Source organism: Lontra canadensis, unplaced genomic scaffold, assembly GCF_010015895.1.
Source record: "Lontra canadensis isolate GAN:19392208 unplaced genomic scaffold, GSC_riverotter_1.0 scaffold25, whole genome shotgun sequence".
Taxonomy (NCBI): Eukaryota; Metazoa; Chordata; class Mammalia; order Carnivora; family Mustelidae; genus Lontra; species Lontra canadensis.
Window position 1 is genome coordinate 8,240,404 of NW_022631019.1, and position 120,408 is coordinate 8,360,811.

At 53.8% G+C, this 120,408-nt stretch overlaps 6 protein-coding genes and 1 pseudogene across 17 annotated transcripts; 3 read left to right on the forward strand and 4 right to left on the reverse strand.

Moving 5' to 3' along the window:
- Window positions 1-1,125: 1,125 nt before the first annotated feature.
- On the forward strand, window positions 1,126-13,435 carry AGTRAP (angiotensin II receptor associated protein). Of its 4 annotated transcripts, none has more exons than XM_032863411.1 (6): window positions 1,126-1,241; window positions 7,994-8,028; window positions 10,252-10,357; window positions 10,481-10,604; window positions 11,094-11,268; window positions 12,670-12,812. In XM_032863411.1, exons 1-6 carry the CDS (start codon window positions 1,215-1,217, stop codon window positions 12,698-12,700), a joined length of 498 nt encoding a protein of 165 aa, XP_032719302.1. In that variant the 5' UTR covers window positions 1,126-1,214; the 3' UTR covers window positions 12,701-12,812. The 4 variants fall into 4 exon arrangements, with proteins under 4 accessions (XP_032719302.1, XP_032719304.1, XP_032719303.1 ...); XM_032863413.1 differs by having other exon boundaries at window positions 11,094-11,289; window positions 12,670-12,781; XM_032863412.1 differs by lacking the exon at window positions 10,481-10,604 and having other exon boundaries at window positions 11,094-11,289; window positions 12,670-13,435.
- Window positions 13,436-22,056: 8,621 nt separating this feature from the next.
- On the forward strand, window positions 22,057-40,776 carry CUNH1orf167 (chromosome unknown C1orf167 homolog). Its single transcript, XM_032863416.1, has 16 exons — window positions 22,057-22,109; window positions 26,021-26,152; window positions 27,152-27,882; window positions 28,097-28,366; window positions 28,542-28,585; window positions 29,024-29,231; window positions 29,903-30,039; window positions 31,199-31,293; window positions 31,727-31,907; window positions 33,657-33,832; window positions 34,375-34,561; window positions 36,126-36,312; window positions 36,423-36,577; window positions 37,300-37,508; window positions 38,398-38,542; window positions 40,323-40,776. Exons 2-16 carry the CDS (start codon window positions 26,083-26,085, stop codon window positions 40,774-40,776), a joined length of 3,249 nt encoding a protein of 1,082 aa, XP_032719307.1. The 5' UTR covers window positions 22,057-22,109; window positions 26,021-26,082.
- A 4,371-nt stretch (window positions 40,777-45,147) lies between these two features.
- Window positions 45,148-59,079, reverse strand: MTHFR (methylenetetrahydrofolate reductase). Of its 6 annotated transcripts, none has more exons than XM_032863418.1 (12): window positions 59,022-59,079; window positions 56,148-56,393; window positions 54,103-54,341; window positions 53,207-53,317; window positions 50,559-50,752; window positions 49,604-49,854; window positions 49,176-49,310; window positions 48,786-48,966; window positions 48,359-48,541; window positions 47,292-47,393; window positions 46,265-46,384; window positions 45,148-45,941 (listed from the first exon to the last, which is right to left on the reverse strand). In XM_032863418.1, exons 2-12 carry the CDS (start codon window positions 56,378-56,380, stop codon window positions 45,726-45,728), a joined length of 1,965 nt encoding a protein of 654 aa, XP_032719309.1. In that variant the 5' UTR covers window positions 56,381-56,393; window positions 59,022-59,079; the 3' UTR covers window positions 45,148-45,725. The 6 variants fall into 6 exon arrangements, with proteins under 6 accessions (XP_032719309.1, XP_032719308.1, XP_032719310.1 ...); XM_032863417.1 differs by lacking the exon at window positions 59,022-59,079 and adding an exon at window positions 56,667-56,810; XM_032863419.1 differs by lacking the exon at window positions 59,022-59,079 and adding an exon at window positions 56,696-56,746.
- A 76-nt stretch (window positions 59,080-59,155) lies between these two features.
- On the forward strand, window positions 59,156-91,709 carry CLCN6 (chloride voltage-gated channel 6). 4 transcript variants are annotated; one of them, XR_004383333.1, is made up of 24 exons: window positions 59,159-59,478; window positions 60,306-60,365; window positions 64,729-64,794; window positions 65,124-65,189; window positions 67,720-67,786; window positions 70,819-70,925; window positions 71,493-71,619; window positions 72,256-72,323; window positions 73,499-73,557; window positions 74,382-74,514; window positions 75,101-75,214; window positions 75,534-75,700; window positions 76,252-76,378; window positions 78,886-79,012; window positions 79,302-79,455; window positions 79,560-79,719; window positions 79,812-79,918; window positions 80,889-81,075; window positions 81,927-82,084; window positions 82,321-82,480; window positions 84,245-84,352; window positions 84,458-84,583; window positions 86,815-87,088; window positions 91,693-91,709. XR_004383333.1 is itself a non-coding variant. In XM_032863424.1 (23 exons), exons 1-23 carry the CDS (start codon window positions 59,392-59,394, stop codon window positions 86,893-86,895), a joined length of 2,616 nt encoding a protein of 871 aa, XP_032719315.1. In that variant the 5' UTR covers window positions 59,159-59,391; the 3' UTR covers window positions 86,896-87,423. The 4 variants fall into 4 exon arrangements, 2 of the variants coding, with proteins under 2 accessions (XP_032719315.1, XP_032719316.1); XM_032863424.1 differs by lacking the exon at window positions 91,693-91,709 and having other exon boundaries at window positions 86,815-87,423; XM_032863425.1 differs by lacking the exon at window positions 91,693-91,709 and having other exon boundaries at window positions 59,162-59,478; window positions 82,324-82,480; window positions 86,815-87,423.
- Window positions 91,710-92,039: 330 nt separating this feature from the next.
- Window positions 92,040-93,574, reverse strand: NPPA (natriuretic peptide A). Its single transcript, XM_032863426.1, has 3 exons — window positions 93,281-93,574; window positions 92,853-93,179; window positions 92,040-92,098 (listed from the first exon to the last, which is right to left on the reverse strand). Exons 1-3 carry the CDS (start codon window positions 93,398-93,400, stop codon window positions 92,087-92,089), a joined length of 459 nt encoding a protein of 152 aa, XP_032719317.1. The 5' UTR covers window positions 93,401-93,574; the 3' UTR covers window positions 92,040-92,086.
- An 8,825-nt stretch (window positions 93,575-102,399) lies between these two features.
- NPPB (natriuretic peptide B) lies at window positions 102,400-103,980 on the reverse strand. Its single transcript, XM_032864050.1, has 3 exons — window positions 103,715-103,980; window positions 103,223-103,478; window positions 102,400-102,661 (listed from the first exon to the last, which is right to left on the reverse strand). The coding sequence occupies exons 1-3, from the start codon at window positions 103,829-103,831 to the stop codon at window positions 102,645-102,647; spliced, it is 390 nt and encodes a 129-aa protein (XP_032719941.1). The 5' UTR covers window positions 103,832-103,980; the 3' UTR covers window positions 102,400-102,644.
- A 795-nt stretch (window positions 103,981-104,775) lies between these two features.
- On the reverse strand, window positions 104,776-119,998 carry LOC116871339 (annotated as a pseudogene).
- Window positions 119,999-120,408: the final 410 nt, after the last annotated feature.

The following is a 120,408-nucleotide window of genomic DNA, read 5'->3' on the forward strand; positions in this document are numbered from 1 at the left end:
TATGTGTCTGTTTTAAGACAGCCTTTTCTTTCCTCCATTCTTCCCATTTACAATTGAGGGGTAGACAGTGTTTAGATAAAATCTGTGTGTTCTGCAGTTTCCTTCCTTCTGGAGACAAGTGTGTCCTATAGTTTTCCTGCTAGTTTTCCAGCTAGATTTTCCTAACGTTTCTGGTATACAGACTCCAGCAGACTCCATCATATCAATAATGACCTTCTGTATGGGTAATAACAATAGCTCGTGCATACTGCTCATTTACTACGTGGCAGATGCTGTTCTGGGCACTTGACCTTGACAAAGACACTACTATCCTTGACCAAATTTGCTTTAGGTTCCTCTGAGCCCTCTTCTAAACTAGGCCTGGCCTTCTCTGTTCAGCCTGTCCTTGCTGGGATTGCAGGATCCGGTTTTAGCAAGAATCCTACTGAGTCAGTTGAGCGAGGAGCCCCCCCACCCTTGATATCTGGTCACCCTCCATATCTGATCAAGTTCCCCATTCCCCATCTTTGGTGTCTAAGTCCTGGGCTGCTTCTAGCAAGAATCCTGCTGTTTAGCAAGAATCTCCCTACCCTTTACATCTCCTCTCGGTATTTTCCACCCATGGATCCCTTCCCTCCGTCTGCGCCTGTGCTGTCTGTCCCGGAAAGCGAGTTTCCGCACTCTCCCCCTACTGCAATACCCCTCTGGCGACAGTCCTGAATAAACTCTCCCTTACCCGCTCCAGCAAGTGTCCGAATAATTTTTTCATCAACGACATGAATGAGTTCATCTAACCTCACAAGGATCCTAAGAGGTAGACGTACAGTCAACGTCTCCACTTAGAAGCGAGGACGGAGGAAGGCGAGAGGATGCCCTCCAGGGTGAGCCTTCAGCTGTTGGCACCTGGACGTCCCCCCGAGTTCTTCGGCTGCGGGTGGTCCCATCAGTCCATCTGTGGGGATACTAACCAAGCAAGATATCGCGCCCTCGGCGACACAGAACCCCATACTCCCCATTAGCCTGCCGAACTGCGTGGGAGGCAGCGAGCGCGAGAAACCCCGAGGAGGGCGCTAGCGGCGGGACGCCGTCTCCTAGCAACCGGGTCTGGGATCACGTGACCTGCCTCACGTGGCCGGGCGGGGCGGGGCGGGGCGGGGCCCGGCAAGTTTGTTTCCCGAGTTCGGAGCCCAGGAGCCCCCGCGGTTGCCGCGCAGGTGCCCTCCGTCGGGGTCAGGATGGAGCTCCCTGCGGTGAACCTGAAGGTGGAGACGGGCAGGGCGCGGTGCGGGCAGGGCGGGTCCCCCAAAGTGTGCGGCTGGGGCGGGAGGACGTTTGATTTTTTCAAGAAGGATTTCAGAAGAGAGAGGATCGACAGCTCGGGGCAGGAGGGGGTGGTAGGGGGACAGCGAGAGACGTGGACCCCGGGGGGGAAGGAGGTGGGCAGACCGGCCGTTGCAGGGAGAGGGATCCAGGGAAAGGCCCGCGGGAAGACGGAGGGCGAGCTGGAGGCGGTGGAGGAGTTTAAGGGCCGCCGGTTCCCCTTTCCGGCCTCGGCGCCTCCGGCCGCTTGCCCGGGGAGCCCGAGGATCGCTTCGGCCTGCGCGCCCAGAATTCCCCTGGAGAGAGGGAGGGAGGGAGCCGCGGGGTGGGGGCGGGTCCTGAGAGCCCGGGGCGCGGGGGGAGGGTCCCGGCGGCGGACACCTGCCCGTCGCCGAAGGAGGGGCTGGACGGTCCACCTGCACGTCCAGCGCCGCCGCGCTGCTTCGTCGGCTTCATCAACTTAAGAAAAGCCGAAACGCCCAGACCAGTGGTTTCCAAAGCGCTTAAATCCAGCGTCCTAACTTCGTAAGAAACAGGAACTCCAATAGAAGTTACCGACGCAGAAAACCCCAACTTTGTGCCTTTAGGGAGACACTGCGAAGCTTCCTGGGCTGTCTTCATTTCCTGTGGCATGTCCTCAGCTCCTGGGTGCCAGCGGCTTCTTCATTTTGTCCCCGCCCCCGGCGGGCTCTGCTTCTGGCCTGTGCAGGCCCCAGAGGGGCTGGGGCCTTTAGCTTTGGTCAGGAAGGTGTGAACGTCGGCCCAAACCTGCCATTTGGGGTCACAGTGCTGTCCCCTTGAGACTGTATCCAAAAACGCCCTTTTACTCTCAGTGACAAAGCAATTAGCACACGTGGTACCCAGCACCGAAGGCCTGTGAGGGACAGAGGAGCACAAAAGTACACGTGATCCACGTCTGGGTTACTAGGACTTCATGGGGCAGATTTCCCTTATCCTCATTTCCCTCCCAGAGGCTTCCAGCCAGTTTGATTTATAGGAGGAAACCGAGGTTTGTTCCTATCAGCATTCCCTGTGTTCCAGGCAGTGTCTGCAGTCAGTGCCCCCTGCCTTTTCTCTGATGAGAGTTTTGCCTAAAATCATTCCTAAGAGAGCATCAGGCGAGGGTCAGAGCTGCGGGAATGGAGAGGGCAGGGAGCCCTGGTTCCTGGAGCATCTGTGGTGTGCCAGGCAGTTCATTTGGTCACAGCCAGCTTCTGAGAAAGCTGATATTGTCACCTTTTTTACTCCTGAGCAAACTTCGGCTGGGGCAGATAAGTAATTTGCCAAAGTCCCACAGGGATTAAGTGGCACAGTCCAGCTTTGAACCCCCTGGGGTCAGACTTCAAAGCCTTGCCCTTTCCTGGCCACCAGTTAGGGCTGGCTTTGGCTTTGATGGTTTCCATCCACTGGGAGGGCTTAGTCTGTTCAGGACTTTTTTGGTTTTTCGGGGTTTGTTTGTTTGTTTGTTTTGAGCAACTTTATGGGCCTACAGTCCAAGCACGCCCACAGGTATGAGCTGTGCTGGCGTTCTCTGCCCCAAAGTGAAATGGGGGTCCCTTCCCTTGGCTTAGGAAGCAGGACCCTGTGTTTCCAAAGGTTTTAGCTGCTACCAATCAGAGATAAGTCAGTGCTGGGAGGCCCTGAAGGGCCAAGGTTGCCAGGAACATAAAGGACATCCTGTTGAATTTGAATTTCAGATCAACAGTGGATAATTTTTCAGCATAAGTCTATCCTAGGCAATATTTGGATCATACTAACAAAAGGCTTATTAACCAAAATTCAAAACGAACTGGGCGTTTTGTATTTTTGTTGTTGTTAAATCTGGCCACCCTAGGGAGGGCGGCTGTCGACTCCTTGCTTGTAGGTGCTTAAGTGGGATGTTGGGAGATCAGGGCTGCCTGGGAGCTGGGAGAGCGCACCCTGTGGACCTGCCTTCCCTCATTTCATATTCCATGGTATTTGGTTGAATCCTGCTCATGCCCAGCCCTGCCAGAGCGGTCAGTCATGCCAGTGGTCAGAAACAGCTGCCCCAGACCCTTCACACAAAGGGCCGTAACTGAGTCCCATCTGGGAGAAATGACATTGTGACAAGCTTAGAAAGGAGCAGACTTGGGCTCAGAAGGTCTTGTGAAAAAAGGCCAAGGGAGGAGGGCCCAGGGAGCAGTGTAGCATTTGGTTAAGGACTCAGCAAGCCAACTTCCTAATGGTGGCAATGAGAATGGCCACGCACTGAGGGCTGACTACCCGGCGGGCACTGTGTTGTGTGTTTCGCATGCCTCTCCACCTCCCTGTACCACTAGATCCACAGAACAGCCCCGTGACACTGGCGTGATGGTCCCTACTTCATAAAAGTGCAAACGGCAGTTCCGAGAGGTCAGGTGACTTGCCCAAGATCACACAGCGTCCACGGTCATGGAGCCCCGACTCCCTGGGACCAGATCTGCATATCTGACTTCGTTGCCCACTGCCTGACTTTGCCTCCCTGGCATGGCGTTCCTGACTTCGGTCTCAGCTTCAGCTATCCTTGGGGACCTTTCTACCTCATGTAATGGGCTGTGTTTACACAGGACTAAGAGAACTGGATTCCCCATATTGATCTATCGACCTTAGGTCTGTCTACCGCCTGTCTAAGAAGTCTCCTCCTGCCCCATTCGCCCCGGGCCCTTCAGTAGCAAACAAAGGGTCTGAGTCCTGGTCCCCACGTCCCCTTGGCTTCTCCTTAGCCTTCCCTTCTGGTTAAACCTCATTTCCATCCTCCCTTCCCTTACTCTTCGAGATCCTGATGGCGAAGCATAGTCATGACCGTTTACTAGCTGTGTGACCTTGAGCAGGTCTCCTAACTTCTCTGAGGATCCTTTCCTCACTGTACAAAGAAGATAAAAATAAACCCTACCTTCTAGGGTGATAAGAGGAGGATCCTGTGGTCCCGGAGCTGGTGGGGCAGTACATTTTTAGTAGCAGAAAAAGTCAGACCAGATAGAGCGATTGGGACACTTGGCTCTGGGCTCTCTTTCTGTAAGCGTCACGGTGTGGGCCGATTGCTTAATCTCCCGCTGCCTCAGTATCTTCATCAGTAACAGAACATGACTGCTCCCCCCACACACATGGTGGCCAAGTGTTCAGGGCAGTGCAGACACATGGCAGGCAGGTCCGGGCTGGTACCAGGAGTTGTGTTGTTAACGCTGTTAACACAGGATACCTGTTCCATGCAGGTACTTACGGTCATTACGTGGTCTTTACGTGGATTCACTCAGTGACTGTGAGACGCCTGTCTCTGTGGTTGAGGGATAGCAGGTGGGAGCGGGGGAAGGAAGGGATTGCCTCCATTCAGAGACCAAACCTGGGGCACAGACACAAAGGGACGTGACCCCTGGACCAGAACCCAGGCCTCCACTCCAGCACCTACAACTCCCGGCTGCCTTGGCTCATCCGCCCTCTCCTTCCCCGTCTTCTGGGGAAGAGCTAGGCAGCCCCCGGGTGCCAAGCACTATATGAAGAGTCCAGGAGCTTCAGTCTGTCTTTGCTCTGGCCCAGCCGGGAAGGACTGCCCAGTCACATTCTCAGAGGCCAGTGCCTCCCTCCCCCAGTCTCTCAGGCAGTACCTGAGAATCCCTGCTGTCCCCTTGGTTACCAGAAACGTCCCCAGCAGCGGGCAGACAGTCCTTTGTGCTGAGATGAGTCACTGTTCCCTCCTGTGTTGGGAAGAGCTGGGCCCATTTGGCTCGGTTGCTGGTTGGAGCACTCCTGGACAGCAGGCCTCAGGAGGCCTGGGTGGCTGTGCCCTCCCATTACAAAGATGGGGAAACTGAGGAAGAGGAGACTTTGTTTTCTGGGGCTTTCTATTCCCATGGGGCTTAAGAGATGTGATCAAAAGCTGCTAAGTTTCTTAACTATAAAACAAAAGTGATGGCACACGGAGGGGACACAGTATGTCCTTAGGGATCCTCTGTATTTCCAGGTTGTGCTCTTCCCAAAACAGGTGGCTGAATTTGGACTTCGGGCAGGCGCTCACTGCATGTTACAGGTCTCTCTGGCTCTTGGCTAAATCTTTGTCTCGCAGGTGACACAGAGCCCTTTCCCCACAGGCTTGCCTGCGTATCGGCTGGTTTCCGGGTCTCAGCTTTTCACCTCCCCTTCGTCAAGCAGGGCTCTGCAGGGCCAAGAAGCACCCAAGTGTTAAAGACCCGTTGTGTGTGTGGTCTGGGTGTGAGAACCAGAGCACCTGAAAATGAAGACGGTTTCTGGAACAGAAGCCAACAGCGGGCAAGGCTCAGGTGTTGATTTTCAGAAGGAAGGTGTTCATGTGAGCTGCCTCCCCTGTGCTCCCTTCCTCTGTGTCTTCTCTTATTCTGAAAGCCGGACACCAGGACCACTGCGGCTGGTCACATGCTATGGTCTTTGGGGCAGGGTTTCTCCCCTCTGTGGGCAGGGTTTCCTGTGAAGACAGAGGGGGTAGTGGTTGGCTCTTGAGATAAAGATCAGAATTCTTCCCACAACCCCCAGGCGTGGTCCTGCCCACCCCCAGCTTCCTGTCTGTCTTCCACTGTCTTCCATCCAGCTACATTGGCTTCTTTTCCATTTCCAAAATGTTCCATGCCGGGTGAAATGTTTGAGAAACTTAACACCATTTCATCCTGTCTCTTGAGCCTCTGGGAAAAGAAACCCACGGCCGACTAAGCCTCCTCTCCATCAGTTTCCCCATCTTTGTAATGGGAGGAGCACACCCGCCCAGCCCCAGGGAGGCCTAGTGGTCAGGCAGTACCAGGGTCACAGTCAGGTTTGAGCTGTGGCTCTGCCACGGGGCAGCTGTGTGACCGTGCGCAAGTCACTCGCCCCGAGCCTCCCAGTTCCTCAGCTGTAAGTGGTGCCTCCGTGGGCTGTGAGGGTTAAGCGCGTCTGCGTACAGAACACAGCGTGATGGCCACATTTAGGAAGCGTCCAGAGCAAACAGAGGTAGCCGGTCACGGAGCTGCCTTCTAGAGCCAGCCTTCTGTGGTGTAGACATGGCTCATCAGAGGCCCAGCCCCTCTGCAAGGTTAGGAGCCCTAAGGTCCTTGCAGAGCTCTTCTCCCAGCCTAACGCCTTGCTTTCGGGCCACGGTGTCTTTGGGTTCGCTGGCACGGGGCCTGGGGGTGATGGTGGGACGTCCCGGCCCCCTGCTCTGATTTGAGCTCCCCGCCACGTGCAGAAAACATCCTCGTTTGTCACAAGCTCCCCTCCGCTGAAAGCCCAGTGTCCCCCCGCCCTGTGAAGGTTGGGAGCAGTGGAGTCAGACTTACACTTGAACTCGAGTTTCACCGCATACCATCGGTGGAATCTGGATCAGCTTAATTTTCCTTGGAGTCTAGTTTTCCCGTGTGTGAAATGGAAACGATCATGGTGTCTGTTCCAGAGGCTCTTGCGAGGCCCGAAGAAGGGGGCGTGAGGCGTTTGGCGCACAGCAAGTGTACGATAAGTAGTACCTCTTCTCGGAGGGCTTTCCCCTCCACAGCCAGAGTTTTTTCCTACAGGTGCGAGCCGCACTTCTGCCCTTTCACGGGTCCGGAAGCCTGGGCTGTTCACTGCACGCCCTTGCTGTGTCTGCCCTCACTTCCAGGCTGGTACACTGCTCCCGCCCCGGGCTCTTGGCAGCCCCCCCCCGCCCAGCTTAATGCCCTCAGTCCCTTGAGTAACTCCTTCAAGGTCCCTCGTCTACCACTGGGATCCCATGGAAGCTCCTGACGGGGGACTTCTGGTCCCCTGCCGGTTCGGGCCCACTCCCTCCTCCTCTTTTGGGCTCTGGGTCCTGCCTCCCCATTGATCTTCCTACGTACCCTCTCTGGAACACCTTGCTCTCCTCCCTTTGGCCTGGCTGGTCCCTGCCTGTCCCTGAGTACAGAGCCGCCTCCCGGTTTCGGGAGCTCCAGCAAACAGCTGCCCTCCCTTCCCCAGAGCATCTGCTCCCTCCTTCTTCATCTGCTTTCCAAGAAGGACCCTTTTGATTACCAGGAGTCGAGACAAGTTCCTAGCAAAGGGGGCTGTGATTTTAAGGACGTATGGGACAATGAAAGGGGTTGTGGAATGGTGCAGAAATCTAGAAAAAAGCCAGAGGGATTTTTTTTTTTCTTAAACCCTACCAAGTTCCTTGCTTGTAGAAAAGCCTTCCATAGCTTCCCTCCGTGCACTTAGGATGAAATCCACACTCCTTGCTGAGGCCCTCAAGGCCCGCCTCTCCCCCTGGTCTCCCGCTCCCCTCCCCCTGCTTTTCCCCTTTTGCCTCTGGTGCTCCCTTGGTGCACGGGGCAGACAACGCCTGTGCCCCATACCATATACCAGCCCCGGTGTGCCAAGAAACCAGCCTCTTGTGAGTCCCACGCCGCCCCTCCCCCTCAGCCATTTCCAGTCCAGGTATATCCTCTGATGCCAGAGCTGATTGTGAAACAGGAGGGGGTGTGGGTGTCTGCTGCCCCAAGGGAGTAGGGCAGAGCCACATGGCGGCTCCCCCAGGCCTGACATGCGCTCTTCCTCCTTCACGCCTGCTTTGCTCACTGTTGCTGGTATTCTCTTGTTTTTGTTTTGTTTTGTTTTAACAGACATTTGTAAAGCCCTGTTAGGTGCTAGACAGGGACTTCCTGTGTTTTCTGCCTCCGGAAGCTCTCCCCACCTCTCCCCAGATGGTGGTGTCACTCCTCATTCTTTTCCTTCCTTCCCGCAGATGATCCTGCTGGTTCACTGGCTGCTGACGACCTGGTGAGTGACTTTGCAGGTTTCCACTCCTGTGTCCTCCTGTCTCCCGGGATCCGGGTCCACATCCCCCAGGCTCCCGTCCACGTGTCTCCCTGCCAGTTCCAGAACTAAATAACAGCTTTGTCAAGAATGTCATCAGCAAGCTCCCCAGGTCCCAAGAATGTCTGAGGGGCAGGCAGTTTCCAGAGGCCTGTGCCATCGCCGCCCCCCCCAACAGAAGCTTCAAGTCTTCATCCTAGGGGAGGTGGCTGGCCCAGGACAGTCCAGACATGCTCCTCCAGACATGCTCAGGCCCTTTTGGGGGCTTGGCGTGACTCTGGTGCCTCCCCCAAGGCCTTTGTATCTGGAAGGTATGAGGCGCTAAAGCCAGGGGGCCAGTCTCACATAGCCTGCTGGACTCCCCAAGGCAGCCAGGGGTGTTTGCCAGCTAGAGCTCTGTGTGTCTTTGACCTTGGGTCCGTCAGTTAGACTCCCTGAGTCATTTTGTCACCTGTAAAATGAGAGCATGACTGACCTTCCTGTTTACCCTGTGAGGTCATTGGATGCTGAAAGCCCCATTTTAAAAACTGTAATAACCACTAACATTTCTTGAGGGTGTCCAGGAGCCGGCTCAGCAAGTAGATACTTCATGACCCTAGACCCGGGGTGGGGTCACTTGCTTAGGGGTGGGCCGCAGTCTTACATCACACTCCTGCCCAGAGATGGCAGACTCGGGATTCAGATGGACCTGGCAAGGTCCTGGGTGAGCCCTGGTCCATCTTAGGTTTCCATCTGTAAAATGGGTATAAGGATGGCACAGCCCTCAGGGGCCGTGTGGGAGAAGTAGGTTGTGTTCATCCGACCCCAGGGCCCTGTGACAGAGGGAGGCTCAAGCATTACGGACTGATCTCATGATTGCTGTGTGTTTCACCTGCTGAGCTGCGGGGCCGTTGCCCTGCGGAAGCAGGACTGGAGACCACTGGCTTCCGTGTGCCTGTTGCCGACCTCACTGTACGCTGCACGTGTAAAATGGCTGGGAATAAAGCAGACAGTGAAGGTCATGGCTAATGACTTGGGAAAGCAAGGTCCGAGTAGAGACTTCTCAGTCATACCCCCGAAGATTCTGAGTTGTGATCTGGGCACCCCCCGCCCCCGCCCTGCACTAGCTTCTTTAAAACCAGAAAACCAAAAGGGCAAGTGACCTATTCAACGACTACCAAGCCCAGTCATGTTCTACACTTCACAGCTTTGCCTACGCTCTCTGTAGGGTTCTCTTCAGGGTCATGTAAGTTAATGAGGCGCCCCGCTGCGTGCCGGGAGCCCCCAGGACTGCTGTGGGTGAGGGCGCGCACTCTGGAGCCAGGCTGTCTGAATTCAAATGCCACCCCCACCCCTTAGAAGCTGTGTGGCCTGGGGCAAGTTACTTGATCTCTCCGTGCCTTAATTGCCTCATCTTTAAAATGGGGATAATAATCATGCCTCCTTTCTAGAGTTGTTAACATAAATGCACATAAGTGAGTTCATTTAAAGCAAGAACCGTGCGGGACATTTTTAGGGGCTCTGTGTTAACTAATATTTTCAGTGGGTTGACGAACCAAGAAGTAAACCAATCAGATGGTAGTTGGTAACGATGCCCTAAAAAATAAAATAGGAAGTCACAAGCTGGTATTTAAAACTAGGCGGTCGGGGAAAGAGTCTCAGCGTCCACGTGGGGGCTGAGACTAACACGGCAGGGCTATGTGCAGGGAAGAGGACGCTGTGCGGGAAGTGGCTGGAGGTATAAGGGGGTGACGACTACATCACGGGCCGCGGCCCACAGGGCTCCTCAGGCCACGGGAAGAGTGTATTTTGTTTCAAGTGGGAAGGAAAACTGGGGGAGACTCTCAGCCGAGGAGTGACGTCCCCAGATTTACATGACTCCTGGCTGTTTGGAGAAGGGCCTGGATGGGCAGGAGTGGAAGTAAGGAGGCCCGCGGGGAGAGGCTGCGGTGACAAATCCTGGCCGGAGAGGATGGGGTTTTGGAGCCAGAGGGATGTGGCCAGATTGGGGATCCACTTGGGAAATACAGGCAATGGGCTTTGCTGACGTTTCCAGGACCCAGCCGGGGAGGAGGAGAGCAAGTACTCTGTGGCCTCCTCACAGAGGGCCCGGGACTCAGGAGCCGGAAAGAGGGGGCCTGCGGGAGGGGAAGGGGTGGGCCCCTGTGGGGCAGTCACCTGACATGACCTGGGTGCTCCTTCCCACAGGGGCTGCATCACGTTCTCGGGCCCTTACCCCTGGGCCAACTTCACCATCTTGGCGGTGGGCGTGTGGGCCGTGGCTCAGCGGGACTCCGTCGATGCCATAAGTCTGGTGAGTCGGGGGGAGCAGGGTGGTCTGTGGCCCCCACTCTTGCCCCCTCACCCAACCCAGCCCTATCTCTTCCTTGTAAGCAAGGGGCCCCCCGACCTTGCTCCCTGTTTTCCATTTCTTAAGCCTTGTGAAGAAGCCGTCCCCAGCTACCAGCCCAGGTGTGTCCTCTCTAGCCTGGCCCGTTTCTTGGCCTGCGTGGCTCCGAGAACCCTGAGTCTGCTAGTTGCCTTCCCCGAAGGAAACACGGGTGGGTCCCCCCAGGCGCCCCAGCTTGGCTCCTTCTCGAGGGCACTGGAGCATGTCCCCGGTAACCTGCCTCTAGGGCCCTATTAGTGGGGGGGGCTGGTGGGAGCCCCATGGAGAGGGAGCTCCTCTACCTCGTGAGGTCGGAGTGGACACAGCCCCGAGGGGCAGCGAGAGCTCCCACACGGGCCTGTCGGGATGACTGAAAAGGGGGCTCCCATGGTGCAGATGGATTGAGTGAACTCTAAGGGACCTTCCATTTCGAAGGCTCTAGAACCAAGTTTGGTGCCCCACGTCACGGGGGGAGTGGTGACAGGCTGGGTCCGGACCTGGGTCCTGCCAGCTAGCCAGCCGATCTGTTTTCCAGCAAGACCTAAGGACGCAGGCGGGCAGGGACGGAGCTTCCATCTGGCTTACATGGTAGGGCAGCCGTGAGCAAGGACAGAGCATCGGGGAGGGCATAAACCCTAATGGCACGTGGTCACCCTTGCAGTTTCTCGGCGGCTTGGCAGCCACCATCTTCCTGGACATCGTCCACATCAGCGTCGTCTACCGGCAGGCCGGCTTCACGGACACACAGCGCTTCGGTGCCGGCATGGCCATCCTCAGCCTGCTCCTCAAGCCCTTGTCTTGCTGCTTCGTCTACCACATGTACCGGGAGCGCGGGGGTGAGCTCCCGCTCTGTACTGGTGAGGCCACCACCTCCGGCTGGCTCCCTGACTGACCTCTCACCGGCCAGGGTGTTGGCAGCGCCGTCTCCCACATCTCCCCTGTCTCTGTCTTGCCTGACACGCAGCCCAAGTGAGCTGACCTTGCCCTGGGGAACAAGGGCTCAAGGCACGGGGGCAGTGGGGGCGGGGCCTGGTGCCGACCCCAAAAACCAGGCTGGAAGGGATAAAAGCTCCGGTCTCTGCTGCATGAGCCCAGTGCTCCTGTCCCCGCCTGCTGTGAGCTTTCCCAGGCATCCAACTGAGGGCAGAATTGGCAGCAGAACCAGAACCCCGTCTCAACCCCAGCGCTGAGTGCCGATGCAGCTGGGTGTGCCTCAGTCCCACCGGTGGCTCTGGGCGGCCTGCAGCCCGATACCTGTCAGCATTCCCGCGGCTGGCTCCTCCTCAGCACCTGCCAGCTGCAGGCCTAGAGCCTGCCCTCCTGCCGTGTGGGGTCTGGGTGGCCAACAGAGAAGGGCTGCTGGCATGCACCATGGAGCCTCGGCCGAAGCTGGCCCTGAATTTGCCCTGCTCACGTCCTGGTCACCTCAGCCTGGCCCACCGCAGACCCTCCCACACCCCCTGCTCATGGTGGCTGGGCCGTTTTCCTGTTCTCTCTCACGTACTGCTCATCTCCTTTCTCTCAGAGAGGTGGGGAGAGAGTGGGGGGTGGTCTTCCACTGTTCCCTCCCAAGAAAAGCGGCCCAGAGGGGCCCATGACCCACAGAGGGGAGCATCTGGGCCAGGGCAAGAGGGGCCTGCCGCCTCCCTGGGACTGATCTCCGCCCTGGCCTGCCCTGGGGTTAGGGGGGCCCAGTAACGTTTCTCCCATTAGGCAGATGAGGGAGCTGGCACCTAGAGCCCTCGCCCCTACCTTGCACCCCCAGCTCAGGGCTCTGCAAACGGCCAGCTCTGGGCCCTCTGGATCCAGTAACACGGTGTCCACTGTGCCCGGGAGAGGAGGCTGTGAGCCCAGGACTGGGCGTCCTTCTGCTCAGATGAGTGCTGCTCCGAGAAGGCCCCAGCGTGATGGCCAGGAGCACTGGCCTTGGGTTTATGCTGCCTTGGCTTGAATTTCCGTGTCCTCTGCTTCAAGCGCCGTACTGGGGGCAAGTCAGTTCAACTCTTTGACCCTCAGTTTCTCCATCTGTAAAGTGGGGCCGCCCAGTACCTGCTCTGGGGGGTTATGGGAGGATTGGCTGAACACCTGCTAAAAGCTGGGGGAGCTGCTGCCACCATCACTGTCGTTCCTGGCAGCAGTGGGAGGGTGGTGAATCTTGGTTTGGACTCACAGTAGACCGTCGTGAGCCTTCACCCTTCGTTTTTTTCCTTCCCCCCTTGTTCCCCCCCCACCCCCAGGTTTCCTTGGACTGTCACAGGAGCGCAGTGACTACCAGACGATTGACTCACCAGAGGCTCCCACAGACCCCTTTGTAGGCTCAGACGGCAGGGGTCACTCCCCGCAAGGGTACTGAAGCCAGTCTGCTTTGGCCCCAGCTCAGGGGCCAGTGGAGCAGACCCCAGAGATGGCCCAGGATGCATCGCCCTCCTCGTGCCTCAGATGGCATTCCAGAGCTGTCCCTGACCTCCACGCCCCTTTCCTGGACTGTGTTCTCCTGTTCCCCATCACCCCAGGCAAGTGCCCTGAGTGGCCAGGAGCCCCGTGCACACCTTTCCCAGACTCCCTGAGGCCTCCGCTCCCTTCGAAGTACCCCACTGGTCTGAGGCTGGCAACCATGGTCTTTTTCCTCACGTCTGTTAGCAGCTCTGTGCAGCCCTGTCCAGCCATACCTGAGCCAGGCCTTGCCCACAGTTGGTTGACCTTGCCCACAGAAGCTCTGAGAGCTTTGGGTCATGGTCAGCCCCCAGAGCAGTCCAGCATGGAAGTGAGGTCCCTGTGCTTCTCATGCCTAGTAACTTGGTGCTTGGGGACCTTGGGGCTGGAGGTAGGAGACATCTGCAGCCCGGAGAACCCCCATGGCCGCCAACTGCCCTTCCCATGGCCATGGCATTCAGGTCTGGGGAATCCGTAGCTGGGGTGTTTTGAGCCATGGTTAATCTCCCAGCTGTGCTGGGGCCTGGACCTGCCATTCCTGGGAAGATTTCTCCTTTGAACCAGCGGGGAAGCTGGCTGGGCTTAGCTGCCGGGCCTGCTGTGGCTGGAGGAAACACATGCTGGTGACCCAGCTTTGGCCTAACCTCGGTCCCAGCAGCAGAGGGCGCTGTTCGGTGCAGCCAGTGGGCATCCGTGTCTCTGAGTCTGATGACTTGGGTATGGGTTTGCCTCCCTCTCAGCCACTTTCTGGCTGTGTGCCTTTGAGCGACTTAACGTCTCTGACCTCAGTGTCTTCTGGAAAAGAACCAGTGCCAGCCCTGGGGGTGATGATGTGAACCGAGTGTGTAGTGCCTGGCCCTGCAGCTCCCCAAGCCACAGTGAAGCTGGCGGGTGGCTCCGTGATCCTGTGACAATGTGGGGTCAGTAGGCAAGGGGCGACCTCTTCCTGGCAGACCCCGTGTCTTGGTTTCAGGGCCGACTGGGACCAACACCCATCCAGAAGCCCCAGGTGCCCCATGGCCAGGGTCCTAATCTACATCAACTGGACCGAGTGTTGACCTCTGGCTCTCCCAGGCCATTCCGGCTTGTCTCCGGTACAGAGAGATCAAGGCCTAGTGCACAACCCCACCACCCTCCTATATCCATCCATGCCCTGGGGCTCGGTACCTGTTACCGCTGCATGAGGGCTGCAAGGCTCAACTCTGGTGCCTGCTCTCAGGGAATAGACTTATTAGGAGTCCTCAGTCAGGAGGCAAGAGCTCCAGAAGAGACCCCTGGGAAGGGACCCGTGCTCTGGACCAGAGTGGCTGCAGCTGCAGGAAAGTCGGAAACAGCTCCACCATCAGAAGGGGACAAATAGATAATCTGTGGCACATTCATTGTATGGCTGTGGTTTGGCAGTTTGTGGGAATAAACCAGACCCTCTTTCTGTGGACATGAGTCGCCCTGTTGTGAGCAAAACAGATTCCAGGATGGCATCAGCAACGCGAGAGTGTTGGCCTGAATTTAAAACCTCCAAGCAATACCATATTTCGTTCACGAGTGTGTATGGAGTGGAATAGAGAAGTGTGGACTAGACGGAAGAATCCTTCAAGTTCGTGGTTGAGGCAGCCTTGGGTAGGGGAGAAGTGTGGCGTTTGGGGTATGGGACTAAAAACCCCAGTTCTGGTTCTCTTGTTCAGACCGGGTCCTGGCACACGGCAGGTTGTGCTGTGCCTTCCCCTGGGTGTATGTGGTCAGTATGTCAGTTTCCAAAGGGAATAGAAAGGGGGGGCAGTGGGGGCACAGCTAATAGAGCCTGTGTCAAGCGGAGGGGAGGGTATGTTCAGGGAGTCCGGTTCTTCATAGTCCCAGATCCTCAAGTCCAACCAGATCTTTATGGGGTTCGAGGAAGGCCCCTGTCTTAGGTAGGGGTCCCCAGAAGCAGACACTGAACGCAGTGTCTGGCTTGGTGCAAAGCAAGGGGGCCCAGGCTTTCTGGTCATTTGCCAAGGGCTGCCCTATAGTTGGGGACAGTGACTTGACTTAATCTTCTAGGCTCTTCTGGCTCCCTCGCCATGCAGGACAAATGGTCCCAGGAGCTGGAGGGCAGTCCTGCAAGAAGAGTGCCATCAGAGACACAGGGACAGTGAGGGCCACCGGTGGGATGTCTTTCCAAACAGCTGGTCTCATAACTGTCATCCTAACATTCATTCAACAAGCAACCAAGAGCCTATGGGAGCTAGAGTCTTCCAGCTGCTGGGGATACCAGAATTGGGGGGGGGGGGTGGATTCAATATGGCATGAGAGGATCCAGGCAAGGGAACAGCTCACAGGAAGGCTTGAGCAAGTTTGTGGCTGCCCAGCCTGTTTCTGGGCACAGTCGGGAGGCTGGAGTGGCTAGAGCCAAGGGAGGGAAGAAGGAATGAGGTCAGAAAGGCAACAGGGACCAGGTAGCAAAGGGCTAGTAGGTCATTTTGAGGACTTCGGCTGTTCTGAGTGAGATGGGGTTCGCTGCAGGGCTTTGGGCAGAATGGGACACAATCTGACTCACACTCTAAAAGGACCAAATGCTTGGGCTGGGAGGCAGAGATGCGGATGGTGACAAGTGGCCGTGTTGAGCTGAACAGTGGGCACCGATTGTCCCTTGCAGGGAAGGACATCAGGTGGTTCTGCCCACTGTCAGAGCAATCGGAAGCACCAAGGAAAGCCGCGCACTGGTCCAGGCACCGGCTGGACCACGCTTTACTCACCAGATCAGCCTCAGGGGGTGAGGGGGTCGCATCGGTCCCCTAAGGCTGGCAGTAACTGACACAGGGCAGTGGGCTCACTCTTCACCTCTCTCCTGCCACAGGGGAAGGACACTCCCCTTCCTCCGGAGGACAGACATAGCCGTGGGCAGGAGAGGTGCCATGAGACACCCATGTGTAATCAGAACAAAAGAACAAACCTGGCCTTTTGGGATGATATTCCCACACGAGGTGACAAGGTCAGCACAGGCTGTCATGGGCTCTTTATCTCCTGGTAAGGAAGTGTTCCAGCCTCAAGGCTCATTGGTACCCAGCCAGTGGGTTTGAAAGGCATTTGCCCACCAGGGCTGCTCTTGAAGATGTTCTGAAGGCAAGGTGCCGGATTACCCATGGATAGGACGGAAGAGAAAAACAAGAATGCACCATTGCAAGGTTTAGGGCCTGAGCAGCCTGGGGCTCAATCTGCCACTGACTGAGAGGGTGGGCGGCAGAAGGCCAAGTTCAAGGAAAGGCCAGATGAGCCACACTGAGAAAATGGGGCTTCTCACCATTGGCTTCTCACTGTGAGGCCAGCTTTTGTAGACACTTGGAAGTACTCTGTATTTTAGTCTAGAGCGTCTGCCGTTCTGGAAACTGTCGGCCACAGGAAGGAAATTTCTCATGCCTCTGGTCTCCTGTCGGTGAGGGCTGAAGTCACTTGGCTAGTTTCCAAATCTTGTATTTCTTGTTTTCACAAAGCTGAGCCTCCCAGTTGAGGGAGCCAGAGGCAAGCCCTTGTCCTGGGAGAGGTCACTGTCTTCTGGTGGCCAAAACTGGGCCAGAGCCATCCGTACCTGCAGGAGCCCCCACCTTAGGCCCATCCTATGAGTCAGTCCCCAGGATAGCCTCGAAATCCCAACTCTCCCAGCCTCCCTCCAGAATGGCCCTAGAGCCAGCAAGCCTTGATCAAATCCCTACTGCAACCCGGGACTGGCTGGGTAAGAGACATGACAGTGTCTTAACCTCACTGTGACTCAGTTTTCTCATCTGGAAAGTGGGGGTACTCACAGTGCCTGACTCAAGGATTAGCCTGACCATGTGTAACGTCAGTGTTTCTCATTCCCTGTTTACCAGGTTAATTATTCAGAGAGAGAGGGAGGGGGTGGCGAGTGTAGGGGAAGAAAGAATTTTCCTCAACCCTCTTAGGGTCCCTGGCTGGGTCTGAAAATTAAACGGACAAAGCTAACAGGAGAAAAAAGCATGTATGTTTTCTCAAACTTGTACATGTATACGAGAACCTTCACAAGAGAAGGAAGGCCTGAGAAAGTGATGAGACCAGGGAGCTTTTATAACTTTCACACAAAAAAACAATAAATGTGCGAAATATTGACAAGACAGGGGTGCTGGGGTGGCTTAGTTAGTTAGGCGTCTGCCTTCCACTCAGGTCATGATATCAGGGTCCTGGGATCAAGCCCCACATCAGGCACTTTGCTCCGTGGGGAGCCTGCTTCTCCCTCTGCTACTCCCCCCTGCTTGTGCTTGCTCTCTCTCTCTCTCTCTCTCTGTCAAATAAATAAAATCTAAAAAATAATAATAATAATAATAATAATAAAGGAATTGACAAGACAAAGGGTCTGGCCTTGGGTAGTGAATGGTGAAGAAATAATCAGGAAGATAAGGGTTAAATTAACAAGGTTTGTTTATACAGAATTCTTGGCTATAAATTCCCTGTCTCTGGTGATAAGAATCATCTTCTTTTTATGGACATTGGGGAGGGTATGTGCTATGGTGAGTGCTGTGAAGTGTGTAAACCTGGCAATTCACAGATCTGTACCCCTGGGGATAAAAATATATTATATGTTTATAAAAAATAAAATTAAAAAAAAAAGAATCATCTTCTTTCCTCCTGGTACAGGGAGAACACCTTTCACATAGGAGATTCAGGACCTATTTCAGGAAAGGACGGGGTAGGGTCAGAGTGACTTTCCTGCTTCTGCCATTTTTTTCAAACGCTGAGGTTAAGATGTTCGGTATGTCACAATGCCAGAATTTGAGGGGAGCATGTCCTGAGCCCCATCACCAGTCTGACCATCTGTTCGTGTATTCATTTGTTATCAATTCTATCATAACTTACTAAGTGCTTTCTACAAGTTTTGAAAAAAGTGGCCAGGAAGTAAAACAGGGGTTGTCTTCACTGGCCACTGCAGAACCCGGAGGGCCCAGTTCCCCAGGTAGTCGAGAGCTTGTGTTCATACCTATGAATCTAAAGGCTATTGACAGATTCAACAGGTTACACTGTTAGGGTACGGAGTCGACCACCCCTCAATTAGACAGAGAACACTCTCGATAATGCAAGTCACACAGCGAGGTTTATTTCCAGCTCGCTGGGGTCCAAGTATCCGCCCGGCACAGCGGGTTTCAACAAGGACCCCGAGCACTCAAAGCCAAGGGTTTATATAGCATTTTCAAGGCACTTCTTCATGGCTACATACATCTCTTGCGCCCCACTTTGACAGTTTAACTTTGTTTAACCTTTTTGCCACCCCGGTGTCACCCTGGCGGTTAAGTGAGATTTAGAAGAACTTTCATCTTAACTACATTTCCTCTGCTTCAGCCTCCCACAGTTTTGTGGTGGGGAGGGCGACCTTTGGCCTCGAGGCACTGATCCATTTGTCTCTGGAAATTGGGCCATTGAAGAGATGGCCTTTTTGTTGTAAATCACCAGGACATTTGCAAACCAAGGGAGATTCCTGTCTTGCAGGATTGTGATCTCTGCAAGTTAACTATTTGTTTTTCTTTAACATTTGGTCCCTGTGGCGCCACCACCTAACCGCCCTGGTGGTATATGATTAAGTTGTTTTTTCAGGTTTTAGCTACTTTCTCTTGTCTCAAGTCACGTACGCCCTGTGGGCTGGTTAGGGACGCTCAGTAAAATGGCTTCCCGGCCTTCAGGATGGCCATTCTTACGCTAACCCACTCTTACAGTGCAAGGCGCTGGCTTTTGCTTTGCCAAGATGGCTGTACTTATGTCAGGGCTAGGCTCGAGGTGGGTACAGTCTTGTTTTTCTTGGCCTTCACGCCTGGAGCTGGTTTCTGGGACTTGTTTTTAAGTCCCTTGGGGGAAGGGGAGCAGGAACAGTTTAAGGGTTAAACAACAAAGTTATTGTTTAACTTCAATGGAAGCCTCTGGCTAAAATAGAAATATAAAAGAGGTCCTTACAACACAAAACATTATCATAGCGAAGATCTACACACAGATTCACAGACTTCAACTTGAGCTTAGAGCTCCCGTAGCCCAGCAGTTTGAGACGTTTTTCCTTCCAAACCCTTGGTTCAAAAGAAATCTTAGCCAGGGTATAAAACAGAGCGGGTCTGACAGAGCCCCGCAGTGCTACCACCACGCTGAGACCGGGGCCCCAGGGCACAATATGAAAGCTCTTCTCCTACATCCACCTTATTCCGCAGCTTGGGACACAGGCCCCCAAAGAGGAGATGTGGCCAAGGGCACGTGGAGACTTCTTGATTTTAGGGCCGGGACGTGACAATGCGGAGACTGGGGTTTCGGGCAGAATTTAAAAGGAAAGCAACACAACTTCTACAAATGAACAGCTAGAGACTCTATGGTTGGGTTAATTCATAGAATAGATATAGCAGAAGAGAGAATCTGTAGCCTTGAAGATATATTTGAAGGAATTACTCAGAATGGAGCAAAAAGCACAAAAGAGAGGTTGAGAAACAAGGGATAGCATGAGAAGTTCTGACATAACTCTGTGGGAGTTCTGAAGGAGACCCTGGGAGAGAGGCAATGTTCAAAGGAATAATGGCAGGGAATTTTCCCAAATTAGAAACAGATATAGAAACAGGGATACCCACAAATATAGAAACAGGGATACCCAGGTGGCTCAGTCGGTTAAGCGTCAGCCTTCGACTCAGGTCATGATCCTGGGGCCCTAGGATCGAGTCCCCCATTGGGCTCCTTACTCAGCAGGGAGTCTGCTTCTCCCTCTGCCACTTCCCCTGTTTGTGTTCTCTCTCACTCTCTGACAAATAAGTAAATAAATAAAATCTTAAAAAACAAAACAGATATAGAACGAATGGTGCAGAACACCAGAGATGAACACTAGGATCCCCAAAGTGGGGGCTCCTGTCTGGCTCAGTCAGTAGAGCATGCCACTCTCAGTCTCAAGGTCTGGAGTTCAAGCCCCATGTTGGACAGTAGAGATTACTTTAAAAAGCTAATTTAAAAATAAAAATTAAAAAATTCCCAAAGCAAGCTGGTAGAAAAGATGTTGTCCTAAAAGAAATGACAATTAACACTGGCTACTGATGTCTCACCAGCAACAAAAGGAGCCAGAAAACAGGGCAATGATATCTTCAAAGTTGTGTAAAAGACAACCGTCAACCCACAATTGTGTACAATGAGTTACTTTCAGGAATGAAGGAAATAGGGGCACCTGGGTGGCCCGGTCCTTAAGCATCTGCCTTTGGCTCAGGTCAGGATCCCCACATCTGACTGACTCCTCACTGAGTGGGGAGTCTGCTTCTCCCTTTCCTTCTCCCCCTGCTTGTGTTCCCTTCCTTGCTGTGTCTCTCTGACAGATAAGTAAATAAAATCTTTAAACAAACAAAAAAAGAAGGAATGAAGAAAACAAAAGCCTATTCAGAGAAATGACAACAGATTTTATCACCAACAGACCTTTAATACAGAAACATCTAAAGAACCTTCTTGTGGAAGGAGGACATTTTTCCATAAAGAAAATCTGATATACACAAAGGGAACAGTAAACGTATGGTTTAGTGTTCAAAACAATGCTGGTACATTTCAGGAGGGGTGGGCCAGGCACAAAGTATTACAGAGTCCCCTTCTGTCTGGAAGGCGGGTAAACACTGCATTAACTTTAGACTTTGCCGATTTAATGTCTTGGAGAACCACTGAAAGAATAGAAATAGAATGGGTCATTTCCAAGACAGTGTTGGGTGTGGGGTGGACATGGGGGTTGGCAAGGGAGAGAGACTTGATCAACTTTTTTGTTGTTGTTATTTGATCACTTCTTAAAAAGCCAAGAAAAGAGAAAAAAGAAACATGAATTTGGACCATTGGCAAACACAAAAATAAGATGGGTTTTATATATCCACGTCATGATCATACCTTTGTCAATGATTTTCTAGAATCTTCCAGCCCTATTGTGTTTATAAAAGACACATGTAAAATAGACACAGGAAGGCTGAGAGTACAAGAGTGAAAAAAGTTAAACCATGCAGGGGCACCTGGCTGACTTGGTCAGTGGAGCTCCTGATTCTCGATTTCTGCAGCCTGAGTTCGAGCCCCACACTGAGGGTGGAGTTTTCTTAAAAATAATCTTAAGGGACGCCTGGGTGGCCCAGTTGGTTGGGTCGCTGCCTTCGGCTCAGGTCGTGATCCCAGCGTCCTGGAATCCAGTCCCTCATCGGGCTCTTTGCTCGGCGGGGAGCCTGCTTCCTCCTCTCTCTCTGCCTGCCTCTCTGACTACTTGTGTTCTCCACCACCACCACCCCCCCGACAAATAAATTAATTAATTAAAATAAAATCTTAAAAATTAAAAAAAATAAATCTTTAAAAAAAAAAAAAAACGCCAAACCGGCTAAGGGAGCTGGTGTAACTAAATTGTTATCTGACCAACTTGCCTTTAAGGCATCAACTCTTTGAGCACCAAGATCTAAATAACAAAAGGTTCAATCCACCAGATTTAGGAGGTGATGTTAGCTATGCAGATTCAGGGAGGAAGTAATAATTACCCCCTCCTTCAAGAATTGCTTTTGACTTTTAAAAAAAGTTCTTTGGCATTGATTTGTTAAAGGTTCACAACAACCAGTGAGATAGCAGAGGAAGTGTTACAGCCTCCCCTTTGCAGATGAAAAGCCCGAGGGTCAGAGAGGTTAGGGTCTTGCTAAGGCACACAGCAGCAGAAAGGCTGGCGATCACAGGTCTTCTGACCCCAGGTCAATTGCTCCTTCCTCTCCCGGTTTGCAAAGGGAAAAGCGTACAGTCTGGACAGAGGGTGGAAAGGCTTGGCAGGGATCCATGGGGAACAGCGTGGGCAAAGGCTTGGCAGGTGCGAACAGCCTAGAGGGCACTGTGACTGGGCCCAGCACGCCCCACGGGAGGGGGTTTCAGGGGGAGCCGACAGCCAGCCGCGTCGCCTATCCTGCACGTGCAAGAAGCTTGCACAAGGCCACGTGCCTCGCAACTGGAGGCGCGCCAGGACCGGGGCCCTCGCGGAGGACGCGCGCTCGGGTGGATGCCCCGCCCGCGCCCTGCAGCCCACGCGGCGGCCCCCGGTGGCCGCCCTCCCGACTCCTGGAGCCACCGCGTGCCCCTCCAGGCTCCGCGAGCGCTGGGTGGCGCGTTCTCTGCCGTCCCCCCAACCCCACCCGCCTGGGTCGTTAGTTAGCCCTCGCCGGAGGAACCCTCCAAGTTCAAGCCCGACGGGGAGGAGGAGGACAGACGCCGGAGGACGGGCCCAGGAGGCCAGGAAAAGTGACCTCCGGTTCTTTGGGTAGAAGAAGAAGGGAGGCTCTGATGTCCTCCATTGGGCAGGGATGGGGGGGCGTGTCCAGGGGGCGGACAGAGATGGGAGAGGTGAGGAGCACATGGATGGACAGACGCTCCCGGGCACCGGGTGGGGACTCCAACCTGAGGGTTGAGCTGTCTCTAGACTTTTTTGGAAAGCGTTGGCGGGGGTTGGGGGGAGGGGACGGTGTCCTGGTTCTGAGCATGCGCTGTGGCGTTAGTCCCCCTTCCACCCCTGGCCCCTCTGCAGCCTCTGACCCGCTGCGGCCGTGGGCTAGACCCATAGCCCCTTTAAGCTCCAGCTTCCCCATCTCTAGAACAAGCAACCTAATGCCTAGGGCTACGGTGTCGATTTGACAGGGTGTGCGCTAAAGGCTGCATGCCCTTTGCCATGGGCCCCGCGCTCATTTTGCATAGTGTAGAAGCCCCTTTATGGGCCAGGTATGAGTCCAGCTGCAGCAAATACTGAAGGGGAAGAAAAGATAGTGGCTCACAGCTCCCTGGAGGGAGGGGAGCAAACTCTACTTTCTTTTCTCTGTTAGGTGGTGGCAAGTCATGGAGAAAAGTCATGCAGGGTAAAGAAAGGACAGAGTGGGGATGCTGTGATCTGATGTGGGGTTCGGGATCTAACAGTCAAGAAAGAATTCTTGAGAAGTTTTCAGTGTAGAAAAGGTTTTCTTAAAGCAGGGGGACAGGACTCATGGGCAGAAAATGCTGCACCAGGATTGTGAGGAGTCACTGGTTCTAGACTTTTAAGTCTGGGGAGGAAGGGGTGGGGGTAGAGATCATGTGAGTTCCTCAGGAATTTTTGTGTGCTGAGAGCAGGGTCTACAGGACCTTGGAGGTCTGGCTGTTGTCAAGATAAGGCTGGTTTTTGTATCTAGTAAAACATCAACGTGAGGGCAACCATGAGTTCCTTGAGGAAGGTCACGCTCTGCCTGTCTCTGGAATTCAGCAATGGCTGTGGGCTGTAAGGAGATGTAACTTAAGCTACATTTCTCTGGCTTTTGTTGACCTCATCAGGGACCCACTACAGTCAGGGGAGAATGGTCAGGGAAGGGCTCACTGCCATGGTTAAGGCTGGCCTTGAAGGGGAGAGGGAGAAAGTTCCAGGCAGAGGGAACAGCAGGTGCAAAGGCCCTGAGGCAGGGACACACACACAGCATTTTTGAAGAACAGCAAGGAGGCTAGTGTGTTTGGAGCAGAGAGAGCAAGAGGGACAAGGGGTGAGGTCAGTAAGTTAATGAGGGAGGGGCCGATAATGCGAGACAGGGGGTCAGCAAACGTTCTTAAAGGCCAGAGAATAAATGGTTTAGGCTTTTTTTTTTAAGATTTTATTTAATTATTTGATAGACAAAGATCACAAGTAGACAGAGAGGCAGGCATGTGGGGGGGAAGCAGGCTCCCCGCTGAGCAGAGAGCCTGATGCGGGGCTTGACCCCAGGACCCTGAGATCATGACCTGAGTGGAAGGCAGAGGCTTTAACCCACTGAGCCACCCAGGCGCCCCACTGGTTTCGGCTTTGATGACCATAAGGTCTCTGTTGCAACTACTCTGCCATCATATCAAGAAAGCAGATGAGCCATAAATCACTAGAGGTAGCTGGGTTCTGAGAGAACTTGACTTACATAAGAGACAGGCTCCCTGGTATTGGACCTTGAGGGCACAAGCTCAGAAGAGGAGGAACCAAAAGAGGTGAGTGGGAAGGAGGCGGCAGGCAGGAGGGAGGGAAGGAAACTCAATCAAAATCCAAACTCTGCACACTGAATAAAACCAAGCAGAAAGACTTGAGTCATGGCAAGGTTCTCTCCCTGGGAGCCAGGAAACTCAAGGCTACAGAAGCATTGAGTTCCGACTGCGCACAGAGTAAGGGGGTTTTATGGGATAAATGCAGAAGTTATTTGGTTTTTAGAACTGATTGATCTGGAGCTAATGGTCTTTCTTACTTGGATTCAAGGGACTCCAAGGGAATAAGGAAGTCCAGAGAGAGCACGAACAGACTTTGGTGGTCAGGAATTGGCTGGTGTCCTTGGCTGATATGTGAGAAGGACTGTAATTCCTGGAAGGTTAGGTTAAGTGTCCTTTATGCACCTGCGTTGGCCATCTCCATTCATCTCCATTTTAGTTTGGTTCCACACCTGAGAAGAGGGCATCCTGGAGTCAGGGAGGCCAGGGGTCCCACGGGGACGAGTGAATGAGCCCCATACTCTGCGGCTTCTGCCTCCAGAAGGCCCAGGGCTGCGGGCTGGCCAGGGGCGTGGCATCTCGGGGATCAGCTGGAAGAAAGCAGCTTTGGGCAGGTGGGGGTTGGGGAAGCCGATGGCAGGGAGGGCAGAAGAGGTGGAGATGGGAGAGGAATTGGGATTTGGGTGTGGTGAGAGTGGGAGAGGTGACCTGGAACCTGGAGGCTCAAGAAGGATGATGGGGGATGGTTTTCCGTTGTTTCGCGTTTTTTTAAAGTTAGAAGAAGTACTCAGAGCAATGATTAAGTCCTTAAGTGCTTGTAGGAATGATTCAGTATAAAAGGGGGAAGCTTTGGTGGGGGTTGGTTTTGGAGCAAGGACACCGAAGCCAGTGTCCCACTGCCCAAGCTCGCCCCCCCAGTTCAGGCCTGAGTCTGCTGTGGGACTCTGGGGGTCATGGGTGCTTTTCCTGATTCACAGAAGGGCACCTGGGAGGCCAGTGGTGGCCCTGGGCGCTGTCCTTGAGGAGGCAAGACGGGATGGCCCTTGGAGGGCAGGGGAGGGTCAGGCTGGGAATGGGACCACACAGGATGGGGGAAGAACTAGGAGGCTATGGCCCGGAAGCTGGCTGGCAAAGGAACACAAAGAATTTCTCTTCCGATCACCCTATTTTCTGACTGCAGCAGAAAGCAAGGGCTGCTGGAAGGGGTGGGGGCGAAGAAGTGGTGGCAGGGATTTGAGGACAGAGGAGAAAGTGTGACTTGGCATCTGGGCAGGAGGAGGGGGGGACTAGGGTGTGAGTCTCCCACAACCTTGCCCTGACTTGGGATGGAAGGTGGTCATTTGGAGTGAGGTGGTCCATGCAGCAGTAGGTGAAAAGTACTGATGAGTGTTGAGCAGAGAGAGGAGGGGTGTGGGGCCAGGGGGAGGGTATACCAAGGGTGCTTATACGCCGCGTGGTTAAACCTTGGAAGGAGGGGTGAGACAGCAAAGCAGCAAGGGATTGTCAGAGGTCGGCAGGGCCAGAGGATAGGGTCTGATGGGGAAAAGACCACTGTATCGGGTGCTAGAGTGTGGGGGTGGGCTCTGGAGCCGAAATTATGGAGTGGGTGCAATTATTTAGGGTGACCGAGTCTGGGGGCCCCATGGGAGCAGGTGGTTGAGATGGGACAAAGGGCAAGATGGTGGGAAAGGAGAGATCGAGGACTCTGCACACCAGGAGTAGGAGGTGTCGGCCGTGTGGATGGTGAGATTGCCAAGAACCGTGGTGTGTGTTGGAGACTGCAACAGTGAGCCAGAGCTGAAACTTTCAAGGAACGAGGGGACAGGGCCTGGACTGGTTTCAGCACCTGCCTGGAGCTTCGGACTAGAGTGTTCTGGAGAGAGGAGAAGGTGGGAAGCGGCAGCAGGAAGCAAAGAGGGCCCCCTCTCCCGGCCCAGTGGTCTGAGAGAGCCCACACCTGAGAGGGCTGCCTGGGAAGCAGGGGCCACAGAGAGAGAGGTCTGTGGTCAGCGTTAGAAGGAGCAGGTGCTGGAGGACAGGAGACATTTTCAAAGGAAAGAGGGTGGTTTGGTCTGACCAGGACAGCTGGGGTTGGGCCCCAGGGCAACCAGGGGTACTGGTGAAGGGTGAGGTGTGGACCAGGGCTGGGCTGTGGCCTGGCGAGGACCGGGCATCCTGTCCTTGCCCTTCAGAACCCATCTCATCAAACAGGTCAGACCGCTGGCTGTGGTGTGGACCAAGGACGCTGTCGCCTTGGCTTTGCCGTGGAGCCTATGGAGCTGAGACCTGATGCTAGCCACAAAGAGAATGTGCCCCCCAGGCCTGCGGTGCCCCTGAGGCCAGGCAAGATGCTTAATGGGTCTGGGCTGGGTGTGGCAGGAGCAGCTATTGGCCCACAGCTCCCTTCCCATCAGGCCAGCCTGGGGCCTCCCTAATTCCAGCTGGACCGGGACAGCAGGGCCAGGACAAAGTCTTCCCAGCCTGGGGCTGAGCGGACCAGGAGTGGGCTTGGCTGGGACCCCTGGCTGGGAAGGGATCCACCTCCCAACTCCCAGGGCAGTCTGTGCTGGGGTAGTGGCTCAGGCTCTTGGGGCTTCAAGAAGGCGACAGAGCTGGTCCAGCCAAGGACAGAAGCTGACCCCGAGCAAATTCAGATTCTGATTCACATGCCACTTTCTCCAAGTTCTAGCTGTGTGACCCTGGGGCGAGTGGTATGACTCAGGTCTAAAGACCCTGAGCTTTAGTTCCTGTCCTCAAATGTGCAAGTCTTCTGGCCCACTCCGGATGCTGGGTCCTCCCAGGCAGCCCCCAGGAAGCCTAGTCTCCCACTGTGCAATGGCCTTGGGGACCGGGGAGACTATGCCCCACCCCGAGTCCCCCAGAGCCGCTCCCTCGCAGCTGTTGGATGTGTTGTTGGGTCTTGTTCTAACCCGCGGGGCTGTCCCCCATCACCTCTTCCCAAGCCAGAAATCAGTCATCCTCTACTCTTCTCTTCCCTTCACGTGCTCCCTCCCACCCCCGTTCGGAGCCTCCACAGCAGATCAGAATCTGTCTCCAAATTCCCTCCTCCATCCCTGCCACCCCTGATCCCAGCCCTGTCATCTCTCACCTGGGATGCCCTCAACAGCCTCATTCCTGTCCCCCCGCTTCCCTCTCCCTTCCTCCCTGCCTGGACCCCAGCCCTGCTCCCTGCAGCCAGGCACCGAGTCAGACCACCCCTTGGTCCACTGGGGGAGTCCTGAGCCCCCCACCTGGGGCCCTGTCTCTGACCAGCACCCCCAACCCACCCGAGCCCTGACCACCAGCTCCTCCCCAGGGCACAACTGTCTCTCTTCTCTTTAGAGCAGCGGAGATTCCTGAAGAGCCCAAGTGTCGGCCTGGGCAGCGGCCATGGCCGGTGGGTGCGCGCGAGCCAGGCCCAGAGGGGAGGGCCTGTCATCACCCCCTCCCCAGGCGCCGTGCTGTGCCAGGAGCCTTGCCGAGTCCAGACCAACCTGGCTGGACAACCGAGCCCCGACCTGAGCCCCGTCCTGAAGGGCACAGCTGGCCAGCTGATGAACGCAAGCTTGCAACAGCAGAGTAACCTGCAGCCCCCCGCCGGCACGCCCCAGGGGAGGGCCAGAGAGTTCGCCATCCAGCAGAGTAACCTGAGCATGAGGGGGACCAGCTCGGCTCAGGGCAGAAGTCCCATCAGCCACCGCCTCTGGCCCCACCTGACACCTCAGGGAAGGCCTCGCCCTCAAGGATCACTGGCTTGCCCATGGTCCAGCCTGAGACAGTCCCAGCTGCTGGCCACAGACATCCCCGGCCCAGATGTCCAGCCTGATGCAGGCTTTGGTCCTTTCAGTGGGCACACACGGCCAGGCTCCAGACCCTGGTGTGGCCTGGGGAGCTGGCCCTCTGGGCTCAGAGGGAAACCCCTCACCCTGGAAGACCTGACCGTCCCTGTCCAGAGCCAGGCTCGGACCCCATCCCAAACGGCCATCCGCCAGCTGCTGGCCTCCGTGCGATACCTGGAGCGTGCAGTCAACCGTCTCAGGTGCCAGGTGTGCCAGGAACCCAGCAATGGCCAGGTACTCCCTGCCCACCCCCCGTCCAGCCAACCTGTGCCTGCTTCCTGGGATGGGAGGGAGGAACACCTACCTACCAGGTCTCAGGGAAACTGTGCATTTCCCAGAGACACAGAGGACCCAGGCTGCCCTCTCAGACTCTCAGGCAAGCAGGAAGCCTGTGTCCCTAGAGACCACGCTGGGGATCCTGACTGGGGATTTCCTTGACCCTAAACAGGGCGACCTTCAGGCCAAGCCCCTGAGGCAAGGAGAGAACTTCTCCCTGGGTCCGACATACAGCAGCGGGCAGAGGGGAGTGCCCCGGCTCCCTCGAGGTACGGGCAGCAAGGAGGCCGGACTCTGCTCTTCGGCTGGCTCTGGGGCTGCCTGGGGTGTTTCACCCAGGCGGGAAAGAGGAGAGTTGACTCCACAGGAGCAGGTCCGCAAGGAGGAAGAGAGCGTGGCTTCCTGCCCACAGGACACAGCCCCAGCAAGGATCATCGTGCAGGTGGAGGCCAGAGGAGGCTGGGCATGGGAACTGGGGGACCCCCGGAGGGCTTCTCCCGGAAACTCTCATGGCCAGCTCTCTGCCACTACCCTGTTGGGCAGGCAGGCTTGGCAGAGCGTGTCCTGTCCTGCTCGCTCCTCAGCCTGAGAACTGTCATGTCTTTTGGCTTTCCAAGAAAAAAGCCCGAAACATGCTGAGCCTGGAATCCGAGACAGCCCGGTGAGGCCATGGGATGGGGGTGGGGGCTGGCCACCCTCCTGGGAGACCTACTCCCCCATTTGCCTGGGCCAGGGGAGACGAGCCTCTGATGGAGGTCAGGCCCTGGCGGCAGGTCCTCGCGGGACTTCCAGGGAGGGGACTCCCTTCCCACCGCCCCTGCTGGGGAACGCAAGGGCCCTCCCTGGCCCCAGGGACAGGGACATGGGGACTGCTGTTGCTGCTGCTGGGAGTCTGTAACCACTAAGGCTGCCTGGCACTCTTGGCCATCCAGGAGGCACTCTGCGGCTCTGGGAGCTTTCCTGGCCGGGACTTCCTGGGCTGGCCACCAACAGAGGGTGTTGTTCCAGCCCGCAGCTGGTCTTCCTGCCGCAGCATGGGACATCAGGGCTGGGCAGGTGCCCCGGCCCACCCCCCTGATCAGCCCCGGTCCGGCCCTAGCCGGCAGTGGCTCTCCAGATGTTTCAGAACGTGGTGGCACCTGGTGCAGAAACGCCGGGCAGAGGCTGCAGCGGTGGCCCTGGGCCACCAGCAGCTGCTGCGCAGAGGCCTGTGGACGCTTCGCCAGGCTCCGCGGCTCCTGGAGGCCCAGCTGGAGGTGGCGTGGCGGCGACACACACAGGCCCTGCTGGCCCAGAGCTTCCAGAAGGTCAGGGGCCTCCGGGTTGGGCCATGGGGCGGTGATGAAAGGCTCATATGTCGGGGGAGGGCGTTCCCCTGGGCACCTGTTCTGCATCTCCTGAGTGATCTTCGGGAGAGCAGGTGGAGGGCCACACAGACACCTGCACCAGCTCTGCTTGAGATCACATCCTGCCTCCACTACTTTCTTGGTTCCACAGTTTCTTGCTGTGTGACTTTGGTCAGGTTGCTTAACCTCTCTGTGCCTTAGTTTCTTTCGCTTCAAAAGGGGATGATAATAATAGTACCTACCTCTCAGGGATGTTGTGAGGTTAAATTAATACAGAGAAAGGACTTAGAACCCTACTTAGCACATAGCAAGTGCTCCGCCTTATGGGTGGTTGCTGTCTTTTACTACTGGTTAGCTAGCCAGGACTGGCAAGACACGTCTGTGTTCTTCCCTCCTTGGGAAAGGGGGTGCTCTGGGAGGGCCCAGCTCCCGATGTTGCCTCTCAAGGAAAGCACTGCGTCTTGGGCTCTTTCTCTGCATTCATTCATTTATTCCCAAAGGGGCCGGGCAGTTTACAGGTTAAGACCGAAGGCTCTGTGGTTGGACATTTCTGTCCCCACACCCCATCCAGGTGCCTCCTCTTGGGGTTTGAGGCTGCCGCTGACATCCTTCTTTCCCTCTCTCTTCCCCAGTGGAGAAACCGGACTCTACAGCAGAAGCAGGGGCAGCCCCACATCCAGACTGGGCCAGGACCCCCACCCTCTGGGGCAGGACAAGGCCAGGGCCCCCCAGGAAGGGAGCTAGTGGCAGACCCCATCAGGAGAAGCAGGTAGTCCTGGACAACCCTGTGGCGCATTGGTCAGTGTGGCCTGGGCAGTTTGGGTGGCCTCCCCTTCCCCGATTCCTGCCTCAGTGCCCAACCCCCTCCCGGTTCCCCCCACAAGAGAATGAGGATGAAGTGGACAAAGATTTGTACAATAGTACGTCCACAGCCGCATTATTCACACCTGCCTCTTATTGGCGTTATTTCTGATCGTAACAGTCACACGTGCTTGATTCGAAAAAACACCCCAGATAGTTATCCGAACCTTTCACCGCCCTTCCCCACGTATCCCCCTTCCCAGAAGCAGTTTCCTGGTATTTGCATGGGATTTTTAGTGACGAGGATAAATGGTTGTGCTATGTTAGATGGGGGGAAAGGCTAAAAAATGATGTGTAAGGTATTTTTCGTGCACATGAAACGATACAGAAGGAAAAACAGTGAAATGTCATACAATTACTGAGCACCACCTAACCGCGCACTTAGAGATGGTTAAGACGGTAAGTTTCATGTATTGTGTATTTTACCACCGCTCAAAGTGAGAATCAATAAATATTTCATCCAAAAAACATGCTGAAATAACAGATAGTGCTTAGTGAAATTCAAATTGGCCATTTCCTCTCCATTCCCTCGTCGTCCACTACAGCAAAGTAAGGGTTTTATTCCTCCTTGTAAAGGAAACAAACGTATTTAAAGTAATTATTCAAATGCCATTTGTTTGAATACATGTTTGCGGTAAGAATTCAAACAGGATTGAAGGGGCACCTGGGTGACTCAGTGGGTCAAGGCCTCTGCCTTTGGCTCAGGTCATGATCCCCGGGTCCTGGGATCGAGCCCTGCATCGGGCTCCCCGCTCATCGAGGAGCCTGCTTCTCCCTCTCCCTCTGCCTGCTGCTCCCCCGACTTGTGCTCGCTCTCTGTCAAATAAATTTTAAAAATCTTAAAAAAAAAAAAAAAAAAAAAGAATGAAACAAAGGCAGAAATCTCCCCCCAAGTTGCTTCCATAATCAGGGATGACATGGAGAGAACGGGGTCGGGGAGGGGCAGCTCATCGCACCTGTGCACATGCCGTGGTGGGTGGCGGCCAGGTGGCCAGGCTGGGACTGCGAGCTCTCCTTCAGCCCAACCCGGGTCATCGCTTCCTCTCTCTGGGCAACTTTACTTGCAGTCCAGGGAGTCTGAGGGAGGAGGCAGGAGCCTGGCCGAGACCAGCTGGAGGCGATGGGGTAGAGCAGATGTTGCAGGTCTTACAACAACTGGCTGGTGAGCTGTGGGCCCCCACAGGCCCCAGGAAAACAGGGGAGAGGGAGCAGGGCTGGCCCCGAGCACCCACACTGGGCAGGGCTGCGGCTCCCGCACGAATGAATGTTTACTGAGCATCTCCTGGGACAGCTTCCCAGACACGATCTCATTTGAGCGTCCAGGGACCTGGGCAAGGCTTTGTGCCCAGTGTACGGTTGGGGAAAGTGAGGCACAGAGAAGTTAAGTGACCAGCTCAAGGGCACACAGTATGAGAGGTGCACATCCTGTATTCGTGTCCCGATGCTAATTCAGGTCCTGCAGAAGCTTGAGTGTTCGAACCGGAGGGTCCCTCAGACATCACTCACTCACGGGGAAAACGGACGCCCAGAGACGGGGAACAACAGAGCCTCCTCCTGTCCTGATCCTCCCTACCCTCTCTCTTCTCGCTCTTCAGTCTTCTTCTTGTGGTTCCATCTGAAGGAATGGGCCTGGCAGGAGAGGGGGGTCCAGAGAGAGGCCTCCCAGGTCTCACTGAGGACTCAGAGGAGGGGTAGGCCGCCCCTAGCCCCGTGCTCTCCTGTGACACCCAGGGGAGCCTCTCTGGACCCTGAGCAGTGGAGAGCCTGGCTCTGCAGGTAGGGAGGAGCAGAAGAAGGTGGGAGTGGGGACCCCCTTCCTTGAGGCAGAGGGGTTTGGTCCTCAGCAGAGCTCGGTGCCCGCCGCCCCCCAGCCCCCCTCCAGGAAGCATGGCCATCACAGTGGGTGCGCCCTAAGTTAAAGTGTTGTGAGGGGAAGGAACACAGTCCCGTAAGAGGGTTTTTCCTGTGTTAATTTTTTACAATGCGACATTTACATCTTACACGAAAATAAAGAAAATAGATACTAACCCCCAGTGTGCCCATCACCCAGCTTCAAGAAAATCACCTCCTGGGGACGCCCAGGTGGGGCAGTGGGTTGAGTGTCTGGCTCTTGGTTTCAGCTCAGGTCACCATCTCAGGGTCCTGGAATCAGGCTCTGTGTTGGGCTCAGTGTGGAGTCCCCAGGAGCTTCTCTCTCTCCCCCTCCCTCTGCCCCTCCTGCTCATGCTCTCTTTCTCTTTAAAAAATAAACCAATAAAATATTTTAAAAAGAGAAGGAAAAAGAAAATCACCTCCTGAAAACCCTGTTTCATCCATACCCCAACTGCTCCCCTTACGTTATTTTAAAGCCCCCCCATCATACCGTTTCACCCATAAATACTTCTGTAGCGTCTCTAAAAGATAGGAAGTCTTTTCAATGACATAACGCCCGTGCCATGATCACGCTTAAAAGTGAACATTAATTGCTTAATGCCAAAAAACATCTGGTCAGACTTTACATTTCCCACTGTTTTACAGGTGCACATTCTGTTAGAGCTTGTTTGAACCGGGATCCAAATAAAGTCCTTATGTTAAAGTTGGTGGATAAGCCGTTAAGGTCTTTTTGACCTCTGATGTCCCTTCTAGTCTTTTGGGTTTTTGTTTTTCTTTGCAATTTATCTGTGGAGGAAACCAGGCTGCTAGTTGAGTAGAGTTTCCCTGGGTCTGATTCCTGCTGACTGCATTCCCCCGTGTAGATTTTTCTCTCTTTTTTAAAGATTTTATTTTTATTTATTTGAGAGAGAGAGGGAAGGAGGGAGAGCACAGAGGGAGAGGGAGGAGCAGGCTCCCAGCTGAGCAGAGAGCCCCACGTGTGGCCCTGGGATCACGACCAGAGCCCAAGGCAGATGTTTCACCCACTGAGCCACCTAGGTGCCCCCCGCCCCCACCAGTGCCGTTTCCTAAGAGAACTTTGAGCTTGACCACAGTTTCACGAAGATGTGAGGGTGAATGCTTGGCCCATTGAGGGAGAGTCGGCAGGAGAGCACTGGGCAAGGGAATGGCGCAGGCAAAGTCCCGTGATAGGGGAGTGTGGGAAACTCAAAGGACACCTTGGTAGCCCAAGGTGGGGAGCCTGGGGGACAGGGGAAGGTTGAAGGTAATGATGGAAAGGCATGCGGGGGCCAGATCACGCATGGCCTTGTAGGTGGTGTTGAGGAGCTGACATTCTGTCCTAAGCGCAAGGCAGGGGGGCAGGGGTGGGTGGCGCTGGAGGTTTTCAGCAGAGGAGTAAGATGACGGCATTTGAACTTGGGAAAAGATCATTCTGGCCACGGAGCCACCACTGCCTGGAGGGGCCCCGAGTGGATACGAGAGGCCAGACAGGAGGCTGCTGAGGCCATCCGGGCACCGAGGGGTAAGGGCGTGGTGGCCTGAACAGGTTCAGAGTGTGAAGGGGCTTGTCCCCGGCCTCAGCAGTGGCACAGGGCAGGTGGCTGTAGCTGCCGTCATTACTACTAGTACCAGCACCTTCTCTTGGCTCCCCAGGTGCTTTGGGGCCTGGCAGAAGTTCATGCTAAGAGCCGCCCTGTACCGGGACCGCCTGGCCCGCCGCCGGGCAGGGACCCTGAGGTTATGTCTGCAACAGTGGATGTGGATGAAACAGCTCCGGGCCTCAGATGGAGCAAAGGTGACCCAGCTGTCCCTCTGCCGCCAGAAGGCCAGTGAGCGAGTGAGGGGCAGGCCGAGGGGTTCCCTTTCCCTCCCACCCCAGCAAACATTGTCACCTAAGCTCCTTCTGTGGTGGGCCCCATGGGAACTGATGGCTTCTCGTGATGGGGGATGGTGGTACCCGGAGCATTCTGGGGAGTGCAGTCTGACGGCCCAAGAGGGTCCAGGAGGGGTCCCCAGAGCGGGCAGGCCTTGGCTGGGCCCCATCCTCACTCCAGGTCATAAGCTGCTCTAGGCAAGAGACTTTGTTCCATCTTCCGCTAGGAGGGGATGTGGTCGCTGCTCTCAGAAGTTCCTGATCTGGGAGATAATTCACAGCCCTTGTTTCCCTCCCCCAGAATCTGATAGGGGAAGATGGGATCTCCGAGGTGTCTTGCAGGGGAGGATTTGGAGGCAGTGGGTGGGGGCAGTGCCTGGGAGGGGAGTTCCTAAGGAGGGGTGAGGTGGGCTGAGGCTGCCACAGGTTCCACCAAGGGCTTTGGGTGGAAGGAGGTCACTGGGGATGCGGCTGATTCATCCTTTGATGGCTCCTTAGGGAACACGGCCCTCTGCAGCTCTGCGCCCGGAGGGGCCACAGCCCAGGGCCTGGGGGTTATGGCTCAGGCCCAGGGGCTGCCCCCGGAGCAACGGGGGGGCTCCCTGCAGGAAGCCTGCAAGAGATTGGCCCTGCACCGGGTGCTGCTGCTCTGGAGGACACGGCTGTCCCAGCACCAGAGGGCTGAGTAGGTGTCTGCAAGCCTGTGACCCAGGGTTGAGGGGGTATGTGAGTGGAGCTGAGCCCTGGGAAGTGCCCTCTGGGGGATGGGCCAGGTCCTGCTCTTCCCCAGGTCTTGCAGAGGGCACCCCCCGCCCCCGGGCCCAGCACGCTGCGGTACTGGTGCAGGGCTCGGGGAGGTGGCCCAGGGGCCTGGAGACAGTGACTGAGCAGAGAGCGAGCTGTGGGAGCCATGGGTTGGCCGGGGACACAAACGCTTGTCAACACAAGAGCTTGCAAACACAGGAGCTTGCTTGCTCTTCTCCAGGATGGGTGGGAGCCCCCTGGTGGCAGGAACCGTGCCTGCATTGCCGTGGTCTGGCAGGTGGGAGGCATGGTCCCGTGCCCCAGTCGGCCTCATTATAAAGCTAGAGAAACTGAGGCTCAGATGGCCAAGCAGCTTGCTTGAAATCACACTACGAGTTAGGAGCAACTCTCTTGGTCGCTGTTGCTTTTCTACAAGTGCTGGGACCCAGACTCCAGACTGGTGGCTGCGGGGGAGCGGGTGATGGGGGTCAGGAGGGGCCTGCTGCCCTGGTGGAATGTCAAGCAGAATGTAAGCCAGTGGTTGCAGGGATAAGTTGAAAGCCCCATAGTGGGATGCCTGGGTGGCTCAGTCAGTTAAGTGTTTGCCTTCGGCTCAGGGCATGATCCCGGTGTCCTGAGATCAAGCCCCAGGTCAGGCTTCCTGCTCACTGGGGAGCCTGCTTCTCCCTCTGCCCCTCCCCCCACTCATGCTCTCTCTCTCTCTCTCAAATAAAGAAAATCTTAAAAAAGACAAAGCCACATGCCAAGTATCCATCGTCCCACACCCACTTGGTCCACTTGGACCCTCTGTCTCTTTGAATGAAGCCCCTAGAATTCCCAGGGAAGTCAGTTCACCGTGATCCCTTAGAATGTAGCTCTCCCTCCTGTAGTCCATCCTCTAGCCTTTGGTCACCAGGGAACAGTCAGTATCTCCTTCCGACATAGCTGGGGCTGTCCTGTGCTCTAAAATAAGCTTTTGGATTCCCCCATCTTCTGCTATTTGGAGTTTGGGGAAATGGCCTTCCACCAGGCCTCAGTTTCCCTATCTACATAACTGAGCAGAGGCAGAAATACTGATGTGGCCATACGAGTGGTCCCCTGAGTCCGGGGTCCTTGGGTCTGGGGCCCAGCTCCGTGTCCCATCAGGAGTGTGGCAAGGATCTCGAGCTGACACAGGTGTAGAAAGCAGTGGCCTCAGCCTTAGATGCTCGTGAGAGTCACTCTGGAGCCCTGGAAAGGTCAGGAAGCCCAGGCCGCAGCTGGACTGCCAAGTCAGAATCTCCGGGGGGTGGGACCCCAATGGGCATGAGTACGTCTTGGAGCCCCCCACGTAGTCCCCTATGTGGCTGGCTTGCAAGGTGATGCTCTAGCCTGGAGTTTGGCATGGGTGGCCCCTTCCAGATCAGCTCTGGCAGAGACCCGGCTGGGGGCAGCCCCTGCTTGGCAGTCCCATCAGCCTGGGGGTGAGGCTGGGGCCCCGGGGATTCACTTGCCCCTTCCTGTAGCTCCTTCCTCCAGGGCATGAGGCGGCAGGTGATTCGGCATATCCTGAGGGGGTGGCATTTGAAGGTGTGGGGTCCAAGCACCCCGTCAGACAGTGCCAGGACCACCTTGGCCCCGGAGCTCCTGGGCAGCATCCCGGGAGGGGAGCCACTGCTGGACGGCAGCCCACCCCGAAGCTCACTAGAGAAGGTGAGGGGCAGAGGGTGGGAATGGTCTGGGGTGGGTGGGGGGCAGGTGGGAGGAGACAGTGGAGACAGGGCAGGGCCCGAGGATCCAAGACTCCCTTCCTCCTTCCCCAGGCTTCCAGGACCCCCGCCCCCTTGGAGACCCTCCCACTGAGGCTTCTGTGGGCATCTGGGCAACAGCAGAGGGCACAGTGCCTTCTGCCCTGGCAGATGCGGGCTCAGCACTCCCGGGGTGCAGCGAGGTGGCACCGGTGTACTCTTCAGAGGCGGTAGGGATCCCTCCCCATGGTGGGTGAGCCACGCCGCCCACCGCTCTGTGGACATCCTGTTCCCAGTCCCCTTCCCATTACTCCTTGACCCTTGACTCCCATTCCTCCTACGTCCCTTTGGGGTCTGCCTCCCAGAGGGCTCCCACCCCACGCTCCAATCCGTTGGAACCGAGATTCAGGTCCTCTGGACTTCTCCTGCCCTCCCAGCCTGCCAGTCATTTCTCCCAGAGACTTCGTAGCTGTGGTTCATTCATTCATTTATCTGCAGCACAATGCTTGGGTCCGCCTGGGTTCTAATCCCAGCTTTGCCCCTCCCTAGCTCTGTGATCTTGGGCAAGTTGCTTAACCTCTCTGTGTCTCCATCTCTCCGTTTGTATGGGGATGATAACAGTAGTCACTCCAGTGGGCATCAACAAGGTAGGGGCACATAATCCCCTAGCCCAGTGCCTGGCACATAGTAAGCACTCAGTTCATAACAGTGTTGATCGCTAGTGGCGGAACTCAGGACTTGGGGTCCGTGATCCCATCTCATCCCTAACCTGTTGTTATAACACTGGGAGTAGCATTTGAGCAGTCCAGTCCCCAGCAAGCCACGCTCCCCCATGATGGAAACAGGGAGAAAACTCCCCCCCTCCAGGCTCCTGAGGGAGGGGATGGCTGGGAGAGCCCAGGGTGGCAATGACCATCCTCAGCGTGGACGCTCCCCTCCCCACCCTTCCTAGCGCTCTCCTCAGCTGGAGCCACTGGGCCACAGCCCAAGGGGCCCAGAGAGAGCTGGCGGTTGCCTGGGCCTGGGACCGGAGCTGCAGGGCCACGCTGGGCTTGTGGCGGCGACGGCTGGCGCAGAGGCGAGAGGTGGAGCAGTGGGTTCGGGCACGGGACCGCACACGGGTCCGAGGTGCCCTGCACCATTGGCACTCCTGCTGGCAGAGTGAGTCGGGGCCTAGTGCCGGGTCACTGAGGGGGAGGGAAGGGCCAGGTCCATCAGGGAGACCCAGGGTTTTGTGCCCTCCAGCAGAGTCCAGGGATGGGACTCTCATGGAGCACACTCAGGATGGCGGTGAGGGGAGGCAGAGCAGAACCAGGGGCTTGGACATTGCCCGTCCATTCCCCAGCTGTGTGGACCTTACACAAGCTGCACAACCTCTGCAAGCCTCAGCTTACTCATCTGTAAAATGGGGATCACAGCAGCACCCTCCCCAGAGGCTGATTCTGGGGAGTCTAGGACACCATCCCCCACTGTTGGCTCAGAGCTCAGTTCCTAGTAGGTGTTGCTGTCGTCATCACCGCCATCTTCTTCACCCTCATCCTCATTATGCTCACCTGGCCTTCAGGAGTCACGGGCCTGAGCACCGAGTCCTGGTGTCCTCAGAGCCCAGCATAGGAGGTGGGGAGCACTGGGGGCCATTTCCGAGGCTTCCCACTACACCAACACATCGTATCAGGGAGCTGGTGGGGGGGACCTGGTTGTTCTGGAAAGTTCCTGTCCTGTCCACTGAGGACAGCTGCTTCTCCAGCCCAATCGTTGTCCAATTATGCTGACCTCGTTTTCAAGGAAAAGCTGGAAATCTAGATTTTTACGTGAATTGTCCCGATCCCTAAACGTTTCCAAGAAATGAAAAACAGTGAGCTGGGTTGGCTTGTTCATCACAGGACACTTGTAACCCAAGCACTTAAACCCAGATGGTTAGGGCGCCTCCTCTGTCCCTGCTTGGGTCACGTGCAGAGGGCTGGCCCAGGAGGGGCCCACAGTTACCTGGGGCTGAGGGGCGGGGCTGGGATGAAGGCCCGGGGGCATCTCAGCCTCTCTCGGGTCACAGGGCAGCAGTCCCTGCGTGCCAGGTGCCAGACGTGGGTGCAGGTCCATCTCCAGGCCTTGAGGGGGTCCGTGTTCCAGGACTGGAGGCAGGCGGCAGCTCATTGGAGACACCCAGGGCCCTCCCCAGAGCCGCGTCTACTTCACAGGTGGGTGGGCCCGGGGGTAGGAGGATGAGAGAGGTATCCCCACTCTGGAAAAAACAGAGATAAAGCCCAGGGGACCTAACGAGGGAGCCATAGACCTGTGACCATTGATTCCTTTACCTGCTTTGTTCGAGAGGCGCCTACCTGATGTCCTGATGAGCCCCGGGTCTCCAACTCCCGGCCAGGTCAGTCCTTTGGTTTGAGGGGACACAGGAAAGGTGGGGGAAGTCCACGCCTCCAACATCCACCATTACGTGTGTCCCAACATCACACGTCCGTGTCTTGTTGAGCACAAGGAAGTTCTGCTCTATACAGTTGCCAAATGAGTGAACTCTTCGTGAAAATAGAGATGTTCCAGTAAAATGTATAGCGCTCGCTCATGCATAGTTAGAAGCAGCGGGAACGGGTGATGCTTTCTCCCACCGTTCAGCTACAAATGCGCAGATGCTCACGGTGTCCCCGCACGGGCGGCCGACCGTTGATGGCTCCGTGGCCTATACCGAACTTTCAGACCTGAACAGTGGACACTGTGCTCCCCTCACCAGCCTTCTGCCCCTGGGTGGGCTTGTGAGGGGCGACCAGGCCTCATTGCTCCCCCGGGACTTGGCCCCATACCTGCTGGGTTCCCATGCTGGGGACACCTGTCCTCCTGAGTCCGTCTGCACGTGTGGAGGCCCTGGACCAAAGCTGGCACTTGGACCCGTTACACAATCGTGCCCACGTGCTGAAGGCACAGAGTTGTGTGTGCAAAACCATGTATTACCTAGGACACTTAGTGGGGGGATTTGCGGATGCGATTTGGAATAAATGGGACTTTTTGACGCCAAAAGCCAGCTGCGCTCCTCCCTCTGCTCCTGTTTTTCAGCCGTTTCCAGGCCTGGCGTGGAATTGAAAGAGACACAGGGGTGGTCCTGGCCATGGGAGCCTCTCAGGATGGCCCGAGAAAGGCCGTGGGGGCCACATTTGCCACGTGACAGGATGCCCGAGCAACCAAGGCCTGGGCACAGGAATGGCATGTGGCCCGGGCCTCCATGGCCTACTGCAGAAGCCACGTGCCGGCGGGGGCCGGGGGGCGGACACACAGGCAGCTGAGCAGGGCCCGGGCCCAGCAGGCCTTCATAGCATGACGAGCGGCTCTGGGCCGGTGCTGTGAGGCCCGCCGGCGGGCAGAAGAGAGAGTGGCCCTGTGCCGGACCCAGTGGGTGCGTGAGTCCTGCCTATGCCAGGTCAGCCGAGCCTGTGGTGCCCAGAAGCTGAGTGGCAGGTGGGTGCCGGAGCCCTGCGGGCAGCCCCACACAGTGCTTCCAGCTGAGTCTGCTTCTGAGCCCTTGGGCTTGCTGTTGTGAGAGGTAGAGGGTATTTGGTTGCTGGCAATGGGGCTTGGGAGGTTGGGGTCAGAGGAAAAGTCGATCCCAGACACCGCAGCTTGTCCTGGGGTCCAAGTCCAGACCCGCACTTTCCAGCAGAGCAACCCCTCTCGGAGCAAGTCTTTGAAGGACAGAGGAGGATAACAGGCCCGCCTTAGGGAATGCGTGCGAGCACTGGGCTCAGGGCTCAGAAACACGGCAGGTGCTCATTAAACAGTGCTCCTGTGAGGGAGAGCAAGGCGAAGACAGCAAGACTGACCACTCTCTGTCCCTGGGGTGTGATGTTCTGCTGCTCTCTGGGCCTCTTTTAACCCAATTTCCCCAGAAGAGGGATGAGGGGAGGATCCAGCGGGGCACTGGCTGGGAAGGGTTTACCTTCTGCTTCACACACATGTGGGCTCCTCCCTCTGTCCCAGGATCCTAGAGGCCTGGACCCAGTCAGCAGCCAGGGCCCGTGACCAGCGAGCCGCCATCACCCAGTTCCAGCAGGCTGGGTCCAGACGCCTCCTGTGGACCCACTGGGCCCAGTGGCAGGCAGCGGGGCTCAGTATGCGGTTGGAACCACAGAGGAAGGCCCCGGAGGCCCATGCTGTTGACCTTGGGCAGTGGCCCAGGGTGGCCAGCAGAGGGCGCCTTCTAGCGCTGAGCCCCACTCCAGCCCTGTGGAAGCAGGTGAGCCGGCCTAGGTGGGGTGGGCCAGTGGCCTCAGAATCGGCTTGCTTCAGCCCATGGTGGCAAGCGTGGCTGGACGCTTATCCAGGGGACCCATTGGTAGGGACACTACCCCTACCACATTCTAGAACCGCCTCCTGGCTCTGGAAGCCTGCCATCTTTGGGTCCATCGGCAAACATTTACTGAGCACCTATTAAGTGCCAGCCCAGCACAGGTCCACCACAAAGACAAATGCTGTGGTCACAGTCTTAGGGAGAAAGACACCTGAACTCATGTATCCTGGTGTAGCCTAGGGTCGGGTACATGGGGATAGGAGCAACTGTTTGCCAAGTCCCTTTTATTCCTTATTGGAAAAAATAAACCTGCTCATTACAGGAAAATCAGGAGGTATAAAGGGAATGTTTCTTTCATAACTTCCTCCACTCAAAGACAACCACCAGTCCCTCTCCAGACCCGAAGCACTTAGTTCTGGGGCGCCTGGCTGGCTTAGTCGGTGGAGCATGGGAGTCTCGATCTCAGGGTTGTGAGTTCAAGCCCCAAGTTGGGTGTGCAGAGTACTTAAAAAGAAAAGAAAACCTTTAAAAGAAAAAGAAAAAAAGGAGGCATTTAGTTCTGACACCTGCAAATGGTGACAAGAGCCTAATGGCAAACAGGACTGAAGAGGCCGCAATGGAAGCCAGGCCCAAGAATGGACACCACATGGCAGTCTAGGGATGTCACTGGAGGATACACAGCCCCAGAGTTACCGGCAGGCCGCGCAGGTTCCTAAAGATGTACAGGAATCATCCAGAGTCCTGTTTCAGAATGCCAGGAAGCATGCAATAGATTCTAGAAAGGTTCTTAGAAAAAAGATTAAATTGTTTTTATAAAAGATCCTATTTAGAGAAAGAGAGTACATGCGTGTGAGTGCAAGCAGGGGGAGGGGCAGAGGGACCGAGAATATCAAGCAGATTCCACACTGAGCACGGAGCCTGAGGCAGGGCTCCATCTCACCACCCTGAGATCATAACCTGAACCAAAATCAAGAGTCAAGACACTGAACTGACTGAGCCACCCAGGTGCCCCTACATTGTTTTTTTAAACGGAATTGAAAGGGCCTTGCTTTGGTTATTTGCAGAACCCATATATTCACGCGCACAGGGGGCGATGGCAACAGCAGCTTCTGGGGACTCGGCATTTTATTTCTAGATCTGTGTCACAAGCCAATTTTACTTTTGGTCTGTTTAAAAATATTAACATTCCATTCTTTTTTTTTTTTTTTTTAAGATTTATTTGACAGAGATCACAAGTAGGCAGAGAGGCAGGCAGAGAGAGAGGGGGAAGCAGGCTCCCCGCTGAGCACTCGCAGCTCAATCCCAGGACCCCGGGATCATGACTGGAGCCGAAGGCAGAGGCTTTAACCCACTGAGCCACCCAGATGCCCTTAGCATTCCATTCTTATCAGCAAAGGCAGTCCGGATCCCCTGTGCTGATGGAGAAAAAGAGGCGTACCAAAACCAAAAGTAAATGCCGGGGAGAATAACAGGGTGCTTGGCTCCAGCCCCTCTCCCCGTTTCTACCACAGGAACACATGCACCCAGGCAGCCTTCCCCGAGTGGCACAAGCTGGTATTAGGCCTCCCCATGCAAGAGAGGCCCTCTGAGAGCCCCTGGTCTGTAGCAGAGCCGTAGCTGGGCTTGGGCTCCGGAGTCAGGCAGGTAATCTCGCTTTGTAAAACCCAAGTGGGGACGGACTGCACTGGCACAGGTGAGCCCTCACCAGGCGGTGTACATGATGGGTCCGCCCCTCCGCTTCCAACCCCGGGTGTGCTGCGAGGACAGAGGAGGCAGCAGGGTTGTGTGCTGATGGCCCCCCTAAGGGCAGGTGTCTTCCCTGCCTCCTCTGGGAGCCTCGGGACCACACAGGAGGAGGAGACCCTGCTTCTGGTCAGGGCAGGGCAGGAAGGACCCTGCCACGTTGCCTGGGATGCAGGGGGTCCAAGCCCATCGGGTTCAGGTTATCCTCTCTGGCTGTTCCCTCAGGCCCACGGCTACGGGACACTAACCGGCCAGCACCACAAGCACTGGGGACAGAGGAAGCCGAGAAAATTCTCCTGGGCTCAGAGTAAGGAGACCAGTCCCTGGGGCCAGACATCTCCCGGGCCTGGAAATCGGCTTCCAGCAACGAGGCTAATCCTTTTTAGGTACAGATTTTCTTTTCTTTCCAGACGGCAGAGAGCGCCCCCTCTGCCTCGCCTTCCGGCGCCGGTGGCAACCGCCTGGATGCGCCGGCCAGGCCCAAGGCCGGCCCCCTACGAAACCAGGAGGAGACCGCTACTCTGAGGCCCCACCCCTCCAAGGCCAAGGCGAGGCGGCTCAAAGCCAGCCAGGGTAAGGGAAGCTGCGCGTGCGCGGGGCCCCGGGGGCGGGGCGGGGCTCAGCCGGGGCGGGGCTCAGCCGGGGCGGGGCTCAGCCGGGGAGGGAGTTGGGCCCTCTCTCCTCCTTGCTCCCTCCTGGAGAATCTGCCCTTCTCCCTCGTCATTAAGGGGTCCTGATGCTCTTGGCTATCGGGGTGCATGCCAGGGCTTCTCCCCACCAGGAGGAAATACCTGCAGCGCTGGCACCGGGAGGCACTGCTTTCCCGGCTCCACGGCTCCCAGCGGGCCCGGAGCCTGGCAGCAGCATGGCGGCACTGGGTAGATGTTCAGGGTGCTGAGCAGCTGGCACGGACGCTGGTGAGTGGGTGGCACCCTCTCCCCAGCCTCAAGCTGATCTAGCAGCTCACCTCATCCTCAACCTTAACCCCTAGAAATGAAGTCTCTCAAAGCATATTGGCCTCTGTATGGACCAAAGTCTGAAAGCTTGGGGCCAGGTGCAAGGATCTGCAAACTCACCTTAGGGGACACCCGCATTGTCACAGCCCCTTCTCCGTGGTGCTGCGGAGCTGTAAGGGAAAGACGCAGCAGAGGGGCAGGGGGGCAGCAGGGTCTGGCTGGGCCCCTCTTAACCCCCCCTCCCACAGCTGAGGCAGTGGCACCTGACGCAGGCCTGGCGTGTGTGGCGGCGGCGGGCTCTGCAGCTGTGGGTGGCTCAGCAATTACAGCAGCAAGAAAGTGGCCGGGTCCTTTCCCAGGTATGGGGGTAGCTGCCACCCCTCAGCAGCTCTTTGGAGCTGGGGCCCCTCCATTTTCAGGGGAGGTGTCTGTTCCATTAGAGAAAACACAGCTTGGGTCCCCATTTAGCTGGTGATCATGCGCTCAGCCCGGTTCTACCCACTCGGTGTGGGCACGAGCCTTGACCACAGCATGTCTGCCACTCACACTAGCCCACGTTGGGTATGGGTCCCTGAGTGCCCCATCCCTTATCCACCCTGCTCTGAGCATAGCTTCCGAAATCACAAATCAGATCTGTTCTGAGCCTGGGCATTTGGCCTGGGGCTAGCGCTGGCTGGGCGGCTGGCTAGGGTGGAGGGAAGGGCGGGGGGAGTCGCCCATTCACTCCGGTGAGAGAAGGAACTGGGCACAGGTGTTAGCCTAGCACAGACAGCAGACCCAGGAGGGAGCCAAATAGCCTTTCCTTCCTCCTCCCTAATTCCAGGTCTTTGAGAAGTGGCGCCAGCACCTGGCAGCAAGGGGCCAGAAGAGGAGCCACCAGCAGTCTGATAGCCCTGAGCCCGGCGGGCATCAGGAAGCCTGGGAGTAGGCTGGAAGCTGCTCGAGCCCATGTGCATGGTGAACTGGAGGCGGAGCAGGGGACCAGCTGCAGCTGTGACTTGTTCCCTTGGAAAGAAAAACAACACTGAGCCCAGCCTCCCTATGGAAGGAACATCGCCCCACCCATCAGGGCAGTGCAGGCTCAAGCCACCAGACATCCCACTGCCTGGTGACCCGGGAGCCGGCTCTCTGAGCTCTGAAAAACAATAAAACACCGTCCTTAGTCCCAGCTGCTTCTCTTGCTCAGTGTCCCCTAAGAGCTGCCCCTCTGCCTCAGCCAGCCACCCTGGGATGGAAGTGAAGAGGGTACACCTGTGACCCTGGCTTCTTCTTCTGCCATCAAGCTGCTCTTTGGACACCTACCCTACCCTCCTGCTGAGTCAGTGAAGACCAGCCGGCAGGGACTGGGACCAGGACAGGGAACAGCTTCTACACATCTAGCAGTCACTGTCCCTGGGCAGTGGGGCTCAAGGGCTGACTCCTGGGGAGCAGTGCCAGGCAGACAGCTTCGGGAGCAGGATGAGCAGAGGGTCAGAAGCAGCTGGCAGTAAGAAGTCCCACCTAAAAAAAATAAGCCAGGAAGAAGTCAGTCCTGCTCTGTGGAGCCTTATCTTTGCCCTTGACAGTAAGACAGGGTATCCCCTCCACGGCCAGAGGGGATAAAGGGCAGGTCAAGGGCTCCACCAAGTATAAGGGTTGAGATGCCTTTAACCTGTATGAGGCACCTTCCCTCTTGAACCACCGGAATACAGAAATAGATCTTCTGAAAAGCAGCACAGGAGAAAAGTGAAAGCCCTAGCTGGCTCTCGGGCAGACAGGCAGCGGGGTGTGTGTGTGTGTGTGTGTGTGTGTGTGTGTGTGTGTGTGTGTACGCCAAGAAATGCTGGCGCTATCAGGCTTCAGGCCAAGGCCTGTCTAGAAGCCCAGCGGGCGGCCCTCCAAGCAGGTGGGCAGGGCAGGGTCTGCCCCTCCGGCCACAAGTGGACATGCCAGCAGCCATCACCTCTGCTGGGCCAGTGTCTTCCGCAGCACCGCAAATGCCTGCCACCCGGGGTTCACTTTGCTGCTCCACAGGTCCCAAGTGCAAGGTCACTGGCAGCCCCAGCCGGCTCCCAGCGGCTGCCGTGGTCCAAGGGCTAGGTCAGCAACAACTGCCCTCTCTTCTCAGGCAGGATGTTGTTCCGCCCACCACGGTCCTCAGCAGGACAGGGTGCACTCCTCAGGGTGCACACAGTCTAGGCTGAGCGAGGAACACCAGGCTCCCCCGTGGGGCTGACTCCGGTCCAGCCAGAGCCGGGAAGCCTCACGCCAGTCTAGCTGCCATCATCACGTGAGGAGTGGAGGCCAGGGCTGGGGGAGAAATGCCGGAGAAGAGGGGTCCCGAAGAGAACCAGGCCTGGGGAGGAGGAAGGCAGGACAGCAGGGGCCTCAGGCTAAGGCCACGAGGGTACAGGATCACAGAGCCTGTGTGTCTTGCTCTGGCTCAGGCCTGTTGAGAAGTTCGAATGTGTCTTCCACCACCTGCCATAGGCAGTTGTCCAGCGGAAACTCATTGTCCACCAGGTTGACCAGGAAGTAGTTGTCGTGGATGTACTGGATGATCATGCGGGACGGCGACTCCTCCTCGTACAGCTTGCCCCACTGCTCAATCCACAGGGCGAAGGCTTCATCCTGCAGCCACACGCATGCACACACACAGACACACACATGTGCACACATAGGCAGGCAAGGTGAACAGAGCTGCCCTTGGGTCAGGGCTCCATGTTCCTCGCTCCTCCCCGCAAGGGCCTGTAAGCAGCTCCACAGGACACTTCCAGGAATGGAACAAAGGTTCCCGGCAAAGTCACCTCCAGCCCAGAAACCAACACCCTGAGTCAGGGTCAGGACCCAGCCAGGAAGGCGGAGCCCACCTGCCCTGGCAACGTGGCCCCAATGACACCTCCCGCTTAAGGTTTGCTGGGTGTGCGGGGCACGCCCACTCCTGGCCCCCTTACCTTCCAGAACATGAAGCTGACAGGATCGACCACCGTAGGCTGGATGATCTCCCGCCCAGGGAAGATGCCCCAGGTGACCGCGTTGGGCTGCAGCTCAGGGGCATTGGTGATGTTTTCACCCTGAGGGCAGATGGGGGCGGGAAGGTGGTCAGAGCAGACCTGGGCGTAGACACTGCAGTCACCTTCTTGCCTGGGAACTCGCAGGGGTGGGTGGTGGTGGTGGAGGAGGCTTTGCTCCATCCCCTCCACCTGCCCCCTCCCAGCCCCGCCTGGGAAACGGGGGGCGGGGCACTTCCTTCCTCCTCCCTGTGCTCCTAGCTCCACCCCCCCCCCCCCCCCCCCGCAAGTCGCATCCCCCTCATCCGGACGTCCTGCTGGCTCCTGCTGGTCTGTGGATCTCTTGCTGTGTGTCTGCCCAGTCAGGCTGCCCCTTGCTACTTGGCTTGACACAAGGGCCTCTGTGATTCTAGTCTTCCCTGGTCCTATTATCCACACCCTGTCCACCGTGACCTATGACAAAATGGGGAACCAAGCCATTGCTGCCAGGAAAGGCTCCCTCTGGCCTTTAGGGGAAACCCCAATCCCCAGCAGCACAGTCATTTCTCTTAGCCTTACTCTGAACCCACCCAGCAGTGTCCCCGTAGGCCGGTAGACGATGCCCTCACAGCCCTCCACCCATTCCCCAGGATGCCTGCTCCTTGTCCTCAAAGATTCCAACCACAGGGGACCCCTCCAAGCCTTCCCTGACCTCCCAGATTAGATATCCCTTCCCTGGGTCCCCAGCATCCCATACTGAACCTTACTGTTAAAAGGGCAAACCGATTTGTAATTGCCCATGGACTGGGCCCCTCCCTATACTGGGGGCCCTCTGGGCTGAGAGCAGGGGCCTGGCTCTGGGCGTATGTTTCCACCAGGCCTGGCCAGCGCTAGGTGCTCAGTGCTCGCAGACGGATGGAGTAAACACGGTGCCCTCAGGCCCTGGACGTGGGGCCTGCTGAGCTCTGGCTAAAGCCCGGGGCCGGCCTACCTTGACGTCGACGATGTGGTAATTAACCCGGAGCTCGTACTTCTTCAGCACCTGCAGAAGCGCCCCTACCGTCTCGCGGGAAGTGAAAAACTCCAAGTAGGCCTATGGGCAGGTGGGGGGGGCGGGGAGACCAGCACATCAAACCCAGTCCTTGCACACCCCTGCCCCATGTGCACCGCAAATGGAAGCTGGCCCTCCCAACACCCCGGGGAGGCGCCCTCGCAGACACATGCGGCAGGACTTGAGGCCCTGGGGCTAGCGTGGCCACGTGGACCGAATCACAACTGAGAATGGGCGAATGCAAGCAGGGGGGAGGGGAGCAGGCATGTGGGCTTTCTCCATCTAGACAGGTCTGAGGGGCAGCTGCCTCCCTTCTCCCAGCCAGGAAAGGCCCCACAGAGAAGCCGCTTCAGAAGCCGGACGGGAGGCCCGTTTGGTAAGCTGAGACGCAGGAGGGTCCCCGACACATCCCGGCCGCCCCACTCACTGGAGGCTAACAGTGCCCCCAGGGCTTCTCCAGCACCGAGGGCCTGTCCGGGATGAGGCCGGGTCCGTGGCCTGCAGGGGGAGCATGGCTACCCCCATCCCACAGATGAAGAAACTTAGTCCGGAGAAGCTGAGCCATGGGGCCCCACTGAAGGGAGACAGCGGGGCAGGGACTGAAAACCCAGCTCTCTCAAACTCCAGAGCCCACGGGCTACAGTTCTAGAATGGCGTTTTAACTCCAGGAGCCCTAGGAGAAAGGTGTCAACTCGGGACACCAGTAGCAGTTCCATTCACGAATGCTTCCTATGTTCTTCCCACGTGCCAAGCACGTGCTTTGTTCATTTCGGCCCCAGAGCATGACGGGCTCTCTCTGCCTTTTACAGGAGAGACAGCTAAAGTGCATGGCAGTCAAGTGACCTGCACTCCCAGGTCTGACTAAACACGTGAGCTCCTGTCTGCACCGTCCTCTGCCCCCCAGAATAAAGAGACCCCAGGGAGGGAGGGGAGCTTCTCTGTCCCCATCTCCAGGGAACCCCCGGGGGCTGGCCAAGGTGGGCCAGCCCTGTGTGTCCCTGCCGCACCTTCTGGAAGACATAGCCCCCACTGGGGCCCCAGCCCACGACGGGGTCGGAGGATGGCTTCCCGTTGATGTTGGGCTGCGAGTTGATGGTGAGGATCCCCTGCCGGTTCACGCGCAGCAGCTCCTCCTTCATCAGGCTGGTCTCGGCCGCCAAGGGCTCATCATTCCAAGGGAGGCAAGTCACCTGGGGCAGAGGGTGAGCCGGGCTGGGACAGCGATGACGCCGGGCACCCTGGGCACCCTCCCTCTCGCAGGCTCCACCCGTGCGTCCATCAGGCTTTCTAGATGTCCCAGGTGGGGACTTCCCAGCTGACCCTCCCCTTTGCGGAGGTGCCCCATTCAGACAGAGATGGGAGGCTTGGGTGGGGATGGGCAGGGGGAGACAGGGCAGGGGGGTTAACCAGGAACCCCACCCCAGCATCACTCACCTTATAGCCATGTTGGTTGGGCTCTCCCGAGAGGTAGTGTGCAAAGACCTCAAAGACGCTTTCTTCACTGGTCAGCTCCTCCCCCCACATCTTCAGTAGCTCTTCCCTTGGGGACTTACTCTTCAGGTAGAAGAGGTAGTAGTCCTTCAGCTCCCCGAAAGCTGGCGAGGAGGAATTGCCCCTGGCAGAGAAGGTGCCCAGGGGGCAAGGCATACTCCTGACCTGGGGCTCCTGACAGAGGGACGGTTGTGCCCACTTGCCCAAGGGGCATTCCTATGAATCCCGTCCCACACCACTCCCCAAAAAGCACGCCAATAAGCAGGCAAAATCCCTCTGCCTCCCTCCTAAGAAACAGGATGCACTTGCAATGGGTTGCCTGCGGGTGCTCACCAGCGCCCGTTGGGGAACTCATCCCACTCTTGCGTGCGGTAGATGTAACTCTTTGGTCTGGAGGCCCAGAAGATGGGACGTACATCTTCCTCCCGCCGCTTTGGGTGGGCACTGACGGCCCAGGGCAGGGGACGCCTGGGTGAGAATGGAGACAGGAGGAGTAAGGGACTGGCTAGAGGAAGCAGGAAAGGCGGGGGTGGGGAGAGTGGGGACAGCAATCAGCCGGAGTTCTCTGATCTGACTATGCATGGAGTTCCCACTGAGACAGAACCCTAAGTGTATGGCTAGCCATGGCAGACACCCCTCCGTATCGCCATGGTAGCCAGCACTGCTAGGGCATGCTCATTCTGTGACCTCTCTCTGCCTTGTCTGCCCATCTGACTTTCCTCTGTGCCTCCCAGGCCCAAATTCGGGGCCAGTGGCATCACCTGGGATCCTCAATCCACATGCCCAGACGCTTCAGCACCTCTGTGGTGGCCATCTCGCGGTTGAGGGTATAAAAATGAAGCCCTGGCACCAAGCCGCTGGCCAGAAGCTCCTGGCACAGGCTCACGGCCTGCTCAATGCCATAGTTTCGGATGGCAGCGTCATTGTCTTTGATCGGCTCAATCACGTCCTTGATCTGCTGTGGTACCTCCAGCCTGGACAGTTTCACGAGCTGCCGAAGGGAATGGTAGCCCTGTACGAGACACAAAGGGCTGTGGGGTGCCATCTCCCAGCCCGTCTCTCCCCCGAAATACTTACCGCCCTTTCCATCCCACCAGGCCTCCCGGCCAACTGTAGTGTCACACAGAGTGACTCAGGAAAGCCAGTCCAGGTTGTAGGAGTACCCCCGCCTTGTCCAGCTTCTTCCACTCAGTGTAGCAGCTGCCTACAGCATTCCCGCCCTTGGGCTGAGCTAGCCCTTCTGCCCCTAGGTGTGTTTATTGATAACTTGGTGGGCATCAAGGCCAGTGGCTCCCAAGCTGCACTGATCATCAGCACCACCTGTAAAATTTAACAAGTAACATGCAAGTTCTCAGGCCCCACCTCAGACCTATTAAATCAGAACCTCCAGACAGGAGATCTGGAAATCTACCTTTCAAAACAAGTTTTTCAAATGATTCTGATGATAGTCAAGTTTGGGGAAACACTGATTTTTTACCAAGATTTATAATGAAAGATATAATCCCTTTTAGGGACACTGGTCAGCAGGTCCCTCCAACAGACATTGGTGCTGTTTTGGGGGCAGGGGGTGGCTCAAAGGGGACCAACATGGGGAGGCATGTTGCACCCGTCTGAAGGGAGAGCTCCTGAGCATCAGGCACTGGATTTCACGCCAGGGCTCTGGCCTGTGCTGGGAGGGGGATGGAGGGAGGCCACGGAACCTCCTGGGACCCTCACCTGAATAGGAAAGATGCCGGGGAGGATGGGGCAGGTAATGCCTATCTCGCTGCAAGCCTTAACAAAGTGGAAGAATGTGTCCGCCTCAAAGAAAAGCTGGGTGATGATGAAGTCGGCTCCTGCGGACACCTTCTCCTTCAAGTACTTCAGGTCGGCCTCAAAGCTCCCTGCGTCGGGGTGGCCTTTGGGGTAACCTGCCGACAGGGATGACAGTAGGGAGAGGTTGGCTCCCACATACATGCTCAAGGTGAGTGAGGAAGAGACCAGAAAGCTAGGAGCAGAGAGCCCTCTGCCTCAGAGGTTCTTGACCCCTGCAACACCATAGCAGATAGGCCAAGACGGTGAGCGGCTGTGCTTCTCACTCTCGCCGTGACCCTCGGTGAGAGGTGGCCTAGGGCGACCTGCCCAGAGTTGGGGGGAGGGATGGCACCCAACTCCCTGTACTGTCCTGCCTCAGGTCCGTGGCAAGCGCCGACCAAATCTGGTGGCATGCTGGGGCCACAGAAAAGAGAAAATGTCACTTTTAGCATGGGTCTGGCAGCATCTGGGGTCCTGGGCTGGAGTCTGGGCACTGGATTCAAAACCGTGCTTTTATTTTAACACGAAGATTACTCAGGGGTCCAAGAGCGTGGACATTAGAAACCACGCTGCCCAGGGAAGAAGTGAAGAAGGCAGGCATGTTCCCTCTGAAGGGGAGAATGGAGAGAACCCCGGAACTACTTCCGAAAGCCCAAAGGTCTGTCGCAGGGGAACAGGGATTCGCCTTCAAGTTCCTTATTAGTCCTAGTCTGTGTTGCTTCTGATGCCAGAGCCAAGATCGGTCCCAGAGAGCTGCCTGACCCTGGAAGGAGCAGCCCCACCAAAAAGTAACGAGCTTCTGGAGACCGCGTGCCAAGGATGCCAAGGGCGGGATTCCAGAACTGCCTGGGAGGCAGGACCCCGTTTCACCTGGGCTCCTTACCAGCTCTGTGAACCCTATGTCTGCTTCCTTTCCTGAGCAACTGAACTCACAAGCAGCCGTGTTCGGTATTTGCAAAGGACGACTGTAGGCCTGCAGGAAGCTACAGGGGAGCGCTGGCTTCCTGAGCTTAAGCCCTGGGCAGGACCCTGAGCCGGGCTGCTGGGGAGCCAAGCTGCTTTGCTGTGATAAGGCCCTTCTGTTCTGCAGAAACCCCAAGTCATCAAAAAATGGATATAAAAACCCGTTTCAGGAGGCGAAGGGGTGGGAGGACTGAGCACCACCATTTTTCACTTTCAATAAGGCTATTTTTCCAGAGCAATTTCGAAAACAAGGAGGTTTTAAAAGCTCAAACTACAGCTCTAAATCCTCAATTACCACCGAACACACGTAGCATTTGCTTAACATTTAGATTTTGCCCGTTTACTGTATTTCTGGTCACAGCCAGCTAGACGTCTCGACCCGGATCATCCTGCATGTCTGCTTTACCACAGGCAGAGCCCCAGGCCCACACTTGCAAGCTCACAGCTCAACCCGTCTCCGTGCACGACCACCCAGCGCCTACTGCACACGTGCGCGCTCCCCAATTTACTGGCCAAACGGCGGCCCGTGTGAGCAGGGAATGCTTGAGCAGGTGGAAATGCTCACTGCACTCCTAACTCCTCATCAGGGCCTCCCAGACTCACCTAAACGCCCCTTTGACTGTGAAGAGCAGATGTGCACACGGACTAAGTTCAAAGCCACCGGCGACAACTTCTTTGAGGCCATGTGGATTAGTTTCTTAAATTCACATCCCTTTTCTGTGCTACTCCAGAACGTAGCCATGTTGGTTTTCATGTAAAAATGGTATGATTTCCCCAAGAAAGTTTTGAGAAAAAAATGGTCATGTCGGGACAACATTCAAGGTAATCCCTGGCCTTCTTGCGTCCCAGCACACGCTGCCTCACCGTACCCAAGCCCTGGCTCGAGGAGCCGAGTCCCGATCCCAGCGAGTGGGGCTAGGAGGGAAGGCCCCCCCATCCATCTTGAGCAGGTGAGCCCTGCCTCTTGGCTGTAGCCCCTGGAACAGGAGCTGCGCCCGTCCAGTGCCCTCTCCTGAAAGTCTGGAGCTGACTCTGAGACCCGTCAGTCTGTCAGGACTATTAGCTGGAAGTGACTGTGTGTACTCGGGAGCTGGTGGCAGGTCATGCGTGTGCAAGAGCGTACACTCAGAGCTCCTGGAAGCGTGGAGCACATGCGCAGTGGGAGGCAGAGATGGGGGATTCTGCGGCTCCAGACAGAATGAGGGAGACCTTGGTTTCTCACTGCTTCCTGGTCCAGAGCCTCGTGAGGTCACATAGCATTTCCTGACAAGGGTTCCAAAATTCCCTGCTCCCCCTCCGCCCCTGTCTTAACATCCCTTTTTTGTTTAAAGAAGAATAGGGCTGGGAAGCAAGCTAAGAGCATAAAAAGACAAAGGGATTAAAAACTTAAGGGCCGGTGGCAGCCTGGCAGGTGGCAGATGACAGAATAAGAGCGAGGACAGTGTGTGACACGGCTCTTGAGCCTCCTTCCCCAGCACAGGTGCAGGCCCACGACAGCTTGGGTCACTGGGTCCTGAACTGAATGCCGGCGGGCCTTCTGTTCCTCTCTGGTTATGTCACGCCTTCCCTTCCCTGTCCTCCCATGCTGGGAAGGCCCAGCCACTCACCTGCCACACAGATGTCAAAGTAGTCCCCGAACTCGCTCCGGATGTGTCTCACCAGGTCCACGGCATAGCTGAAGCCTCCCTCCTCCTCTTCCCACTGGTCACCCACGGGGTCTGCAAGGGGAGCAGAGGCCACAGTCACTGGGTCTCACCCGTGCTCCAGATGGCCTTTATGATCCTTCTCCCTACCCCATCCCCAGGGCCGCAGGCTTCTCTGAGACCGAGCCTTGATTTTCCCAGCACAGCACCTGGCAAGTGGCGGCTGGGAAGATGCAGCCATCCCGGCAAGCACTCACCAAGAACTGACTCCTCGTGCAATGTGCTGGCAGCACCAAGCAGGGGACAGCTGCGGCTCTGCAGTTAGCCTGGAGTATGTGGGACCCCCCTCCCTCCCCAGATCTGGGTGTGCTCAGGCACCTCCCCCAACCCCCTGCTCCCCCTCCCACCGTCTTGGAGCTCTTGCCTCCCAGAGGAGTTCCTACTCCCAGGTGAGTCCTAGTGGGGAGCACCACCCCACCCAGGTCCCTCTTCCCACACTCGGGTGCATGATGACAACAGGTGCCAGAGGTATGAGGAACTGTCCCCCGCCCCCCCCCCCCCGGGGGATCAGTGCCAGAACCGCACTCTCTGATTGCTGGAGCTGTGTAGCCAGGGCAGTGGGCTATCAGGCAAGGCTGTAGTCCTGACTGAGCTCCGATGCCAAGACCAAGAGTCCAGAAGTGGGTCCATCTGCACAGCCCAACCATGCTCACTACCCACAAGGCCGGCTGACACCACGGGATGGGAGAGGATGCTGAGCTGCTCAGTGGGGGACCCAGAGAAAAGTAAAGGGCCATTCCAGGGATGGAAGAGGCCTTCCAGGAAGCAAGATCCCAGTGAGCAGAGGGCTGGCTCCACACCTCCCCGCAACGCCAAGACGTTCTTCAGGCCCAGCTGCTTGGCCTTGTGCAGGTAGCCCGTGATCTGTCCCTGGCTCTGACAGCAACAGGTCATGTGCAGGATGGTCTCCAGGCCACAGTAGTTCACGGCGGTGCTGGCAATCATCATGGAGGAGGTCTCCTTGTCTGAGCCGGGGTCCCCTGCTGGATGCCAGGTCACATCTATGAAGAGGGGACCACCTGCCCCCATCCGATCAAACCTGTAGGTAATTTCTTTCTGAAGAGGGGCTCCTGAGAGCACACGGCCCTTCACCACCTTCCCATGGGCTCTGGGAGGGAGGGAGACATCACAGGCAAGTCATAACCAGATGACCCACACTCATATCTGGGCGCTGCTACTTAGTAGCTGTGTGATCTTGGGAAAATTAATCTGACTGGGCCTCCGTTTCCTCATTTCAAAAATGTGCCAGAGAACAGTACTTCATAATAATAACACTATGACAATACTTCCATAGATGGCTCCACAGCCCTTGGAGTACCAACAGTGCTTGATACATACTGAACACTCAGTCAATGGGAACTCCTGTTACGACGATGATTTTTTTTTTTAACGATTTTATTTGAGAAAGAGAGAGAAAATGAAGGGGGGTAGAGGGGCAGAGGAAGAGGGAGAAGCAGACTCCCCACTGAGTGCGACCTGAGATCAGGGCCTGGGCTGTCAGATGCTTAATGGACTGAGCCCCCCAAGTGCCCCAATGATGATGATGATTGCAGAGATAACTGGTATCAACAATGCAACCCTTTTGTGAGAGGGCAGCCCTGCAGCCTTTTCAAAGTGCTTGCACTTGTATTATCTCGGGTGAGCTCAGACATTTGGTTGGTCAAATGTATGGGGAACTCTCTGAGTGGCAAGCAGAGGCTCACTCTAGGAAGAGGAAAAAAGAGGGTGAGCAGACACAAGTTTCTTTCATGCTACACTCCCCCAACCCCCGCCCGCCTCCTTGTGGTGGAGCAGCCAGCAGGCTTCTAGAACACGGCCACGGTTCCTGAATGAGACTCAAGAGCCACAGATGTGCACACGCGCCTGACTGACCAGCTATAACGTGGTATTTAAATACCCTGGGGCTGGGGCACCTGGGGCTGGGGCACCTGGGTTGCTCAGTGGGCTGGGTGTCTGCCTTCGGGTCAGGTCACTGATCCCAGGGTCCTGAGATTAAAGCCCCACATCGGGCTCCTTGCTCAATGGGGAACCTGCTTCTCCCTCTCTCTCTGCTCCTCCCCTTGCTTGTGCTCCCCGCATCAAATAAAATCTTATTTAAAAAAAAAAAAAAACCTCTCGTGTCTTTGAACTTCAAAACTTCCAGAGCGGACACATGAAAAATGCAAGTGGTACAATGCATAAACTTAAAAAAAAGGAACCACAAATCATAAGGCGCTAATGTAATTCGTTTGGCATTTCTAGATTGAGAAAGGTATTTAAGTCGAATTCCTAACTTACTGAAAATGTTCTCCAAGCCACTGCTTTATGACTTCCTAAACCGTATTCATGTGTCAGTCCCAAGTTCTGCCAAAGAACGCAGTCTGAGAAAATCAACATTTTTAACTCGTTGAAGAATGTGTCTAAAAATTCCAGATGCAGGGCACCTGGGTGATTCAGAGGGTAAAGCGTCTGCCTCTGGCTCAGGTCATGATCCTGGGGTCCTGGGATCGAACCCCAGATAAAGTCTGCTTCTCCCTCTCCCTGCCTCCCTGTCCCTTTCCCTGCCTCCCACTTCCTGCCTCCCTCTCCCTGCCTCCATATCCCTCTTCCTGCCTCCTGCTCACACGTGCACGCTCTCGCTCTCTCTCTCTCTCCCAAATAAAACTTAAAAAAAAAAAACCCAAGGGACTTCTGTGGACAGCTGAGAAGCTGCAGCTCCTGGGTCTACCCTGCTCTTTTCCACCCCTGCTGGCTGCCTTTTCCTGCCGGGTCAGAGTGTGACCCTCCCTGCAGCAGGGCTGTGGTTTTGCTTCCCCTGGGGGGGGCCCCTCATTCTGACCCCACCTCCCCAACTACATCAGCTCACCTTGAGATGAGATTGACAGCCCCCTCGGCCGTCCGAGGAGGGAAGAATTCTAGGGAGAACCACTTGTCCCCAGATTCAATCCTCCGCCTCATCTTCTCCCTGAGTCTGTCGTGGCGCTCGGGGTCCAGCCCAGGTGTGGAACATCTCGAACTCTCCTTAGAGCTCTCACTTCCACTGCTGCTGCCCTCCGAGCGGGGAGGGGGGCCGCCATCCCCTCTGGGTTCGTTCACCATGGCCAGGTTCCGGCTGCAAGGAGTGGGGGCAGGAGTGTCAGAGAGCAGGCAGCCAAGTCCTGGAGCGGCAGGGTCAAGTGAGATGTGGCGTTTCCAGCGGGAAGAAGGCCAAGGAGGGTAAGGGTGACAATGCCCCCACCCAGCGGCTCCACATACTACAGCTGTGACTGTCTATGCTGCCTCCCTCGACGCTTTGCCCTCCACAGCCGCCTGGCTCCACATAAACCAGCCCCCACCCGGCACCGAAACATGCTCCTTCTGCCCAGGGACCCCCAGTGACAGCTACCTGATGGAGGGTGGCACTGAGAACCTCACCCTGCCAGCCTCCAAAGTCCACAGTCCTAGGGAGGGGCCGTGGGATCTGGAAGGGAGAACCTTGGGTGTTGGATGGTCCATCTCCGCCAGCTGGAACCCAGAGTGGGTGGGGAAGAAACAAAAGGAAACTTCCCCAGCGAGTGTGTTCCTCTGGGCGGAGGGAGCAATGACAGGGGAAGAGCCCAGAGCCAGACTAGCTGGGGCCCTGCGCAAGGGGGCGGGGGCAAGGCTTTCAGGCGGGAGGGAGGGCTGAGGCTCCAGTTGCAGAAACCAGATGGAAGGAGGGGGATGTTGACTGGAGACTGCAGGGCTTGGTAGACAGGAGGCCAACAGAGTCACCGGATTACTCTCCAAAGAAGGCAGAGCTCAGTCTGGCCCTGTCGGGAACATCTCCTGTTACTTGGAACAGTTTGTCTGCATGCAGGATGGAAGGCGTGTGGGCATGACAAAGGAGCCAGATTTCTCCTGAGTTCGTGCTACTCCAAAAAGTGGCACGAACTGTCATGGGTTAGACCTCGACACCGGCTAGGTTTCCCAAGTAACCGGACCCAAGTTCAATTAAGGGCATGAATTTGTGTCCTACTCAGAACAAAAGCTGTTGCATCCATGCCTGTCTTCCAGGCTGTTCTCCTTACACACACCACGCAAGCTGGTTAATTACAGTGACTGCACAATCACCACATACGAAGCCCTAAGCCATGGCAACCACAGGCAGCCAGCAGAGGGCACGGCGTCACCGGCCAGTTTAGTGCAGAAAATGAAACAAATACTTAAAAACAAGACAGAACAGAATTCTTGAACAGCAATGTGCAGACACACACTTTTAGTAGTGAAAATCCTATGTGTGGTGACCTGGGGCATCAGAGGGACAACCAGGTCAAGTTCATTCCTTTCAGGGGATAGTCACTGCTCAGCCAGAGTTTGTTTGTTTGTTTGAAGACTTTATTTATTTGACAGATCACAAGTAGGCAGAGAGGCAGGCAGAGAGAGAGGGGGAGAAGCAGGCTCCCTGCCAAGCAGAGAGCCCGATGCGGGGCTCGATCCCAGAACCCTGAGATCATGACCTGAGCCAAAGGCAGTGGCTTAACCCGCTGAGCCACCCAGGCGCCCCTAAGCTGGGGTTTTTAACTCCTTGGGGGTCCTAGACTCCTGAGAAATGGATGAACTCTACTGCTCCTTTCCCCTGCAACACACACAGGGGCACATAACACCAGTTTGTACACCCACAGTCAAGACCAGAGTAAAAACACTTGTACCAACGACTTTTCTTCCTAGGGATGCCCATTTTTTATCCTGATCTGAAACTCCAGCTTCTCAGCAGGGACGGCCAACGGGAGTAAGGAAAGGGAGAAAATCAAGATCAGCCTAGCTGGCTTTTCTCCTCAATTCAAGACAGTGGCTCATTAATTGTCTGCTGGAACAAAACCAAGAGAGGGGGAGGAAACAGAACTACCTGCCCTTTCATTTATTTAATACAGACTTACAGACTTACTGCCTTCCTAGTAAGTGCCAGGCACGTGCCTTCTTCAGCCTCCTTCCTCACATCACTTCTTACCCATCTTAAAGCTGGACTCCCACAGGGCCATAGGGTTGTATTTGTGGATTCATAGTTTTGACTCCTCTCCAACCCTCCAGTCCCCTGAGACCAGGGCGCAGTATCCTGCCTGTGGCATCCCCCATGCCCAGCACAGTCATCACAGCCAGCACTCAGTGAGCGCCAATGGGTCAAGCGCTGTCACTCTGTTCTCAAAATAACCCTCTGCCATTTACTGACCACTTGTTTAATCTGTGCCGAGCACCGTGCAGTGCGCGAATACGGAAACTCACTCCGCCCAGAAGGGCCAGGGTGGACACCTGGGGGCAGCCCGACACAGTGCGCGCCGGACACTGCGGTACCAGCGGCCTACAGGTGCTCAGCTGGGAGGCAAGTTTAAAAGACCGGAGCCGGAAAGACGCCTCCGGCACCCTGCTAGAAGACCACGAATCGAGTCACCCGGTCACTGGGTCAAGGTGGGGGCGGGGACGCGGGCCCAGACCCGGTCCCAGGAGGCCGAGTCACCACCCCCGTCTCAGGGCCGCCTCCTCCCCGGGGTCCCCTCCGTCCACGCCGGGGACGGAAAGCGAATTTTCCGTTCACAGCTGGAAGTCCCTGGGGGTCTCAGCCATTGGCGGTTACACCAGCCCCCCAACTGAGGGGTCGCGCAGAGCGGCAGAAGCCCCCCGCCTAGAGGGGCGGGCCGGCCCCCTCACAACCCCGCCCCCGGGTGGGTGGGCCTCACTTCCCGGATATCCCTCCCTAGAGACCCCACGCCTCGCCTCCACTCACCCTCCCGTCGCGGGTGACTCAGAACGCGCGCGCCCGAAGCAGCTGCTTGACCAGTGTGTGGGAGTGTGCGGCTTGGGGGGGGGCGGGGCGCGGCGCAGGTGTCAGGTTGCCGAGGGAGGCGGGACCAGAGGGCGGAAACCATCCTTGCGAGCGACCGGAAGTCCGTCCCCAACATGGCCGCGCCCAAAGGAAAAGGGTCTTCCACCGTCATGTGACGCGGGCCCTCGCCCCACCCGTCTGCAGCCACTCCCTGTCTCGGTCCCAAGCTCGAGAGGACCACGTGACACTGTCGGGGGCCAGTCACGTGAGGCGCGGATTCTGGGTGGGAGGGGGTTGGCGGAGGGTTCCAGAGTGGCAGTAAAGGAGGGAGATGGCGGGGTGCAGGGGTTCCCTGTGCTGCTGCTGCAGGTGGTGCTGCTGCTGCGGTGAGCGTGAGACCCGCACCCCGGAGGAGCTGGTAAGGAACGCGCGGAGCCCAGCTGGGGAGGGGGCGGTTGCCAAGGGATGGCGAGAGGCGTTGCCGGGGGTGGGGCCGGGCCGAGCTGGGGCCTCAGGTGGCCGCGGGCGGGGCCCGGGCACCGCATCCTCGGCTCTCCAAGCATCTACCTCGCTTCCCGTGCCCAAGTCTCTGGTCTTCCTCATAACCTCTCCCTGGTATCTGCGGGAGAATCCAGGCCCGCTCCGGTTAATCCCATCCATGTTTTCTTTTATTTTCATGTGAAAGGAGTTTTGAATGAAGCGAGCGTTGTCAGAATGAGCCCCTTCACTGGACTCGGTGCTTATCCAGCGGCTGGCTTAGTTTCTCCAGCCCTTTCTGACTGTATCCCTCACCTTTTCTGGGTCATTGGTAATCCAGCTTCCCTCTGCAAAGCACCCTGGGAAAACTTGAGTTGCTGTGTCCCAGAGTTGACAGGTCCCTTCTGTTTTCAGATTCAGTACATTGTCCGATGGATCCTGAATTTTTTTCTCCTTTATCTGGCATGGGAGGTCTTTGATGGGTCCTGAAGACAAGAGTGGTTATTTAGAGAACGTATCAGTAGAAACGAAAAGCTCACCTGGAAGACTATAGCCGCAGACATCACCCCCATCCCAAAAGTGGTTGTGTTTTTGTTTTGTTTTGTTTTGTTTTTTGTTGTTGTTGTTTTTTTTTGAGATCTTGTTCCCATTTGATAATAGTTCCAGATGGTTTGGAAATAAGCAAATTTTAGTAAATAGTTATGTCTCTTTCTACTTTTAATCATTTGATATTTAACCATTTAACCATTCTGTGGATCTATTTTCTAGACCATCCTTGGAGAAACACAGGAGGAGGATGATGAGATCCTGCCAAGGAAAGACTATGAGGTGAGATTCTTAGTTGCTGCCTTGGGTAAGAAAAGCAGTGAGGGAGCTGGTCACTTCAGACAGAAGCATTAGGATTCTAAGGAGGGATGCTCTTTGACGGTCTCTCCCAGGGAGTGAATGGGTAAGAGGTAATTTCCCTCTCTGAAAGGGACTGTTTGACAAGCCCTTTCTCACCATGACCCCAAAACAGGGTCTGATGGGTCTCTATGCATTCATAGATCTGTGGTACCTTAACCTCGATAGAGCATGTTTGCCCTTAAACTATTTACTTTTACAACTAGAGACTGAGAGTAAAAGCAGCTGACGGTGCATGCTCATCATAACAGCTATGGGACAGGAGACCTTCCTTCTCTTTTTAGAGAACTTTCCAGATGACTGTTTTCCTGCCCAAACAGCTTCTCTCTGAAGTGCTCTCTTTTTTTAAAGACTTTATTTTATTTATTTGTCAGAGACAGAGAGAAAGCAGAAGCATGAGAACTGCAGGCAGAACAGGCAGAGGGAGAAGCAGGCTCCCCTGCTGAGCAAGGTGCCGGATGTGGGACTTGATCACAGGATCATGACCAGAGCCGAAGGCAGATGCTTAACCAACTGAGCTACCCAGGTGTCCCTCTCTGAAGTGCTCTGGATTGTAGTTCTAGTTCAAGAATAGGATTCTAAGAGTGTGTGTGTTTAGTAAGGCCGGCGCTGCTGGAGTAAAACCAAACCAGTTTGCTTTTTTATCATTTAATCAGTTTCTGATAATGTTTCTGTGACTTTTGAAATAACAAAAACAGGCCATGGTTCTGATAGAGAATTGTTAAACCATTACAAAAAGAAGTTAGAGAAAAACGCATTACCCCACCCACTAAAAGATAACTATGAACTTTACTGAATACCCTTTTCCATGCTTACATTCCTGTTTTTTAAAAAAATAACAGAAGTGAGATTTTGCTACATATATTAACATGTTTTCTCCTTAACTTGAAAACAATCTTTCTATTGCTAATACATTACTACAATTTTTTTCAAATTGAGGAATACTTTTTTATTACGCCACAATTTATTTAATCTGATTTTTCTATATGGTGAACTAGTCTTGACTATTCTTTTCTTCTTCATCCTTAATTGCTTCTTTGAGCAATTCCAAGAAGTGTGATTAATCTTCTATGTTTAGTGCTTTCTTGAAAGTGTCACGTAGAGGGGTTCCTGGATGGCTCAGTCAGTTAAGCTCAAGTCATGATCCCAGGGTGCTGGGATTGAGTCCCATATGGGGCTCCTTGCTTAGCAGGAAGCCTGCTTCTCCCTCTCCCTCTGTCTCCTTTCCCCTGCTCATGCTCATACTGTGTTTCTCTCAAATAAATAAATAAAACCTTAAAAAGTCTATGAGACAGACTTTTTAAAAATTCAATATTTTAGGGCAATAACATACTCAGACTAATTTTCTTTTTTAATATTTTATTTTTTGCTGTAGAATTTTGTGGAACTGTTAGGATTTATTAGTATAACATGGAATTTTGAAAAAAACTTTCATCATGGAGAATTTCAAACATAAAGAAGAATGGATAGAATAGTATATTGAAACCCCCTATACTCATCAGTTTCAACATTCATTCAGCTCATGCCCAAACTTGTTTAGTCTGGCTCCCATCCCCTTCCCATATTATTTTGAAGAAAATTCTACATATCACATCATTTCACCCATAAATAATTCAATTTGCATCTCTAGAGAGCAAGGATTTTTTTTTAGCACACCACTATACCATTTTCATACCTAAGAAATTAACAGTAATCCATTGATATTAAATATCCAGTGTTCAGATTTTCCAGTTGTCTTATAAATGTCATATAATTTTTTAATGTTCTGTAATTTTTTAATTATTATTAATTATTATTTATTATTACTCTTTGGCTCTAGTTCCCAATAAAGGTCCTCACAGTGCATTTGTTTGATTATCTTTTAAATTTTCCTTAAACTTTTTTTTTTTTTTTAAGTAATCTTGACCCTCTACATGGGGCTCAAACTCACAACCCCAAGGTCAGGAGTTGCAAGCTCCACCAACCAAGCCCACCAGGTGCCCCCCTTTAAAATTTTTTTTTCAATCCGAAGATTCCTCCTTCATCTTTTTTGCCCTTACAGTTTACTTGACAGAATGATTTTTAGGACTCTGGAATTTGCCAATTGCACTACCATGGTATAGTTTAACATGTTACACTGATGGAAATGCTTTTAATGAATCAAAGTCAAAAAGCACAGTATCTACTGATGTATTTTCCAATATTTCTAAAATATTTGTCTCCTTGCACATAGCTGAGAGGTTTGCAAGAATTAGTATAAGAAGCCCGATACTGTGCTATCACCTCACACTCCCTCACTGAACCCAGTGATGTCACCATGACTGTGTGAGCGTGACAGGAACTTTCTGGCAACCTTCCTCTACTCCCTGGAGCTCACCATGGCTTCTCTGCTCCATGACCCTGCTGTCCCCAAGGCTCCATCTGTCCTTTTACTAAAGTGCACTTGTATTTGTAATGCATTTACGTTCACCTGATACACATGTTTATGTAAATTTTATAGGTTAATATTTCATATGAGTCATTAATATTTCTCAATGAACTATCTTCAAGTAAGCGCTTTTTCAGAACATTTACTTTGTATAAGAGCAAATTTAGCTAGACACTTACTCTGAAAAGTCTGCTCAGGTTTGACTAGGGATCAACTAGAAAACCCTTCTGTTGAAAATCTCTCTAAAATGTGCTCTTTCTCCTTCCTGCCTCACTAAGAGTTCACTGCACTTACTTGAGTGACTTTAGAATCCCTGGTTTGACATCCATTCTCATACTAGGTGGTCTGATTAGCGATAACCCCCTATCTGTGGGGTGGGGCTGTTAATAGTGGTGTTTTCACGCAGGTCACAACCTGTGTTGCTCTTTTGAATTAGAAAAAGGCATCCCTCAGAGCAGAGGACTTAGAATAAAGGACCTCTCCCTCTGGGCCACAGCAACTCCCCTAGCTCAAGGCCCATTGTGGGTGCTGCTTGTGTAAGCACTGAGGTGACCTTCCTCGTTGAACTTGATTTGCCTTTCAGTCCCGCTTACCCCTTTGACCACATGATATTTATAACCTCATTACCTTGGGCAGCCCTGCAGAACACCTATACAAATTTTATTTTATTTTTTTTAAGTTGTCCCCCCCCCTCCCCGCCACACACACACACAAAGAGCAGAATACAACAGACATGGAAGGGAGTTAGTCATCACAAAGGAGAATGAAACAATATCAGGTTTTAAGAACAGGTCCTATAGTCCCTTGGTACATATTTACAAAATGTCAAATTCAATTTTTTAAAAAAGAAGAGATTGATGTTCTGGTGTTAGGCATCCCATTCTTTTACTTAATAATTTTTGCATATTTTCCACATCTGTCTCTTTGGATCTTTCGTAATTACCTTATTATTATATAGTCTCCCGTATTTGGGTGTCTGATCATTGATTTCATAAGCTGCCTGCTTATGCCCCTTTTTAAAAAAGGGATATGGACTTTGGGTATAGATGTAGGTGGAACAAATTGTCACATGTCACACCTGTGTTCGGCTGACTGCTAAGTCATGCTCAGAGTGTGGCCACAATGTCTTGTTTGTTCAGCAGTTGATGTGTTGGTAGCAACAGGTTTAGGGAGGAGAGAACACAGCAGACCATTTTCCTTTGTTGCCAGACGCCTGCTTCTCTTAGAAAACATAGAAGAAATAAAATTAGTTTCTTTCAATTGTTTCTCAAGATGTCTCTGGCACATAGGCAGATTTTTTTTGCAGAATGTCTGTGTTCTGTGAAGAGAGTCAAAGGAGCACAGCTGGAGACGTCCTTTTAGGAGCTGCGTGAAATCCCTGCCTCTCCCTAACATGAACTGAAAAGTTGCTTTTCAGAATAGTCTCCACGTTGGTTTGTCTCGTGACTGACCTCTTCCTCGTAGAAGCTGACTACGGAAGATACTTACAATTAAATGATTTTCTAAATTAATTTGGTTCCGGTGAATTAAAACTTTCGTACACGTAATAGGATAAGTCGGGTAACGCTGGTGGTAGCCGGAGGTCTTTTCAGGTTTTGCAGAAGCAGGAAGTTCAAAGGTAGGTAACTGAAAGCTTTTCCCGAAGCATGAACCAGCAGCCGCGCTACCGAAACATTCGTGTGCGTCAAGCGCAGACTCCCTCGAGGCAGGTCCGGAGGTCCGAGAATCTGCATTTCCAACCAGCTCCTCCCGGGGGGCTGCAGGTCCATTGCCCTGCCCAGCCACACTTCGAGTAGCAGGAACGTGAAGCATCACCCCTTTCCAGGTTTCCGTAACTCTTCCTATCTGCTTGTGACCTTCTCACTCCCGTTTCTCTTCCAGAGTTTGGATTATGATCGCTGTATCAATGACCCGTACCTGGAAGTTTTGGAGACCATGGATAATAAGGTGAGTCCCTTATTGATCTCTTGGGACTGAATAGATCTTACAGCAGCTTCCCTTTCCCATCTTAATGTCCCCGTAGATAGCTTTACCCCATGGCTTTCAGCCCCTTTCCTCAGACCTCTGCCAACCAAAGTACCCACTTCAGTGCACCTGGCCTGGGCTCTTAGCGCACATCCTTCTGGGAAAGCAAAGCACCTGTCATACCAGATACCACTACCAGGCTTGCTGTCTCTGTGAAATTTAGCCTAAAACTGGTTGGCCAGGATGTGCTACTTCCCTGCTGCTGACAAAACCATATAAGAAACTGAGTCTGTCTTTCCCTGTGTGAACAGAAAGGCCGCAGGTATGAGGTGGTGAAGTGGATGATGGTGTTCGCCATTGGAGTCTGCACTGGGCTGGTGAGCAGGCGGGGCACAGGGGGCCTGGTGGGCAGGGTGGGGGCATGGTGGGTCAGAGGGGCGGTCATTTGTCCTAATAATAACTGAGACTGCCTTTTTTCTCCCCCCCAAATAATAATCCTGACACTGTTTTTGGCACTTCTCTTGCTTTCACTTTATGAAAGTGAATCCTACAACGCTGGTGTTCTTTAAAGCACTCAAAGGCTTGGTCAGGACCAAGCTCTTACGATACAGTATGGTCATCAGGTGGACAACGTAGTCAGGGGAGCACTGCATGGAAATTGAGGTCACTGTAGGGACAAAGCAAAACAGTGGGAAAACCCAGCCGTTAGACCCTTTCCTTTAGTGTGGCGTGCCAGTAAGCAGGGCACCATCGATCTCAGTGAATTTATTGTGCTGTCCTGGGCTTCTGTCCGGCGCACTGCTTGTTTTATCTAAAAGGTGGAGCTGGCGGCTGTGGGTAGAGGAATGTGCCCGAATGCACAGGGTTCTGGAGTCCGTTTGCTCACAGATGAATCACAGACAAGAAAAGATTATGAAACACTGCCAGATTGTGTAGTAGCACAAGGCCTGGAATCCTAACTGCTGACCTAACCACACTTAAAATTGGGGAAGAGAAACTGGAAAAGTCAGCAGCCAATCAAAATGATATCTGTCACATCTGATTTCTATCATTACAGTGTTCAGGTAGGCTGCTTTTGTCCATTCGGGCTGCTCTAATAAAAATGCCATAGACTTGCCGGGGGCTTAAACAACAGATGTTTATTTCTTCCAGTCCTGGAAGCTGGAAGCTCAAGGTCAGGGTGCCCACAGATCAGTGTCTGATGAGGGCCTGCTTCCTGGCTCCTGGCTGTTGTCCTCACAGGGGAGAAGGGGGCAAGACCTCTCTGGGTGTTTCATAAAGCCAGTGATCTTTTTCACAAGGGCTCCATGCTCAGGACTGAATCACCTCCTAAAAGGCCCCACCTTGTAATGCCATCCTAGTAGGGGTTAGAATTTCAGCAGATGAATTTGGGGGGCGGGGACACAAACGATCAGCGCGTAACAGGTCGTATATATATATATATTTTTTTTTTTTAAGATTTTATTTATTTATTTGACAGAGAGAGATCACAAGTAGGCAGAGAGGCAGGCAGAGAGAGAAGGGGAAGCAGGCTTCCCGCTGAGCAGAGAGCCAGATGCGGGGCTTGATCCCAGGACCCTGAGGCCATGACCTGAGCCGAAGGCAGAGGCTTAACCCACTGAGCCATCCAGGTGCCCCTAGATCATATATATTTTAAGCAGCGGCCTGTTTATCTCACCGGAACTGACTACAAGTTTCAATCTTGACTCTGCGTGATATACCCATAGGATGTAAGCCCGTATTTAGTATGATCTAGCCATAAAGGCTGACCAGTTTTTATTTTCCTAGCATTTGTCAGATTTTTGCTGCAGTAAATTCAGAGGTCCAGGGAACATTTTTCTAGTTAAGACAAAGGCCATTCAGAAGACCTCTTTGGTAACATTCTATTATGGGGAGAACTTGGGTTGATTTAACTGTTATATTGAAATTTCAAGGTGTCTGTTTTGCTATGTATGTTTCTGGTTGGAAATGTCCCTGTAATAGGCATAATCACGAGCCATCTACTTGTTAGTCTTTCTGCTCCTTTCCTATCACACTCCTTTGAACTGCTGTTTACCAGTGCTAGCAACTTCTCCAGTCCCCTCACGTCCCCTCACGTCCCCTCACGTCCTCTCACGTCCCCTCTTGCTGCTGGAAGGCAGATTTGCCTTTATAACTTAGCAACCAGCCCTTTTCCTGCTGGCTCTCTTATCCTTCGATCTGTCACAACCTATTGCTTCAGTGTTTAAAAGCCTCGGGGAGTTGGCTTGAGGGAAGGCCAGAGGCTTGAAGCCTTTGATCCTGAATCCACCAAATAACAAGCCTTTCGGTTCCCTGTGAAGCCCAGAGCAAGGACTTGGGGCTTAACGCGGACTGCTGGACTATGAGTGGTTTTCTCTGCCTTAACAGGGTAACCGTTGGCTGCAAATCGAAATAGTGACTTAAAAATAGTAATAACAAATATGCAAAAGCCATATATACCTCAGTAAAGGGTGTTTTTCAAAGTAATATCCTAAGTTATGTGCTTATTCAGCTAAGAATCACTGAAGATGTTAACTGGAATCTTCTGAAACTGCCTCCGGAAAATGCTGAGCAGCCCCTCACCCAGTTCTGGGTGACTTCTCTAGTCACGGCACGGTCTTCCCGGATTTCACATCTTTTCCTGTAGCCTTTCCCTTTGTTTTACTCCCCGTCTCTCAGCTTAGCTGCGTGTGCGCCCTTCTTTTGTCCTCTGGAGGGGCGGTAGGGCCAGGCTGGCAGGGAGTCTCCTGGCACGTCGGTGACTAGAGGAAAGGCGTTCACTCTTTGCCTCTTGGTGCCGTGGGTGCGTGTGCCAACCGGGAAAGGCCCGGGGGCTCACAGCTTTGGGGTGAAGTGCGTGTGCCACCGAGGGGAAAACCCGAGTGACGGTTCACCTTCTCTTCACAGGTGGGTCTCTGTGTGGACTTCTTTGTCCGCCTCTTTACCCAGCTCAAGTCCGCAGCGGTGCAGACATGTATCCTTTCCACGGCTCTTGCCCACAGGTCAGCAGTCTCTGACCCTGTTTTCTTGTCTAGAGAACAGGAGACATGACCTAGAGAAGAGCTGTTTATTAGCCATTTGGCTTAAGTTTTTATTTATCGTCGAAGGACACAACAGGAAGTTGTTAAGAGAACCGCGTAGTCAGGTTGGTAAGACGTAAATGCCACAAAGATGCCTGTTCTTCCCAGTCATCCATAAATTCAGTGTAGTCCCAGTCAGCACTCCAGTGGACATTTTTGTGGAACTGGAAAATTCCCTTCCTAAATTTGTTGGAAAGAGTAAAGGGCCAAAGTAGTTGAGACAGTTTTTTTTTGTTGTTGTTGTTGTTTTTAATTTATTTGACAGAGATCACAAGTAGGCAGAGAGGCAGGCGGGCTTGCGGGGGGAAGCAGGCTCCCTGCTGAACAGAGAACCCGATACAGGGCTCGATCCCAGAACCCTGGGATTATGACCTGAGCCGAAGGCAGAGGTTTAACCCACTGAGCCACCCAGGCGCCCCGAGACAGTTTTGAATAAACGTGACACTTGCCCTACTCAATGTCGTAATTTAAGATGTAGTCGTTGAAACCATTTCCTATGGGTGCAGGAATTCCCATTTAGGCCAGTGGAAGATAACAGGAGCAGAAATTGGTTTATACATATAGAGAAGTAGGGTGGATGTCAGAGTTAATGTTGTAAGTCAGTGAGGAAGAGACGGACATAATAAAAGACACTGGGACATTGGATATTCATCGGGAAAAATACAGATTCCTACTTCGCACCATAAATTAATTCCAGATGGATTGAAGATGTAAATAAATAGGCAAAACAAAACTCTAATATGGGATGTCAAGAGTAGGGAATAGTTTCTTAAAACTCCAGGAGGCACAAAGTGAAAGGGAATAGATCAATAACCTTGACCATGACAAGTTTGTTTTCATACAAACAAAAAAAACCCAAACCACGACAGTAGAACACCATAAAGAAAGTGGAAAACAAATCCACAGCCTAGGAGAGGCTACTCACTGCATTTAGGAGACAAATAATTAGTATTTAGAACACCAGAAGAACTGCAGCTCAAAAAGAAAAAAGCCCAAACAGCCCAATAGCAAAATGAGCGGAGGGTATGAACAGGCAATTCTCAGAAGAGGAAAATGGAATGGTCAGTAAATAAACCTGTAGAAAAGGGCTCCCCTCACCATTAACTAAAGAGATGTAAATTAAATAGGTAGCAGGGGACACCTCCCCTGACTCCTAAGTCCCTCTTTCTCATGCGGACCTTGGACATATGCAAAAGTGTTCATTACAGCTCTGTGATTGCAGGAAGGTGAAATCACACCAAATGGGAGAACAGAAAAATTCTGTGTTCATATGGTATAATTTTATGCAGAAGTTAAAATGAATGGACCAGAGCTGTGTTTATCAACATGGTGAATTTTCAAAAACTCAGTGTTGAAGGAGAGAAAAAAGGGAAGTGTAGAATATGCATAAAGTGCAATCACATTATTTTCATTTTAGAAGCACATACGACAAATGGCTGCATCTAAAGATGCACAGGGAATGGGGTGCCTGGCTGGCTCAGCTGGTCGAGCCTGCCACTCTTGATTTCTGGGTTGTGGGTTCAAGCCCCACTTTGGGTGTAGAGATTACTTAAAAATAAAATTAAAAAAAAAAATGACACACAATAATTTCAGGTTAGTGGTTTTTCCCAGGGGGGAGAGAGAAGGAAACAGGATTTTTTTTTTTTTTAATGGTATCTAACATTTTAATTTTTAAAACCTGGAGCAAGTATGGCATGACACCAAGATTTGTCAATGTGAGGGATGTGGAGGGAAGGCTGTTTATTGTTTTTTGTGATATTTCAAGTGTTGATTTGAAATGTTGGGGTCCAGGAGCAAATGGTGAGAAAGGATTCTTGAGACGTTTTTGGTACAAAAGAGGTGGTTTTATTAAAGCACAGGGATAAGGCCTGTGGGCAGAAAGAGCTGTACCAAGATTGTGAGCAGTAACTGATTATATACTTTTAAATTGGGAGGGGTTAGGGATAGTGTTAGGTCTTTAAGGAATTGGGGAAGCAAGGTTTGCAGGACGTTGAGGGGGTAGCTGCTGTTAAGATAAGGTGATTTAGTACTGCCTAGTGAAGCCTTAGTCCTGACACCCTTCGGATGGCCGTCAGTGGGCCATGTGCTTGGAGGACGATCGCTAACCTGTATTTTGGGGAGGACCAGTAGAGATAAAGGAAGTTTCCAAAGGGATTTTCATTTGTTAAAGACGACTTACGACTTACAGGATCCTTGAGGTGAGGCTACCGTCCAGCTAAGGTTGCCTTTTTCCTCTAGCAAAGCATTAACATGGGTGCAGTCTAGCGGCCTGAGGAAGGTCACACTGCCTGCCTCAAGTGTTTGCCGAGCCGAGTTGTAAGGAGATTTAATTTTTTCTACATTTCTTTTGCCTTTGTGTTCCCCACATCCGTATTTTTTAAATACAGTATAATTTAAAAATAGTTCCCGGGCACCTGGCTGGCTCAGCCAGTGGAGCATCGAAGTCTTGATCTTGGGATAGTGAGTTCAAGCCCCGTGTTGGGTGTATAGAGATTATTTAAAAATAAAATATTTATAAAAATAAAAATAAATTTAGAAAGTGGTTTCTGATGTAGAAGATCTCTCAAGACAGTTTTTTTTTTTTAAGATTTATTTAGTGGAGGGGGGATTTATTTATTTGAGGTGGGGGCGGGGAGAGAGAGAGACTCTTAAGCAGACTCACCACTGAACGAGGAGCCGATGTGGGGCTTGATCTCAGAACCCGAAGATCGTGACCTGAGCCGAAATCACCCAACTGAACCACCCAGGTGCCCTCAGACAGAGTTTTTGTTTTTGTTTTTGTCTTAAGTTTGCATATGGAGAGCAGGAAGATATGCAGTAAGCAGCCAATATATTTTAGAAGAAGAGACGCCACACCATTTCCTGCTAGTGATGGTAGGAATGCCCCTGACCAGCGAGCATGTTTTCCTTAACCCCGGTTCTGTAGCGGTGGAGGAATGCAGTCAGAAAGGCTGCCTCGCCCTTTCCCTCCTTGAGCTCTTGGGTTTCAACTTGACCTTCGTCTTCTTGGCAAGCATTCTGGTCCTGATCGAGGTGAGGCGGTGTGGGTGTTGCCTTTTGGCTGATGAGGTTTTGGGTTCCTCCCTGTCCCCTTCTGGAATGTCAGGAAACTGAATTAGGCTTGGGATATAGATTCCTACAGAAAGTGGCGTCTCCCGCTCCTCGAGCTGTTTGTGGAAGTAAAGGTTTCCGCCTCTGGTGAGATGACAGAGGAAAAGTCCCCCTTAGGAGGGGGTTTCTCAGCCTCAGCAGCACATTAGAATCACCTGGGCAACTTTAAAAATGACTCTGAGTGACTTTAAAATACTTTAAAACTAGCCTTAAAAATGGCTGCTACCCAGCTCAAGTGAGTGAGATCCAAATCTCCGGAAGTGGAGTGCCAGGGTGGACGCCAAGGCCCCCGGGCGCTGCGGAAGCCCCGGCACTTGACAGGGATGCGGCTGGGTCAGAAACCCAGGGCGGGGCCCACCATCTGTGCTGACGGGCCCACCAGGCACTGCTTGGGAAGAAGGTCGGTTCCCCCTTGTCCGCGGGGTTGTTGCAGGCAAGCCCCAGAGCCGGTGCATTTCGAGTTCACGGGCATCCTTCTCTCCCCCTCAGCCAGTGGCAGCAGGCTCCGGGGTCCCTGAAATCAAATGCTATCTGAATGGTGTGAAGGTGCCCGGAATTGTCCGTCTCCGGACCCTGCTCTGCAAAGTCTTTGGAGTGCTGTTCAGTGTGGCTGGAGGTGAGGAGGGTCTTTGTGACTTCGAGCCTTCCGAGTACCGAGGGGGGACGGTGACAAGAAGTGCTATGCATGTGAATTCAGTAGATTTGGATTCGAAGGGGCTGCCCGCAAACGGATCCCTGCAGTCTTTGTTGATGGGTTAAATGTAGACCCTTAAGTTACCAGTCAGAGATGACCCGACTCACACACATTTAGTTTTGAAGTGGAAAGACCGGTTAGTTGGTTTGTGGAGTTGGCTTTTAGGAAGGTCAGCAAGATTTTTGTGTAAACAGCCAAACAGCAAATATTTTAGGCCCGATGGGCCAAGAGGCAGAATGGGAGATAGGATGTAGGGACTTACACGTGTATAACCATTTGAAATAGATCTACGTGAGAATGTAAAAACCATTCTTCGTGCTCGGGCTGTAGAAACACGCATTGCGCCTGTCTTGGCCCACAGGCTGTAGTTTTCTGACTGCTCATATTAAGGAATATTTTTTCTGATTTGATGAGAATTTGACTCTTGCTCTTACAAAGTCACGTATACTCGCCTCTGCTGTACAGTTGTCGAGACAAAGGTCTGCCTAGCAAAGGTCTCCTAACCGAGAGAGCTTTCTGTGCTGACGGATGGTCGTCCCCTTTTCCACCTGTTCCCAGGGCTCTTTGTGGGGAAGGAAGGCCCCATGATCCACAGCGGAGCAGTGGTGGGAGCCGGCCTCCCTCAGGTAAGAGTTGGTGGGCTGCGAGGACACAGCCCTCAGCAGGGGGCCCCTGGGCAGGGCCATGTCCGTGGTTGAGTTCGTAACACATCCATTGGGAGCATCTAACATGGCCTTGGAAGCTGATGTCCGTTTGGGTGGGTGTGAAACTATCCCATCACCCAGCAGAGAGGGGCAACTGGCACCCCTGGGTTTTAACAAGGCCCTGCCGTGGAAGTCAGCCGGTGCGCCTGCAGCCAGAGCTGAGCGCCGGCCCATTAGGCGGTCGTGGATCACCACTGTGAGGCCAAACCCCAAGGGGCTGGGAGCACTGACCAAGATGTTTCCAGGCCCAGTTCTATAGCAAGGCCATTTGTAGGCGCACCAGACTGCTGTTTGCCGACATGCTGTCGGGGCCAGACTCTCTGCGTCCCAGCTTCTTTCTTCTTTAAAACCCCCTGCAGGGTTTGCTTGTCCTCATTCTCCCCATCCTCCATTGAGGAAACCGAGGCTTAGAACTGGCTCGGGACCCCAAAGGCTCCCTTCTTAAGGGTTTCTCAGACTCCCCAGCTGCAAGGTTGGGACGTCTCTGTTCTTTGAACCGCCCCTTGGAGACGGTTCACTCTCGTGCTCTGAGGGGAGGGAGTCACCGTGGCTGCGGGTTGTCACCGCACAGGAGAGAAGACTCTCATCCAGAGTCTGTCTGTTGGTCTCTCTCTTGTTACTGCTTCCCCTCCTTTACCTCAGGCACTGGCCTCCCAGAGGTGAGCTGAGAGGCGGAAGGAGGCCAGGGGAGGACAGGGCAGCAGCGTGAGCACTCGCCGGGGTCGCTGGAAGCCGGCTCTTTGCGCCCCTTCCGTCCTGAGCGTGGCCCCGAGCAGAGCCTGCTTCATCTTCTGCAGCAGCTTTCGGTTCCTCCCTCCACTCAGCAGTTCCCTTTTCTCCGTCTTGCTGACTGTGTACCAAACGTGAACCGTGATTTCCAAAGATCCCAGAAGTCTGGGGGGCAGGAAGAGAAGTTCCTTCCAGAAGTAACGTCTTTCTTCCCCCCACATTGCAGTTCTGGCCTCTTCCTTCTTGCAACACATCTGCCCGAGTGTCCCCAAGCAAAGGGAACTTTCTGGCACCTGGGATTCCTGCAGCTGTGGTCCCTGTGCCCGCCCTCCCCACCCCCAACCCTCACTTTGTTTTCTTTCGTCTAGTTTCAGAGCATGTCCTTACGGAAGATCCAATTTAACTTCCCCTACTTCCGGAGCGACAGGTATGGAAACCCGACCCAGTTCGTTTGCTGCCTACTCAGCGCCCGCTGCAGTCTCCGTAGCTGGCTCCCGGGCTGCCCTGCTGGGCAGGCTGCGTGCGGAACCCACCTGTTGGAGTGGAGGGGGGTTGGGATGCTTCTGAAAGTAAGCATGAGGGCCAGGCTAGCTTCAGGGCTTCTGTTTTGTTGTGACATGAGGCCTAGAACCATCTCAGGCAATGAAGAAGACGCGGTCCGGTATTGAAAACACGACCAGGGAAGTCCACAGGCGTATTACCAAGAATGTGTTTTATATTCCAAAATAACGTACTTGGTCCGCCACCTTTCTGGGTTGGAAGGTGCTCCTCTGGGTACTTTCTCGCCCTGTGGGATTTGTGCGGGTCACTGACGTGCGCACGCCGCTCGGCCTTCGGAATCGAGGCCAAGGTTCAGAGTCGTCCACCTTCTCCCGTCTCCTGTCGGGATTCCTGTGGGTCACCGTTACCCGCTCCTGGCATTTTCATTGCTGCTGTGGCTTTCTGGGAGAAAGATCTAGTGAGAGTGTGGCTCGGCAGGTGCTGACGGAAGTCTGGGCTCTGCTGCCTCCGCCGGTGGCTGAGATCCCGTGTTCAGAGTGGCCCGATGTCAGGAGCCCTCTGACTAAGGCGGGGGATTCGCTTTTAGGGAAACCATATTTGCTGGGGAGTCTGCCTCGCCAGACACCTGGCCTCCGGAAGCCCTGACTGTTCATGGGTCACGAGACATGGTGTTGGTGGACAAGGGAGTGAACACCTGCCTTTCAGGGTCTGGACTCTTCTGGGTAAGTCACTTCTCTGTTCTCCCCACAGAGACAAGCGGGACTTTGTGTCCGCTGGAGCAGCTGCTGGAGTTGCTGCAGCATTCGGGGCCCCTATCGGGGGTACCCTGTTCAGTCTGGAAGAGGGCTCGTCCTTCTGGAACCAGGGCCTCACGTGGAAAGTGGTAAGGAGGACTTTCAGTGAAAACATCTCCTTAAATTTAGTCAATCCACCTCCCCCCAGAACTAAAGTGGACATCGCTGACTTGTTGTTTTGATGAGACCAGGAGGGCTGACTTTATTAGAAACTCCTCTGCTCTAGACACACAATCTCCAAACCATAGACTTTTCTGTACTTTTCCTGTCATCTGCAAATCACACTGCCATTGTCCTCTCTTGATGAACCATCTGGCCTGAAAACGGGAGACGGGGGCAGACAGTGGCAGAATCTGGACTTGAACACTCCCTAGCCTCCTCCCTCAGGCTAGTTCGTTCCTCCTCCTGTGGTTACTGTTCCTTTTGGGGCTTAAGGTCTAGTCCGCAACAGGCTCTAAATGAAGAGACTCTCGCGATAAGCTAACGCGAACTTCTCACAGCCCGTCTCACAGTCTTCGCACCCGAGGAGGGCTCAGGGCAGTGGTGACCAGGGCTCTCTGTCCAGACCCGGGGGTGTGGTTTCTCGGTGGGGGGAGGGTTTCTGAGGCTGCACCTGGGAGAAGGTAGGTCCTGTTCCTCCTGACTGTTCTCTCCTGTCTGTCCCCTCTCTCCCAGCTCTTCTGTTCCATGTCTGCCACCTTCACCCTCAACTTCTTCCGTTCTGGGATTCAGTTTGGAAGTTGGGGTTCCTTCCAGCTGCCCGGATTGCTGAACTTTGGGGAGTTTAAGGTATGTTTCATCCTTCCATAGTTTTGGGGGGGGTTTCTTGTTTTTGTTTTTGTTTTTACTTTACACCCTGAAAATTGTTTTTAAGTAAAGTAGCAGAGCGTGGTGGTCGGAAGGGTCGGCGGAGCTTCTAGTGGGTCTCTCTGCCCCAGGAGTCTCCTGTGCGTGCTCCGTGCTCGGTGTGCGCAGGCGTCTGGCTCTGTATTGGCTCGCGGAGATGGAAAGTGGGCTCGCTGCTTGTTTCTGGCTTCCCTGCTTCTGTCCCTTCTGTTCTCATGGGCACTCTGGTTTTTCTCTCTCCCTCCCTTGCCCCTTCTCTCAGTGCTCTGACTCTGATAAAAAATGTCATCTCTGGACAGCTATGGATTTGGGTTTCTTCGTCGTGATGGGGGTCATTGGGGGCCTCCTGGGAGCCACATTCAACTGTCTGAACAAGAGGCTTGCAAAGTACCGTATGCGAAACGTGCACCCGAAACCTAAGCTCGTCAGGTACCTGCTCGCCTCCCCCAGCCTGCCGTGGCTCCCTGAGCTTCGTGTGGGCCAGGCCGTCTCTCCCGAGGAAGGCACTTACAGGAACGGATTCTACTTCCCACACCAGCTTTGATTTCATGTCTAAGACTAAACATGGAGAAGGGTTGTAGATCTCCTCCATTTGTCAGACGGGCCGAAAGGCTGTCTGAGCTTTGTTCATATCAGGGGAGCTGTTTGCCTCCCGGCCGCGAGGACACATGACGAAGTCACAAGGGTCAGTGTGAGTCAAGGCCCAGGACCTAAAGTGGAAGCCCGTTTTGTTCCTCAGAGAGAGACGCCGTGGGTGTAGCCGCCCACATTCCTGGCCACCCACTGTTGACTTGCACACTGCTAGAATGGAGGGAGTCGCTGACAAATTCCGCACGGGTCCTGACTACTGGCTCGGGGCTGCTGTGTGTGCGTGCTCTTGGGGGAGAAGAGGGTCGGAGTAGACAGGGTTGTGTTTTCAGTTCCTGAGGCCGGGGTGTCTTTTTTATCTTGTACGGTAACATCTGTGCTTTGCTTTCTAGAGTCTTGGAGAGCCTCCTGGTGTCCGTGGTAACCACCGTGGTGGTGTTTCTGGCCTCGATGGTGTTAGGGGAATGCCGACAGATGTCTGCTTCGAGTCAAATCGGTAATGACTCATTCCAGCTCCAGGTAACCCTGTGCACCTGCTGCCCGTGTCCTAGACCCCAGAGAGGGAGAATCCAGAAATGGGTGACCCATCTCTGCGTATTGCTAATAGCCGCGCGTTGCCTCCCCCCGTGTCAGACTGCTGAGAGAGGAGTCCGTGGGAGCCCTTCTCAGAAGAGAGGGTGTGCGCACTCTTTTCACTCTTACGTAGACTCACAGCCATCACAGAGCGGAGCTCCCTCGTTCTCTCTTTTTCTGTTGAACAAAATTACCGGGGGCCGAGCTCAGGAAGCAGACCATTGCTTCTTCGACGAGCCCCAGTTGACTCTTTTACCTCTTCAACCCGAAAGGTGCCCCCAGCCTCACAATTGTGAGCATCACCCTTAAGACGGGGAGAAAGGAATGTCTGCCTCAGGGTGGTCGGTGAGCTGGCTTTTCTGGCATCTCCTCCTTCTTTCTTACTGGGTTTAGGTCATTTACTGGCTTACATTCTTTTTCCATTTCTCCTTCTCTCTTCTTAGGAGTATATAGTGTTTTCTGGAACTTTTCCCAGAAAGAGCACAGGCAGCGAGGGAGGCATTGGAGCTCACTCTGCCCTGTAATTTTTTGGTCCAAGCCTGTGGGTCCTAGAGCTGCATGTGGTCAGCCAGAGGCATGGTTCTGACCTCTAGGGTAGAGGCTCAGGAGTGTCCCCAAAGTACCCAGTCGTCCTCTTGTCCCTGCGTAGCCATTCATACCCCTCGAGGCCTCGTTGGGGGCTTTGTCTTGGATGGCCGCCCCTTTGGCATCCCCAGAAACGTCCACGAACGGCAGCATGGGTTAGATCGGGGCTTGGCAGACTGCCGCCCGCGGCCAGATTGGCCTTTGGCTTCTGCTTGTTTTTGTAGCCCCCGAGCTAAGAATGGCTCTTGCATTTTTATAAAGTATTTTTTTTTTAATTTTTTTTTTTTTAAGATTTTATTTATTTATTTGCCAGAGAGAGAGAGAGAGCGAGCACAGGCAGACAGAATGGCAGGCAGAGGCAGAGGGAGAAGCAGGCTCCCTGATGAGCAAGGAGCCTGATGTGGGACTCGATCCCAGGACGCTGGGATCATGACCCGAGCCGAAGGCAGCTGCTCAACCAACTGAGCCACCCAGGCGTCCCATATAAAGTATTTTTAAGAAAAAGAAGAAGGTGCAACAGAGACTGGCGTACAAAATCGAAAATATTTACGAAGTGGCTCTTTATAGAAAACGTGCAGCAACCCCTGCTGCTCGGTGGTCCTGAGGCTACCTCGTTACCAGAGCGGTGTTTTCCAAACGCGTCCTGCAGAATATTGGTACCTATGAGTCACAGACGAGTGGAGAAGAATCCTGTGGTCTGATGGGTTAACCAGGATTGAGTGAGTTGCTCTAATACAGGCCCACGGAGGGCGCTTACAGTTCTGTCCGTGTCGCAAGTGTTTGGATGTAGGTCGTGTGCCCGCTGTGCCACTAAGCACCTCACGGACGTGACTTCATTGAGTCCTTAACCATTGCCATAGGCTGGTATTATTAGCTCCATCTTACAGGGGAGAAAATGGAGACAAAGTAAGGTCTTTTTTTTTTCTTTAAGATTTTATTCATTTATTTATTTGAGAGAGAGACAGCAGCAGAGAGATAGGGAGAAGCAGGCTCCCCCCCTGAGCAAGGAGCCCGACGTTGTGGGCCTTGATCCCAGGACTCCAAGATCGTGACCTGAGCTGAAAGCAGACACAACACACTAGGCCACCCAGGCGCCCCACACAACGAGGTCTTGACCGTGATCTCAGCTAGTGCTACACACCATGAGGTCAGCATTATTCGCATGTCACGGGGAGGCAGCCGAAGCTTCCTGGGATGACCTGCTGCTGCCACGGTTGCCGAGTCCAAGGCAAGTCCACCTGATGCCGGAGCCTCTGCTCTGCCTTCAGCTGGTTCTCTGATCTCCAGCAAGGGCTGGGATGCATCTCAGCACGTTTGGCTGCAGGATTCTTTCCAGGAAGCCCTCAGGGCTGGGATTCCTCCGGACACAGTCTGTGAAACGCTGCGTGCGTTGTTCGTTCCATGGTCGCCTCTTTCCTGAGCCACACACATTGCTCCTTTGGCTACTCCTCTCTCCCAGGTTCCTCCAGGAGGGGGCACTGCCCTGCTTCCCGTGGCATCTCCATCTGACAGTCCCCATCCGCATCTCACCCTGCATGGGGCTCTCGGGCCAGGCTTCCAGCAGTAGCACTTAGAAAATTGAGCATTGCGAGAGGAAGCAGGGCCGGATCCGTGGTGAATTTCATTGTCGTAGCTCAAGAGCTCTCGTCCGGATTCTTTCATTCTCAGAGCGTAAACAATACAGTATCACAGTTGGCTGCTTTAGCTAGAGATTGATTCTTTGCCACCTGTTTCATTTCTGGGTAAAGTTTGCAAGTCATACTTTTTCGACCTCACTGGAGACCTCCCATTCCGAGATTCTGAGCGCCGTGGTCAGTATTCTGACTTCGTACGGACCTCGTACTGACTCTCTGATTCCTGTATCTTAGGTCACATCAGAAGATGGCAACTCAAGTATCAAAACCTTCTTTTGTCCCAACGAGACCTACAACGACATGGCCACACTCTTCTTCAACCCCCAGGAGTCTGCCATCCTTCTGCTTTTCCACCAGGATAGTGCGTATCCGTGAGCCTGCCCGTTCTTGGGGTGGTCGATCTTTGTCTGCAGGGAACAGATGATGATTCTTCTGTCCCTGCTGTTGGCCTACAGACCCAGCCAGGCTCACCCTCAGTTCTGAGCAAAATAGGACTTTTACTTTGTACAAGCAACCCAAACAAGGCCGGAGTGTCTGCCTCCAGTGTTGGAGCTGAACCGGTGGGGTGTGGGAGGACCTGGAAGGGGTCAGGGCAGCTCGGTGGGCCTCGGTGGTGTCCGGTGGTGGACTCGTGGGTTCTTGCATCGCAGGTACTTTTAGCCCCGTCACTCTGGCCCTGTTCTTCGCCCTCTATTTCCTGCTCGCGTGTTGGACCTACGGCATTTCGGTTCCAAGTGGCCTTTTTGTGCCTTCCCTGCTTTGTGGAGCGGCTTTTGGACGTTTAGTTGCCAATGTGCTTAAAAGGTAAGTGTGCGCATGTGTGCGTGTGAGCATGCCCGGGTGTGCGTGGACACAAGTGTACGAATCTTGTGATTCCAAGCCGCGGTCTCGGCTTCTTTCTTGCCCAGCTACATCGGCCTGGGCCACATCTACTCAGGGACCTTCGCCCTGATCGGTGCCGCAGCTTTCCTGGGCGGGGTGGTTCGCATGACCATCAGTCTCACAGTCATCCTCATCGAGTCTACCAACGAGATTACTTACGGGCTCCCCATTATGATCACTCTGATGGTGAGTGCTCCCCTCCCAGGCCTATCTCCAGTGCAGGGCCAAGTGCACCCCCCGCCAGCAGCTTCTTTTCGAGTCTTTGTTTTGTGTTTCAGGTGGCCAGATGGACAGGGGACTTTTTCAACAAGGGCATTTATGATATCCATGTGGGCTTGCGTGGGGTCCCACTCCTGGAATGGGAGACGGAGGCGGAAATGGACAAGTGAGACCGTGCTTTCCTTCTCTTCTGTTCTGGTTTCAGAGTTTATGATCTTGGGCTGTGAGGGCTGTGTGCATCAGGGTGGGAAGTGGTGATGAAGATTCTGGGGTGGGAGTCCTGTGAACCGGTAGATAGCTACAGGAGGAAGTGGCTGGGTGTGGCGGGGAACTGGGGGATGGGGGTGGGTTTGATGTGGCTCCTGTGGCCTTCTGGTGGGACCTGAAAGGAGGACTCAATCAGGGAATTCTGACTGCACGTTTCTGCCGGGGGTCTGCTAAGCCCCATGAATGAGAACCAGCCTGCCTCACACGTGCCCCACGAAATGTCATGTCATCAGGGATTTTTCTGGGCATAACCGCCAGTTTATCCATCAGCCTGCAAATGGTTTGGGGCTCCTGTGTGTGGGGACCCCACAGGGCCCTCGTGGTCCAACAGAGGGATCAGCAAACTTCTGTAAGGGGGCGGATGGTAAATATTTGTAGCTTTCTGGACCACCTGGCTGCCATTTCACTTCCTCCGCTCAGTCGCTGCAGTGCGATGGAGCCGGAGGCGACACGTAAATGAGCGGGATAAGCCAGATTTGACCTGGGACCTGTGGTTGCCCCCTGGTTTAAAGGGGTGGCCCAGACTTTTCTTTCTTAATTCTAGTTGTATCATTAGCAGTTCAGTGATAATATGAGGAACGTGCCATGGAGGGCTCAGGAGATGGTGGCTAATCACCTGGGCAGGTAGATGGGGTTTGTGGTGAGGGGACATCTCGTATCGAGCTGAGGAAAGGCCCACCAGTTTGGCAGAGCAGGGAAGGGCGTTTGCACAAGCTAGAAGTACAGAGGAATGCATGTGTTCAAAGAACCATTCGAGCTGGCTCAGAAGAGGGAGTGCGGTGGTTTGGGCTGCCCAGGGGAGCCAGGGCTCGCTCCTGGGATACCACGGGCTCTCTCGTGAGGCGGGACGGCTTCCCTCCGTCCCCCAGGCTGAGAGCCAGTGACATCATGGAGCCCAACCTGACCTACGTGTACCCGCACACCCGCATCCAGTCTCTGGTCAGCATCCTGCGTACCACGGTCCACCATGCCTTCCCGGTGGTCACGGAGAACCGCGGCAACGAGAAGGAGTTCATGAAGGGCAACCAGCTCATCAGTAACAACATCAAGTTCAAGGTACAGCATCCCGAGAGGAATGGTGGGCGAGAAATAAGCCGCTCTTTGACGCACGCGCTGACCTAGCGCCTGCCATACCCCACAGATGGGGGCACTGGTGGACTCTCGGGGAGAATCCGCCTCTTTGTCCTGTGCGGCAGGGAGTGTAGACATGATAGCAAGTGTGGACGTCGTTAGACCATCAGGACGTGTCCTGTCTCACCCCAGCAAGCGCGCAGATGGATTTTTTTGTTTTAATCACCATTTTTTATGGCGTGTAAGTGGTATCAGGAGGTTTCTAGGGTTGCCTGGGACAGAAGTGGACTTCGGCCTACTTAAGACAGAAAAAGAAATCGGCTGGAAGCTGCAGGACCGACAGGAGAGCTGGAGGATCAGAGGTGGCCCGCCGGGCGTGCAGGCGGCTCGCAGTCACCCTGGAGGGTGTTGGGAGGCAGGGGCGCTAGCTCTTGCTCCTGAGTTGAAATCCAGGTGTGGGCAGAGTCCCTCAGTCGGGCCGTGAGCCCCTGTGGCTCTGGGGGCCAGGGCACACGCGTTGTCAATCCCTCCATGCTGCGGCGTAGGAGAGCAGCTCCCCCTGGAGAGTGAGGGGCTGTTCCCCTACCAAAGGAGTAGGGAAGCTGGGCAGGCAGAACCCGCGGGGTCTACAGGCCCTGAGGTTCAGAGAGCGGCCCTTCCGCCCCAGCCCCCGAGTCCCCGTGAAGACGCCCTGCACTTCCTGTGTCGGTAGCGCCCGACTCCACTGCCACCCGCATCCTTGAGCCGCGTGGATGCCGTGGGTGTGTGCCCATGGCCAGCCGTCCGCGGCCTGCCCGGTAGAAACCCCTGTCCCTGTCACCCCTCCCTACGCCCAGAAATCCAGCATCCTGACCCGGGCTGGCGAGCAGCGCCGACGGAGCCAGTCCATGAAGTCGTACCCGTCGAGTGAGCTGCGAAACGTGTGTGACGAGCACCTCCCCTCTGAGGAGCCAGCGGAGAAGGAGGACCTCCTGCAGCAGATGCTGGAGCGGAGGTGAGAGCGCACCACCCCCCCACCCACCGCCCCCCCCCCCCCCCCCCCCCCCCCCCCCCCCCCCCCCCCGCTGCGCGCCCCGCCCCCGCGGCTCCCTGAGGGCCAGTGCCCTGCGCAGAGGCAGCCCCCGAGCTTCCGGGGACTGGGTGGTGGGGGGAGTCTCTTGGGACAGTGGGGGCGGTGGCGAGAAGCAATCCTGCTGCGGGTGTGCTAGGCAGCGTCTGGTTTCTACGTAACAGATACACTCCCTACCCCAACCTATACCCTGACCAGTCCCCGAGCGAAGACTGGACCATGGAGGAGCGCTTCCGCCCTCTGACCTTCCACGGCCTGATCCTGCGGTCGCAGCTCGTCACCCTGCTCGTCCGAGGCGTTTGCTACTCGGAAAGCCAATCAGTGAGTCTCTCTGCTCTGCGCCGGGATTCGGGAAGGCACGAGGGTGGTGGGAGCACAGCCCCAGTGCCTCGCGGTTGTGGGGGCTGCCGAGAGCTAGTACTCGGGGAGCCCGAGTGCCAGCGGCTTGCTGTGCTGCGGCGTGTGCAGCCCCACGGCCCCCTGCTGTGCTCAGGGCCTCTGGGGGACTCTACGGTGGGAGTACGCCCCCTGTCACCCTCCCCTTAGTCTATGCACTTCTTGTCAAGTGTCCTTTTGGCCTGGAGACTCTTTTTTTCTTTTTTTTTTTTTAGATTTTATTTATTTGTGAGAGAAAGAAGGGGCAGAGGGAGAGGTTGAAGCAGGCTCCCCATGGAGCTCATAGAGCCTGAAAGGGCTCGATCCCAGGACCCCCGGATCATGGCCTGAGCCGAAGGCAGATGCCTAACCTGCTGAGCCACCCAGGCGCCCCAAGCCTGTAGACTTTTTTTTTAATTTTCTTAAGTTTTTATTTTTATTTTTTTTAAGATTTTATTTATTTGTCAGAGAGAGAGAGCGCACATGCAGGGGGAGCACCAGGCAGAGAGAGGAGGATGCAGGCTCCCCGCTGAGCAAGGAGCCCAATGCGGGACTTGATCCCGGGAACCTGAGATTATGACCTGAGCCAAAGACAGACGCTTAATCAACTGAGCCATCCAGCTTCCCACCTGTAGACTTTTAATATAGTTTCTACACTTTGATTTCTGGTATAAATGAACTTTTTTACAGGTTTTTTTTTTAATTCCCATTAATTCTTTTGTAATTTTCCCTTTCTTTTTTTCCCCTTTCATTTGGTTTTTGTAGAGATAAGGAGGGTGGGTGTTTTGTTCAAAGTGGTCCCTATAATGACCTGAAGACCCACCCATCCCCACACACTTCACCCCCTTTAGAGGGAACCTGAAAAGGTTGTGCAGAGACCTCCTTTCCCGAAGGACTCTCCTAGCTCAGCTCTTGCTCCTGGGTGGCCGTCCAGGTGCCCAGTGAGGGCAAAGGGGAAATCCAGAAGACTCGGGATGCAGGGCTGTAACAAAGCTGCTTTGTCCGATTAATTGCCACAAACCCAGAGGCTGCAAATGACAGAAGCCTTTTCTTTTCACAATCCTCAGGGTCTTACTACCAAGTGCATATGTCAGCAGGGCCTTGATCTCTGGAGGCTCCAGGGGAGGATGGCTCCCTGCCTTGCTCGTCTGTGGAGGCTGCCAGCCATCCCGGGCACTGCTTGACCTTAGACAGGTCCCTCCAGTCTCTGCCTCTGTTGTCACGTGGTCTTCCCGCTCTGTGTCCTCTTCCCTTCTTAGAAGGACACCAGTCATTGGTCCTAGGGCCCATCCTAGTGCCGTCTGACCTCATCCGAACTTGCTCACGTCTGCAGAGCCCCTGTTTGCCATGTGGCCATGGGCACAGGTAGCAGGGGTTAGGACTCAACACACATCTTTTGAGGGACACACGTCAACTTAAGACCTATTAGTTCTTCTCCCGCTTAGGCTCCAGGACAAGCCAGGTCCGTTTTACCGACAAGGAGAAGCCAAGTCAGAGAGAGATGAGGAGACTCATTGAGCAGGGCACAGCAAGGCCTGGCTGGGAACTGGCTCCCGACCAGGGCTTCTCACGGCAGAGCCCCCCCTCTGCACCGCCTCGCGCCGGGTGGCGCCGTGGCCGGCGGTGTGGACATAGAGGGGGAGGGGCTGTAAGTGTGCCCCTGCCGCTGGCCGTCCTGGGTGCAAGGACCTGTCTCTGTTGGGATTGCAGAGCGCCAGCCAGCCGCGCCTTTCCTACGCCGAGATGGCTGAGGATTACCCGCGGTACCCGGACATCCACGACCTAGACCTGACGCTGCTGAACCCGCGCATGATTGTGGTGAGCAGGGCTGTGCCTCCGGGGGGGGTCCTCCTCCGCATGTTCACGCCTCATCCTGGCTAGGGCGCTGGTGGCCGCAGGTGACTTGTGTGGTCTTCTCTGCAGGATGTCACCCCATACATGAACCCCTCGCCCTTCACCGTTTCACCTAATACCCACGTCTCCCAAGTCTTCAACCTATTCAGGACGATGGGCCTGCGGCACCTGCCTGTGGTGAATGCTGTGGGAGAGGTGAGTCCGGCTTCTGGCTGTGCCCACAGCCACGCCTGCCTTCCAGAAAGAACCCTGTCCCTGCTGCATGCGAGTCAGGCTTCCCAACCAGCAGGGTTTCTCGGCCTAAAAGCTCTTTTGTAGCCCTTGGAGGACTGTACCCCCTGCCTCCTGCGTGTTTCTGAAGCACACTGTCCCCTCGGCCGGCAGGTGTCGCCAGGGTCACGGCTGCTGCAGAAGAGCATAGGTCAGTCGTCCCCAAGATTCCTCTTTACTCTCCGTCAGGCCTGCGCCTCCTGGAGCAAGGGGCCATTCCCCACCCGTTCTGGGGATTTATGACATTAAATAAGAGAATTTCAAGCAAAATGCTTAGAAAGTGTAAAAAAAATGCTTAGAGTCTTTTAGAAGATCCAAATCCAACTGCCTACAATTAGTAAAGTGCCACACACTCTCCTTCTTTTTTTTTTTCCCCGAACTCGGTTGTTTTTCTTGTTACACAGTTATTGTTCGGTTATTTAAAAAATAGAAAAGCAAAATACAAACATATGAGTACCAACCCTTATTTCTACAGAGGTAGCCACTCTGTCTTCCCAAGGTGGCTCCTTTGTCTTTTTCCCTCCGTACCTACAAGGGGAGATTTACGTGCCGTCTTAGTGAGCGCGCCACCACTGCCTGTACTGTTTAATACCCTCGTGGCTCAGACCTTTCTGTGGCAGGAAACGCTCACTTAGGACGGTGTTTCCGTGGGCTTGACTGCATCCCCGTGGCCAGCTGTCAGTCACTTATCCAACCATCCCCCGCTGGGGGCCACGTAGTTAAACGTCACTGCCGATCACCCTCTTGAGGCTTTTGATGTCTGTTGCCAAGTTGCCCTCCAGGACATGAGAGCTCTGTGGGTGGGGTCCTCGGGCAGAACGCTGGCCCAGCCCAGCCTGCTCTTCTGTGGGCTTGGTTGCCGTGGGTCGGACTATTCCTTGAAACACCAGGGTGGCTCTAACATGCTTCCTTTCGTCAGTGAGACGTGAGCGGCGGCGGCTGCAGCCATGAAGAGCTCTGTTTGTCCGCACACCGGCGAGACATCCCGCAGCCTTCCTCCCTCTGACCCCATCTGCCTGGAGATGGCATCAGGCCCCGCACATTAAGGGCTCAGCCCCACACGACTTCCACCCCTCTCCCCTGCCACTTCAGATGCCAATCAACAGTCCAGCTTGTCCCCTGGGTTTCTGGCCAGGTGGCTGTACTTTGGAGATTCCCGTGACCTTGTGCTCCTAGAACTCAGGCAATCAGTTTACTTACCAGATGATCGGGAACCCTGAAAGGATGTGACCCAGGAACGGCCAGATGGCAGAGATGCGGGGGCAGGTGTGGAGGAGGGGCGCCAGGCTTCCCCGCCCCATCTGTCACCCCACCCTCCTGTCACCGTCCGGGTTCACCAGTGTGGGGCTCCCCATACCCCGTAGTTGAGGAACGTCGTCAGGGGCTTTGCCGTGCACATACACGTGATCGATCACATCATGGCCATGCTGATTGAGTCAGCCTCCAGCCCTTCCCCGCCCACAGATGGGGGCTGCGGGATGGGGGCTCCATCCTTAGGGCCTTTCTCACAATTTTTTTGTCATGCACATAAGCTCAGGTAGAGCTGAAAGGGGCTAGTTATGAACAGTAAAGGACATCCTTACTCCTTACTCCTTACTCTTATCACTTAATTCCAAGCTTTTAGAGCTTTATGCCAGGAGCTGGGGTGAAGACCAATACATGTGTACTGTCATAAGTCACACATCACAAGGACTCAGGTGGTGCTGAGACCTGGTATTTATGAGCTGCAGCGGGGTTGTGGGGTCTCGGGGTCACAGGGCCTCGGCCCCTCGGGAGCCTGCATCGGTCTGTGTCCCTTGCGTATGTGCTTATAGCGAGCGGCAGGTGGTGGGAACCGAGAAGGCTAGTGAGTGTGTGTCCTGTTGAAAACGCAGAGTTTAGCTGCCCCAACTAAAACTTCTCTTGGAGCTGAATTTGTCCCATTAGCCTCCAGGTGACGAGCCCTAGTTAACCTGTCGATCTCCCTGTCGCCTGGAAACTGGAGATTCTCGAAGAGCACAGCGTGACCGGCTTGTCACGTCTGTCCCAGCACTCTGCAGGCCGGGCCTCTGTCGCCCCTGCTTGCGGTGATGCACCGGGCCAGCCGTGTCCGCCTCCGTTCCTGCCCCAGGAGGTTTGCTCTGCAGGTGACGGGGGTCTTTTCCTCCTTGTCCTAGGTCGTCGGGATCATCACTCGACACAACCTGACCTACGAATTCCTGCGGGCCCGGCTGCGGCAGCATTACCAGACCGTCTGACGGCCCGGTGCGGCCTCGCCGCCACACGCCAGCCTGCCCTGTCCCGGGGCTGCCCGGGGGAGGGGGCGGCTCTCTCATGCTTCGCCGCCACAGCTGGCTGGGGCTGTTGAGGACACTGAAGATTCCCACTCACCCACTCGCTCGGAAAGCCTGCGGTCATCAAACACTTCGGCGGTCAGCGGTCCTGGGGATGGTGTGTGGGACCGCGAGAGCCTGGGCCTGTCTGATCTTCTCAGCAAGTATCTTCCTGCTCCCTGCTCCCTGCTCTCTTGCCGTCCAGCCTGGGCCCCGGCCCCAGGCCCCTCCACCCGACGCGTGCCAGGACCAGAGGGGGCGTCAGGCCTCAGCCACGGGGGAGTGATGCCCAGAGCAGTTTTCCTGCCCTCTTCTGCTGCTTTCCTAGGGAACCCAGGTGTTGCCTTAAACTGTAACAGGAGGGGCTTTGGCCAAGGCAAGTGCTGGGGCGAAAGCCAGTTGCAAAATTAAGGGAATTACCAAATTTAGAGACTGAACCACTGAGATAATGCACGTGTCAGGTGGGCCTTCCTGCATTGGGACTCTTGACAGGTGCCCAGTTTATTTGAAGGGAAACACGGCTTCCAGGGGGAGCTGCTGCTCTGGGCTTACCTTCCCAGAAGCGCCGCCCTCCAGAAGCACAAGTCCCACGACCGTCCCTGAAGGAGAAGTCCGATGGGACGGTCCGACTTAAAGCCGCCCCAGTTTTTAGCATTTACCGTGGCCCATCCCTCTTCCCTCCCCTCTGCCCCGAGTTACTGACTTCCCTGAGTTCTTCCACGTATCTTCCTGGAGGTGCAGCCACAGCCCAGGTGTCTCCACCCCGCCCCCGCCCCATTAGATAAAAGGGCGCCCTGTGATATTGCTTGACCCATCTCTGGGGAATGATACCGTTACATCCCAGACGGGCAGAAGCCAGTCCTGGGCCAGTGAGCACTACAGGAACATGATACGGCCTAGAAGCCAGATTAGGACAGAGCAGATGGCTTATTCCAGGAGGAGGGCGTGTGCCCGTCACACACCTGTCTTACCCCTGCCGCTAGCTGTCCCCAGCCCACTCGGGCCAGCCATGGAAATTGTTGCCAGGGAACAGGGGTGGGAGGGACCCCCGCCCGCACGTGCCCCAAGGCCCGAGCACGAACCCTGGAAAAGGAGACTCTCTGTCTCTCCAGGCTGGGGGGCCCTTTCTGGGGGCCCCCTTGGGCCCCCAGAGCAAATGCTTCGTTTTGGCTATTTTGCACTTAGTTTCCTCTCAATCTCTGTGCCCTCCCCCTGACTTGCGTCCACACCCTAGGCCTGGGGTCACGCAGCCCGGTGGTGGATGTGCTTTGGGACTCAAGAAGGCATTTATTTGCATTTAAGTTTGCGTCGGGTTATTTTGTTAGCTGTGGTGGTTCCCCGAGAACATGGGCGCCTGCCCTTGACAGCGCTGTCCTCTCGCGCTCTGCCTCGGGCCAACCGCCATTGCCAAGACTCCCGTGCAGTCTGGGAGCGAGCGCCTGTCTCGCTGAGGCCGGCCCAGGTCTTGTGCTCAGCACGCTCTGCTCCCCTAAGTGAGGCGGCTGTTTAAGGATCTTTCCCACCCGACTCCACCCTCTACCCCACCCCCGTCCATCCTTCCCATTTTCTTATCTCTTTGACCAAAAATACTTTGACTTCTAAATGTTTCAGCTTCCTTGGATGCATTCGACCTGTGAAATGTGGATGGGGGCCCCCAGTAAGTAGTTGGGGAAATCACAAGGACCAAAAAGGCAAGCGCTTCTGGATGTGATCGTGTTCAGCCCGCCGCCCGTTCATTTTAAGGCAGCACCCAGAGCGAGGCCGTGTTACTTGTTCCTTTTATCAAGAGGGAAACCCAAGTCAGGAGAAGTCAGGACCGCCTGTCACAGAAACCGAATCCCCTCTTCCCGTACCTCAGTGAAACTGGCAGGACTAAGGTCCTGCTGGGGGGAACGTCTGGCCTCCAGGGCTCTGGGGTCACCAGCTTTCTGCCTCGAAGCTGCCCTGGGTGAATGTTGTTGGAATTTACCGCCCCTGCACTTCCGGTCCCCAGACACTTCATTCCCACTAGACTAGCCCAGAGGTAACTGGCAGAACACACATGCCTCCCTCCGCATGAGCTGACTGCACGGCCACGAGGTCCCAAACTCAGGCCCGTCTGGAAAGGCACGTTGCTTCTTGTCGTCCGTGGGCGTCTGCCCTTACCAGATTAGCCCAAAGAGAACCACTGCCCCACTTGTAACAAATAACTGGAAGCCTCACTCCTTTGATAGTTAGAAACCCACGTTGTCCATGTCTCACCTATTACCAGCCCCGTCGCCCCCTGGCGGTGGGGTACGTCCACACGCACAGCCGCAGGGGGCTCGGGCAGGCCCGTGTTCTGTGTGCCTGCCCGTCTCCCGCTAGGTGTTTCACGTTCCCCAGCTGAGGAGCCTGGGAGGTAGGGAGCCAGAGTCCCTCCCGACCCTGGGACCTTGGCGCTCCGGAAGGATTTGCTCATGACCTTGTTTAACCAACGGTTCCTGGCTGGGATGGACGCTTGCCTGCTTGACATTTCTGATGCAAAATTGTGCACTGACACAGTCGTCGGAAAGAAAGCAAGCCCCTGGAAAGGCCGGAAGCTCCGTCCGAGTCCCTGTAGTGCCGATGTGCAGTATTATCCCACAGCTCCCGACCGTGGCAGGCTTCCTTTCTGTTCGCACTGTTGGTTTAGAGAGTAATACTAGCTAATTCTGTTGTGTACATACATTGTAATTTTTTTTAATTGTAAAATTCTATTTTTATTTGAACTTTTGGAACTTGGAAGTTCTCATTGTAACCGTAACATGTCAGAATAAAGTGTGTTCATCTGTCTCCTTTAACCTCTTGTCTCCATGGGGCTGGTTGTAGAGTGGTATGTGATTTTCATTTTACGCTTTCCACAATGTAAACATCACAAAGCCAGAGAGTAGATCGACAGGCTCAGAGGTCTCCTTCTAAAGCCTTGCCAGCAAGACTTCATTCCCGGGGGTCCACCTGCTCCCAACTTAGTCCTTAGCAAAAATCACGAAGTTCCCAGTCTTCTCTCCCTTCAAATCAATGCCACATGATCTCGTTTGCAGCTGCTTTCCTCCCATAAAAACCTACCCGTTCCCTCAGCTGCTGCTGCCCATAGCAGGAGACGGAGGAGCTGTGTGTGTTCTGACAGTGCTGTGTTTAGGAGTCTGTCCCACTCACAGGTTCCCCGATACCCAACCAGAAGAAGTACAATCAATGCCAAGGCTGTAGACATTTGGGGCTGGCTTCTGTGCTGCCATCTGTCTCGGCTCTCTGTTTTGCCAGAAATCGGATTTTCTTGGTCTTCAGTTGATCTGCCTCAAGTTGCCATTCCACCAGCACTAGAAATGGTCTCCGTCAGTGCTGTCCCTCTCCACCTGTCCCCGGGTTTCCTGAACTCCAGGGACACTATCTGTGCATTTGGCACTGTCCGTTCCATTTGAGGAGGATCCACCATGTCACAGTGACCCCTTGGCAGTCTGCCCAGTTCCCCACACTTCCCTCCTAGCAGCTCCCACTCCCCGGACCTCCGGAGCCATGTTTGGACACTTTTTCCTGTCTGCTCCTGTCCTTACCAATCCTCTGCTTTTTGGTCCCCCCCCCCTTTCTGTGTTCAAAGTCCACATGAAGAAGAGATTTGTTGGAAGTGGTTAGATTAGAGATTTTTTTTAAGATTTTATTTATTTATTTGATAGAGATCACAAGTAGGCAGAGAGGCAGGCAGAGAGAGGAGGAAGCAGGCTCCCCGCTGAGCAGAGAGCCCAATGCGGGGCTCGATCCCAGGACCCTGAGATCATGACCTGAGCCGAAGGCAGAGACTAACCCACTGAGCCACCCAGGCTCCCCTAGATTAGAGATCTTACACCCCCCTCCCCGCTCCACTCCCTGTCAACTCATTTCTGGCCTCCCCTCCTCCTATAAAGAGTGAATGACTATTTACTCCCCCTTTTCCTGATTTCTATACAAGACTAAGACAATTGGGCTGACGTTAGAAAGCACGGACTAGGCCATGTCCTGCAGTGGTGCTGAACAGGCATTGACCTTCAAGGAGTTTACAATCCAGGGACAGAGAAATGACCATCTACCAAGGCAAATTGCGTCATATTATAATTGTTATACACAAAACGCCACCGGTGCCGAGCTCAGTTCATATCGAGCACGTGGTATCAGGGACAGCTTCAGGGACGAATTTGCATTGTCCATGAGCCTTGATTGTGTAGAATGTTCTCGGGAGAACTGGATAAATGGCATTACAAGAGGAAGGGACAGGATAAATAAGGGCCGGAAAAGTGAGCATGTCGGTGACCAGAGGGGGAGGGGGTTGGAGGAATGTCAGATTCTGACGTGGAGAGGGGATGTGTAGAGCATGGCTCCCTGTTGTGGGTGAACTTGGTGCCTGGCATTCTCTGCTCCTTAGAAGCAGATACAAAGAAATGGCATCTTCTCCAGTCCCCTCCACCGCCCCCACCCTACCCTTCACCCATCCAAGTACCTGGGACCAGAATTAGAAAAAGCTGGTGGCTACCTTTTAATTAAGTCTAAGTACCCAAAAGGCAGTTTGTCAACAAAGCAAACATCTCTTTCTTCACTTTGCTTAACAAAGGCACCAATCTGGGGGCTGTTGCTTGTGGGGGAGGCTCTGCGTGTGTGCAGGCAGGGGGTCTATGGGAGATCTCTGTACTTTCTGCTTAATTTGGCTGTGAACCCAAAACTGCAACCCAAAATAAATCTTATTATGTTTAAAAGGAAGGAGAAAGAAACAGTCTTCTTCTCTGCCACAAAAGGAAAACCGGGTTATTAGGCTGAGAAAAAGAAAGAAATCACGCCAACCAAACCTTTGGCTTCTGTCCGTGGTGCTGAAATTTATTCACTTTCAATCCGCTTTCGTAACAGGTGAGTGTCTATCCTAAAATTAAGTGCATGAGATGGGAGAGGTGGGGAAGCCACAATTAAACCACTTTATCTACATTTAGCATAAAATGTGAGAAACGTTGACAAGAGGCTGCAGCTTGAATATGGTGCTCGTCACGGCTCGATTTGATGGCAATGAGATGTGACAAAGTTGAGTGAAAGACCCCAAGGGATGAGGGTCTCTTGAAATTTGCCCCCGGGGCCTGGCCCGCCTTTTCCTCCCTGGCCGTTATCTTCGGTACTACAAAGAGAACAGAGACAAATTTGTCTTGGTGACGTGGTCCTATTAGAAAAGTCAACTTCACAGGAGTGTGCTCACCTCCCACCAGCTCCCATTCCAGCCTGACAATCCTGGAACTTTCATAAACTGGGACACAAGTTGTTCATTAGAAGTCATAAATCAACTCTGGTCATTTACTTTCTTTTGTTTTTGGTTTTTATTTCTTTTTTAAAGATTTATTTATGTATTTATTGAGAGAGAGCAGGCATGCACGTGCCGGTGAGTGAGGGGAGGTGCAGAGGGAGAAAATCTCAAGCAGACTCCCCACTGAGTGTGGAGCTCAACTCAGGGCTTGATCCCACAACCTATGAGATCTTGACCAGGGCTGGAACCAAGAGTCGGATGCTGAACCAACTGAGCCACCCAGTTGCCCCAGCCTTGCTCGTTATCATTTAATTCTTTGGGATCTGACACTTCTGGGGAGAAACATGAGCTCCCAATCAACAGAATGAGGGGGACTTGGCCCCATGAACATTTTAAGTTCCCAATGCTCGTGGCAGTAACTTTTTTCCCCTTGGCATGTCCTTGGCAGCCTATAGCTGAGCATGACGTCATTGGCCCAACTTGAGACAAACATTTCAAAGGAAGTAAACTTTACTCTGTTCTCTTTACTGCAGGAGGCATGCTCTGGTGGTGGTCTTTGACAAGGTCTGAGTCTCAGTGAAACCACAACTTCCTTCCTCCCCATCCCATATCCATTCCCAGCTCCTCTTACCCGGAAGCTGTTGCAGCCCAGTCCACTCTGGGCTCCAATCCTGTCCATCCTGCCTCCGAAGCAGCTGGACCTCCGCAGGCTCCGAGGGGCAGCAAGCAGTGCCCTCAGCTTGCTTTTCAGGAGGGCAGATCTATCGGAGGAGTCCCAGGGGCTCCGCCCAAGGGCACCCCCATCTCTCTGGGCTGGGTTGACCTCCCCTGTCCAGGGAGGCACATCAGGGAGGGGGCTGAGAGCCGCCCCAGCTTCCTCATTCTGCTCGTTTAGTACTTGTTGGGGCACGACCTCCTCTTCTAAAGGCATCTTGTCCTCCAAGTGGTCCAGCAAATTCTTTACAAAAGGAACACACAGGGAAAGGGAGAGGTCTCACTGACCTGCACAGTGTCACAAAGCCCCCTGGTCCCACACTGGGGCCCCTGTCCTGGCCCTACCTTGAAATCCATCAGGTCTGCATTGGACACAGAGCCATACACGGGGTTAGCTCCTATTTGCCCCAGGAGCTGAAATGCCAGGAAGAGGAGGAAGCTGGTGGTGACGGTGGGGGAGCCCATGCTGCCGTCGCTCAAGGAGTGGCCTGGTGCTGGCTTGCTTCTCTGTCCTCTCTTTTCCCCTCTCAGCCTCTGTCCGCCTCTGTCTCCCAGCTGCCCTGCGCCTCCTCTTTTTATAGCCCCCCAGCTCTCCAAGAGCGCGAGAGGGACGGAACCCTCCCCATTCTGTCACTTACAGCGATAAAGCAGCTGAATGAGGAGCAGCAGAAGATGGCCTTTTAAAGCTATCAGTCCGGCAGAGCCTGTCACTCCCCTCCACCTTGAGCAGCCCTAACAGCCCCGGACCCTCGGCTGCAAGAGCCACATTCTTGTTGATTTGCCTCAAGAGGTTCCCACTTCAAAGGTGTGAGAAGAGCAAAAAAGAGTCCTTGGTTATCTTACAGCGATGCCTGGGGCTCCTTTCTCCTCAGCAACGGGACCCAGGCAGGGAGACAGAGGGTGACAGTTGGCCGGCGCCCAGCTCCCCCAGTTGGTTTTCGGCTCAGCTGTCAGGGCATCCAAATAAGGGCGGGTGGGGAGGAAGTGGCAGGCGGCCTGCAGCTCGGGACAAATTAGTCCAGATGCTCAAGCTGGCCTCACACCTGACTCATCAGCCATGAGGGCAGCCCTCTCCCTCCAACTGGGCTGCCTCCCTCCTGGCAGTCACTCTCAGCGGTCAGGTGAAGAGGGAGTTATTTTTTAGAGCATTAAGTCAGCCGGGAACCAAATGGGATGAGTGTCCCGAGGGTTCCACTCCCGGATGTAAACACTAAGAGAAGTTTTGGGAAACAGAACCATCCTTCTGCCAAGCATCTCCTCCTTCCCCTCCACCGTGTAGAGGGAGGTGGGCACTTAGAGATGCCAACATTTTCATTCCGTCACCTTGCTGCTTGTAGAAACTCAGACTCTGGATTTGAAGCTTCTAAACCCCCCAACCCTCCCAGGAAAAGTCCTTGGGCGAGTTGGCCGACGGAGTGAGGGGGACGTGAGGGTGGCACACGGTTCCCCTTAACACTATCCATGGAACTCCTGCGAGACCAGGCGAGTGATGAGCCACCAAGGCCTCCGTTTTCCTGGTTGCCAGGGAGAAATCACAGGGGGCACGGCTGTCCACATTTAACGCATATCCCCCGTCCCATAAGCTCAGCAGTCCGTGCTAGCCTGTTATATGATACACATGTACTGGGGGGTGGCCACAGTATTCGAAGGGTCAAGAGACCTCGCTGCAGCCCCACGCAAACCAAGTTACACACATCGTCACCACCTTCTTGCCCCCATTTGTAAAAACCTGCTCTACCCACCTCTCCAGGTTGTCAGGTGAGCGACTAATGCGTGAACGTGTTGTGGCGCGCTGCCTAGTTGCAGGATGGCGCTCACGGTTGCCTTTATTGACCAACTGTAATGGGCCAGAAACTCTACCGAAAGCTTTGTGTGCATGACCTAATTGTCCTGGCCGCCGCACGAGGCAGGTGGTATTGCTCCCATCCACAGAGGTTACATCACTTGCCCAACCAAGGTCATTGGGCTCCTAAGCCACACAGCCAGGACTTGAACCCCGGGTCTGACGCCAATGCCCATATTCCCGACCATCCTTCAGATGCAGTCGCTGTCACTTAGCATGATGGTCCCTTACCAGCCCTCTCAGTGCAGTTCCTGATTGAATAGTCCCCTGCCCCCACTCTCCCAGGCGGCCTCTGAACAGCTCCTTCCCCCTCCCACTCCCTTGGCAAGTGTGTGTGTGTGTGTGTGTGTGTGTGTGTGTGTAGACTACCTCAAGGAAGGGGTCCTCCAAGCCCCACGACCTGTTGGCACACCTGACATGTTTTGATATACTCCATGGGACTCAGGAAATGCGTGTGGGATGCCCAGGTCTGCCCTGAGCTGACCCCTCCCCGGCTGCGAGCACTCCCTGGCCGATCAGGTAGAGAGGCTGCTCTGCGGGAGGACAAGAAATCGGGGCAGTACGTGGCCGGAGGTCGCGAGAGGTGTTCGGGGTGGTTTTAGTCTAAGACCTAAGGAGAAAGGAGCCCTCTCCAGTAACCTTACCTGGGTCAGCTGAACCCAACCTAAAATCCCAAGTGGGCGCAACCCTGAATACGAACTCTGGGGGTAAAACCCCTCGTATCCTGATGAGCCCCTGGAATGTGCTCACAGCTTAATCGCTCCGTTGGCGTTGGTGTTGGCGTTGGCGGGGGTTATTATTAGCAAAGAGGATTCAGTGAGCAGCCACACTGGGGGAACCGATGCTCCTTGCTGTGTGCGTCACGCGGCCTGTCTCCTGGAGATGCCCTTTCAGACAGGCAGCGGCTACCGGAAGGGCATCGTGGCAGGTGGCTCGGCCCCAGAGGGCTGGTGCTGCTCCTCTGTCCTGAGCCACTTCTGAAGTCTGTCAGTGGCCCAAGGACCAGCAGAAATGCTGCACTAGGGTCCAGGAAGAGAATTGCAGAATTTTCCCAGCTCCTTTTATGAAAGTCACTGTCCGTCTTCCAGACCGAAACTGGAGCAGGGCGTTAGTGTCTGAGTCTCTTCTACAAGCCAGAAGTTTTTGTTCAGTTTCGTTTGGGTTTTGTTTTTTGGAGGGGGGGGTTTGTTGTTGTTGTTGTTGTTGTTGTTGTTTGTTTGTGGAAGGGGAGTGGCAAGAGAAAGAATATTCAGTTTTGCTGCCCAGAGGACTTCCCATAGAACCAACACTCCCTCCTACCCTGACGAGACTTAGTGGGAACACAGGTCTCAGATACACTTATTACCTCAATCCCAGCAAAGCCTTGATTTGTGCCTAAAACAGAAAATGGCTTGATGTAAATTTCCCTTCTTTCCCATGTCCCTGCTCAACCCGGGGGGAGGCGGGAGGGGGTGTGTATGTGGAGGAGTCGATCTTTAACACGGTGCTTAGAAGTGAGCCTGGAGGAGTGAAACAGAAGAAAAGCAAAAGGCACAGAAAACCAGATCCACCCCCCACCCCCACCTCTCCCACTAACCAAAAAATCAAAAGCCCTTATTTCCTGATCACTGGAAAGAAGTTGTCTTAGTCATATGTCGGAAGGATCGTCGCAGATGGGTGGGAGAATCCAGAACTGCGGCTTCTCTGGTTTCCACCTCAGCGTTTCCGTTTTAGGATCCTCTGTGGGGATGCTGCGGGCGGCTTCGGTCCCAGCAATGCAACACAAGTCCAAAATCGGTATGAGAAACCCTTGGTGTCCATGGTATGATTCTGTCGGACACAAATGGTCTAACCCAGAAGCCCCAGTTGGGAGAAATTGGTAAGACCCTGACGCACATTTGGAGATGGTTATTTCTGATTTTGAAAATGATGTTCTGGGGGCGCCTACATGGCTCAGTCGGTTAAGCGTCTGCCTTCAGCTCAGGTCATGATCCCAGGGTCCTGGGATTGAGCCCCATGTCAGGCTCTCTGCTCAGCAAGGAGTTTGTTTCTCCCTCTCCCTCTGCATGTCACTCCCCCAGCTTGTGCTCTCTCTCTCTCTCTCTCTGTCAAATAAATAAATAAAAATTAAAAAAAAAATGATGTTCTGTTTCTTTGGTTCAAGTTGGAAGTCCCTGGCCCTGGAAGTTGGCAACAGCTTCCCTAGAAAGCAAGGCCCAAGACAAAAGTCCAGTTGCTAAAGCTTTATGGGCGTGGGGGCAGTTCCGTTCAAGGGAAGAAGGAGCGAGGGGAAAAGAAAAATGAGACGGCGTATATTATTTAACTACGGCTGTGTAACAAATGACCCCGAACCTTAGCAACTTGAAACAAGGCACATCTTTTACCAAACAGTTTCCGTGGGTCAGGAATCTGGCCCTCCCCAGCTGGGGTCCCTTGTTCAGGGCTCCTGGAGGCTCCAGTTAAGACATTAGCTGGGGCTGCCATCGGCTCAGGGCTTGGCTGGAGGATCTGCTTTCAAATTCACTCCTGTGTCAGCTGAGAGACCACAGCTCCTTGACAACCGTTGGCTGGAGGTCAGTTCCTTGCCACGTGGGCCTCTCCAGAGAAATGCAGCTGACTTCCTCGGGTCCAGAGAGAGATTATGTAAGCTCTTCACAACCTCCTTGTCCTGGAAGGGACATCCCAAGGGCACAGGTACCAGGAGATGGGGAGCCTCAGAGCTCTGGAGGCCAGAAGTCTGGAATGAAGGTGTCATCGAGGCCATGTTCCCTCTGACCCCTGTAGGGCGGAGATGTCCTTGCCTTGTCTGGCTTTTGGCACCTGACGGCGCTCATTGGCACTCCTTGCCTTGTAGACACAGCACCCCAATCTCAGCCTCTCTCGTCACATGGCCTTCCTCCCTCACTGTGTTTCTCTTTCCTCTTCCTATAAGGACACCAGTCATATTAAATTAGGAGCTGCCCCACACCAATCAGACCTCATCTTAACTCATTCCTTCTACAGTGAGACTGTTTCCCAATAGGGTCACATTCTGAGGTTATGGGGGTTTAGGACTTCAACATATCTTTTGGTTAGACAGAACACAATCCATAACAGACACTTTGTCTGTGGGGTCCTTGCTAAGTCCTGTCTCTCACTGGTCAAGTGCCAAGCCCCCCCTCACCACAATCCTGCCCCAAGGCCATGAACTCCCCTTCCCTCTGGGCTGCATTACCCAGCTCCCTTAGGTGGTGGATGGGGAAAGCTGAGATTCCATCCACTCATGAACTGCCTTGGCAACCTCTCCTTGCCAGTGAATCCCACCTGTCGTGGGACGGGGATGGGTGGTACATGGAGGCAGAGAGGAGGGTCAGATGGCAGCTATGAGGACCAGGTCAGCCCTTGCGAATGCATCCAATGCAGCCATTGCTGCATTTTCTGGGAAGCCAGAGATACAGGCCAAGTATGAGGCAGTGCACTTGTCCGCAGCCAAACTCCACGGTTGTGCTAGTCCAGCACCAAGCCAGCATGGACACACCCTGATTAGAAAAAAATTTCTGGGGGCGCCTGGGTGGCTCAGTGGGTTAAAGCTTCTGTCTTCAGCTCAGGTCATGATCTCAAGGTCTTGGGATCAAGCCCCCCATCGGGCTCTCTGCTCAGCGGGGAGCCTGCTTCCTCCTCTCTCTCTGCCTGCCTCTCTGCCTGCTTGTGATCTCTGTCTGTCAAATAAATAAATAAAATCTTTTTAAAAAATTTCTGAATGATTGCATCAAAGAGTTTGCCTTCAGTCCCTCTCTTACCCACCCACCCCTCCAAGGCACATACCTGAGAGCCTGCCACTGCGCCCTGCCCTCCCTAGGGTCTTCACGGGAAGGAGGAGTCACCCTCTGGCTGGAACATGAAGGTTCAGGGCTCTCCCTTGATGCAGGAAGAACCAGATGAGTGGAGAGGCCGGTTAGAAAGCTGATGAGCGGATGTCAGCGGGAGTGGTGAGGGCATAAACCAGGAACGGAAGTGAAGGATTGTGTGTAGGAGATGCCAGGGACGAGGTGGAGTGGACACGGCGCCCGCCTGGGTGGTTCAGCCAGAGAACAGAGTCCAGGCAGATTCCTGGGGCTCTAATTGTTGAGGCGGAGTCCCAGGAGAAGCTTTAACCGTCTGGGAGTTTCTTAGTTTAGGTTCTCCTGAACCTGAGAGAAGGACCCGAGCACAAGGAGTTTCCTTCGGACACAATCCCAGGAAACATCGGCAGAATGAGGATGTGACTAAGAAAAGAAGGAAGTCAGTGACCACCACGGCCAAGCGGAGCTCCGTCCCCTGTCCCTGCACTCTGAGAACACGTGTAAGATGCATGCCACCTGTGAATCAACAGTGCTGGTGTCTTTGAGTGCCGCCCGCTGCCAGATGATGGTTGAGTGCGGCTCCTGGTTGTTGTCAAGTCCCCAAGCACTGCCTGCCTGCCCCGATGAGAGCCAAGAGGGCTGGGGCTGCCAGAGAAAATCACTGGGCAGAAAAGCACAGTGCTGCTGGATAGAAGCAGGCAAAGGACAGGAGACTATCCACGTGAGAGTGGGAGCCAGGGTCCCAGGGCAGGTCCGGAGTTTGGTTGTGGAAATGTTCCAGAACACCCAGGCAGGTGCACGGGGCTGGCTCCCGTGCCGATGGGAGAATGGGTCACCTAGGGAAATAGGACTGGTTGTCGAAGCTAAGGGGACTGCCTGAAAAGTCCTCCCGAGGCCAAGATGGAAGGCTTAGAGCTGCCACACGAGCAAAGACAGGTGGTCAAGTCTGATTCTGTTCAGATCTGGCCCCGCAGGAGAAATACATTCTTTTTTCCTGCCACAGATTCTCAGAAGGGTCAAAGCTGCCACAAGAGGAATGGAGGACTCAGCATTGAGCCCTTGAGAGTCACAGGTGCACAGTCGGTGGCACGAAAGGAAGCATTCAGTCCCAGTGTTGTCCTGAATTTTGTAACCTCCACACTTGGCACCCAGCAAAGCTCGTCCACCCTCTACTGAAATTCTCTCCAGCTCCAAAGCCTTGGGTCTCAGGCCTCCTGCCTCTATGATCACCAGCACTTGTTTCTGGGAAGATTATAGTGACAAGCATTTATGGAGAGACATAATCTGGCAGCTTCGTTGGGCAACGTTGATAGTAGGGAAGTCAGGGAACTTAAGGCCATGGCTACAGTTATGTTGGGGAACATTTGGAGGGGCCAGGGTCACAGGTTAGGGAAGGCAGGGTTTAAAGGGCATCTGTAGACAGAGCATGTGTGCCCTGCTTCCTGCGAACACAGAACAATGGGGAGCTCAATGGATGTGGCTCCGTGGGGTACGTTGGGCTGCCCATACCCATCCTCCTGCAGATATATCTGGCTCCCTTGCACGTCGTCTCTCTGGAGTCCTCCTTCCCAGACTTTTGCTTGGGGAAAAGGTCCAAGAAACAGATGTATCCCACATACAGACTCTACCACCTGAGCCCTACATAGGGACGAGCCAGACTCACCGGGAAGAATTCTGGAGTGCTGGCTGGATGTGGGGAGTGGGTGCTCTGGGAGACGTCTGCCTTCATCACCTGAGCAGAGGGAAGAGGTTGCCAACAGACAATTGAACTGAGTGATGCCATTAGGAGGGCAATTCTCCCTCCCACCAGCAAGCCTGATTCACTGACTTGGGAGGGGACAGGGGGTGCTGTGGTTAGGGACCTGCGTGCTAAACCAGGTTCTGTAGCCTTGAAGCCTGGCTCTGCCACTTGCTAACTGAATGATCTTGAGCAAGTTAACACATCCCCGTGCCTCAGTTTCCCTTCTGTTAAAATGGGGGATAATGAGAGTTCTTCGTAGATTTGTTGTAAGGACTACACAAGTTAACAGACCTGTACCAGGAGCCTAATGAGGCCCTGATGAAAGCTCACTACACTGAGTCCTCATTGCCCTCCCCGGGTCAGACATGCGAGGCAAAGATGGCTCACGATTTTATTAGAAAGGATCTCACTCCTAAGCCTCATTTAAGAAATCTTAATTGATGGAGTGCCTGGGTGGCTCAGTGGGTTAAGCCTCTGCCTTTGGCTCTGGTCATCGTCTCAGGGTCCTGGGATCGAGCCCCACATCGGGCTCTCTGCTCAGCGAGGAGACTGCTTCCCCCCACCCCGCCCCCATCTGCCTCTTTGCCTCCTTGTGATCTCTCTGTCAAATAAATAAATAAAAATCTTCTTTAAAAAAGAGAGAGAAAATCTTAATTGATGTCAGTGGCTATCCCTAACCTCCGGCCCACATTGAGTCGATGAGAACTACACAAAGCCCAGCCCACTTGCAGTTCCCCTCCCTCAAAGAAATACTGGCTGAGAACAGCAGGAAGGTTAGGAGAGAGAAGTTCAAGGCCAGGAGCAAGGGAGAGAGCACAGGGTCAAGAGTCACTTGTCTCTCTGCCCACGTCACAGGGCTGGCGTTCTCGGCCACATCCTGCCAACTAAGGGGCTTTGGATTTCTGGGTCTCAGTTTTCTCATCCATCAAGTGGGGATAAGAACAGTCCTGTCCCTTCTGCAGATTTAGGATCGTAAAAGGCATCCTGGGCAAAAGGGACTGACTGCATGAACTGAGGTCTGGAGAGGCCTGAAAGCCGTGGGGTGTGACCCGGGATGTCTGGGACACAGGATGCATGGGGAAGGGGGGCCCATAGAGTATAGGGCAGGGACCCCCATAGGAATCCCTGCTGAATAAAACAACACAGTAGGACTCTGGTGGGTGTCCCCCTTTCTGCCCTAGCATGAGAGGTTCCTCTCTCTGAGGCAGAGAGGAAGTGAAGATGTTGATCCCCCAGAAGAGGGGCACCCTAAAATGGTGGGCCTGTTGCCAGACACTTCTAAACTTCTGGGCTTGGGAAATGAAAATGCTATTAAACTCTGAGTTTTAAAGGTCTTGACAGGGAGACATCACGAATTAAATGTTGGAAGCTGAGGTTTGAGGCAGAAAGGAGGGCTCATCCGCATTTAGAGATGTATGCAAGCCTCTCTCTCTCTCTCTCTCTTTCACTCACACACACACACACACACACACACACACACACCGCCCCTAATCTTTGAGATTTTAGCTCAGACCTCCTGGAAACAGCCATCACCAAGAGAGAACACCTCTAATGGCAGAATTCCAGGCAGAGGGAAAACTAGGAAGCAGACACTGACACACACCCTCGTTTGCACAAATGTATCAAGGCCCATTTCCACTCCCAGGGAGCAACTACCAGCTTTGAAAAGGCAGTTTCTGTAACGTGTCTTGAATGCTTGAGGTATTTATAGACATTTCAGAACATGAAAAACCGTTCAAGAGAAGAGAGGCTCCCCCAACCCTGCTTGACCAGTCCTGATGCCATCTCCCCACCCTACCATTAAGACACTTTTGGAATCTTCATGAAAACAAAAGGTTTGGGTTTTTTGGTTTTTTGTTTTTTAGTTCTTATTTTTTTATTTTTAAATTATTTTTTAAAGATTTAGTTTATTTATTTGACACAGAGAGACAGAGAGATCACAAGTAGGCAGAGAGGCAGGCAGAGAGAGAGGTGGAAACAGACTCCCCGCTAAGCGGAAAGACCAACGTGGGGCTCGATCCCAGGATCCCGAGATCATGACCCGAGCCGAAGGCAGAGGCTTAACCCACTGAGCCACCCAGGTGCCCCTAGTTCTTGTTTTTTAAATGATTTATTACTCAATGCACTGGGACAAATCAGTTTCAAAAGAACCTATAATGTTGGCTTTATTTCACCATGGAAAATTTGTGCTCGGAGGTCAGAACCGTCTTACATAAAATGATTGAAATAAATAAATAAATAAATACAAATAAATACAAATTGCCTCAAAGGGCTCAGGGGGCCTTTGAAGAGTCAGATGCAGGTGTCTGCAGCCAGGGCTTCCTCTTAATTCCTTCTCAGCACTGTGGGAAGAGAGAAAGGGTGATGATGGCATCAGGGGGAGAGTGAGGCAGGATCTGATCTTCTCCGCCCCAGGGGCCATCCCTGCCACCATCCCCCATCCCCAGCTGATCTGGATGTTTGAGGCTTTGGAATAATCCCTCTCTCTGGACCTCAGTCTCCTCATCTGTAAACTGGGAATCATCGTCACCCTGGTGATCCTGACCTCTGCCTCTGAAGCTATAGACAGGTTAGGGGAAGCCAGGAGGAAAATGCTTAGGACTCTTTCTGCTCCAAGGAGAGGCTGCCAGACAATGACAGGATTCCATCCTAAGGTGGTTCTGCCCCTTTTGGTAAGAGAGGCAGGAGGTGGCTAGAAGGGGGGTTGGGACTCAATGATGTCCACATTTAATATTTCCAGAAAGACACTCCATGGCCCTAAGGACTGTCAGCAGGAAAGAGTAGCGTCCAGGTGTCCTTTTCTCAGTGTGGTCGCTGGAGAGAGCAAACCCCAAAATGTCTCCAGTGGTGAAACCCACAGGTATGGGGGAGGGTGACCCAAGGAGGCAGGGAGGGGAATTTACCATTACAGCCCAGGCCACTGAGGGAGCCGATCCGGTCCAGCCTCCGGCCAAAGCACCCTGACTTGTGCATCATCTTGGGGCTGCGTAGTCTTCTCAGGGCCTGGAGGACATTGTCACTGGGCCCAAGGGCCCTGACAGGTGGTTGCTCCTGGGTCTCCCAGGCTTCTGTGGGGCTGTGGTCCTGCTGGAAAGGTCCCAGGGCCATCTGCTTGGCCTGTAGCTCTGAAACTGTGTCCCGCAGGTGGTCCAGCAGCTCCTGCAATGGGTGGGGATAGCCTGAGCCTCAGGTAACAGGCACCTGGGCAGACCCGCCCTCACCGGCACCCAAGTGAACCAACCGCCTTGGGTATGGAGTTCTGGCACCCATTCTCGTCACTTTCTGATTCCCTTATCGCTACTTCCCAGGGTAAACTGAGGACCTCTTGGGACAGTAGCTAAGGACCCCTGAACTCCCGCTACACACCGTGGCCTTAGGCAGGCTGCCGAGCTCACCTGCATTGCGGACGGCTGGGAGGCGGGGCCAGGCCCACCCAGCGGGTGGGAACGACCTCCTAGTAGCAAGAACAAAACGAGCGGGAGGGCCCGGAGCAGCGCAGTCTGGGGGTGCATGTCGCTGGAGAGAAGTGGAGAAAGAGACTGTCGCCGCCGCTGCTGCGCTTCGTCCCAGGTCACGTCTCACCTCTTCGGGTCCCGCGGGCGCTCTCCTGGATCCTTCGCCAACGTCGGCCTTTTATCCCGCCCCTGGGTTTATCTCTGATTTATCGGCCGCATTCCGGCCCGCTGAGCTCAGGGCGGGGGAATGCGCCCCTCCGCGCGTGCGACCATACTCGCCGGGGCTGGAGGCTGGGGAGCGCAGGCCTTGTATAGAAATGGGCCTGGCCGGGGGGCGGGAGCGCGCGGGAGACATCAACAGGTCCTTCGCCTCCTGCTTCCTCTTTTCCTGCAACACTCCTGGGGCCTTTCCTACCCATCCCCAACCATTCCTGGAGAGCGCAGAGACAACTCCAGCGTTCCGCGGCTCGACGCAAGTGCGGGGCGCACGGGGTGACTCAGAGCGAGAACAGCACCAGCCAACACCCCAGCACCGCCGCGCGTCTTCCCTCCCCTCGCCTGCCTGTACTGGGCACAGGGCGGGGTGTGCGCACCCTGCGGGGCTTCCCGCGTTCGGCCGCTGTCCGTGGTGCTGATCCCTCTGAGCAAACCTAGCGCCGGGAGGTCTTTCTCTCCTCAGTTCAGGTCTAGCTAGAAAGACAAGCATGGAGTAGGGACTTCTGAGACCCCTCCCCACCCTCTCACAAACAGCCTGCACTAGGATGTGCATTCTCCAATGTCATCTGATTAAAAGCCTGAGCATGACAAGGAACTTCTGGAATGCTGACCCTGCTTCTATCCCTTAAACGGTAGAGCTTGATTTGGTTGGAATTTTGAGAGGCAAAGCCCAGAGATGAAGTCACCCAGGAATGCTGTCTATCAAATCTCCTCCAGGTGCCAACACCTCCTCTCCCCCACCAAGACAACATGGGACGGAAAAAGCAAAGATGACTGGAAGATTTTTATCTATTTGGTGGAACACTAGAAGTGTGAGGAGTGCCCCTCCCCAGTGCCTCCTTCATCTGATCACCAATGACCTAATTCCCGTTAACAGATGGTCTGGACTTCCTGTCTGTGATTACAAATGAGGCATCAAAGAAAAATGGTCCTGGAAAGAGACACAGCAGATTAAATCCCCCTAAAGCATGCATGACTGATGTCACCACCCCTTCCAGATGCCTTGTACTAACAAGCAGCAGGATGAGAGAATGGGATATGGGTGATGGAGAAAAAGCAGCAAAGGGCAGAAGCTGTGACCTTGAAACAAATCTTACCTTAGAAAAATAACATCTGCCTGATCTATGAGAAAAATATTACTGCTTTTCATTTTTCAAACAAGGAAACTGAGCTCAGAGGAATTAATCTGCTTTCTTAGTTGATAAGCGGTAAATCTTGAGTTGCAACCCAGGCAGTCTGACTCCAGACCTGACTCTCTTAATCATTGCCAGGGTGATTGCAAGGGGTTCCTACTAAAAGAAAAAACTGGATTAATCCACTGTCATCGCTGACAGTATAGAAAGCTGTGTGTGCGAGCACACACATGCACCACAGAAAAAATATACAAAGATTAAGTGTCAGTGAAAGAGACAAGAAAATCCAATCAGTTGCAGAGCTGAGCCAGAGGGTCAGAGGCTGCTGAGAACATAGAGAGTCCCTAATGCTGGATGGCAGAAGTGTTGGGAGCAAGACAGAGTCCATCAGTCAGCACCTATCAAGAAATGACTCTGCATGTAACCTGTGCCTCACTTACTCTCCTGCAAACTGAACATATGCTCCCTCCTTTCAAGGACTACAAGGGAGAAAATGATGTCTGTGAAAGCCCATGGCATTATGGGAAGAATTAGAAATTCGAAGAATTAGAAATATAATCACACTGAAGGAGATTGTGATCCCACTAGGGAGGGAGTCAGGCCAGGGAAAATAATTAAGTGCTGGATACCCTGACAGAGCCTCCAGTTGCCCCAGCAGATGGGATTGTGGAAAAGATTTTTAGGGATGACACAAGACTGGATACAACCTCCAGGATCTTCTGTCCAGTGAAGAACAATATATTATCAATTAGTTCCCACACCAGATCATCCCCACAAACATTTATTAAGTGCCTACTGTATGCCATGCACTTTCCATTCCTATTAAGTGGAGCTAATCATACCATCATTGTCACAACATTACTGCATAAGGATTAAATGAGATGGTATATGTGGTAGGCTACATAGTGTTCCCCCAAAGATGTCCATGTCCTAATCTCCAGAACCTGTGAATATGTCACTTGACATGGCAAAGGGAGTTTTGCACCTTGGTTAAAGATCTGGAGGTGGAAAGATTATCCTGGATTATGGGGGAGGGCTAATGTGATCACAAGGGTCCTTATAAGAGGGAAGCAGGAGGATCAGAGTCAGAGAAAATGGAAGGATGGAAACAGGTCGGAGATGAGAGAAGAGTCTACACTATTTCTGGCATCTTTGAAGATGGAGGAAGAGCCCATGAGCTAAGGAGTGTAAGTGGCCTCCAGAAGCTAAAAAAAGCAAAGAAATGGATTCTTCCCTAGAGCCTCCAGAAGGAATACAAGTCTGCCTGCCAACACCTTGAGTTTAGCCCATTGAGAAAGCATACTTCAGACTTCTGTTCTCCAGAACTACAAGGAAATCAGTTTATATTATTTTAAGGCACTAAGTTTGCCAGAATTTGTTTCAGTAGTAATACAAAATTAATACAGTTTGTGTAAAATGCTAAGCATAGAACCTGATACTTAATAAGCCCTCTGTGAAGGTGGTTGTGGTGGCAGAATTGGTTCTTGCCAGGGTCAAACCTTAGGTGCTAGGTGCCGGCTGCAGAGAAAGAAATAAGCCTCTTAACTCATTCAAAAACCTTTATCAAAGGTTTGGGGTCACAATGGTCTGGAGTCCAGACTCTGGAATCAGACTGCCTGCATGCAACACCACTTCAACCTTTTGCTACATATGTGATCTTGGGCAAGTTACTTCACTTCTCTTCGTGTTTTCTCATGTCTGCATCACAGGATTGTCACGAGAAGGGAATGGGACCATGCAGATAAAACTAAGCTTCCAGGGCACTTAGGTGGCTCAGTAGGTTAAAGCCTCTGCCTTCCACTCAGGTCATGGTCCCAGGGTCCTGGAATGGATCCCTGCATCGGGCTCTCTGCTCAGAGTGGAGCCTGCTTCCTCCTGTCTCTCTGCCTGCCTCTCTGCCTACCTGTGATCTCTGTCTGTCAAATAAATAAATAAAAATCTTTAAAAAAAAAAACTAAGCTTCCAATAGGAGGTAGGAACACCATAAACAAGACAAACTCTGCTCTTGGGGAGCTGACAGTGCAGGGAGAAAGACACAGTCACAGAACCACCACCGACCCCTCCACTGGATGATGTGGGGACCAATACGGGAGAGTCCTGGGCACTCTGTAAGCACAAGCAGGAATGCTCAGTTGAGGAGGAAGCTTCCTGAAGAAGGTAGAACTGAGCTAAGGTTTTGAAGGATAAGAATGAATTAGCCATGAGGAGGATGGGGAGGGCAATCTGGGCAGAGGTGACAGCTACCACCTCTAATACCTTAGTCCATCTGGGCAGCTCTAAAAAAAGAGCACAGACTGTGTGGTTCATAAACAACAGAAATGTATTTCTCACAATTCTGGAGGCTAGGAAGTCCCAGATCAAGGTGCTGGCAGATTCAGTGTCTGGTAAGAGTCCTCTTACTTGTTTGTAAGCAGCTCTTTCCTCTGTAACCCCATATGGCAGAAGGGACAAGGGAGTTCTCTGAGTTCTCTTTTATAGGGGCGCCAATCCCATAGTGAGGGCTCCACACCCATGACCTGATCACTTCCCAGTGGTCTTGCCTCTTAATGCCTTCACATTGGGGAAATAGGTGTCAACATATGAATTTGTGGGGGAAAGAACACAGACATTCATTCTGTAACATCTAGGCTCTTGGCAGAAGGAAGAAGCTGCAGAAGAGAGAAGGTCTGGGACAAGTGTGCTGAGCTACAGCTTCCCTCTGACTCTGACCTCCAGCCCTGGGCAGCCATAGAGGGCAACATGAGAACACTGACCACTAGGGGAAGGGGAAGGAGGAAGCAAGGAGCACTGCCCAGGGAGTCAACAGGTGTTACATCTCTGCCCACTGCTATCTCATGGTCTGGCTTTACGCAAGGCATTCCTCTGCTCTGGGACTCTGTTTCCCCTTGTGTAGCATGAAGGAATTAGACGAGGACTTCTCACGAGCACAGAAGCCCTGCAAACGTCAGCTGCCCCTAGTTCATGGTTAGGTCTGCTCACCTGCTCCCGGCCCCCGCTAGTGTTTCAATCTTCTATGACGTGCAGACTTTCTCAAAAGCCAGAAAACACCTACAGAAGGGCCATCAGACCCTTCACGGCCATGGCATCAATGCAGGTGCACGCGTAGGGGTGTGTGTATGTGTGTGTGTGTGTGTGTGTGTGTGTGTGCGTGCGCGTGTTGGGGGCGCTTTGGAAACCAGCCTGAGTGTGCAGCTCTTCTCTGTCCTTGAAGTGAATCTTCAAATTGTTGGTTATCAGAGGGAGGTCCGAGCTTGGTAGCCTGGGAGGGAATAGCTATTAACTCTTCCCATCCCGTGCCCAGCCTCACCAGTAATATTTGAAGCATCTGAGTGTAATGGAGGGATTGCCTCTCATTTCTATAACCTCATAAGGAAAGCAAAATCTGAAAGGCTCAGGTTCCTCCCCACCACCTCCAGAAAAGCCTCTATTCATTTTGTGCCTCTAGCCGACGTCCTGGTGAAATCATTGGAACTCCCTGACCCATAAATGCTGAAGTTCATCTACTTTGGTCTTTGTAGTTATGCAAGCTGATAAATTCCACCCCCCCTCCACCACTTTTTTTGCCTACACCAATTTAAGATAGATTTCTGTCACTTCCATCCCAAATCTCCCTAACTGACCCAGTCCCCAAAAGAAACTGCACACTTTTTTCTTAGAAATATTAGAAATATTTCTTGAGGGGCGCCTGGGTGGCTCAGTGGGTTGAGCCTCTGCCTTCGGCTCAGGTCATGATCTCAGGGTCCTGGGACTGAGTCCCGAATTGGTCTGTCTACTCAGCGAGGAGCCTGCTTCCCTCTCTCTCTCTGCCCACCTCTCTGCCTACTTGTGATCTCTCTCTCTCTCTGTCAAATAAATAAATAAAACCTTAAAAAAAAGAAATATTTCTTAAGAATAAGACATCACAGCCATTAGTAAAAGCCCAAGGTCTAGAGAGCTGAACGCTAATTTTTTTTTCTGGTTTACCACAGCATTTTATTTCCTTCCCACAATGATGCATTGCTGGGGCCAAATGTTCTCGCATGACGGTAGAAAACCAAAATTTGTCATGTCTTCAAGAACTGAAAATTGCATACAAAAATCTTACATAAATCAAAAGGAGGAATAAATGTACAGGGGTAAAAGCAAACCATTTTTCAACTCAAGGCAAGTAACAACCCACAGTATTCTGTCAGGAAAACATCAGTTAAGAAAGGAAAAAGGACACGGGGCACCTGGCTGCCTTGGTCGGTGGGGCATGTGACTCTTGATCTCAGGGTTGTGAGTTTGAACCCCGCACTGGGTGTAGAGATAACTTAGAAATAAAATCTTTAGGGATGCCTGGGTGACTCCGTTGGTTAAGTGTCTGCCTTTGGGTTGGGTCATGATCCCAGGGTCCTGGGATCGAATCCTGTATGGGACTCCCTGCTCAGTGGGGAGTCTGCTTCTCCCTCTGTCTGCCACTTCTCCTGCTTTGCACACTCTCTCTCTCTGACAAATAAATAAATAAAATCTAGGAAGGAAGGAAGGAAGGAAGGAAGGAAGGAAGGAAAGTGGGTCCTTGAGGGCAAGACTTCCCCAACCCTGTTAGACGGGCAAGACAAAATGACAACAGGGTACATGATGGTCCCAGTAGACAGCACCATGTTAGCACAGAGATCATACTTCATGATGGAGTTGAAAGTGGTCTCGAGGATTCCACAGGGCTCCATTCCCAGGATAGAGGCCTGGAAGAGCGCCTCCGGGCGCTGGAATTACTCACTGCCAACGGTGATCACCGCCTGACGGGCATCTCGTAGCTCTTCTCTGGGGAAGAGGACGACACAGCGCCAGCCATCTCCTGCTCCAAGTCCACAGCTACATAGCACAGCTTCTCCACAGTGTCACACAGGAATTCCCGCTTGGCCATGGTGTTGACGCTGACACCATCCTCCCTGAAGATTCGCATGAAGTTGTCCATCAGGTCTCAGCCAACCAGGTCTAGACACAGGACGGCGTAGGCATGGCGTACCCCCTCATAGATGGGCATAGTGTGGGTGACCCCATCACCAGAGTCCATGACAATATCCTTGGGCAGCTGGAGACATACAGGGACAGTACAGCCTGGACGGCCACACACGTGGCAGAAGTGTGGACAGTCTCGAACAAACATGGGCCTAGCAAAGGCAACAGCTGGTCCCAAGGTCCTATGGTGCATCTGGCACATCTGGGAATGGCAAAGAGACCAGCGCTGGGAGTGGAGGGAGTAACGAGAAATGGGCTCAGTGAGGTATTGCGGGCTCCACAGAGCACAGCCTCCTGGCTAGGACTTTGGCTAACCCTACCTCAAGTAACATGAGGGCCATCGAGTGTTGAAGGTCAAAGAGGATGTGCTCTCCCTTACTCTAAGGCCTCCCTGTTCCCAGAGCTGACCACAGGTACCTCTGCTGTTCTCCATTCTCAGCAGGCTGGGTCCCCCCAGGAGGCTTCTCCTCCAAACTACCAAATTTCAATAATCCCAATGATTTCCCTGTGTTACCCTAGTGGGGGAGGGAGGTGAATAGCTACTCCCTGAAGCTTCCCCCTTCCTTTACCATTTCAGGGCACCTGGGCGGTTCCATTGGTTAAGCATCCAGCTCTTGGTTTTGGCTCGGGTCATGATCCCAGGGTCTTGGGATTGAGTCCCCCCATGGGCTCCCTGCTCAAGAGGGTGTCTGCTTCTCTCTCTCTCCCTCTGCCCCTCCTCTCTGTTCCTTCTTTCTCTCTCTCTCTCAAATAAGTAAAATATTTATATAAAAAATAAAGTGTACAATTCAACAACTTTTATTGTATTCACAGATACATGCGAACATCATCATAGACAATTTGGGGGCATTTTCATCACCTCAAAGAAACCCCATGCCCCTTTGCCATTATCCCCTACCTCCCATCACCAGCCCTAGGCAACCACTGATCTTTCTACCTCCACAGATTTGCCTATTCTGGATATTTCATATAAATTGGGGTCATACGTGTATAACCTTTTATGCCTGGCTTCTTTCACTTAGCACATGGTTTTTAATGCATCCATGCTGTAGCATGGACGAGAACATCATCCCTTCTTAGAGCCAAGTAATATTCCATTGTGTGGACATACGACATTTTGTGTATCCATTCACCCACTTTAGAATTACTTCCATCTTTAGGTTATTATAAATAATAGCACTATGGGGTGCCTGGGTGGTTCAGTGGGTTAAGCCGCTGCCTTCGGCTCGGGTCATGATCCCGGGGTCCTAGGATCGAGCCCCACATTGGGCTCTCTGCTCAGCGGGGAACCTGCTTCCTCCTCTCTCTCTGCCTGCCTCTCTGCCTACTTGTGATCTCTGTCTGTCAAATAAATAAAACCTTTAAAAAAAGCATATAAATCTTTTTTAAAAAATAATAGCATTATGAACATTCATGCACAAGTGTTTGCGAGGACATGCATTTTCATCTCTCTTGCGTATATACCTAGGAGTGGAATGGGTGGGTCATATAGGACCTCTATGTTCAATCATTTGAGGAATTTGTATATATAATATATATATTATATATATAATATATATGTTTTAATATAGCTCTTAATGTTGCCAAAGAGCTGTCATTTATCTTTTTTTTTAAGATTTTATCTACTTATTTGATAGACAGAGATCACAAGTAGGCAGAGAGGCAGGCAGAGAGAAAGGGGGAAGCAGGCTCCCGCTGAGCAGAGAGCCCAATGCGGGGCTCAATCCCAGGATCCTGGGATCATGACCTGAGCTGAAGGCAGAGGCTTTAACCCACTGAGCCACCCAGGTGCCCCTCATTTATCCTTTTAAATGGTCATTTTATAATCCACTGAGTTTAATATTTTTTTAGATTTTTTTAATTTGAGAGAGAGAGAGAAAACATGAGTGGGTGAGGGGCAGAGAGAGAATGGGGCTCGATCACAGGACCCTGAAGTCATGACCTGAGCTGAAGGCAGATACCTAATCCACTGAGCCACCCAGGTGTCCCCGGATTTAATATTCTTAATATAATTATTTTCGAATTTGATACAGAGTGCCTAGACTGCTTTTTTTTTAAGATTTTCTTTATTTATTTGAGAGAGAAAGAATGAGAGAGAGCATGAGAGGGGAGAAGGTCAGTGGGAGAAGCAGACTCCCCATGGTGCTGGGAGCCCCATGCGGGACTTGATCCCAGGACTCCAGGGTCATGACCTGAGCTGAAGCCAGTCGCCCAACCAACGGAGCCACCCAGGCGCCCCTAGACTTCTTTTTTGTTAATTTACATAATGCTGCTGTTCAGAAGAGCCTGTAGCTCTTGATCTCAGGGCCATGAGTTCCAGCCCCATGTTGTGTGCAGAGATAACTAAAAAAATAAATAAACTTAAAAAAAAAACATAATACTGCTGTAAAAATCTTTACATGTGTCGGCTTTTTATCCTTTTGGATGTGGGTTCTTCAACCTCCACCGTATAGAATTTGGGGCCAGACCATCCCTTGTCAGGGTCTGGCCCCTGTGTACTGTAGCATATTAGCAGGGTCCCTGGTCTCCACCCACAACATCCCAGGGCATCCCCTTCACCCAAATTATGAAGTGTCTCCAGACGTTGCCCGATGTCCTCCGGGGAAAAAACTGTACTTGGTTTCTTTAGCTATTTCACTCGGGATACATGCGTGAGAAAGAGTCACTGAATTGAAGGCACAAGCGTATTCAGGGGTCTCAATGCTGATGAGTGGACACCCCCCCCAACAGGACTCTAGCTACTGACAATCTTTGTCCCAAGGGTCAGGTGACTGGAGTCAGGGAGGCTCACCGAAGTAGTGGGTGTATCTGCAAAAGAGGGGCCCTTACATGCAGGGAAAGGATGGCTTCCTACTGCTGCTCGCACACCCACAGGGGGCGCTGTTCACACCGCAGTCCCTGGGGAGGGCTGCACAGGTGCACCACCAGGCAGACACTGTGCTCTTCCTGGTACAATGTGAACGTGAACGCAGCAGCCTCTGAGTCAGTGGGGTCCCTCGGAAGGACACGCTCCTAGTGGTTTGGTCTTGCAGGCTCTGAAAATGGAGAAGGGGAGAGAGGGAGAGAAGGAACAGAAAACAGAGAAAGGGCACAGGAAGAGAGGGAGGGAGCCGCCCAAGCCCAGAGGGTCACACTCATGAATGGCTTGGAGTGGGGGGGACACGTGAGGCCGAGATCATGAATGGCCACCCCAGAACATCCACATGAGGGCTATTAATAGAGCTGTTGGAGGAGAGGACACTCTGTGCTCGGGGAGGGTCAAGCAGGAGCAGGGCCGGCTGTGTGGGAAGTGGCTCCGTGACTTTCCCACCATGGGAAGTGGGGGAGGCGCTGGCAGGGCGCCAAAGGCTTCTGGTTGGCTTTTTGCCCTTGACATTCCTCCCCAGTGAAAGGGGCCATCCCCAGGTGGGCTCAGAGTTCCAAGCCCTTGGAAGCTAACTGCATACTCCTGGACATGTTTGGGGACCTGTCCCCGTGGGTGGAGCCATGTTCCCTCATTTAAAAGGGAATGATGTGAGGGAATGGAAAGTCAGACAGGGACATCATTCTGGGTTAAATAGTGTCTCCCCCCCCCCCAAAATTCATGTCCACCCAAAAGCTCAGAATATGACTTTATTTGGAAATAGGATCTTTGCAGTTGTTATTAGTTCCGATGAGATCATACTGCAATAGGGTGGACCCAAATTCCAACATGACTGGTCTCCTTATAAGAAGAGAAGAGACACAGATACAGACAGACAGAGGGCAGAGCTAGGAGCAGTGTGTCTACAAGCCAAGGGTTTCTAGCAGCCACCAGAAGCTGGAAGAGGCAAGGAGAAATCCTCCCTTAGAACCTTCAGAGAGAGCACAGGCCTGCCAACACCTTGATCTCAGACTTCCAGCTTCCAGAACTGAGAGAGGGTCAATTTCTGTTGTTCTAAGGTGCCCAGTTTGCAGTGCTGTGTTATGGCAGCCCAGGAAGAAGCCACAGGCATCTTGTACTTACAAGGGGTCTTTGGTCTGGGCTCCTGTGTCCTTGGGTTTATGCCAAAGCTCTGGGACACTTAGCCTTTAATGGGCAACACTGTGGAGCAAGGTAGGGTTTGGTTTCTGGGGGTCAGCCTGCCTGTATTCTAGTCCCACCTCTCACCACTGTGGCAGATGGTCATGAGATGGCCACGAGATCTCCCACGCAACGTGCTCCTCCCACCGTGGGACTTGAACTGTCCTTCCCATTGAAATGGGGTCCACGTTCCCTCCTGGTCAGGATCGTGATTATGACAGAAGGAACACTGACTCTGCAGGCTGGGTCATGGACAGTGAAGCAGCTTCTGCTTTGCTCACCAGGACACCCGTGCTAGAGGACTGAGAGCCGTGAAGAAACCCCACCTAACCCACCTGGAGAAACCCTGAAGCCTCGTGGAGAGAAATACCTGGCCAGCTCTACCCGCTCCAGCTCCAGCCACCATCCCTCCACAGCGGCATCAAAGACCCTGAACCGGGGCGCCTGGGTGGCTCAGTGGGTTAAAGCCGCTGCCTTCGGCTCAGGTCATGATCCCAGGGTCCTGGGATCGAGTCCCACATCGGGCTCTCTGCTCAGCGGGGAGCCTGCTTCCCCCTCTCTCTCTGCCTGCCTCTCTGTCTACTTGTGATCTCTCTCTGTCAAATAAATAAATAAAATCTTAAAAAAAAAAAAAGACCCTGAACTGAAACCACACAAGCCCTTCCCAAACTCTCGACCCACAGAAATCATAAGAAAGAATGAAACGACTGGTGTTGCTTAAGCCACTACGTTTGGGACAATTTGTTACACAGAGACTGACAACCAAATGCTAGCTGTGAACTTGGACAAGCACACCTTGTGTACAAGGTAACAGCACCTACCTCATGGGGTGCTTGAAAGACTAAATGAAATAACATATGTAAGGGGCGCCTGGGTGGCTCAGTAAGTTGGGCATTTGCCTTTGGCTCAAGTCGTGATCCTGGAGTCCTGGGATCAAGTCCCATGTCGCGCTCCCTGCTCAGGAAGGAGTCTTCTTCTCCCTCTGTCCCTCCCCCTGCTTGTGTTCTCTCTCACTCTCTCTCTCAAATAAATACTATATAAAAATAAAAAAATTAAGAAAATAATATATGTAAGACGCTTATTGCAGGACCTCCACAAAACAAACGCTCAATTCAAATGAGCAATCTGCCCATTATTTTTAGAGTTAACATATATAACATGTAGTTATTATATATAACTGCCACTGAGAAATCAGCTGTACCCACTTTGGGGGGCAGGAAAACTGATCCCCCAGCCCCAGTCAGACCTTCAGAGACTGCAGTCCCTGCTGACATCCTGCTGGCAATCGCCAGGCTTGTCACCCCAAATTCTTCATCCACAGAACCTGTGGGCTCATCAATACCTATTTTTTGAGTCAGTAAGCTTGGGCTACTTTGTTACGCAGCAACAGATAACTGATACAGGTGTACTATAATACAGGTAGATGTCACAGTCTTTATTCTAGAGATGAGGAAAGTAAGGAATCCATTCATTCCTTCAGACACCGCTTACAGGGTGTCTATACTACGCAGCACTCTCTAAGCCCTAGGACCAAACAGGAACCGCGGGATATAGGACTCCCCTCCTCACAGAGCATGACACCTGAACATGTGAAGTCGTTTGGTCTTGATTCATAGCAAAGTGACACAACCAAGGTATGACTTCCATCCGTCTGTCTCTAATTCTGTGACCCCAGTGCCCAGAGCTCCCCCCAAGCCCCGCCACATGCACAAAATGATTCCTCGGAGGCTGACGTGCTCACCTCCCACTGCCCACCCCCAAAGGGGAGGCTGGAGAGACAACTCCCCATGGAGAAGCGGATCCTCCCAGGGGTGCAACCTGGGGACAGGGCAGACAGCGCTGCACCCCCATTGCTCTGATGGGGGGGGTGGGGAAGGGTCAGGCACATGCCACCCAAGAGGAAACTCTGGTGAAGGAGGAGAGTGACAAGGATGTCCCCAGGGTGGGTTCACTTAGGGAATAAAGCCGACCAACACTCTTTCTTTCTGGAACCACACAGCCCACTTGTACAGAGGCCCGCTCGCACCCTGAGAGCGGAGCTCGCAGGACCCACACCCTTCTGTGGGTACAGACCCTACTTTTCACATCTCCTGGGCTGGTCTCTGAGACCAGGACAGCTCGGATCCTTTCAGCCTCAAAAATACACAAGTGAACCAGAGGACTTGGAAAATCAACCACTGTCAACCCCCACAGTTAAAGAGAAAGAGAACGTGAGGCCAGGGAGATAAGGCCATCATTCCAGGCTATCAGGCCAGCTTCTTGCTTCCCTCCCTCGCCTCCCTCCCCTCCCTCCTTCCTTCTTGCCCTCCTTCCTGTGCTCAGATATATAGACCAGGAGTCCTCTAAGAGGCCCTAGGAGCCAAGCTAATGTTACTGAGCCCATACTGGGAGTTGTGAATGGTTCTACGAGTTGAAGGGAATCATCATCTCACTTATAGTGAAGAAGAAATGCTGCACCCCCATTGCTCTGATGGGGCGGGTGGGGAAGGGTCAGGCACATGCCACCCAAGAGGAGCAGAGCCTGAAACCAAGTCAGTGCTCCAAAAATACTGGCTCTTATTTTTATCATTCTGGGGTACAGGAAGGGCAGATGCCCTGCCCAAAGGCCCTGGTGGGTGAGTGGTGGCAACCGTGTCTGTTGTCACCCACCACTCAGTCCTCGGGGGCTTCTGGGATGAGCGGGAAAGACAGGCCTGAAGGACAGGCCTGGGCGGCATGAACAGTGGGTGCTGCTGGGCTGGGCGGGAGACACTGCCCCTTGGGTGAGCTTGGCTGGCCGGGGGCCTGCGGCAGACATGTGTGCGGCCCCTCCCCACCCACTGTGCTCTGTCTGGAGGCACTGGCCAGGGAAAGGCCAAGGCCCTGTCCCCCTACCTTAGGCCAAGGTAGACAGAAGCCTCAGGCTCTGACCACCATGGACTGGGTGCTGGTGCCGGGGAGGCTGGGCCTGGGGGCTCAGCCTCTGTCCAGATGGGGGAAAACACAGGCAGGGAAGGCTCAGAGAAGGGCCCAAGGCTCAGGAAGCCAGGCTCCCCCTTCAGGACCGTTAGGTGCTCAGAATGTAGTTTCTCTCCCTCTCTTTCATTCAACACTTTTGCCTTGAGCGCCTACTCCATGCCAGGCAGAGAGGGCAACTAGGAAAGCTCTCTCCACAGAGGTGACATTGGAGTAGAGCCCCAAAGAAGGAGAACCAGCCAAGAGTCCAGGGAAAAGCGATCTGGGCAGAAGGGGGAGCGGCCAGGGCTCACAGAAGGAAGGGGTGAGGTGTTTGAAAGCCAGCGGGCTGGAGCATCGAGGGGGAGAGAGGCTAATTAAGGCCTCCAAAAGATGTCCATGGCCTAATCCCCGGACCCTGTGTCACCTTCCATGGGCACAGAAGACTTCGCGATGTAACTAAGTGAGGGTCTTGAGGTAGGGAGGGAGATTAGCTTGGACCATCTGGGTGGGCCCCAAATGCAATCACGGGTGTCCTTACAAGAAGGAGGTGAAGGGAGATTTGGACCACGCAGAATGGGAGGAGGCCGTGGGACCTTGCAGGCCCAGTGATTGGGATTTCGGACATCTGGTCTCCAGAAGGTCCTAAGCCAGTGCGTCTTCAATCATTTCTTCCAGGGGCCACAGGACCAGACAGTGGGCTGCAGAAGTGGGAGGGAGACGGGATTTTGCTCCCCCACACTCCCCCCACCGTTCTCCCCACGCACCTTCTCCTTTCTCTCCCAAGGCCCCCCAGTGTCCCAACCCCTTTTAAAATAACTCGTTGCAACAAGGAGGCATCAGCTCTAATACTGAAAACACACGCTTCAGTCTTTGAAGGCAAGTGGGAAAAAAGCAGGGCTCATCTCCCTCTGTCTTCTCTCCGCCATCCTTCTTCTCCCCGCCATCCTGTCCTCTCTGCAGATGTCTCTGCAAAGTGCGCCTGTGTCCCTGCTGGGATCCCGGAGGCTGGGGAACAGAAGCCTCGTCCCACCAGCTCCTGGCTGTCAGCGCCCTTGGCCGGCTGGATTGCTTGGGACTCTGTCACTCTCACGGCTGATAAAGCCCCACGACCTGCCGCTCTGCAGCCCGGGCCTCTGGTCCTGATAAGTCCGGCCTGTCAGCGGGCTTGTCCACACCTGCTCCTGGCCCGGCCTCCCTGGGCCCAGCCCTGTTCTGGGCTTCCTGTTGTCTGTTTACAGCCAAGCCCTGGCCACTGCACCCAGGCCAGGCCACAGTCACCTTGAGGTGACCCCAGATAGCCAGGCCGGCAGGAGCCAGATTGGGAAGGATGGTTCATTCAGGATATGGAGTGGGTCCACTGTGCTAGCGATTGTCTTCCCCCAGTGCAGGCCAACCCCCTATTTCCAGAATGTTCCTTGGTTAGTGTGGGGACTGTGGTTCGATAGAGATGGGCGCGGGATTCCAAATGCAGCACTACCAGGGCCTTTCCTAAAGCAGCCAGCTTAACCAGCAGGGTCTTAACCCCTGGAAGACATTTGTCTGTGTCCAAGACATCACTGGTTGTCATAACCAAGGAGGGAGAGCTACCCGCATCTAGGAGGCGCGGCCGGGGACACTGCTAAACATCCCACAATGCACAAAACAGCCCCCACGACAAAGACTGATCTGGCCCAAAATGTCAACAGTGCCCAGATTGAGAAGTTCCAGCTGGACAACGGGAGGGTAAGCCCGGCCGTGGGCCCTCCAAATCCCTCACCCAGAGACGTAAAAGCCAAGTCCAGAACCGTCTGGGAGCCTGAGCAGGGGCCAGAGCCAGGGCAGGCATCAGATGCCCCTGGAAAGGCCTGACCACGCCAGCAGCTCCCTGAGGTCCTTCCTGTCCCTGCAGCCTCTTGGCTGAGCTCATTCCAGGAACGCCCCGGGAAGTCACAGCCGCTGTGTTCCTGAGCGCCAACTAGGACCTGGGCAGTGCACCAACCAGCACTTTTCTTCCTTTTTTTTTTTTTTTTTTTCAAGATTTTATTTAATTATTTGTTTGAGAGAGAGAGAGAGAGCACAAGCAAGGGGGAGTGGCAGGCAGAGGGAGAGGGAGAGGCAGCCTCCCCGCTGAGCAGAGAGCCCAATGCAGGGCTCGAACCCAGGACCCTGGGATAATGACCTGAGCCGAAGGCAGACGCTTAACCCACTGAGCCACTCAGGCACCCCCAGAGTTTTTCTTCCTTGTGGTGTTTTATACACAGCAATATGGGGAGGAAAAGATTGCTTCCAACCTCATGTCATGGACAGGGAGACTGTTAAGTGACTTACTCAAGGTCACTGTGTACCAAACCCCAGTGACGTACCAAACCCCCATAGGTCACCTTATTTGGAGATAAGGTCTTTGAGAGATAATCAAGTTTAAGTGAGGTCATTAGAGTGTGTCCTAAAATCCAATATAACTGGTATCCTTATAAACAGGGGAAATTTGGGCCAGCACCCAACCTTGAAGTAAGGCTTCAGCTTCCAGAAGCTTCATTTGGTTGCTGCTCCTAACACCTAAAATAATGCTACTTAGTAATAATAACAATAATACTAAATAATACTAAATAATAAATCAGTCTAAGTAAGTGCATCCCAAGGTGCGGTGGGGTTTTTGTTCTGCTTTGTTTTGTCTTGTTACTGTAGAGAGTAATTCGTTTGGGCCACACAGGTGGTAGAAACTAATAGACGAGTAATTAGGAGGAGAACCCTGGGCTCTGGAGGTCCGAACGACAGACTCGGGTTCAAATCCTGGTTCTACCGCCCACCTGCTGTGCGATCTTAGGCAAATCACTCCAGATCTGCCAGCCTCGGGTTTCCTAATCCATGAAATGGGTATAACAATAGTGCCCACCTCATGGGGTTCTCCCGAAGACTGAGGGAGATGATGCCTGTCATAGACGGTTCGGCACAATCCTCAGCAACTCGGTGTTCCTGTGACCACCATTATCGTGATTATGACGGCTTTGTCCTACTGCCCTAGGAAGATCGACAGGGATGGCTACTTAGGACTGGCTTTCCCCTTTGAATTTCCATGCTGGGTTTCTCAGAGCTGGGCTCAGAAGACACTGGACAGTCCGGAGAGCGGTGCTGGTGCCCACCCAGCACAATTCCCCTCACCCAGCTCCTGAGCGAGCCATGTGGGTGGTCACACGCGGCGTCTGAAGTGTGGTCAGCAGCTCTGCCACACTCCAGGGATTCCTTAGCCCCATGTGGGACTGGGCAGTGTGTAAAAGTGTGCAAGCATGGCGAGAGCCTGAGCTGGCAGCACACGGGTTGGCTTTGCCCCATGCAGGATGGCCTCCACG

What these genes read in the sequence shown, in the direction of transcription:
- NPPB (XM_032864050.1), bottom strand. Translation starts at nt 103,831, where the DNA reads ATGCACCCCCAGACTGCGCTGCTCCGGGCCCTCCCGCTCGTTTTGTTC. An exon ending in CCCAGCCGTCCGCAATGCAG is followed by an intron (nt 103,479 to 103,714) that starts GTGAGCTCGGCA and finishes CACCCATTGCAG; the next exon opens with GAGCTGCTGGACCACCTGCG.
- CUNH1orf167 (XM_032863416.1), top strand. Translation starts at nt 26,083, where the DNA reads ATGGAGCTGAGACCTGATGCTAGCCACAAAGAGAATGTGCCCCCCAGG. An exon ending in TGGAGAGCCTGGCTCTGCAG is followed by an intron (nt 31,908 to 33,656) that starts GTAGGGAGGAGC and finishes TTGGCTCCCCAG; the next exon opens with GTGCTTTGGGGCCTGGCAGA. An exon ending in GAGCCGCGTCTACTTCACAG is followed by an intron (nt 38,543 to 40,322) that starts GTGGGTGGGCCC and finishes CCTCTGTCCCAG; the next exon opens with GATCCTAGAGGCCTGGACCC.
- CLCN6 (XM_032863424.1), top strand. Translation starts at nt 59,392, where the DNA reads ATGGCGGGGTGCAGGGGTTCCCTGTGCTGCTGCTGCAGGTGGTGCTGC. An exon ending in GCTGTTCAGTGTGGCTGGAG is followed by an intron (nt 71,620 to 72,255) that starts GTGAGGAGGGTC and finishes ACCTGTTCCCAG; the next exon opens with GGCTCTTTGTGGGGAAGGAA. An exon ending in CCATTATGATCACTCTGATG is followed by an intron (nt 79,720 to 79,811) that starts GTGAGTGCTCCC and finishes TTTGTGTTTCAG; the next exon opens with GTGGCCAGATGGACAGGGGA.
- MTHFR (XM_032863417.1), bottom strand. Translation starts at nt 56,776, where the DNA reads ATGGACCATCCAACACCCAAGGTTCTCCCTTCCAGATCCCACGGCCCC. An exon ending in ATGTGGATTGAGGATCCCAG is followed by an intron (nt 49,311 to 49,603) that starts GTGATGCCACTG and finishes ATTCTCACCCAG; the next exon opens with GCGTCCCCTGCCCTGGGCCG. An exon ending in TCAGCTTCATGTTCTGGAAG is followed by an intron (nt 45,942 to 46,264) that starts GTAAGGGGGCCA and finishes GTGTGGCTGCAG; the next exon opens with GATGAAGCCTTCGCCCTGTG.
- NPPA (XM_032863426.1), bottom strand. Translation starts at nt 93,400, where the DNA reads ATGGGCTCCCCCACCGTCACCACCAGCTTCCTCCTCTTCCTGGCATTT. An exon ending in CAGACCTGATGGATTTCAAG is followed by an intron (nt 93,180 to 93,280) that starts GTAGGGCCAGGA and finishes CCTTTTGTAAAG; the next exon opens with AATTTGCTGGACCACTTGGA.
- AGTRAP (XM_032863411.1), top strand. Translation starts at nt 1,215, where the DNA reads ATGGAGCTCCCTGCGGTGAACCTGAAG. An exon ending in TCCCTGCGGTGAACCTGAAG is followed by an intron (nt 1,242 to 7,993) that starts GTGGAGACGGGC and finishes TCCTTCCCGCAG; the next exon opens with ATGATCCTGCTGGTTCACTG. An exon ending in CATGTACCGGGAGCGCGGGG is followed by an intron (nt 11,269 to 12,669) that starts GTGAGCTCCCGC and finishes CCCCACCCCCAG; the next exon opens with GTTTCCTTGGACTGTCACAG.